General features: G+C 42.5%; 1 protein-coding gene across 5 annotated transcripts; it reads right to left on the bottom strand.

The window, feature by feature from the left end:
• Positions 1–35,529: 35,529 nt before the first annotated feature.
• Positions 35,530–109,782, bottom strand: ZNF217 (zinc finger protein 217). Of its 5 annotated transcripts, none has more exons than XM_033914895.1 (6): positions 109,324–109,778; positions 83,759–85,603; positions 67,079–67,204; positions 50,931–52,493; positions 42,640–42,768; positions 35,530–36,486 (listed from the first exon to the last, which is right to left on the bottom strand). In XM_033914895.1, exons 2-5 carry the CDS (start codon positions 85,314–85,316, stop codon positions 42,665–42,667), a joined length of 3,351 nt encoding a protein of 1,116 aa, XP_033770786.1. In that variant the 5' UTR covers positions 85,317–85,603; positions 109,324–109,778; the 3' UTR covers positions 35,530–36,486; positions 42,640–42,664. The 5 variants fall into 5 exon arrangements, with proteins under 5 accessions (XP_033770786.1, XP_033770787.1, XP_033770788.1 ...); XM_033914896.1 differs by lacking the exon at positions 109,324–109,778 and adding an exon at positions 108,217–108,362; XM_033914897.1 differs by lacking the exon at positions 109,324–109,778 and adding an exon at positions 108,033–108,152.
• Positions 109,783–144,179: the final 34,397 nt, after the last annotated feature.

Below are 144,179 nucleotides of genomic sequence, written 5' to 3'. Positions count from 1 at the left end.
TCTATTCCTATCCGTACAAGTTGAGGCAGGGGCTCAGAGTCCATCAGACTCTGATTTTGTAGCCTAGAATGACAGACATGTGCCGCAAAAGGAGGCCCATGCAGCCTTAACCCCTAAGGCTAGAGCCTCAAACTGCCTCCTGAGGACCATAACCACTCTACGGTCCTGTGGATCCTTTAAAACCATGCCTCCCTCCCTCACTACTATTATTTATAACTTACCGTATATAGCGCTAAAAGGCATATGCAGCACCAATGGGGGGGGGGGGCAACCCTAGGCACCATCTTGTTGAGGGCGCAGGCACCTGTCCTCCTCTCCAGCCTCCCACTCCTTCCCCTCCCCCTGCCATTCATGCACGCTGCTTCCCTTCCCTGTACCTCTGTAACGTTCCTGGCGTGAGTAGCAACCCTCAACCTGCTGTCGTTCCAGCGTCGGCTCTTCCTCTGATGTCACTTCCTGGACCCACTCCTAGGAAGTGACGTCAGAGGAAGAGCCAACGCTGGCATGACAGCAGCATGGGGGTTGCATTTGGTCACCAGGGCTACCAGGGAATCTGTCTTAGGCATAGCAAACATTTGCTGGAATTCCTGATCCATGGGATACAATTTAGCCATAGTTTTAACCACCCTGAGGGAGCCTTCAGGGGTTTCCCAGGGCTCCGTGACCAGGATCCTCATGTCTGGGTGCCACAAAAAGACATGGGTTGAGACTGGAGAGAATACTGAGAGGATGGGGTTCGCGGAGAGTCTATTTTCAGTTCTTGAAGGGATTCAGTAATAATCTCCAGCAAAGCAAAAGACTTGAAAAGATGGTGAACAGTCAGAATCTTCTCCGACGATACAATTGGATTGGCCAATGTCAACAGGCCGGGAGGCATCAAGAGCACTCTGATCCTGCAGGGAGGTAAAATCATTATTCTGTTGAGCAGAAACACACCTGCAGGCAACCTCTGCAGTGCACGTGGCTGTAATGGACAGTGTTCAAGCAGATTTACTCAGCAGACTAACATTGCACCCGGGACAGTGGTCATTGTCCCTTCCTCTTTATGAGATCAGCAACCTAATAAAAAACCCCACAAAACCCTGCACCTTACTGACTCAATAGCTCCTCTACCGATGCAATGAAACCCAGTTATTACTCGAAAAGAAACATAATCACTGTTGCATTCCAAAACTCAGATGTTGTTTTAAACTATGTTGTATATGTACTCTTGTAACCCGTTCTGGGCTCCTTTGGGAGGATGGGCTAAAAACTGAAATAAATAAATAAAAGAATTCCAGGCCATTATGAGAAAATGGGGTCATCTGACTTCGACCTCATGGTGACTGCAAAGAACAAAAAGGCCAATCGATTCTTCAGCTGAAGATACGAACCCGGAAGTACAGGGCTAGACATCCTGGTTCAACCATGGCCAGAGACTGGGTTGCTGTATGTGTTTCTACCCTGGCTTATGATAGGCCAGGTGATCTGCCGAATAGCACACATACAGGAACAGTAGCTCTTGTAGCATCAGATTGGCTAAAAGGAGCAAAGTCACAGACTCCAGGTGCATCCAGACTTGCTCTTGCAGGGACCAATTGCCTAGAAGTTCTGGGATGCTTTGGTCTTACAGCATGGCTCTTGAGCATGCAATACTAGTCCAAAAGGGATACTCAGAAGTAGTCATTGCTACTCTCCTTACAGCCAAAAAGCAAATGATGGTTTCAGCATATGCTAAGGCAGTGGTTCCCAACCCTGTCCTGGAGGAACACCAGGCCAATTGGGTTTTCAGGCTAGCCCTAATGAATATGCATGAAGCAAATTTGCATGCCTATCACTTCCATCATATGCAAATCTCTCTCATGCATATTCATTAGGGCTAGCCTGAAAACCCGATTGGCCTGGTGTTCCTCCAGGACAGGGTTGGGAATCACTGTGCTAAGGCATGGGAGATGTTCCAGCATTGGTGCCCTAGAGAACAGTTAGAATAGGGCAATGCCCCAATCTTGTTACTGGCGTTCCTCCAAGAGGTCCTTAACATGGGATCAGAGTTCAAGTAGCAGGGCTCTCATGCTTACTAAGCCAAGAGAAGAGAGCTTCACTAGTGGTCCATCTGGACATAGTCAGGTTCTTGAAGGGTGCCGTGAGGCTACTCCCTATTTGAGACCCATTTCCATCTTGGAATCTAAATATAGTTTTGAAGGGACTTAGCAGAGCTCTGTATGAGCCCTTACAGGAGGCCTCGCTCATGGATCTATCGGTCAAATAGTCTTCTTAATGGCAATTACTTCTGCCAGGAGAGCCTCAGAATTGTAGGCCCTATCGTGCAGAGAGCCATTCCTCATGATCACAAAAGCAGGAGTGACTTTGCATGTGGTTCCCTCCATCCTACCGAAGGTCATTTCAGTGTTTCATGTCAACCAAGAGGTTAGGTTACCAGCATTTTACCCCTTAGGGTCCAAGAAGAAAGACAAAGCCTTAAAGATTTTGGACATCAGGAAAGTCTTATTGCATTATCTGGAGGTGACCAATGAATTTTGTCTCTAAGATCATCTTTTCATGTTAACCAATCAGGTGAGATGAGGGTGACCCACTTTCAAGGCCACCATCTCTAGATGGATTCTTAGAGCTATATCTTCAGCATACAGCTGCCTGTCTTGTTAACGGCATATCCTCCTTTGGGCATATCCTCCATTTGGGAAAAAGCAAGGGCAGTTCCTCCAGAGGAGATTTGTAGATCAGCGACCTGGTCCATCCTACATACTTTAATCAAATTCTACAGGGTAGACATAGCAGAACAAGTGGAGGCCACTTTTTGTTCCTCAATACTACATGCAGGCTCATCTCTCCTACCTAGACTCTGGGGACTGCTTAAACATCCCTAGGGTTCAGCATACCATCTCTATTGCACTGGAAAAAGAGATTAGGTTCTTACCTTGATAATATCTTTTCCAGTAGATAGGGATGGTATTCTGAACCCCCACCCAGCAATTTATCTGATCCACCTGCTTTCTGACTCAAGCTTAATAGTCAACGTCATAGCTGAAGATTTTATTATCAGACTATTGGATTAGGAAGAGTCTGTATATAGGATTATAAGGGAGGAATGTTTGAGCTCCATAAATGTTTGGGCTGTTTATGTTTATTACTTAACTTGTATTTTCTTACAGTCATTGTTCTTCTCGGAGGCTTGTTAATGTTTTAACTTCGGTGATTGTTTTAAATTCAGCTGAGCAGATCAGCCACCTGGTTTGGGGGGACTACCCTTACCCCTTCTGTCTTCTTCTGTAGGTCTATCACCAGTTTTGGTATTTACTGAAGGAGCAGCAGAGACTGGAGAAGGAAGAGGAGTTGAAAATCTGCGATTGACATCTTCTGCAGAATACTTGTGAGCACAGATGGGACAATCCTGTGATTCAGCATACCATCCCTATCTACTGGAAAAGGTATTATCAAGGTAAAAACTTAATCTCTTTTTAAAGGCCATGCACTAACAGCAACATGAGCAAATAGCCATTTATTGAGAAAATTGGAAATTTTCTATTTCCTGGCCACAGTAAAATGGCCTTAGTGCATGAGAGAAACCCACATAAGGGTTTGCAGGGACTATTGTATATTGGTGGGCTTGTTAAGATGTTGGATGTTTGTCTATACATAGTACTTTTTCTTGAGTTATTTTTCTATTTCAGCTTTTTGCTCTGTTAAGGTTGTATAAGTATTTGAGTTTTGAATAAATTAAAATATGCCTAGAAGTGAAATGGTGGAACCTGCTTTAGAAGAAAAGTTAGTGTAGAATTCTGATTTCTTAGTAGCAGGGCTAGAATTTTAAGAGTGGCTTTGTAAAGGCTGATGAATGGAGTTTTGACTAATGATATTATGAATGTGGGAGACTGCTTCATGGAACAGCTTGTTAAAGAATCAACGCGAGGGAATGCCGCTCTTCTCTGGACCCTTTCAAGTATCGCCTAATCGCCTCTCGACCTAATCCTAAACAGACTAGGGGAACCTGCAAAGGAAGTGGCAGTTGTAGGACCACTAGGAAATAGTGATCACAACATGAACCGGTACAAATTAGAGGTAGGAGCATCCAAAGTGAAAAGAACTGCAGCGACGACGCTCAACTTCAGGAAAGGGAACTATGACGCTATGAGAGCAGTGGTGAAAAAGAAACTCAAAAATCGCTCAAAACGGATGGAAACCGTAGAGAAAGCATGGTCCATATTCAAGGACACGGTGCTGGAAGCACAAAACCTGTACATTCCCAGGTTTAGGAAAGGGTGCAAAAAAAATCGAACAAAAGACCCGGTATGGATAACGACAGAAGTAAAGAGGGCGATAGGAGATAAAAGAAAATTGTTCCGAAAATGGAAAAAGGACCAAACCGAGGAAAACCGGAAAGAACACAAAAATTACCAGAAAGAATGTCACCGTGTGGTTAGGAATGCAAAGAGAGAATACGAGGAGAAGCTGGCTGAGAAATCCAGAGACTTTAAATCGTTCTTCAGATACGTCAAGGGGAAGCAACCGGCGAGGGAGGAAGTAGGACCGTTGGATGATGGAGACAGAAAGGGGGTGGTAAAGGAGGGAAAAGAGGTAGCTGACAGGTTAAACAAGTTCTTCTCGTCGGTCTTTACGAGTGAGGACACATCGAATGTACCAGAACCCGAAGAGATCATAAGTGGAGATCAAGAAGAAAAACTGGTGCATATAGAGATAAGCCATGAGGAGGTCCTCGAACAAGACTAAAAAGCGACAAATCACCGGGCCCGGACGGAATCCACCCAAGGGTTCTAAAAGAGCTAAGGAACGAAATAGCGGAAACTCTCCGACAAATTTGCAACTTGTCCTTGAAAACTGGGGAGATCCCAGAGGACTGGAAAATAGCAAATATCACACCTATCTTTAAAAAGGGATCGAGGGGTGACCCGGGGAACTACAGGCCAGTAAGCCTGACTTCAGTCCCAGGCAAGATGATGGAGGCACTAATAAAGGACACCATCTGTGAACACATAGAAAAAAATGGACAACTAAAAGCGAGCCAGCATGGCTTCTGCAAGGGAAGATCGTGCCAAACAAACCTACTGCACTTCTTTGAAGGGATAAACAGCCAGATGGACAAAGGAGAACCCATAGACATCATCTATCTAGACTTCCAAAAGGCCTTTGACACGGTGCCCCATGAGCGGCTTCTTAGGAAGCTGTGGAGCCACGGGGTGGAAGGGGACGTACACCGATGGATTAAACACTGGTTGGCAGACAGAAAGCAACGGGTTGGAGTGAAGGGCCACTACTCGGACTGGCGGAAGGTCACGAGCGGTGTTCCCCAGGGGTCGGTGCTCGGACCGCTGCTGTTCAATGTATTCATAAATGACCTAGAAGCGGGGACGAAGTGTGAAGTTATAAAATTTGCGGATGACACCAAACTCTGCAGTAGGGTTAGAACCACGGAAGAATGTGAAGACCTACAAAGGGACCTAAACAAACTGGAAGAGTGGGCAAGCAAATGGCAAATGCGCTTTAATATAGAGAAATGCAAGGTCATGCATTTAGGGAAAAAAAACCCGATGTTCAGCTACAAAATGGGGAGGGTCAGTGCTAGGGGATAGTAATCTTGAAAAAGACTTGGGTGTGCTGGTAGATACTACAATGAAACCAACGGCACAATGTACAGCGGCCTCCAAGAAAGCAAACAGAATGTTGGGTATTATTAAGAAGGGCATTACAACCAGGAAGAAGGAAGTCATCATGCCGCTGTATCGTGCGATGGTTCGTCCGCATCTGGAGTACTGTGTCCAGTATTGGTCACCGTACCTCAAGAAGGACATGGCGATACTTGAAAGGGTCCAGAGAAGAGCGACAAAAATGATAACAGGTATGGAAAACCTTTCATACGCAGGCAGGTTAGGAAGGCTGGGGCTCTTCTCCCTTGAAAAGAGGAGACTCAGAGGAGACATGATATAGACTTTCAAGATCATGAAGGGCATAGAGAGGGTGGAAAGGGACAGATTCTTCAGATTATTGGGAACCACAAGCACAAGGGGGCACTCAGAGAAGCTGAAAGGGGACAATTTTAGAACCAATGCTAGGAAGTTCTTTTTTACACAGAGGCTGGTGGACACCTGGAATGCGCTTCCGGAGGTTGTGATAGGACAGAGTACACTACGGGGGTTCAAGGAAGGATTGGATAAATTCCTGAACGATAGGGGGATTGAAGGATACAGATAGAGGTAAAGATAGGTTTTAGACAGAGTATGGATAGAAGGATAAAAGGGATTAGAGAAGGATCACATTACAGGTCATGGGCTTGATGGACCGCCGCGGGTGCAGACTGCTGGGCACGATGGACCTCGGGTCTGACCCAGCGGAGGCAACTTCTTATGCTCTTATGATATTGTGAGCTGATTAGTTTATTAAGCGGATAAAAAATATTTTAAATAAATACATTTCATTGACAGGGTTGGTGGGTGGTTGTTTTTTTAAAAAAATTTCATACTGTGAATGTTAATAATAATTTAATATAATAATAATACAGTGGTACCTTGGATTACGAGCATGATCCGTTCCAGGAGCATGCTCATAATCCAAAATGCTCGTTTATCAAAGCGAGTTTCCCCATAGGAAATAATGGAAACTCGCTTTGATGCGTTCCCCCCCACGAGAACCGGCATTGCTCCCCCCCGAAGGCCCCCCAACGCGATCGGGCACCCCTCCGCCATGATCCAGCACCCCTCCCCGCCACGATCCGGCACCCCCCCAACGCGATTGGGACCAGATGAGGGTAAGAAGCGTTGGGGGGGTGCCGGATCGTGGCGGGGGGGGTGCCCAATCGCGTCAGGGGGTGCCGGATCATGGCAGGGGGGTGCCCAATCGCGTCGGGGGGTGCCGGATCGTGGCAGGGGGGGTGCCCAATCACGTCGGGGGTACTGGATTGCAGGGGGGAGGGTGCCGGATTGCTGGGGGGCGCTCATAAATCGAGCCATGCTCGGTTTCCGAGGCACCGATTTTGCAAATGTTTTGCTCGTCTTGCAAAACACTCACAAACCGGTGCACTCGTAAACCGAGGTACCACTGTAATTTAATTCATATATACCGCCAAAGTGGAAAAGGGAGACAGAGAGAAAAAAAAAAAAAAAACCAGCCCAGGGATCCTGAAACCAGCTGCCTTCCTTAACAAATTGTGTGTTTTGTTTTCTTATAGTTTGATAGACCCTCAAATTCTTCCTACTCTGATCAGTGCAATAACAGTTCTAGAGCAGGGATAGTTCAAGCATCAAGGATCCTTCAGAAATACAGCATTAGGAACTTTAAGGCTGGCATCTAGCATTATTCAGTGCATTAGTTCTAGCAAACAAATAATCAGTACTCAGATATCAGGCCATTCTTCAGGAGTGGGGCTAGGGTTACCCGATTTTACTTCTGTACAATCCAGACCCTTGGCCCCGCCTCTATACCCATCCGGCCCCGCCTCATCCCCAGCCCTGCCCCCCTCAACCTGTTCTCATGCTCTGAGCCGTGTTGGGGGAGGGACATCTGCGCATGTGCAAGTGTGATACGATGACATCACACACTTGCACTGGCACGATGACATCACCGCTGGAAGCTTTTCAAAATGCGGACAGAGTGCCAGGTTTTGAAAAACCGTCCAGATGCCCGGACATGCCCCCTAAAAAGAGGACATGTCCGGGTAAATCCGGACATCTGATAACCCTAAATGGGGTGATCACTCCCCAAAAACATGCCGTCTGCAACCAGCCACAGAATCCATGAAAAAGCAGCATCGAGGGCCAGATTCTATAAACAGTGCCTAATAACGGATGTCAATCACGCTTAAGCCAAAGCAGAAACAAGTAGGTCAATCGGGATGTTTCCAAATAAAGTCTTCATTAATGGAAAGAACATAAGAATTGCAGCTGCTGGGTCAGACCAGTGGTCCATCGTGCCCAGCAGTCCACTCACGCGGCGGTCCTTAGGTCAAAGACCAGTGCCCTAGCTGAGACTAGCCTTACCTGCGTACGTTCTGGTTCAGCAGGAACTTGTCTAACTTTGTCTTGAATCCCTGGAGGGTGTTTTCCCCTACAACAGACTCCGGAAGAGCGTTCCAGTTTTCCACCACTCTCTGGGTGAAGAAGAACTTCCTTACGTTCGTACAGAATCTATCACCTTTCAACTTTAGAGAGGGCCCTCTCGTTCTCCCTACCTTGGAGAGGGTGAACAACCTGTCCTTATCTACTAAGTCTATTCCCTTCATTATCTTAAGAACATGAGAATTGCCGCTGCTGGGTCAGACCAGTGGTCCATCGTGCCCAGCAGTCCGCTCATAAGGCAGCTCCCAGATCAAAGACCAGTGCTCTAAATGAGTCCAGCCTCACCTGCGTACGTTCTGGTTCAGCAGGAACTTATCTAACTTTGTCTTGAATCCCTGGAGGGTGTTTTCCCCTACAACAGACTCCGGAAGAGCGTTCCAGTTTTCCACCACTCTTTGGGTGAAGAAGAACTTCCTTACGTTCGTACGGAATCTATCCCCTTTCAACTTTAGAGAGTTCCCTCTCGTTCTCTCTACCTTGGAGAGGGTGAACAACCTGTCTTTATCTACTAAGTCTATTCCCTTCATTATCTTGAATGTTTCGATCATGTCCCCTCTCAATCTCCTCTTTTCAAGGAACAGTCTCAGAAAAGGTACAATTCTGCCTTGAATGACTCTACGCTGCAAGCATTTTGGTATAGAGGACTAAACCTTCTGTAGGAGTCTTAGCTACACAGATGCTTAGTTGCATAGATATGAATTACAGCACTACTGCTTTCATGTCTGGATCCAGTTATCAACGCTACCAGCTGTATGGCTAAGACTCCTGAAGAAGGTATAGTTCCCTATACTAAAACGCTTGCAACGTAGAGTCATTCACGGCAGAATTGTACCTCTTCTTTCCATCGAGATTTTATTTGGAAATGTCTCGATTGACCCACTTGTTTCTGCTTTGATCTACTTAATTTTTGGGACTACCGTGTTGCTCTACATCTCTACAATCGCGCTTAGGCACTATTTAAAGAATCGTGACGAATGGCGCCTACCAGAAATCTTCAGGATTTTACTGGCTTACACTGCAGACGCCTAAGTTCTTTAGTGAATTGCACCTAACGGCACTTAAGTCCCACTCTACCCACTAGCCACGCCCACTTGGGCATAAGGCGCCATTTGGTGTCCTGCTGTAGCTGCAATTTCGGTACCTAATTTTTTTTTAATGAGCTTTTAATCAGTTTTAAATGACACAGTCAATTACCATGCTGATTAAAGCCAATTAAAACAATTAAGTTAGGCAGCGCTAGGGCGCTTACCACCACCTAATTTAACAGCACCGTCAGCGACGCCCGTCAGGGGCTGTAAATTAAAAAAAAAATATCATGAGCTTATTCTTTCTAATCAGGCAACCACTTGGGACAAGGATTTCAATCAATTACTACTGACTCCCATCTCTTATTTACATTTTAAAAAACAATTAAAAACTAATTTGTTTTCCATATTTTTTAGTAATTAACATTCAAATTCATATCCCAGGTTTTTCCTTTATATTTAATTTGTACTTTATTACCTAATCTTTTGTTAACTGCATAGAACTTAACAGTTATGCGGTCTAGAAATTGAGTTTATGTTTAGAGAATATGGTCCTGAGTGTACAAAACCCGAGTCATTATATCAAGAGATGCCAGTATTCAGTGCCACTTATAAAAATGCTTTGCCCTTGTTAATAAACACAACTCCCTTACCTTCTAACATGTGGAAGGCCCACTTGGGAAAGGAAACAAACAAGAGACCAGCTGCATATTTATTTATTATTTTAAAAATGTCTATTCCACTTAACAACCAAAGCAGATTACAATTAATATACACAGTACCATAGACTCATTTACAAATTAACCCCTCCCCCCTTTTACAAAACTGTGGAAGCGATTTTTAGCACAGGCCAGCACACTGAATGCTCTGCTCCCGACGCTCATAGGAACTCTATGAGCGTCAGGAGCAGCGAAGAGCATTCAACACGCCAGCCGGCGAAAAAAAAAAGGGGGGGGGGGTTAAGCATACATCCAATTTCAACATCATTAAGGGAGTTACCAATTTAAAAGAAAGCCTTAACAAAGAAGTGAGTTTTCAAGGATTTTTTTAAGAAAACTCTTAAGATCTTGACACAACCTCAGTGACACATTTAAATCATCTCATAATCGAGGTCCTGCTATTGAAATTGCTGTTCTCCTGTGGGGGGGGGGGAGGGGGTTTATAATGCACTCTGTGCCCATGCTCCAGGCTCAACCTCATAGCAGATTCAGATCTCAGTAAACGAGAAGGTAAATATTTTCCTATAACTTGCGTCAGGTACCACGGTGCCTTTCCATATATTATATTACCTGGTATAAAATCGTCGAGAGTTTTAAATTCAATGCGAAACCGTATGCCTTTGCATAATTACAAAGGCAGCAGGGCGGCCTACCACGCCACAGCAGGAACTGGTTCGTCCATATAAGGCACTGCATTTACCCCTCCCCCCTTTTACAAAAGCGTGGAAGAGGTTTTTAGCGCCCGCCGGCGCACTGAATGCTTTGCGCTAATCTGAAGGTTATAGAGTTCCTATGTGTGTCAGAGCAGCGCAGAGCATTCACCGTACCGGCCGGCGCTAAAATCCTCTTCTGCATTTTTGTAAAAGGAGTGTTAAAGTCTGTTAAGTAAAATTGAGAAATTCGTACAATCACTGTGTGTTTCTACAAGTGCTTACCCAGCTCCTTTATGTTTGTTTATTTACTAACAGCAATGAAGCTGCTGATTAACTTAGGGTTATGGTCCATGCAGGTAGTACAATTGTCAGTCTATATGAAAATGTATATATTCTTTAATTTGGGTTGGGTTTTTTTCCCCATTCCTGTTGTGTGTGTAGAGTAATAGGTTTGGTTTTGTTCTTAAACAATGCAACACTGCCACCTAATGGTCATTTTGTATTAACACAGCACAACAAAACTAAGTTAGGAGGACTGCAGAGCAAGTCCTTTGGCTTCACAAATAGGTGCGGGCTAAAAAATTTTTTATTTGAAATTCATCACCCAAAACAAGTATTCATATCTGTTCTCTGCCATCCTCTCTGCAGCACTGAGTATTTCAGCACCTGACTGGTTAGTGCAGCCGGCTGAGAACCTAGGGAACTGGGTTCTTTTCCCAGTATAGCTCTTTTTAACTGAGCAACTCGCTTAACCCTCCATTGACCCAGGTACCAACCAAGAACCTGTATTTATGCAAGTGGCTTTGGTGTTAACCACAGAAAGGTGGTATATCAACTCCCATCCGCTTTGTCCTAACCAGTGGTTTGAAGCCACATGAAACAGAGCGAAAGAAAATCAAATAGGAAACTGGAAGAGAGAAACAAAACTTAAGAGACAGGTGGTGTCGGGAAGAGAGCAAACACATGGATAAAATAAGGAAACAACAGAAGAGCAAGTTGACAAGGACATGAAATATAAGAATGGAATTTTGTAAACTATCTTTTCTGAGAGGAGCTTTTCCAGTCTCTTCTCTAAATCTGTTTCATTGTAGTGGATCACACTTAAGTGTCTTTTTACTAAGCTGCAGTACATGCGGCCTTAGTGTGCTTTTAGGAGGGTCTTTTCCTCACATTGGCATTTCTACTGCAGTGGGAGCATAGTCAATTTTCCTAATTAATGGCCACATGCTGAATTTTGCACTGACCATGAGACCATTAAACAAAATTTAGTGCCTGAGCGCTTACTGCAACCTATTTTGTTAGAGGTAAGGGCTCACGCATTAATTCTGCGTTAATTAGCACACGGTAATGCATTTATTTATTTGGTTTTATTTCCTGTCCTCCCAGGAGAGCTCAGAATGGGTGACAAGTTTAGATACATAATAAAGCCTAGTAAAATATAACATGGCACAGTGTGACACAGCATGACAGATATAGGATGGCAGCTTAGCATGGCAGACATAGTCATATATACAAGTCTAGCATGATAAACATAGTATTACAAGCGTGGCAAACATAGCATGGCAGACATAGTATTATATATACAAGCATAACAAACAAATCTAGTATGGCAGACATTGTATTATACAAGGTAAACAAAGCATGGTAAACGTAGTATTATATATACACATGTAGCATGGTCAAAAGTATACAAAACGTGGCTATCCTAGTATGACATGAGAGTATGGCACTTAACATGGTGGACATGGCATAGCAAGTATTGTATAGTGGATATAGCACATGAATTTATAGCATGGTAGACATGGGCCCTCTTTTCCTAAGGTGCGCTAATGCGTGCGTGTTAGTCTATGGACACGTTAGCGATTAACGTACCTTAGTAAAAGAGGGCGATGATCTGGCATATATAGTAAGAAAGATACAGTGTAGAGAAGAGTAGGAGAAAAAGCTGACCGTATTTCAAAATGTGGCAAAGCATGGTATGACGACATGGTGGTTTGGTAGGGTAGTGCATTATATGATGGGCAATATAAAGTGCGACAGTTCCTGGTATGGTGGGCAAAGTGCATCAGCGTTTGAAATGTGTGACAGCAGAGGGCTGGTGCTCTTCTTTGTTAGGTTTGGGATTTGGGTCAAGGGGAAAGGTTTTTATTGCCTTCCTGAAGCTCAGTAGACCTTCTAACGATCTGATGTGGGTAGGTAATTTGTTCCAGAGGCGCAGTGTGACATCACTGATGAGGTTGGCTCCTAGGCACTGGTGGAATCAAAATCTCAGCTCTGAAATGTTGCTACTCTTTGGGTTTCTGGCAAGTACTCGTGACCTGGGTTGGCCACTGCTGGAAACAGTATACTGGGCTTGATGGACCTTCAGTCTATCCAAGTATGGCAACCCTTAGGTCTTTATGTTCTAACCAGAACGAAAGAAGTTATCCTGCCGTTGTATCGGGCGATGGTGCGCCCGCATCTGGAGTACTGCGTCCCATATTGGTCGCCGTACCTTAAGAAGGATATGGCGTTACTCGAGAGGGTTCAGAGGAGAGCGACACGTCTGATAAAAGAGATGGAAAACCTTTCATACGCTGAGAGATTGGAGAAACTGGGTCTCTTTTCCCTGGAGGAGACTTAAAGGGGATATGATAGAGACTTATAAGATCATGAATGGCATAGACAGAGTAGAGAAGGACAGATTCTTCAAACTTTCGAATAGTAAAAGAACAAGAGGGCACTCGGAAAAGTTGATAGGAGACAGATTCAAAACGAATGCTAGGAAGTTCTTCTTTACCCAACGTGTAAAGATGCATTTGAATCTTAAATCAGATAATCTGGGTTTTTTTTCTTATGATCTTCCTACTTACTCTTAGATTAAGTCTTCTTTTAAATATGTATTTTTAGCCCAAGTTTCAGTTAAATATTAGTGCTTTTTTTTAATTTTTTTTTTTAAATAATCTTCCTGATGTTGCTCTTCCCTAAGATGTTTTTCTTTTGGTTTTTTTACTTTAAACAAATGTAGTTTTATCCCTGTATTCCTTATGTATTATTAATTGTCTATGGATATGTTTTTATGTCTATTGTTCAAATGATTTTATTTCGCTCCCAATTTTATTTTTGTGATACGCATTGAAAATATTTGATATTCCGTGTAAATCAAAATTTTAATAAACTTGAAACTTGGTGGACACCTGGAATGCGCTTCCAGAGGACGTTATAAGGCAGAGTACGGTACTGGGATTTAAGAAAGGATTGGACAATTTCCTGCTGGAAAAGGGGATAGAGGATTACTGCACAGGTCCTGGACCTGTTGGGCTGCCGCGTGAGCGGACTTCTGGGCACGTTGGACCTCAGGTCTGACCCAGCGGAGGCATTGCTCATGTTCTTATCTGTCTATCTCAGCCTGAGTCCTACACCAGCATTCATCAATGCAAGGCTTGAGGGTCAGTGGTTGTGCCCAGTCATACTCTGATTCTTTCCTCTCAAGGCAGAGAGTGCGTCCTGAGGGCATGCACAATCATTTTTCTTCTTCTGAGCGTAGCAGACGACTTGGGGTGTAGGGTAGTAGTTTGTTAGCTATATAGGCCGGTACCATATCATGGAAGAGTTTGTAGGCCATTATTAAGCCTTTGAATATACATCGTTTGTCGGTCGGCAGCCAGTCGATCCCACGCTGCTCCTTGTGACCCTGGGCAAGTCACTTAATCCTCTATAGCCCCAGGTACATTAGATAGATTGTGAGCCCATTGGGACAGATAGGGAAAATGCTTGAGTACCTGATTGTAAAAACCGCTTAGATAACCTTGATAGGCGGTATATAAAATCCTAATAAAAAAAAAAAAAAGTGAGCAGTGCGCAGACACACTAGTTGATTAGCACAGGACAGCCTCCTCTCCACTCCCTCCCAGAAAAAGTACATAATCAACTTTACTGCATGGCTCGTGTGTGCAGATCCCGCAAACATACCGCAGGACACCTGAGCACAACCTACCAGAAGTCATTGTGACCTGAAGTAAGCCTGTGCTAGCACTTACCACAGCTTAGTAAAAGAACCCTTTAGCGATTGATTGCATACCTAAAAAATAAAGGGAATAAATGAATAAACATGACCCATCACAGATTAACCCCCCTCTTTTACGAAACTGCGATGGCAGTTTCTAGCGCAGGGAGCCGCGCCGGGAGCAGCGCCGGCCATTCACCGCAGCTCCCCGCGCTAGAAACTGCTATCGCAGTTTCGTAAAAGGAGACCTAAGTGGTTGCAACTTGATTTTTGATAATGCCTATTTAACTTTGCTTATTTTTGAGATAAGCATTTGGCTTAAAGAGTCTTGGTTAGAGCAAGGCAATGTACAGTATACACATATTAATGCATTTTGTTACGTCATTTTGGGGTCCTTTTATTAAAGCGCGCTAAATGCTAAGGCGCCCATAGAATATAATGGATGCCATAGCATTAAGCGTGTGATAAATTGGTTAGTGCGCCTTAATAAAAGGACCCCTTTCTGTTGTTCTATTCAGATTTGTTTTTTGCAATCCTTTTTGGAGACGTTGTACGACTTCGATTGTGGATTTGCAATTAAGAACATAAGAAGTTGCCTCCGCTGAGGCAGACCAGAGGTCCATCTCGCCCAGCGGTCCGCTCCCGCGGTGGCCCATCAGACCCATTGCCTGAGCAATGGTCCCTGACTATCCCTATGACCTACCTCTACTCCTATCTGTACCCCTCAATTCCTTTATCCTCTAGGAACCTATCCAAACCTTCTTTGAAGCCTTGTAACGTGCTCCGGCCTATCACAGCCTCCGGAAGCGCGTTCCATGTATCCACCACCCTCTGGGTGAAAAAGAACTTTCTGGCGTTTGTTCTAAACCTGTCCCCTTTTAATTTCTCCGAGTGCCCCCTTGTACTTGTGGTTCCCCATAATCTGAAAAATCTGTCCCTGTCTACCTTTTCTATACCCTTCAGGATCTTGAAGGTTTCTATCATGTCTCCTCTAAGTCTCCGCTTTTCCAGGGAGAACAGCCCCAGCTTTTTCAGTCTGTCGGTATATGAGAGGTTTTCCATACCCTTTATCAGTTTAGTTGCTCTTCTCTGGACTCCCTCAAGTACCGCCATATTTTTAGAGGACCACCTACAGAAGAGATGACAATTACGGCAGTCTTTGTGAGAATGCATGCTTAGCACTTTTAGGAGTATAAACTAATGCTCTGCCGTTTTGATAATCTTCATATGCCATTTTCTCGGAGATTACCCTGGATTGTCTGTTTGGCTGTTTGGTGGGGGATGGGCTGGGGAGGGCTTCAGTGGCTGGGAGGGTGTAGATGGGCTGGAGTAGGTTTTTAACAGAGATTACGGCAGTTGGAACCCAAGCACAGTACCGGGTAGAGCTTTGCATTTTTGCCCAGAAATAGCTAAGAAAAAAATTTAAATTGAATCAGGTTGGGCAGACTGGATGGACCATTCGGGTCTTTATCTGCCGTCATCTACTATGTTACTATGTTGGCCATTTGAATGGAAAACTATTACAATCGGTTTCAGCCCCGAAGTGTGCTTTATTAACAATACTTATTTAATTCTATTTAATTTACAAAGAATCACAGTTGATCTAAGCCAGTACGTATGCTTATTTCATTTTTAAATCTCTTTATTAAGATTTTAGTATAACGAGCAAAACAAAATTAGCTGTAATACAATATTTCAAGATCAAATATTCATAGAAAAAAGGAGAGGCATGAGCCAGAGAGAAAAATCATGCTTGCAGACATGCCCATATAAAAACAGAACATAATAATCATGAAGTAAGGTCTTACAATGTGATGAAAGTCACAACAGTCCCTAAAAAACAATTATTTAGGTAGTAAAAAAATCTGCACATAATAAATATGGCATTAATGCTACAAGAAAAATCATCAGTATGTATGTTTATATTAAGGGATCCTTTTACTACGGCGTGATAACTGATTTAGTGCGCGCTAAATGCCAAGACGCCCATAGAATATAATGGGCACCTTAGGGGTCCTTTTATCAAGGCGCGGTAAGGGTTTAACGCATGGAATACCGCGCGTTAAACCGCCTGCCGCGCTAGTCGCTAATGCCTCCATTGATGAAGCATTAGTTTTTTGGCTTGCCACGGGGGTTAGCGCGCGATGAAATGTCCGATGCGCTATAACCCCCGTAGCACGCCTTGATAAAAGGAGCCCTTAATAAAAGGACCCCTAAGTTTTGCCATGTTTTTTTTTTTGTTTTTTTTTTTTTAATATTGCCCATTTTGTTCCATGTGCTTTTACAGTGATATCAAACTTACAGATAAGCCATTTTATAAAGGCAGCTTGTAAAGTGGCATTTTCTCAACAAATCCTCCGTTGACATCTTTGTAGAGAAAAAGTCCATATTGGAGGCTTTTCATCATATTTTGACACAGGCAATTTACATGAACTATTATAGAGCTTCAAGTATTACCATTGCGATCTTATAAATTTACTTTTATGGTGACTGTTGGAGAATGGAGATGTAACATTAATATAATAGCTTGACCCCTTTAATTTTTTCTTACATGCGCAAATCTCTGGTTTTAACCTCTATAATGCACACAGAACAGGTCAAATATCAGAGACAATACTTACCCCCTTTTTATATGGGCCTAATGCATAATCTGTAAGATTCATAAGCATTTTTTAAATTTCTACTTTTCTTTCTTATGCTGTCCGCTTTGTTACAATCTAGTATTGCCATTAATTAGATCCTGCATGGTGACGGGATAATCGCTCGCCAGATGCCAGCGCGCCGACAATTCGGCCAAGACAGAAGCGCACGGGGGAAAAAATAATTTTTAAAGAGCTCCGAATGGGGGGTTTGGGGCGGCAACCCCCCACTTTATTGGTTAGTGTTCGCGCTGCCGTTGCAGGGAGGGGTGGGGGGGGTGAAACCCCCCACATTATAGAGAAAACTGAACTTTTCCCGAAAAAAATCAGAAAAGTTCCGTTTTCTCTATAATGGAGGTTTCCAACCGCAGCACGAACACTAACCAATAAAGTGGGAGGTTGCCACCTCAAATCCCCCGTCGGAGCTCTTTATAGATTACTTTTTCCCCCGCGCGCTTCTGTCTTGCGCCGAATTGACGGCACGCTGGCATCTTGCACGCCACTGACTATGAACCGTCCTGCATTCCTTTCTTGTGAGCCCTCTCTTTCTCAGCTGATAAGAAATAAGGACCGGATTCTGTAAATGGGGTCATTATTGGCGGCCACCTAATAAACAGCTTCTGATCGTGTATCAATCACACAATGGCGCCGTTTACAGAATTACTGCGTTCATCAAAAGTAGGTGCCGGAAATGTAGGCCAGGGTATGAAATGTATTCCCATTTCATACCCAGATTATGGCACATCATCCCCCCATCTGTCAGATCTTTAAACAGTGTATGGAACTTCAGGAAGGCCTTGAAAACCTTCCTCTTTACAAACCCAGCTCCTGAAAGTTTGAAGGAAGTAAAGACTGTCCAATCGGAAATGGTTAAGGAAAGATCATTTATTTCCCGCAAGTTGGAGAACTTTGAAAACTCACTCAGGAAAAATAACTTAAGATGCTTGAACTTTCCTAAATGCTCCGTCTTCTCTCCAGTGGAGATGGCAAGAAAATAATTCCGAGAAGTCCTAGCCATCCCATTGGAAAACTTACCTCCAATTGTTAGGGCTTATTACTTGGATATTAGGAGACCTAAAGGGGAGTCGACTCCTAAGGAAAAATCTAAAGACAATGTTGATTTGTCTTTATTTCTAGAAAGTTCTCTTGAGGTAGTTACAGATAGAACCACTCTTTTATTGACTCTAGCCTTGGAAAGTGATAGGGAATTTGTTTTACGTCTATATTTCCATCATATAAATGACAAATTTTGGGGCTCAAATGTTAGAATTTTTCCAAACTTAGCTCAGAAAATCCAGAGGGGCAGAAAAGAGTTATTGGCCTTGTGGCCTAGAATCCTGGCCCTTGGGGCTACTTTTCTGCTAAAATTTCCAGCAAAATGTTTTATTTCTTATCAAAATAAAAATTTCCTTTTATTAGAGCCTAAACCATTATTAGATTTTTTAGGACCAAAAGACATTTTTGGCTTTTTTTTATTTATTTATTCATTTTCAAAATACAATTCAAGATATACTTGTACAGAAAGCTTTTAAGTCAAGAAAATCTAAAAAAGAAAACACTTCAAAGTACAAAATTTAACTTAAGTCAGGTCAAGTCCACAAAAGATCCAAAATGTAATATATAAACAGAAATCAAGGAAAAACTAACATAGGAAAATGATGTGGGTTAACTGATATGGGCGTCTAATACATTCTATACTTCTCCTTTCTTTTCCTTCTCAAGCCAGGATAGGGAGAGGAAAGCGGTCAGCTGGAAGGGCTCAAAGAAAACATATTTTTGAGAATTATATTGTATAATACGGTTCATAGACAACAGCGTGAAAGACAAAGGCGCGTGCCGACAACTGAGCGCAAGACGGTGGTGTGTGCCGCTCAAAATTACAGTTTTTAGGGGCTCAGACGGGGGTTTTTGTTGGGGAACCCCCCCACACACTTTACTTAATAGACATCGCGCCGGCGTTATGGGGAAAAACAGGGAAAAAGTTAAGTTTTCAGTAAAATGTGGGGGTTACAACCCCCCACACCCTCCACAACGCCCCCACAACGCGGCGCGATGTCTATTAAGTAAAGTGGGGGGTTCCCCCCCATGCTCCCCCGTCAGAGCCCTAAAAATAGTAATTTGGAGCGGCGCGCGCCTCTGCGCTGCGCTCAATTGTTTGGGCACGCCTTTGTCCCGGCGCGCTTTTGGCCTGACACCGTATAATACACTTGCAAGGGTAACGAAGGTAAAAGGTTGCTCCAAGAGCTATAATTCCTGGTTTCAACATAAATTTTGTGTATCCCTAGCCAAGTTGGGAAACATTTGTATCTTAAAGCCCAAAAATGTCTTTGCTCTATTTTTTAAAGCAAAGTCTCAATATCCAATTTTTGTCCAGCGTTAGGGCTAAAGTCGCCACCATTGTTGCCGAAGTAGCCATTTCGCTATCCGATAACTCCAATAAAGCTGATACATTTATGGGTCCTTGACTGTTTCCCTGTTGCTGGTTCTGATTTTTGTTTGGTAAATAGTAAACCTGTGTAAATGGAGGTAACGAATCTTCAGGCACTTCCAGTATTTCCATCAGGTAGCGTTTTAACATTTCTCGAGGGGTAGTTGTTATAATTTGTGGCAAATTAATCAACCAAATATTATTATCTCTTGAGAAATTTTAAATTGTCTCAATCTTCCTTCTTAAATTCACATTATCTTTCTTTTTTTTTTTTTTTTAGTTCAATATTTTTTTATTAAGTTTTATGAAAAGATACAGTCCAAATATATTTTCAGATATATGTAAGACATTGGGATCTCGAAACTTATAACATTTAGTGTGACACAGCAGTAACTACAATCAATTATAATTAGGTTTGAAATCTTCTAATAGAACCAAAGTACTTGGACTGCTTATAAGAAAACAGTAAAGAAAGAAAGAAGGAGAGAAAAGAGAAAGTAAAGAGAAAAAGAGATAGAGAGAAAGACAGGAGTGTCTATGAAATAGAACTAACATAGGAGTCTAAGAATTTCCAAGGCGAGTTGCATAGTGTCATGTTCATGGATAGTCGAGCAATATTTTTCTTCTCATAAGCATATGATTCAAATTTATGATACATACACAAAGATTTCCACCAAAAAGTATAATCCAATGATGAAGAGGATTTCCAATTCTTTAATATATGCATAAGGGCAGTCACAAACATAGTGTCAATAAGTTTAGGAGGACAGTTCGAAAGAATAAAGCAGGGGTGCTGAGATCTGAGAATTATAATATCCAAGGTAAGTTCATCCGAACAGTTAGTAACATGTTTTATAGTGTCCCAAATGCGAGACCAGAAGGAGCGAACTGGAGTACAGTGGAAGAGCATATGATCAAGGGTTCCGGCCTCCTTCATACAATTCCAGCATATAGAGTCTTGTTTAAGTTTGGCTTTCCACATCCGAAAAGGAGTCCATATCGCATTCCACATAACGAAGAACATTGATTGTGAAACTCTGGAGGATAAGAGAGGTCGATTTGTCGAGGACCAAAAAAGATCCCAGTCAACATCAGTAAGAGGGGTTGTTAGTATGGATTCCCAGTGTTTCATGGAATGAGGAGAAAAAATAAAGGAGTTGTCCCTTAGTATGCTGTAAAATAAAGAGATTGCTTTGCCTTTCGATATAGCCAGTAAAGACCAATGGCGTATAGTGTGAATGGATGAATCAAAATCAAATCGTAGGGGCTGAGAAGATATTGCTTCAGTGAGGGAAAGCCATTGAGAAAACGTGGAAGGTGGTAATAGGTATGTAGAGCAGAGTGTGTTAAAGGGAACAATAGAAGTTTGAGTAGTTATTTGATGAGGAAACCACAGCCCAGCCCGCTGCCATCTTTTCCATGAAAGTGATTTTCCATTGTGTTGGAGTTTGGGGTTGTTCCAAATAGACATAAATGGGCTATCTTTGATTGAAATTTCTGCTGTCGCATCTAATAGATGAAGGGCATGCTGTGTCGCACTCAGCAGAGAGTATCTTCTCAGGTGTCTAGGGATTGGAATTGTTGCCATACAAGAGACATGTAGTGGTGTACATATAAATCGTTCTATCTCAAACCAAGCTGGAGGGTCCTGAGAACAGGGGTCCGTGATCCAATAAGCTCCATATTTGGCCATTGATGCAATATAGTAAAAGTAGAAATCTGGTAAATTTAAACCACCATTAATTTTGGAGGCTTTCAATTTGGCAAGAGCAATTCGAGGCTTTTTCTTATTCCAAACAAATTCAGAAATTTTTTTATCCAGCCAATGAAAAAATGTTTTCTTACATAAAGATGGGAGCATTGAGAGGATATAGTTTATTTGGGGGGCAAGAGTCATTTTGATGGAAGCAATCCTGCCCCACCAAGATAAATACAGTGGAGACCAACGAGATATTGTGTTCAGGACTATGTTTTTGATTTTAGATAGGTTAAGATCTTGAGCGTGAATTGGATCTTTATGTATCAAGACACCTAGGTATTTCACAGCTTCATACGACCATGGGAAAGAAAATTGAGTGAGGTCTGAGGAAGAGATATGATCATTAAGGGGAAAAATCTCTGATTTTTCCCAATTAACTGAGTATCCAGAAAGTAAGGAGTATTGAGAGACAATGTTAACGAAAGCTGGAAGGGAATTAGTAGGATCTTGGATAAAGAGAAGAACGTCATCAGCATATGCCGCTAATTTAATCTGTCTAGAGGAAGTGGAAATGCCTTTAATTGAGGGACATTGACGAATGGCCGAAAGAAGAGGTTCTAGAGCTAGGTTGAATAATAAGGGGGAGAGTGGACAGCCTTGGCGAGTGCCCCTGTGAAGTGAAAATTTGTTGGAAAGAGAATTATTAATCAAGATTCGAGCTGTGGGTTGTTTGTACAGGGTTTCAACCCATTTTATAAAGAATGAGCCAAAATTATACCATTTCAGGATTCGGAAAAGAAAGAGCCATTCGACGCGATCGAAAGCCTTTTCAGCATCAACAGCCAGGCCAATTACAGGATCTGAAAGAGTTTTAGCATGGGCATTAACATGATGAAAAAGGCGTAAGTTGTCACCTATGTATCTGTGTTTAATAAATCCTACTTGATCTTTGTGAATGAGAGAGGGGATCACTCTATTGAGTCTCAGAGAAAGAAGTTTTGCCATAATTTTATAATCTAAATTAAGGAGAGAAATGGGTCGGAAATTTTTAACCAAGGTGGGATTTCTGTCAGGTTTAGGAATAACTACAATAGTAGCCTCAGTAAAATTAAATTATCTTTCATTAAAGTTTCTTGGAGTTGTTTAGAAGATTTTAATTCATTTTTAATACTATCTAAAGATATCTTAGAGTCACCAATATCTTGTTTTATCTGGGTAATTTCTTTTTTCTGCTTTTATTTTCCCATCCACTTGCACATGCTGAGTATTCAGTTTTCACCAAATTGGCCACCAGATCCCACAAAGCGTCCAAAGTAACTTCTTGGGGCTTAACTATAATAGGACATTGTAAGTGTGTATGTAAAAAGCTTTGCTCACCAGCCGGTAGCTCTCCTCCACTTCCACTAGCCTGGGAAGGTCCAAGTTCTGTTGTTATGGCATCCTCCTCCATACTCAGGCTCTCCTGCGAAACCTGGGAGCCTGAGTCGGCTTTTGCCACACAACTCCCTGTAGCCTAAGGGGGAGAACACATCCCGATTTCCGGTAGGTTCTCAACCTCTGGGGAACTGGTAGCTCGAGGATGCGGGGGAGGAGCTCTAACGTCGGGACTCAGCGTGGTCTCCAAGCTTCGCAGAGACACCTCCATTCCGCTTGCCTGGAGTGTCTCAAGCGGCAGTGTCACCAACGGTACCATAACTCCCTGCATTCGCCTTAACAATTCTTCAATATTGCCGGTGGTTGCTGTTCTGGAGTGCCGCGAGGCTCCAGCAGCGCTCCTACCTCTCCTTTTCGGCATACCGAAGTAAACAGAAACAAGCAAATGCTCCGATATGAGCTGTCAGTAAAAATTTGCACAGGCATCTGCTCAGTAACACGCATCAGCAGCCATCTTGGATCCATCAAGAAGGGTTGGCTTCTTATTCCATTGATGAATGACCTGTCTATCGTTAGTAGGGTGGATAACCATTGATTGATTACTCTATTTTTGAATATTTTGTTTAGTTTATTGACATTATCTCGATCTTCTTTCAAGATTGTAATTCTTGATGATAAATGTAAAAGGATATAAATAAAATAATAATAGAAACAAACAAACCCAGCTCCTTAGCTTACATCTGCATCCCTGACTGACCTTTACGGTGGTCCACCGGACCAAAATCCCACCATACTTCAATGATGCACAAACCTACAAAGCTATTTTACCTTGTTAGGCTATGTTTTTACGGAAAATGGTGTCATTTAAACCACCATGGGCTGCCTGACACCCCCCCCAGGCCGCAATCTCTCCTGCTTGCCCTGCTCTGCTCCCCCCCCCTCGGAGAAAAAAGCAGGAGGGATACCAACTCCCTCTTGCCATCAAAAATGTTAAAACAGAACCCCCCCCAAGAAAAAAACAGCATGGCACTCCCCCCTACCCGTTGGGAGCAGGAGGGGTACTTGGTCCCTCCTGCTCCTAGGCCTCCCAACCAGCCTGGCCCACCCCAGTACCTGTTAAATCATTGGGAGCAGGAGGGGTGCCCGGTCCTTCCTGCTCCTTGGGCAAGGCTCCCCAAAATCTTCGGGAGGAGGGGTGGCCGGATCCTCCTCCTGCTTCTACGTACCAGCAAAATCTTCAGGAGAAGGAGAAGGAGGAAAGTCCTCCTCCTCTTGTTCTCCGGCCAGCCGCCTTCCCAATAGGGCCTTAGGCCCTGTCCCGGTGTATCATCTAATGAACGGGGAGAGACCTAAGGCACTGATTGGCTGAGGCGCCTCAGGCTCTTCCCTTTGGAGGGGCCATGGCACCTCAGTCAATCAGGGACTTCTTTAGGGAAGCTGATAAAGATAAGGCTGAATTGCTTAACAAATATTTCTGTTCTGTGTTTATAGCTGAAGTGCCAGGAGAGACTGCAGAAAATAAACGCAAGAGGAGACTGAGGGGACATGATTGAAACATTCAAGATAATGAAGGGAACAGACTTAGTAGATAAAGACAGATTCTTCACCCTCTCCAAGGTAGGGAGAACGAGAGGGCACTCTCTAACGTTAAAAGGGGATAGACTCCGTACAAATGTTTAAGGAAATTCTTCTTCACCCAGAGAATGGTAGAAATCTGGAACGCTCTTTTGGAGTCTGTCATAGGGGAAAACACCCTCCAGGGATTCAAGACAAAGTTAGACAAGTTCCTGCTGAACCAGAACGTATGCAGGTAAGGCTAGACTCAAATAGAGCACTGGTCTTTGACCTAAGTGCTGCTGCGTGAGCGGACTGCTGGGAATCATGGGCCACTGGTCTGACCCACCAGCGGCAATTCTTATGTTCACTAGTGTCAGGGATGGAGTCAGGGAGTATCGAGGACATTCGGAGGGGGGGGGGAGGTTGATCTTCACTAGGGCTTAATTTGGGGATTGGGCTTATTTTAGGAGCATCTTTAAAAATCATGCTAGGGTTTATTTTCAGGGAAACAGGGTAGCACAAAACCCACACGAAGCTCTGATCTAACCCCGTTTTACTAAGGTGCGCTAAGCGTATAAGTGCGCGCTAACGCATCCATAGACTAACATGCCCGTGTTAGCGTTTAGCGCGCACCTTAGTAAAAGGAGCCCTAAGTCTCCTACACGTGTATCCGCCCCTTTGAAAGCAAAGTGTACAGTATATGAATAGAACAATACACTGAGACACAGCAAGGTCAATAAATAGTACAATACATCATTTTCTCAGCATACATAAACAAGTTCACTCACATTGTCAGAATTACAAGAACCTTTATATTACAGGGTAGGCCAAAAGTAGGTAGACGGTATTTTTTATTTTATTTTACAGGTGAAGTTTTTGCATCAGTTACATCATTTTCCTTACTTATCGTTCAAGTGTGGTATTATACCTGTAAAATAAAAAGTAATAAATACTGTCTACTCACTTTTGGCCCACCCTGTACACACACACACACACACTCACACAACAGACTTAGGCAATAGAAAACAAAAAGTCAACACACCAAATTTGCAAAACACCAATTCTATATTTACACCCAGAATATAAAACAATTGATATCTAAAATAGTTCATAAATAAAAAAAAAAGTTCCAATTTCATAACATAGCCATTAAAACAAGTAATATTTAGATAAATATACACAAGACAAAAAAGTGAAATAATATGCAGTGGCATTGCTAAATGGAACAGTAGTATCCTTGACGAATGACAGGTGAAAACAACTGAAAACTAACAAAGGGCCTTCAGAATTAGAGACGATCAAGGAGTTCTTCATTAGCTTCACTTCTGAAGGCCCTGGGTGCTTTTTGGATCCTACTCGTATGAGGCTACTTTGACCCTCTCCTGCATTTTTCTGAAACAATTAAAAAGCACAAGATAACAAGACTAGAAAATGGGTAAAAATCATTTGTTCCATATCCTCAAAAGTATTTTTGAAAAACTTGAAGGGGGGGGGGGGGGAGGCCTTCACTTGCACCTGAGGTGCACAAAGGGATTCTTTTCCTACGCTGCAATAAAAAGTAGTCTCAATACGCCCTGACACAGACTTTTCCCATCTCCTGAGACCATTTTTACTGCAGCTTTTAAATGGCCAATTTTCCAGCCATGCACCAATATTGCCATTAGTGTATAGCCGTTAAAAAGAACACACACACTCAGCTTTCCAACTTGCTTCCTCCAAAACACAATTTGTACCGTGTGATTAGTATGTGTATTTTTGGCAGTTATCTAACCATGTCCCATGGTGGGTGACCTATCAAAAGCCTGCCGGACATTGACGCGCCGACAATCACGCCCCGACGTTTGCACACAGGACAAAAGTGCACCACCGCTCTGAGGCCTTCCCATTTGTACTCTGAGGGAAGGGGGTGGGGAACCCCTGCACTACACTTACAGCTCCTCGCACTCCCATTTAGGGGTGGGGGGAACCCCTCCCAGTACACTTAAGTCACACTCTCTTCCCGAAGCCCGGCTCTTCCACTCTCAGAGGAGGATGTGGGGAGGAATCCCCCCCCCCCACTACAATCACACTCTCGTTTGGGGAATGCCGACGCGGTTTCAATTCCAAGATTGCCGCAACCTCCCCCAGCCCTCCATTACACTTACAATTTCGCACTGAAAACCCCGCTTCCTTCATGCACACTTTTGACCGAGTGGAATTGTCAGGGCGCAATTGTCCTGCACGCTATTGATGGTGTACCCCCATGGTGTGCCATTTTAAGCTAAGATTGGGGGACTTTAACATGTAGTGCCCCAAAATGACAACTTGAAATGTAATTATAGCAGCTTCTTTCAAAGCATTTTTTTTGTAACACAAGCAGCCTTCTTTGCATTACAAAGGATATTTACAGTATATGTGACTTAAGACACAAAAATAATTTGCACAAAATAATCAGATTATTCATTTCACAAATTTATCTTCAAAATAGTTTACAAAAGTGCAAAACTCTGAAAACAAAATCTTAATTATGTACATATGGCTCAGCTTATGAACAGTACAACCCTATGATACACAACAAGTACAGTGGTACCTCGTTTTATGAGTGCACCGGTTTGCGAGTGTTTTGCAAGACGAGCAAAACATTTGCAAAATCAGCACCTCGAAACCGAGCGCACCTCAATTTGCGAGCGCCCCCCCCCCCCCCGCGAACCGGCACCCTCCCCCCCGCGATCCGGCACCCCCCCGCCACCATCAGGCACCCCCCCGCCGCGACCTGAGGTCCCCCCAACCCACCCGAACCCTCTTCTTACTTTAGTGTAGCCTCCGCACCGGCACCAGCATGTCCTGTGCATTGGTGCCGGTGTCCGAAGATCTGCTTCCTGTGCTGGCCCTTGAGCATGTGCGCATGCTCAAGGCCTGAGAGTTCACATCGAGAGACCGTGAACTCTCAGGCCTTGAGCATGCGTACATGCTCAAGGCCCAGCACAGGAGGCAGATCTTCAGGCACAGGACATGCTGGTGCCGGTGCGGAGGCTACACTAAAGTAAGAAGAGGGTTCGGGTGGGTTGGGGGCACCTCAGGTTGCGGCGGGGGGGGGGGGGGCCAGATCGCGGGGGAAGGGTGCCGGTTCACGGGGGGGGAGGGCCTTCAGGGGGAGCAATGCCAGTTCCTGTGGGGGGGGGGGGGGAGCAGCGCTGCTGGCCTCGGGGGGGGGGGGAACATATCAAAGCGAGTTTCCATTATTTCCTATGGGGAAACTCGCTTTGATAAACGAGCATTTTGGATTACGAGCATGCTCCTGGAACAGATTATGCTCGTAATCCAAGGTTCCACTGTACTTCATTATAAGGCCAGGATACCCAGACATCAGCCAAGCCCACTTGAAATACACAGCTTTTGACACTTGTCCTATGTTGCAGAGGGTTTTCACATATCAGACAGAAACAAGGCAAATCAACAGTGCACATATAAGATATATGTAGAAACGTTGACTTACGTTTTATAGACTTTTAGGGGTCGATTCTAAACACGGCCGCCGGCCACATGCCAATCACTGACGGGCACACCGGTGTCTAGCAAGGATCCTAACTGCCAAGGTTTCACAGCCCTACATTTCCTGCACCTAAGATCCTTTGTGAATTGTGGCTAGGGTCACCTAGTGACGCTGAAGGCCGGCACCACCCCAAACCAAGCCCACTGCCAACCTTCGCCATCACTAGGCGCCGGTAGTGCCATGGACCAAGGCTCTGGTCAGGTGGCTACTGCTGCCTAACTTAGTGCCATGTTTAGAATCCGGCCCTTAGAATGAAAATAAGGTTCTAACAGCTAGAATAACTAACAGGCACTATTAGTAACCACGTTCCATTGTATAAAAGTGGCTAATGGCATTAGGGCAGGAGTGTCCAACCTGCGGCCCCGTGAAGTATTTTGTTCAGCCCCGGTCGAGTGCGATGCAGTGTTTTCCTCTGCTGCCCCCGGGTGTTTACCATCTTGCCGGCTCCCTCCTCTGTCTTGCTGCAGCGTTTTGTGCGGCCCCAGAAAATTTTTTTTCAGCCAGTGTGGCCCAGGTAAACCAAAAAGGTTGGACACCCCTGCATTAGGGTATGCCAACACCACAGGACACATCACTAACCAGCTATGAATCAGAGTAAAGAGCGAGCCAGTTGGTACAAAAGCCAATAACTCAATAGTTCCAAAAAATTCAAATGCACAAGCATGTATGGTAGAATTATAAATGCTGGTATGATCCACTCTAGATAGAACCCGTTAACTTTCTCTCTCTTTCCTGGAATTTAGCTCCAGCCTTGAGGGACCCTTTTAGAAATTTCATGTGCTATTACCTAATCTCCATCTTCCAAAAGAGTTAGCATTTAATCAGGAGCACAGGAAATATAAAATCAATCCCTACAACAGATGTATAGCGTTCAGCAACAAAACCTCACACGATTAAGGGTGGGTGCTGAAACTGAAGAATGTTATAACTTATGGGCTTACTATCATCAGGGCCAGCTAAAGACATTAGGCAGGTGAAACACTGGCCCAGGTTGCCAAAATGCCTGCCTCACCATCCTCTTCATGGGCAGAGACATCGGCCCTCTTTTACAAAGGCGTGCTAAGCGTTTTAGCACACGCTAAATCAACACATGTACTAACCGCTAATGCGTCCATAGGATAACATGCACGCGTTAGCATGCACTAAAAAGCTTAGCGCACCTTTGTAAAAGAGGGGAATTTTGCTTTCACTGCTGTGTTCTCTTCTCTGCACAGCCACAAGGGTAAAAGTTTAAAAATGAGGAGAACAAAACACACGGACCTGTTTTTAAAAGGCTAAAGTGGGCAGGAGAAGAATATTGCAAAAAAAAAAAAAAGGTTTGTTTGCAAGGGATGCGTTATAAACCCGATTGGCTCAGAGGGTCTTGAGTGCAGGCTGATTTCGGAGACCCTTGGTTGTCCATTCCGTTGCCTCAATTTTAAGCTTTTCTTTTTTGGCTGCAGCTCTATACTCTCCACTGATGAGACCAAATGATTGCAGAATAATGTTTGTACTTTTCTGAAACTTGCTTTTCTTTTGCCTTTTTGTGACATCTATATTTCTTGCCATTTCTGTTCTTTAGCGTGTATGAACTTTTTAAAAATTGAATAGCATCATGGGCACTTTTTACTAAGCTGCGATAGCGTTTTTAGTGCGCGCAGAATTTTAACGCTAAACCCGCGCCATGTGGCTAGACCTAACGCCAGCTCAATGCTGGCGTTAGCGTCTAGCGCGTGTGGCAATTTATCGCACGCTAAAACCGCTAGCGCAGCTTAGTAAAAAGAGCCCCATATGTTGGTGACTGTTCCAACACAATTTTGGGGGCTTAAAAGTTCAAGCTCATCTTTATTTTATACACTGTTACAAAAGGACCTACAATACATGATATAACAAGGTAATAGTCAAAGTAGCCAAAAGAGAGAAGAACAAACTATAAATTTTCAACAGGAAGAAGCATAAAGGCACGGTAAATATAACCCCAGCGTTCCAACATGGGTAACAAAGTTAGCAGGGGAGTCAAAAAAAAAAAGACCCAGGGGACGAGGCCTAGTCAGAGAACTTAAGGCTTGCTGAAAAAAGATGGAACTTGAGAGCTGGCTGCAGCGGTATTAGCTCCGACGCTCATAGGAATTCTATGCGTATCGGAGCTTTTACCGCAGTGGCCGGTGATAAAAAAAAAAAAGCCCAATGTGGCTTCATTAAGGGGGATAAATTGTTAGTGGGATAACAGCATAGCAGGTAAAAGTGGAGATTGAGCCATAAAGTAGGAATTTTTTGGTTTACTATTTTGAGATGCCACATAAGTGTCAAATTACCAAAATGGATACATTTTTTTTAAAATGTTCAAAAACAGAATGCAAAAAGGATTTTTAATTCCTGAAGTTGATGGACAAAATATATCCAGTACATTCCAATTAAGCACAGCTGGATAATTTAATTTAAGGATTTGGCGGGATATATGATCACATATAACATTTAACGTGATCTTATTCGATTACAGTTTGTGTACTTTAATTATAAACCTATATAAAATATTTGTTTTCATGAATTGTAGGTATTATAGCACAAACACATGTAAAAAAAATAATGGCCATGGGGTCTATGTTTATCTCACATGAGGTAGCAGTGCCGTCACTATGATTACACTGCATCATGAATGAGGTATGGGGAAAAAAAAAGATATTCAAAAATTTTTTTGCTACTATTCAGTGCTTAATATCATGGAGATGGCTAAAAAAAGAAACCCTCTCTTTTATTAACGCGTCGCGCGAGTTTTAGCGCTGGCAGTGGCGGTAACTGCTCCGACGCTTATAGGAATTCTATGAGCGTCAGAGCAGTTACTGCCGCTGCTAAAACCCGCACTATGCGTTAATAAAAGAGGAGGGGTATAAGCTAGATACGATTAAAGAATCATCAAATGTTGACATAAATAGGACAAATTTTTGATTTTTTTTTTTTTAACATTTTTGAACAGCTTGTAAGTTTAATTTTTTTGCTCTTTACTGAGATTTTACATAGTTTTAGAATTTAGTAGTTCAATAGAATGAACCAACACATTAACTGCTACATCAGACAGACACACAAACAGCTGCTTGACCCTAGCGCTTGTAATGCAAAGCTGCAAAGAGGGCACTGGCACCATTTTGAGCCCAGAGCCAATAAGAGGCAGGGGCAACTAGGCATTTCTCCTACCCAACACTAATCAACATCAAGAATTACTAACAGCTAGGCCCAGGGAGGGGGCTGAAGGCATTGACAGCTTAGTCAGTCCTGATATGGAGTGGATTGGTACTCCCAGGTACGAGTAAACGCTACTTGTAAAGTTGTCATGAGCTGCACCAGGTTCATCTCTCCCAAGGGAAAATAAGGTGTGGAAAAAGTCCACTTACGCACCTTAAGAACTACTCGCTCTTAGACCTGTATGGCTGTTATTAAACTAATTGCACTTACACTACAGATGGTACTATTTATCACTGTGGATTTGCTATTAGGGTTCAAATTTGGATCTCCACTATATTCCCCAACGCTGAAAATGTTTTACACTGATATCAGTGTGATTGTAAATTCAAACACACACTCGTGATATACTTAATATACTGTATAAATGAATGTTGAAGGGATTCAGTTCTGAACCAGGGCAAGGACAGCACACTGATCTTAGGCCCTGTGTAAGGATCTGAGGCCCTGTGGAAATATGAATCCTTTCTCATTCCCTCTCCCCTACTGCCACGTACATTCTAAGCAAGGAAAATGTTAGCACCTTGTGACAGAATGCTGAGGCATTTCCCCCTCCCTTTTTGTCACAAGACCCCTGTCACATATTAACCCTTATCTTAATCAAGCAGTCCTTATTTGGAAAGGACATCAGCTGACAGGCATTGAGGACATGCACAGACTCAGGTTCTGTCCACGTGTTAATCATGCCCTTGCTTAAGTGCTGAGTTGGAGGGTGATCACAAGGTAAAGCACAGAGCAAAGGACAGGTGATCACGGTGTAAAAGCATGTACCTGTGTTTCCACCAATATAAAAGCATGTACCTTTGTATCCACCAATCATTAGATGTGTAACGAGGGACTTACTATGATGTCATGTGCATAAAAGCATAATAAAAGGGACTCTGAGCTAGCCATTGGCAGCGCTTCCATCCCGACTCTTAGACTGTTTATTGTGTTCTATTCCTACAGAATGTGGCCTCAGGCACACCTCCTCCACCCTTAATAATGAATTTATATCTGGTGGGAATATTGGTGTATCAATATCCTCATTGGCCTACATTCTTCTAGCCTATTCATTCTCCTTTTATTAATTTTTTTTGACATTGATATGTTTATTTAAAAGTTTTTATAAAAATATTGATTAAATCTTATGATGAATTTCATACTTAACTTAAATTCATCATATTCTCATGCTCCTGGGACTAGATGATCTGACATGTTTCGCAAAAAATTTTGCTTTATCAACAATCCCCTAGAGCCGCTATGTCCTCCACCTTACTCAAACTTGTTAGCAAGATGCAGCGTTGGGGAATATAGTGGAGATGTTATTAAACTAAGACATTGTTCTCCCATTAGATATAGAGCCTACAATCATATGTGTGTGTGGGGGGGGGGGAAGGAAGAAACATTGCCCCCCGATATTCAGTGCTATTTCACTGGCCAACAGCTCGTGGCAAGTTAAATAGCATTTGGCCAGCTAACCGCGAATATTCAGCAGGAGATTGCCAGTTATCTCCACTGTATATTTGTGGTTAGTGGCTAGCAGGTCACTTTGTGCTATATAGCCAGAGGAGAGCGTGGAGTAATGGTTAGAGAGCTACAGCCTCAGCACCCTGAGGTTGTAGGTTCAAGCCCTGCGCTGGTCCTTGTAACCCTGGACAAGTCACTTAATCCTCCGCTGCCCCAAGTACATTTGATAAGACTGTGAGCCTGCCAGAACAGATAGGGAAAATGCTTGAGTACCCGATTTGTAACCCGCTCTGAGCTCCTTTGGGAGGACGGGCTAAAAAAACCAAAAAGTAATAAATCACGATGTGTAAATAGCAGATCTGCTTTTGGCCAATATTAACTTAGCTAGTTAAGGTGGTCTTTTACTAAGGCACACTAGCCGATTTAGCGTGTACGCCTTAGTAAAAGACTCCCTAAGTTAGCAATACTGATCACTGGAAACGTCCTGAAATAGAGTAACTGGGCTCACCCCCCGACCGCAGCATTTAGCCAGGCTGCCTCCCTTGATGCTCAGATTTACATTGCCCTTTTGAAATGGCGAATACACCAGTGTAGATTTTGGCTCGATTCTAACCCTAACCCCACCCTCTTGCAATTTACATGTATTCTTAATTTTAGAAAGTCAGGATTTAGTCAGATTTTCTGATCTGAAGGGTTACTGTCTAAAGCTAATTAAAAAAAAAAATGCAGTCCAATTAAAAAAAAAAAAAAATATCACCTTATTTCCTTTTTGTTTATTATCTCTAAAAGTGGACTAACACGGCTACCATACTATTTCATTCAAATTTGATATGCATGTATAAATGTAAGTATTTACATATACAAATAAAGAAATAGGGCTTCTAAAATCATTACCAGTGTGTGAAAGCCTGGATTAAAAGGCAATAGAGCCGTACCAGTCTTGAAAACCTACCTCAAATTAAGACATGGCTGTGCATCCCTTAACTGAAAGGTCAGCAGCGCTGGGCAGCTGTTAAGACAAAAATGTATTTATAGTACATCTTTATCTAGTAAGGGACAATGGCTTTTCTAAGACATTAAGGCAGGATGGGAGGCCATTCAGACTTGCCTAAGTGTTTTTATAAAAGCAGAGGGATTCACTGCTGAATTTACGATGCAGAGAAAGGCCAAGTGCTCTTGCACCAAGTAAGGTCAACGTACAAGTCTTATCTGCAAGGAATGTGTTATCAGCAGAACCCATTTATCTAATGATACATTTAGAATTTTATAGAAATATATAAGCTCACTTAGGCAGCATTAGAATATTAAAGCAAGATTTGTGTCCTGTGTTAAACATGTACATTTGTTATGCTTTAGAGACCTGTAAAAGTCTCTCGTATGATTTGAATAGCAGCTAATTGCTGATAAGTTTTGGCTTAGATTGCCCAAGTTTTCAAAATGTAAGCTACTCATACTTTTTCTAAATATATTTGTGCACAGTTTTGCCTGTTCCATATCCACAAGAGTTGTTACTGTTATTCATAGAAGTTAAAGAAAAGCAGAGAACGCAACTGAGGATTTACAACTGTGATGGCTGTTTACTAACTGACTGATGCAATCTGTGGCTCAATCACAAAAAAATAAATAAAAATCAGGCCACAGTAGGTTATTCAGCAAGGAAAGCAATTCTTTTTTCTCCATATAAATACATGCACTTAAACTAATGGCAATATAAAACAGTGAAAACAAATTTGTATCATTTTGAAAAGCACAATCTGAGAAATGTACTTTTTATCACTTTGTTAGTTGTTGCTTGGGATGATGATTCATATTAATGGAAGTCTTCCAAACCAAATGAACAAAAAAAAAAAACAACAACAACAATTAAGCAAAAAAAACCCCTGGAAAGCCAATTTGAAAAATAAAAGCAAAAAAAAAAAAAGCAACTGCATCTACAAAGTACATGTAAACCACTTTGATTGTACCCACAGAAAGGAGATATATAAAGTCCATGATCCTTGACTAAAAGGCACTAATCTCTTAATGCTCGGTTAGCACATGACAGCAGCCTATAATGCACAAACACTTTACAGCATTGAGCTGTATTTTCCCTGCTATTCTTTGCTAACTAAACATTAAGAATTTGCTAAAAAAATATTTTTGGCAGGGGTGGGGAATGAGCCGGTCTGCACTGGCTGGCATGCACTAACACCACACTACCTTAGGGCTCCTTTAACTAAGCTGCGATAGCGATTTTAATGCGTGCTAGATGCTAATGCCAGCATTGAGCTGGCTGCGTGCGCTAAAAACGCTATCGCAGCTTAGTAAAAGGCGCCCTTAGTACCTCCTGTTTAGGAGTTGCTAAGTGCTCTTGTGATAACGTTTTTGCAAATTGCGCATGCTAATGGAAATATTAGAACATGACCTTCAAAAACCAAAAAAAAGAAAAAAAATTTCTCGAAGCACATAATTTTAGCGTGTTTTACTAAAAAGGCCCCTAGATTCAAAGTTCCTTTAGCTCTGTTTAACCATTAGACTAAACCTAAAGTACTGTATATACTCAAATATAAATTGACCTGAATATAAACCAAGGGGGGGTGGGGGTTAATATTCAAGTGCAGTGCCTTGCCCTGCCTGGCTCTGCACCCTGTTCTCCTTCCCTTGCTTCTCTGCCAAGCTCTGCACCTAGCCCCCCTCCCTCCCGATGCCTTGCAGGCCTCCACCAGGCCTACCTTGGGACCTGATGGTCCAGTGGTGGCTGGGACAGGAGGGTACCTCCCGCCTCCTGTTCTAGCTGATTCAAATTATTTTTATCTCCCTCCCGCCCGTGCAGAGCTACTAGGTAATTGGCTGATGCAAGTTCTCGTGGAAACCAATCAGCTAGTGGCCCTGCATGGGCAGGAGCGAAGGAAGGTCACTCCTGCCGCTATTCACCACTGTACCACCAGGTATACTAAAGGTACATGAGGAAGGATCCCTCCTGTCCCGGGCCACCGCTGAATCACCAGGTCTCATGGCAGGCCTGGTGGAGGCCTGTAAACAGGTTTGGGAGGCAGAGTGGGTCAGCGCTGACCCAAATATAAACCAAGACGCCCATTTTTTTGGCCCCCAAATCTTGGTTTCTATTCGAGTATATACAGTATTTTTTAAATATTGTGCATATGCTCATGTTATAATAAAGTGAAATAAAAGAGACAGTCCAAACGGCACACATATTTGAACTATAAAAAGGACAACTGCGAAGTCCACCTTTTATTGAATGAATTGTGCCTAACACTTAATCGGAGAATTAATTTCCAAAATAAAATACATACATACAAGTCAGCAGGAATGGAGCTGGTGAACATCTTAACAGTGTTGAGACAACTTTGAAAAAGGAAGAACAGATAACCTGATGGGACCAGTGTTTCACAAGGGCTTATCAAGGAGGGTCTTACAGAAAAGTGGTACACACAAGCAGGAGCCATAAAAACTTCTTGAATTTTTTGTTTGATATTTTTGTGAGGTTTGATATATATTTTTAACAGCTCTGTGCACTCTTGATGAACTATACAGCCCAAATGGACTGAGTCGTGTACCATAGCAACAGTGTTGCATATCATTGCTCACAAATTGATGACAAGGTGACGAACATATCACACCATTCATTTGTAAACTATAATAAGACAAGATGGACAAACTTTAATAAGAACAAAAAAGTAGAATATTAGAAATGACTCATACTGAGATGTTTACATACAATGGTAAACCAATGTGACTAACTAAAAGGTCTCCCAATCTTAAATATTTACACAGTACCTGAGGTGCAAGTAATATATATTCCTCCAAGCAAAAAAAAAAAAACAAAACCTTTTGTAGCAGCACTCAAGTATACAAAAAAAAAAACAACAAAAAAAAAACCACACAACAAACAAACCTCCACATTTCTTTGCCCCAAAATATTTGATCAACATTTAAAACAAAAATTATCCAACGTATACTTTTCGCTCTCTTTCTCTGATGCCAGCTGTTCAAACTACAATTTTATTGCTACTTGGTAGAAGTTTGTAACAGAACTGTAGTGTTCTTTATACACAAGGCATAATCAGCTTATTTCAGCAGCTTCCACCATTAATTTATGTGGGGTTATGTTCAATGTTCCACAAAGCATGTGCTTCTGCATTCAGACCTAAACAAAAGACAGACTAAAGTTAAACTAAGCATCGCAAATATAGTATAAATGGGAAATAAAATTTCACTTAGATTTCAAGGTATTACATATTAAGAAATAAAAAGTAACAAGTAATGCTGTTTATCTTATTTACAGATAATGGCTATACCACCTTTAAAGTCAAAAAGACATAGCAAAGCTGTTAATATAAAATAAATAAATAAATTTAAAAAAAAACCTCACAGAAAAAGACAGATAAATCTAAAGAAGGAAAGGAGGAGGGAAAGGAGTGGAATAAAGTAGGGGGAGAAAGAAAGGTTAAAACAAACAGGTTCTATATAATTACAGAATCAAAGGAAAATGCTTTTTAAACCAAGGAAAAGAGGCGTCAAAATTTTTACTGAAGCTTAGCATGCACTAACACAATTAGCAAGTACTATATGATAAGATAAGCTTATGTAGAACACGCTAATTCTGTTTGCCCATCCCAAGCTTTAGTAAAAGTGTGCTGGAGACTCAACGTCTAGCTTAGGGGCTTTTTATTAAGGTGCACCGAAATCTGGGCTCAGCTTGTTCCAAAGTGGGACTATCCCATGCACTAAGCCCAGATTCAGCACAATACAACTTAAGGCTTTTAAAACTAATTTTTTTAAATTGGGAAAAGTGTAAATTATTCATTAGAATAATTTAAAAATGGCCCCCACTCATCCAATTTTAATTCTTACATGTGGATGGGGGGGGGGGGGTTGGATTTCTATTAATAATATATATGAATGATAAGATATTATATTCATGTGGTATATTTTTTGTTGTATGATATGGTAGATTTTCAAGTGATATTGTATTCTAATTGTTTGATATTTACTGTACACTTGTTGCGAATTATAAAATGAATAAAGAATTAAAAAAAAAAAAAAACCCAACTAATTTTTTTTAGTCATGTGCCAACATTTGCATTAACACACATTATCTGTAAAATGTTAAGACGGGAACACTTACCACCTATTTAGGAGGTGCTATAAAGTCCTCTCATGTTAACTCTGCCAGTTAGGCCCTGATTCTATAAAACAGCGCATAACCTCTAGGTACTGTTGAACACAATTGCCGATCATCCGCTAGGCACCTTTTATTGAACTGCACCTAGCCGTGCCAGTAAGTGTTGCAACCTTAGGCGCACTCCCATTTAGGCCAGGTTTTACTTGGCCTAAATGAGTGTGCCTAAGTCAAACAACGCCCAAAATCTGCCCACAACCAAGTCTACTTTCTGGAAGGTGTCTCAAGAGTAGATGGCCTACCTCAAAGATACATTTTTTAAATTGTTTTTTTAATGGCACTTTCAAATTACAGCACTGACTAAACTAATTAAGAAAATTAAGTTAGGCGCGCCAATCTAGATGCCTCACTTCAGGTGCCATGTATAGAATCTGGGCTTTATTGTGCAGTAATCCAAAATGCCTAGTCTTCACCAATAAATTGCCAAATAGACTTGAGCATACAATTTCAATAGAAGGAATAACTCTGAATCGCAATTAAAGGGACAGTGTGGTTCAGCCTCCCTTGAATACTTTCTATATGGGTGATCTTTAGATCACATATCGGGTGGCCACGTCGTGAGAAACGAGTTAAACTGAGGGATAGTGCCCTGAGGAAACCCCCTAAGGGTGAAACATGTTGGCGACTCCATCCCTCTTCTCCCACCACCCACCACCCTCCGCTCATGTCGCACCCCCTCCGCGCCACGATCCGGCATCAAAAAGGCACCCACCCACCCGATCACATTTCTTACCCCCCATTTGGCACCGGCACCAACGCACAGGACATGCCGGTGCCCGAAGATCTGCCTCCTTCTGCACTGGGCCTTGAGCATCTGCGCCTGCTCAAGGCCTTCGTGATTCTCGGAGAGCATCATGCGCAGATGCTCAAGGCCCAGCGCAGAAGGAGGCAGATCTTCAGGCACCGGCACCGGCATGTCCTGTGCGTTGGTGCTGGTGCCAAATGGGGGGTAAGAAATGTGATTGGGTGGGTAGGTGGGTGCCTTTTTGATGCCAGATCGCGACGGGGAGGGGATGCGACGCGAGCAGAGGGTGCCGGATCGCGGGGGGCGCACTATGAACGGGATGGGGCAAAATGAGCGGGGGGGGGGATGGCGGATCACGCGGGGGGGGGGGGCTTCATGAGTGGGGGGAGCAATGCAGGTTCTTGGGGGGGGTAGAGAAACGCCGCTGGCCTCAGGGGATGGGGCTGGGTGGGAACGAATCAAGCGAGTTTCCCTTAGTTCCTATAGGGAAACTCGCTTTGATATACGAGTATTTTGGTTTACGAGCATGCTTCTGGAACGAATTATGCTCGTAAACCAAGGTACCACTGTAGTTTTATTCGGCTAAAACAGACATGCAAACCCTGCCTATAAGGCACGTGGCATGCCGGTGATATAGTATCACCATGCAGCCCACAAATAAAATGACAGAGCATTTTTCTTTCCAGTACAGTGTTCTGGTTTGCAATCATTTCGTGCCATACCAATGTTTTGCTGAGTTTTGTTCTTGATGTTGCTGATATGCTTGTGCAGTGACTGTTGTTCATCGATTTACGTTGTTTCAAATTGCCCTAAATTAAGTTTTAAAAAAATGCAACTCTGGATATAACGGACCGTTTTTCCGGGTCCCTTGAAGTCCGTTATAATGAGATTATACTGTACACCAAGTAAAGTATGATGTACTCCATGCAGTTTTCCCAGCTTGACTTTAACTCCAGGATGTTTATTCTGAGCGCAGGTGGAAGCAGTTATATTGATTCCCAAACATACTTTAATCCAGGGCAATTTTCAAACAATAGCTGCTTAAAAATTGGCCTCCTCATGGCTTTTTGTGGTGCTTTTTCTAGACTAATGGTCGTACTTAAAGCTACAAGCCTTCTTTTAACCCTTTATTTGGCATTGATGCTCAGAAGCAACATGCGTTTTCTATGGCTCTTATGGGAGATCTGCATCTCCAAACACCTGTTTACTTGGCACTGTTGCTCTCGTTCAACATCAAGTTACATCAAGCAGCTGTTTCACCATCTGCCAATTAAAGGGTTAATGAAAGATTTGTGCCTCCTGTGCCAGTTACACACAGAGGAAATAACTTTTAAATGAAGTGCATATTTGTAAAGTCTAAGTACTTTTTATCTGCAGACTTTAAATCAAATATTCAGTTTTGATGAAGACTATATACAGTACTCCCCCGATATTCGCAGGGGTTCCATTCCAGGAACCCCTGCGAATCATGAAAAATCATGAATATGGATTTTCATGGGGGAGACTGGAGAGGGCAGCGGGAAAGGCCAGAGCGCCTCTCCAGCTGTCCCTCTCCTGGTCGGCGGTTCGCGGTCTGAAAATACCGTGAATGACCGGGACCGCAAACCGCGCGAATGACCGGGGTAACACTGTACAATGCAGGATTACATGTGCCCCTGCTACTTGTGCAGACACTTCTTTCCAAGCAAATTAAGGGTGAACTTTTGTTTATAATGACGGGGGTTGCCATGCAGCTTATTTTAAAGAATTGGAAAAATTGGGATAGATCAAATTATTCATTCTGGTGGGAATCCCCATGTTATGTCTTTAAAATGGAAAAGTTTATGGCCATTCAGAAGGGATATTATAAACAAATTTATGGAAGTTTGGGAACATTAACTAAATATTATAAGAACTGATTTATTTATATAAATGAGGAAAACATACACATCTGGGAAGGGGGGTATGTTTTGGCACTGGTTAAGAGATATAGATAGGTTGTTTACTGGTATTTTTATGAGGCGTTGGTCAATTGGAAAATGGGTGGGGGAAAATAAGTCTTGTTTTTATTCTATTAAGTTTATTGTGCTGTAATGTTAATATTTTATGCAAATGAATCATCTCTTGTGCACAATTGATGTTTTAAAAATGAATAAGGAATTTAAAAAAAGTAGGGTGGAATTTGGGAAATTCAATAATGCAAATCCATCTACAACCCCAAGAATGCCTCCGACTTTCTCTGCAGCTAGGGTGGCAGTATTCAGAGACCACATTTCTGCACAAAGAACCCGGGCCCAGATTTCTATAAAGACGCCTAAAGTGCGGCGTCTAGATCGGCATGCCTAGCCAAACTAGGCGCTTAACTTATTTAAAAAGTTTAATTGGCAACAAGCAATTAGCACCTCATAAAGGGCTTAAAATGAACTGGATGGTACTTAAAATTAATTGGATGATAGGCATTAGAGAATGACACGGTGACAAAATTCATCACCGTCCCCGTCCCCGCAGATAACCGCGGGGAATAATCCCATGTCATTTTCTAGTGTCTATTTCAACCTCGGTCGTTCTACAACAGCATTCTTCAAAGCAAAGCTTGCAGGTCAATGGTTGTGGCCATTCATACTCTGATTCTTATGTGAGCCAAGGATAATGAAGCCATTGTGACATCACTGATGTGATTGGCTCTTAGGCACTGGTGGAATGAGGCATTATGACATCACAATATCTGCTCTGGATACCAGAGGCTGTCATTCTATAGTGTCTGTTTCAACCTCAGTCCTTCTACACCAGCATTCTTCAGAGCAAAGCTTGCGGGTCGGTGGTTGTGGCCATTCATACTCTGATTCTTCCCTCTCTCCTTAAAGAATGACATGAAGATGGTTTCCCGCGGTTATCCGCGGGGACGAGAACGGTGATGAATTTTGTCACCGTGTCATTCTCTAATAGGCATGTAGGGGCCTATATTGGACTTAAGTGCTGGTATTTAGGCCCAGAAAATCCTGGCATAAATACGGTACACCTAAGCATAGGGTGCCTACCGGTACCTAAGTTCACTTTAGGCATTGCTAGGCACGATTCTATAAATGGTGCCTAACTTAAGATTGACATGCGAAGTGTCTATGACTTAGGCACTGTTTAAAGAATCAAGCCCACTGTACGTTGAGTACACTTGCCTTGGATATGGCTAATAGGGTAAAGTTATTGGGGAAATGTATGTTTCTGTGTTTTATTAAGTTGTCATTAGGTTAGGTGGGTGGGGAGGGGGAGAAATTGGTTGGTTATGTACCGTATTTTCACGCATATAACGCACGCGTTATACACGATTTTACAAACCGTGCATAATCGTGCGCGTTATAGGTGTGAGCGCGTTGTACAATTTTTTTTTCATTCCGATCCAGCATCCCCCCTGCGAACCTGCATCCTCCCCCCCGCTCGCTTCACTCCCCTCCCCCGCGATCCTACATCCCCCCCAGCACCGCAAAACATCTCTTACCAGATTGGGCACCGGCACCAGCACCAATGCACAGGACGTGCCAGTGCCAGTGCCCAAAGATCCTCCCTCGTTGTTGCTGGGCTGGGCTGGGCTTTGAGCATTTGCACATGCTCAAAGCCTTCTGGTCTCGCTCTCTCCGAGATTCTCAATCTGAGAATCTCGGAGAGAGCGAGACCAGAAGGCTTTGAGCATGCGCAAATGCTCAAAGCCCAGTCCAGCCAGGCACAAGGAAGAAGGAGGATCTCCCTCGCACCGCCCAGCCCAGCCCAGCAACAACGAGGGAGGATCTTTGGGCACTGGCACGTCCTGTGCATTGGTGCTGGTGCCGGTGCCCAATCGGGTAAGAGATGTTTTGCGGTGCTGGGGGGGATGTAGGATCGCGGGGGGGGGGGGGGGCGACGCGAGCGGGGGGAGGATGCCGGTTCGCAGGCCAGAAGAGTAAGCGGGAGTGGGAGGAGGTTATAGCAGCATGCGCGGTATACGCGTGTGCGTGCTATATAAAAAATTTTTTAACAGAAATGTTTTGGACCCGCGCGCTATACGCGTATGCGCATTATATGAGTGAAAATACGGTATATTTGAATGTTAAAGGTGCTTATATTGACTTATTATATATGGTATATTTATGTATTGCACTATTGAAGATTGTAAAATCAATAAAGATTTAAAAAAAACCATAAAAACAACATATTCTTGTAATTTGTGGACTGTTGGTGCCGTTTATTAGACATCAATGTACCTTTATATAGTAACATAGTAAATGACGGTCCATCCATATGTTGTCTTTATAAGAGGCAAAACAAGCCCATACTTTGTTCTCTTATTAAAATCACCATTCTAACCCCGCCAGTCTACTTAAAATGGTCAGCAAAGCTGTAAGAACGGTAATTCAATAGCTTACCATTTCTTGTAGCAAGTGTGAATAATCAGGTTCTCTTCTCATTTGGTCCATAATGTGCACAACCAATGTTTCCATAATTTTTCTGTAGAAAACTATTTGTTAGAGGCTCGTAGGAAACAGGCCTTTTTCCTGATCAAGAAAATGAGAAGGATTATAGCATATAGCTTATTTCACATCATACACAAATTAGGGGGGGGGGGAGAGAGAGTTCAGCACTTTCAGGGGAAATTCAAAACATGGCACTGGGATGATGCATCTGGTGGCAGTGACTTATTTCACATAAAGTATCTCTCGCCATAGCTCACTGATCTCTTCATCGGTCTTGATATTCTTTTATGCATACATGATATTTTAAAATTGCTTTAACTTTTCAATGTACAAATTGCTACTTAAAAGTCCAGATAGTTATTTCATAGAATTGAAAACGATTTCACTTAGCTTCCAAATAATTCAAGCACCACAAGAGAACTTCATTCAGTCCTAATGCCAACAATGGCTACGTTTCACGTCATTTTGTCTCTGCATCATGGCTAGGACTTAAAATGATAAACATAACACATAATTATCAAAGATTATAAAATTCCACAACAATTCAAATCCCACCTAATAAACATACACTGATCTAGGTTCTTGATGCTATTGATTCATTTTCTCAAATCAAAGATTGTCTTGTAGGTTTGTCAGGGAGTTTGAATCTGGAAGTAGATTGGGCTTCCTTGGTGTAGCTGTTCTCTGATTGGTTGGATCCTGTAAAGTGAATTTAAAAGGTAGGCGTCTCTAAAGTTAGGCGCTATCTTTGATTTGAGAACATGAATTGACAACATCGAGAACTTAGATCAGTGTATATTTATTAGGTGGGATTTGAATTGTTGTGAAATTTTATAACCTTTGATAATTATGTTTTATGTTTAGGTCCTAGCCCTGATGCAGTGGCGGAATGACACGAAACATGGCCATCGTTGGCATTGGGACTGAATGAAGTTCTCTTGTGGTGCTTGAATTGTCTGGAAGCTAAGTGAAATTGTTTTCAATTCAACCAAATAACTATCTGGACTATTAAGTAGCAATTTCTACATTAAAAAGTTAAAGCAATTTTAAAATATCAACACCGATGGCGAGATCAGTGAGCCATGGAGTGAGATACTTCATGTGAAACGAGTCACTGCCGAGGTCTTGAGCTTAGATAGAATGAGAGTCGATAACTGATATAGCGTTGGGTATTTTCGAGCTACTAGAATTTTTGACCCCGCTACAGACCCTCTATTTTTAATTGCGCTCAACTGTAGGCAGCTAGGCACATAAATAATAGTATTCTATAATCCATGTGTCTGATTGCATGACATGCCCCTAACCTACGGCCACGCCCACCCTGAACTAGCATGCTCTGGGCTTCGAGAGTAGCAACTTAAGGGAAGCTGCCCAAATAATTACATTGAACAAACTGAGGCCAGCTCCAAATCTGATGAGCTTTAGAGGCACCACCAAGCTTCCTGGCACTGAAATCGCTGCTACCCCATCACGCAAGGTGCTGCAAGAGCTAGCAGTAATGACACACTGGGCTCCTGCACCTGTTGCTAGGCAGAATTAATCCCTCCAGTTTTGCTGAAACTATATGCTCACACCAAAATCCCTAATGACTCATTGGCAAGCAGCCAGTTTAGACCTGTTCCCCAGCTACAGTTGTCTGCCTTACAATTGCTTCTAATTAACCAAGTGTGAGTGAGAGTACAGTGGTGCCTCACACAACGAACTTAATTCGTTCCAGGAGCAAGTTTGTTATGCGAAAAGTTCGTTATGTGAAACGCTTTTTCCCATAACAATACATGTTAAAAAAAATAATTCGTTCTGCAGCATAAAATATGCTAAGATGACATAAAAAAAGATAAATTTGTCAAAATGGTGAAAATGGTGGTCTTGCTGAGGCCAAACTCTTTGATGAGGTCACACTGTTTTACCCCACATTCACTCCTTCTAATTATTTCCCGTTTCATTTCAACAGAAATCACCTTCCTGCTTTTTTTAGAAGCCATGATATATAAAAAATATTGAGTTTATCTTAAAAGGACGACTGTATACAGTGAGAGAGGGCAGTTAAGCGCAGTGACTAACGACTGCCTGCAGTGCCTGCGCGGAAGGATGCAATACATCGGCAGCTCGGGCGACTTCGTTGTGTGAAACGAAGTTCGTTGTGTGAAACGAAGTTCGTTGTGTGAAGTTCGTTGTGTGAAACGAAGTTCGTTGTGTGAATCAAGACATGAAGTTCGTTGTGTGCAGCGTTCGTTGTGCGAGGCGTTCGTTATGCGAGGCACCACTGTACATGAGTGCGAGTAAGCATGTTATATAAAATATGTATGTTATGTACACACACACAAAGACAAAAAAAGTACTGCAGACAGGTGTACAAGATGCAAGCAAATGTTTTATTACAAACAAATTGTTGTGTACAAATAAACCACTTAAACAGGATATGGGACCCAACACGGTCCGTGCTTCGATCAACACGTCTTCTTCAGGGGTCCCAAAAGCAAGCGGTAACCAAACATACGCAACAAAATGCTTAGCTCTCCTAGGAAAATGCTTGAGTACCTGATTGTAAAAACCGCTTAGATAACCTTGATAGGCGGTATATAAAATCCTAATAAAACTTAAACTTAAACTTAGGATCCACAACATGCAGCCAACACCGTCAGTGAGTGGTAAAACCACCACCGGCATCAGAGAGCCCCTGTTTCACCACTCACCGACAGTGTCTGCTGTCTGTTGTGGATCCTAGGAGAGCTAAGCATTTTTGTTGCATGCGTTTGGTTACCATCTACTTTTGGGCCCCCTGACGAAGACGTGTTGATCGAAACACGGACCATGTCGGGTCCCATATCCTGTTTAAGTGGTTTATTTGTACACAACAATTTTTTTGTTTGTAATAAACATTGCCTGCATCTAGTACACCCGTCTGCAGTACTTTTTTTTGTCTTTTGGTTCACCACATTTCTACTGCAGATTCGTTGGCTTTCCTTTTCTTGTCCTTATATATCAAGTTATTCAAGGAAAATAATGTATAACAGGCAGAAAAATATGTAAAGGCAGAATTCCTTGCTCTTTGTTAAAACTTTTTGTTGTTGTTGCTTGTACTCTGCAAGGGGAGATCCTGGAAGGAATGTTTGGACAGAAATAATTAATTGCTGCTGGCGGAGGCCTTGAGAGACCCCTGTCACCTAAGCTTCACTGCGTTAGATCCTATGGGCTAAAGCTCATGGCTGTGGAGGCTGCCCCCACCCCACACTCAACAAGGGGAATTTGTGGACCAATTCCTGGAAACAAACATCCATCCAAAGGTCCAATTTCATGGAGCACAGGCTATGTGCCCCCTGGGGAGCTGTCCCTGACTGTAAAGAATTCTGGGGCATCAATCCAATCTGCATATTCTTCCGTATCCAGAGAAATAGTAACAAGTTCCAGATTGCACCTCTCCTTATATTAGTAATGTCACCGGGATGTTTCAGCTTCTTTGTCTCCCCATCTGCTAAGCAGGGTGGCCAAGACTCAGTCTGGACTGGTCAAGCAAGATGAAAAGGCATTCCTATTCCTAGGTAACTCTTTCTAATAGCCTGAAGCAATGAGACTACCTGGCTAACAAGAGAAGTGAGATCATGTTTGTAGAAAAATCTAAGTCCAGATCAATCCTATCCTGGCTCATTGAGGTCACCGGGAGAAGGAGCAGAAGAACCTGCTCAAAGACAAACAGCTCTACATCCCCCACAGAAGATCTGCTGCATTCACTCTGCTAGGCTCTCATTTGCTCCCCCCCTCCCCCCAACTTTTAACAGGAATGGCTTTACAATTTCAGTTCTTTTAGAGAGAAAATAACAGAGTAATGAAGGAAGGGGGATAGGAAAGCTGATAGAAATAGGATCGAGCTCTCCTACTCCAGAATATCACTGTGGGTCCAAGCCCTGGAAGAATACTCATCATCTGTTTTTTTTGTTTTTTTTCTTTTAAGTATTTTTATTTATTGTATTGTCACCCAACAAATGTAATTTTAAACTGTACATCGCTTAGAAGTATGATTAAGCGATTAATCAAAAAAATTATTAAACTTGAAACTTCTGCCAGAGGCAGCTTCAATCCATCCTGTACCAGAGGTAGCTGAACCTGATGTCAAACCCCATAAGATTACTTAACTGAAAGCCAGAGCCCTCGGAACACACTTACCAGTCTCTGCTCTACCAAAGTCTGCCAAAAGCCAAACCCTGAAGCCTCAACAACAGGTGGCTGAAACTCCAGCCCTGAAACTGCATATACCAGTACCTGCTCTACAAGAGGCAGCCAAATGCTGAACTCCTAGGAACACACTGATCCAGCTCTGCTTTAGCAGAAGCAGCTGAAAGCCAAACCCCAGAGTCTGATCATAGCACATACATAAACTCACCAGCTCCTGTTCTACCCAGAGGCAGCTGAGGGCACAATTCTGGGAGCCCTGGAAGCAAACTTGCTAGTTCCTGCTTGCCCAGGGAAGTCGGCCCACAGCCTTCTGAGAATGCTCAATCAAAGGGCTTTGGCCTGTAGATTTGCCTAAAATCTAACTTTACCAAAGAAACCAGCGCACTGATTAGGATCCTGTTCCACCACAACAGGACTGCCTGAAAATGGAGCCTAGCAATCCTGCTGCAGCAGACTGCATATCCACACCATCTGCTGGAGACAAATACTGAAGAGCTGAATGCAGCACCTGCCCTCAGTAGTGAGTGTGAAGTCAGCTCTGAACCACTCTGTCTCCATCTGCTGGCAGGAAGACATAATCCAGCTGTCTGGACTGGTCTGGCATGTATGATAAGGCCTCCGCCATGGAGGAAGGCAAACCATAACAAAAAGCATTATAATAGCTCAAAAAGGGGAAAATTAAAGTCTGAAATACAACCTATAATCAAGAGTTAAGGCACTTTAGGTGACAGCAAGTGATGTTTAGAAAATGTTTGATGTCGCAGTTAACAAGAGATTACAGACTAAGGTCCTGATCCAAACAGCACTCCTCCATGCAAAGAGGCAACCATATAGTGAACTGAATCAGAAATCTTGGGTACAGTTGTCCCCACAATAAACAACCATCATCTGTGACACCCCTCTCGCTTCCCCTGCAGTGCTTGGGATATCCAGGCCTCTAGGGCCCCACCACTGGCCAGGGGGAGCAGGGAAAGGAGAATGGGATACTACTGAACAGGGGGAGCAGTGAAGGGGTGCTGCTGGACAGGGGGGAGGTAAAATGAAGGTAGAAGGGCTACAGCTGGAAAGGGGGAGTAGGGAAGGGGTGGTGGTGGTGGACAGTCAAGGAAAGAGAGAGACAGAGAGAAAGAAAGAAAGAGACAGCAGCCAAGGAGAGAGAGAAAGAAAGACAGACACACACACATCTATTCTAGCACCTGTTAATGTAACAGGCTTAAAGACTAGTGGAGAATAAAACTGAAGTATCAAAATGTCTCGGTATCACTCCATTGTACTGTGCACAATTCTGATCACTGTCTATGATGTCACCAGAGACCTAATAGTCAAATATGCCAATAGAATTGCATCTCAATTCCATTGAGCAATGGAGACCTTAGAAGCCCCCAGCCCCTGAGACGGCCCTCCAAAGAACACAAACAAATGATTGGGGATTGCTGAAACTCCTGTGTACATCCAACAGGTGAAGCTGACAAAAATCCTCTCGGAACGATGGGCGAAACAGAGGCTGATTCAGATGAAAAGTAGAAACCACCTTAGTTAAAAACAGTATGCAGTCACTCCAGCCTCTGAAAAACACAGAAATTGGTCTCCACAAGACAGAGCCTGAAGCTCTGAGACCCACCTTGCCGTAGAGATTGCTACCAAGAATACCGCTTTCAGAGTGGAATCTTTAATTGTAGCCTTGTGGAAAAATTCAAAAGGAGACTTTTGAAGCTCCTGAAGTACCAAATTGAGATTCCACTCTGGACTTGAGGCACACCAAAGACAAACTGCCCCCTTAAGGAATCTCATCACATTTGGTTTGAATTAGAAAATGGTACAGAAAAGGGTAGCCAAATGATAAAAAGATGATGGCATGATTCCTCTATGATGAAAGGCCAAAGATATTAGGGATCTTCAGTTTGGAGAAGAAACAGTTGAGTGAAGATAGGAAAGAGGTCTATGAAATCATGAGTGGAGTGGGAAGGGGTAAACACAAATTGGTTTACCTTTTCAAAAAGTGAAAAGACTAGGACATGCCATGAAGTTATTAAATTGTACCTTTTAACACCTTTTCTCTTAACACATGCACTCTCCGGTTCCAGATAAGTTATTTTGTTCTAAAAGCATTTACAATGGAACAGTACTGCCTCAATGACAGACATAGTCATGCACTGAAGGTGATGCTCCAGCACCTATCAAAATTTGGCACAGAGTCAGCTGTTTTTTTTAAATGTTGCCTATGACTGAATTCAGGCCAGTTTTAATCTCTGCTACTTCTGCTGATTTGGAAACGAAGTCCAGTGACAATGGTTCAAATAACTAACTTCAGATGAGTTTCTAAGCAGGGCAAAGAGCAAGAGCTGAGGAGTCAGACAAGGATTAGAGCATCGGGCTGACAATGAGAGAAGCCAATTCAAATTCTGCTGCTGCTCCTTGTGATCTTGGGCAAGTCACTTAACCCTCCATCACCTCAGGTACAAAACAGACTGTAGGCCCTCTAGAGCCAAGGAAATATCTAGTGTACCCGAAGGTAACAACTTGAGCTGCTACTGAAGAAAGAAAAAAAAAAAAAAAAAGAGGTGTGAGCAAAAAAATCCAAACAATCCCCCCTCCCTTTTACTAAGCTGCAATAGAGGTTCCTACCGCTTTCCAGAGTGCTAAAATGCTCCAACACTCATAGAATTCTATGAGCTATGAAGCATTTAGTGCTCCAGGCCACAGTAGAAATTTATACCGCGGCTTAGAAAAAGGGGAGGAATGTCTGGAATTTGTTGCAGAAGGATGTGGAAAAAGCAGTTAGCATAGCAGGGTTTAAAACAAGGGTTTGAAGAAGTCCATGAACTGTCATTCCGGTAGACTTAAAAAATGGTACTTCTTATCCCTGGATTTAAGTTGTATAAAATCTTTCTATTTTGAGCTTCTGCAGCTACCTGTAACCTGGATTGGCCAAAACGATAGATAAGATACTGGATCTGATGGATCTTTGGTCCAATCCATTATAGCCTCTCTGATGTTTCAAAAATCTCTCCACTGTTAATGTCATTTTGTGAAAATAAGACCCTTCTATTTAATTTATGCGACTTCCAGAGCACACCTACACCGCTCTCAGGCTGGAAACATTTCACTAACTTCTAATTAATGATGAGTGAAAATGGATTTTTCAGCTCAGCAACATATCTTAAGCTTCAAAGTAATTCTCAGTAAGCAAGAGCCCAAAAAGCAGCAAAGTGAATCCAACCAGAAAACTGAATCCATTTAACCTGTAAATTAGATAGCAAAAACATATGATGGTTCAGCAGAGTAAACATTAGCACTTATCTGCATCCAACCCTCCAAAACCTTTGCTTTTAAAGAGTGTGGGTGCACATAATTAAAATCAACTTTTGAACCATACAGACAGAAATTAAACTCCAGTGAAATCTAAAGGAAGGTAAATGTTGTTCAGCCAAATTATAGAAGTTAGCCCTTTCTACGTTTGAAAAGAATCTTTTTTTGAAATTGAAAGGCAGTTGGTGCATCATCTTGATCTTTCAAAATGGAACTTTTTCAAGAAACCAGTTGATCGGTACGGCCATCTTCTGGCTGTAAAACATTAAGTCTTACTGCTGCTACTGAATTGTCACTTATCTTTAGAATCAGGAACCTGATCTTTTGTAGACTCTGCTAGAAAGTGGTATTGTATATATGCTACCTGCAAATCTCTCCTCACCCCTTTATGTAGGAGAGAAAAAAAATAAAAAAGAGCAGCGTTTCCTATGTTTATCTCCTCTGCTAGCTGGTTGAGTCTTATGGCATGAACTATGCAGGGCGTTAAAACTAAAAGACTAAAACCAGCTGGCTTAGGGAAACCGCTGCAGATAAATCACTGTCTCTTTTCTGACCAACAGGGAAGGCCAAAACATTGAGCTTGAAGGTAGAAGGGAACAGGATGGAAAGCAGAAAAGATACTGAGGGAGGGAGATTGAAGCAATAGCATTATTCAAGTGCACCTTCTAAGAAATCTTTTCAGCTGAGATCTACTATTTAAAAAAAATCAGGTTCCTAAACCCCCCCCCCCCCATTCAACAAGATAACTTTACAGGAGTGTTTACCTTCTAGGGTGGGCTTGCATCCTCGATTACCAATGGGCTCACAAGCATTATAAGGAGGGGTAGGGTTCCGGGGCTCATATGAATTTATCAGGGAATTCCAGTGCGAATCTTCTTTTGTATTCAGAAGCCCATGTCGGATTGGCAAAAGAGATGACCCTGCATTTAAGGCTGTACATTCCTGTGGTAAATGATTTGCAGTCCTGTTTGAGACATGAGTTCTTCCCATCTCAACTCTTCTGTAATTAGGTATGTCTAAACAGAGCTGCTGAAGTCCCAACAAATGAGACTTTGGCTTCTTAGAAGAGGTCTCGCCAAGTTCCATCAAATGCCCTACAGTTCTGTTGTGAATATATTCTCTTCCATGGTTTCTACACCAGGCAGGCCCATTTTTAAAGGGATATTCTATGTATCTATTAGCACCGTTATTAATGATACCACTTTGGACATGCTGAAATTTTACTTTAGACTCAGGTGGTTCCATCCTATCCAGTACCCGAGTCGTGCTGGGCTTCAGATGCATTTCTTTGTGGCGGTGGTGGTGTTGAAAGCCACCAGTCTGTGCACCAATGTTTTGTGGACTGTGTGACGGCACCGACAGCGCTGAGCATCTAGATTCTACATCTGAGGGAAAAGGTACTTTGTTTTGAGATGCATAGGACTGCCTGGATTTTTTAGCATGCAGCGATTTTAATGGGGCAGAAAGAGAAAATTTATTTTTAATAGTCACCGAAAACAAGGGTGGCACGTCCCTTCCAAGAAGAGCTGGTGGGCACCCAGTACGTCTGTGTCTTGCACCACCAGCACCTTTATTTCGATACATGTTTTGAGCCTCGTCTGGATTGTACTTATGGATCAGCTTCTGATGCATGATTAGAACTTCAGGATAAAATGTTTTGTAAGTACAAAATGGGCAGGTACTTACTGAGAGTGCACTTCGAGAAACTGAGATTATAGAACATTCTCGAGTATTCCTGAGTGATAAATTCAGTGGTTTATCTTGGATGTCTACACATGCCTTTTGACTGCAGTTTGCTATACTAACCATTAAGTCGCTGGCATTATTCTCAGTCTTGACTGAAATAAAGCCCATATTTTCAGCCCTTCCATACTCTGAGAAATCATCCTGTTTAGTCTTGCAAACAGGTATATCCTGAACAATTTTGTGCACTTTGGCTTCTTCTGATAAAAGAATAGATCCATTTTCAAAAGTCTGATTTGATGCACTAATAGGCTTCTCTTGATCCACATCTGTAAGGACTGGACTTCCTAATATATCACGAAAAGAATAAAACATTTCTTTTTGCTGCTTGACAGGTGGACACTCCTTGCCGTCTTTAGTAGCATCCCTAAGCCTTTTGGAGTTCTTGGTTTCTTGAGTGTGATTAGCCACCGCTGGGGACGTGGCTGTGGCCTCTTCAGCCAACAATGAACTTTTACTGTCGGGTTTTACTTCGGTTGTGTTATCAATATGCTTTTCCTTGTGATGCCTTTCCAAATGATACCTCAGTGACGTTTTCTGAGCTGCTGCATATTCACAAAATTCACATTTATATGGCTTTTCACCTGAAATAAAAGAGTCATTCATTAATCCAAAGACATGATTGTCCTAATGACTTAGAAGTTGTTTTGTTTATCAACTTTCGTAGATTTCAGCCATTCTCAGTTTGCTTTAACAATACTGACATCTACAGGCAGGATTGGAAATCTTGCTAAAAGCAAATGATTCTCCTGTATTGGATGACTAGGGAGAAAAAAGGAAATATTTGTCTGCTCCTGCGTCACAGTATGGTTCTAAGTGAAGCCAAGTGCACAGAGCACACCAGACAGTAATGAGAAAATGAGACAGCAAACTACTTTATAACATTTCAATTCTTTTCACTTCCCTCCTCTCCCCCCCCCCAAAAAAAAAGGCAACTGTGCAATTCATCAACCAAAATATACCTGAATGCACCTTTTAGAAGTTGGCAAGATAAGACACTGCTGTTCTTAACATTCAGAATGCCAGCTCCCTATGACAGCCTGAAGGAGTTGTACACTAAGCCTTGAAGCTTGTCAGACTCTTACAGTGCTGATTTTCCTTTTTACCGTATTTTTCAGTCTATAAGACGCACCTGATCATAAGACACACCTGCGTGTAAAGGAAGAAAAACCAAGAAAAAAAAATTTGGTTCAGAATTTTTTTTCTTGGTTTTTCCTCCTCTACACGTAGGTGCGTCTGGTGCTGGAAGCCTGCAGCCCCCCCCCCCCCCCCCCCACCCGTTACCTTTTTTTTTTTAACTGGTGGTGGTCGTCCAGCACAGTCTCCTTTCTCATTACAGAGCGGCGCATAAGGCAGGAGAGCAACCTTTGCGCTTCCTGCCTGGTCCCGTACCGCTCCGTGATTGGCTGCCATCAGTTCTCTCGATTCGTGAGAACTGACGGCAGCCAATCACGGAGCAACGTGGGACCAGGCAGGAAGTGCAAAGGTTGCGCTCCTGCCTTATGCACCGCTCTGCAGCGAGAAAGGCTGCTGTCCAGCAGGAGACTGCGCTGGCCCACCGCAAGTTAAAAAAAGGGAGCGGGGGGGGGGGGGGAGGAACGAGGAGAGAGGTGTATTCGCTCCATAAGACACACCCACTTTTCTACTCCCTTTTTGGGGCTGGAAAAAGTGCGCCTTATGGAGCGAAAAATACAGTAATTCACTTCTGTCACTTAGATTCAGAATGAATACATTAAAAGTTACAGTTATCTTCATTAGATGGGTGTGTAAACATTGATTCCAATGTGCCTTGCTTTTTTTTTGGACACCTCCAGTAAAACTACTTACAACTGAATTACCAGAACATTCTAGCGACACATATTTCTTGCTCTTGGAATTATAATAATATGACAGAATATCAATAGACGAGTCTCAGGTTGGTGTTCGATAAGGTAAAATTAGGACTCACCTAATAATTTTCTTTCCCTAAGTCACAGCAGACCAATAGGTTATATCCATTTAGCAGCAGGAGCAGATAGAGAGCACTGAACTGCATGCTATATACCAGATGGCACATTCCCTGGTACTTCAATTACTTGTTACAAAGAGCAAACCTTCCCTTTGTCACATTGTCGATTCCCTTCTAATATTCATCACCTAAAACGACAACAGGCAGTGAAATCAACTGCATCAAATGCAACCTGCAAAACAATTCTCCTAAAGAACCACCGTACAACACCAACAAACAGTAGTGCATGAAGAAATCAGGGTGGGACTTGATTTGTCTGCTGTGACCAAGGAAAAGAAAATTATCAGGCAAGTCCTAATTTTACCTTCCCTGTCATCTACAGCAGACAAATCCAGACATATGGGATGTAGCAAAGCAATCCTTAATCAGGGACAGGACGAAGATGGAGCTGCAGAAAGCACCAATGCCCCAAAATCAGCCTCTTCCCGAGCTGCCACATCCACTATAATTTTTGAAAAGGAGTGCAAGGATGCCCAAATAGCTACCCAACAAATTTCTTCCAAAGAAAACAGTTGCGATTACGCCTATGCCACTAGAGGCCTAGTAGAGTGTGCTTGCAACTCCCAGGGATGGGACTTTCCCACCTCAAATACACCAATATAATTGCCTCTTGAATCCACTGAGCAATGGAGGCCTTAGAAGCCATCAGCCCGAGACAGTCCTCAAAGAGCACAAACAAATGATCAGATTGCCGAAACTCATTTGTAACATGCAGGTGGAAATCCTGTGCATATTCAACAGGTGAAGCTGATGAAAATCCTCAGGATAGTCTACCTCCCGGAGTGATGGAAGAAAAAGAGGCCGATTCAGATGAAAAGCAGAAACCACCTTAGGTAGAAACAAAGGAACAGTACGCAGTCACTCCAGCTTCTGAAAAATGCAGAAACTGTTCTCCACAAGACAGAGCCTGAAGCTCTGAGACCCGCCTTGCCAAAAAGATTGCTACAAAGAATACCACTTTCAGAGTGAGATCCTTAATTGTAGCCTTGCGGAAAGGTTCAAATGGAGACTTTTGAAGCTCTTAAGTACCAAATTGAAACTCCACTCTAGACATGAGGCATGCCCCGGAGGCCGCAGATGAGCTGCTCCCTTAAGGAATCTCACCACTTCTGGGTGCACTGCCAGGGAACTCTTCTACAGCTGCCATCTGAACCTTGAACAAACTCAGGGCCAGGCTCTTGCCACAACCCTCCTGAAGAAACACCAGAATGTGCAGGAGTGACGCTGACATCAGAGAGAGAGCCCACTGAGCACACCAGGCCTCAAAGGTTCTGCAAACCCACGCTTACACCACTGATATAGATTGCTTCCAAGTCTGCAAAAGGGTAGCAATCACATAATCTGAATAACCTTTCTTCCTGAGTTTCGCTTGCTCAAGAGCCAGGAGTAATCTAATCTTCTATTTCTGTATCGCTCATACCTAGGCAGGCTCAAGACCAAAGCAAGAGGGATTGTCCAACAGCACCGGACCCTGATGAAGCAAGTCCAGTGACTCTCGAAGATGCAATGTCGTGTCCTCCAGCAAGCGGATGAGATCCACAAACCACAGACTGTGTGGCTAATTGGGTACAACTAATGAAAACAAAAACTGTGTCACGTCGATGTTTCAAGCCTCTGTATATAGCATGATCACACTTGGCTCACTTGTTTTATCTTGCAGTCGAGTATAGACACTAATATGCATGCTCCAGATTGTCATCACAGTCACTTCTTATCTTTCTATCTTTTTATCTTTCTCCTTATCATTATTCATCATTACCTCTTCCTTTTAGGTCCTCTGAGGAAGGCTTGTTCGCCGAAACATGGATCGTGTGGGGTCCTGTTGGATTTTTATCAAGTATTTTTTATCATTGTACTTTTTTAATTTAATTTTCATGGTTTTATATGTCGGTGTTTAATAAATTATCTCCAGAACATATGTATCCACAGTTTTTGTTTTCATCGGTGGATTGTTTTCACTGTGGATCATTGGGTCTCCCCATTTTTCTTTGTTGGGCAGACTAGATGAGCCATTTGGCCTTTATCTACCATCATGTTACAATGTTTCTATAACCATAAAGCCCTATGACCTCACAATGCAGCCTTAGCCTATAGGAAGAGATGCAAATGTTAAGAGCCTTAGCCAATAAGGAGAGAGATAATGGTTACTGCAGATGGGCATTTTTTTTGCTACTTCAGCTTGTCTGTGGTGTTCTTTGCTCACATGTTTAAAGACAATAGACTGTTTTCAGTCCAATTCTTTATATGTGAGGTTGCAAACCATTGGACCCCTGAGGAAGGCGTGTTCACTGAAACATGGACCGTGTGGGGTCCGGTTGGATTTTTATCAAGTATTTTTTATCATTGTACTTTTTTTTATTGAATTTTCATGGTTTTATATGTCAGTGTTTAATAAATTATCTCCAGAACATCTGTATCCACAGTTTTTGTTTTCATCGGTGGATTGTTTTCACTGTGGATCATTGGGTCTCCCCATTTTTCTTTAATTGGGTACAACTAACACTATCTTCCCCTGATGACGCGCAATTCTTTGAAGAACTCATGCTATTGTCGGCCACAGTGGAAATACACAAAGAAGCCCTCTCGCTAGCCATAGTTGAAAGAGTGCCTCCAGGCCCTCCAATCTGTATAGTTTGGTTCGGCTGAAGAAGTGTAGCACTTTTGCATTGAACTGTGATGCCATAGTAACATAGTAGATGATGGCAGATAAAGACCCAAATGGTCCATCCAGTCTGCCCAACTTGATGCAATTTAAATTTTTTAAATTTTTCCTTCTTAGCTATTTCTAGGCAAGAATCCAAAGCTCTACCCGGTACTGTGCTTGGGTTCCAACTGCCGAAATATCCGTCAAAACCGACTCCAGCCCATCTACACCCTCCCAGCCATTGAAGCCCTCCCCAGCCCATCCTCTCCCAAATGATCCTCTCCCAAATGGCCATATACAGACAAACACAGACTGTGCAAGTCTGCCCAGTACTGGCCTTAGTTCAATATTTAATATTATTTTCCAATTCTAGATCCTCTGTATTCATCCCACGCTTTTTTGAACTCCATCACCGTTTTCCTCTCTACCACCTCTCTCAGGAGCACATTCCAGGCATCCACCACCCTCTCCATAGTAGTAGAATTTCCTAACATTGCTCTTGAATCTACCACCCCTCAACCTCAAATTATGTCGTCTGGTTTTACCATTTTCCTTTCTCTGGAAAAGATTTTATTCTACGTTAATACTCTTCAAGTATTTGAACATCTGAATCATATCTCCCCTGTCCCTCCTTTCCTCTAGGGCAGGGATCTCAAAGTCCATCCTTGAGGGCCGCAATCCAGTTGGGTTTTCAGGATTTCCCCAATGAATATGCATTTTTTTTTTTTGTAAATCTTTATTGACATTTCAAACTTTTATAATGTATACAATTGAAAGAATCAGAAAAACTATATGAAAATACAGTGAAAAGCAGTGCATGCACATAGATCTCATGCATATTCATTGGGGAAATTCTGAACTCCCGACTGGATTGCGACCCTCAAGGAGGGACTTTGAGACCCCTGCTCTAGGGTATACATATTCAGGGCTTCCAGTCTCTTCTCATATGTCTTCTGGCGCAAGCCTCCTATCATTTCGTCACCCTCCTCTGGATCGCTTCAAGTCTTCTTACGTCCTTCGCCAGATATGGTCTCCAAAACTGAACACAATACTCCAAGTGGGGCCTTACCAATGACCTTGGGCATCAACACCTTCCTTCTACTGGCTACGCCTCTCTTTATACAGCCCAGCATCCTTCTGGCAGCAGCCACTGCCTTGTCACACACTGTTTTTTCGCCTTTAGATCTTCGGACACTATCACCCCAAGATCCTTCTCCCTGTCCGTGCATATCAGCTTCTCACCCCCCAGCATATACGGCTCCTTCCAATTATTAATCCCCAAATGCATTACTCTGCATTTCTTTGCAGATCCTTTTTCATATTTTCCACTCCCTCTTCGGTGTCTACTCTGTTACAAATCTTGGTATCATCTGCAAAAAGACACACTTATCCTTCTAACCCTTCAGCAATGTCACTCACAAACATATTGAACAGGATCGGCCCCAGCACCGAACCCTGAGGGACTCCACTACTCACCTTTCCTTCCTCCGAGCGACTTCCATTAACCATCACCCTCTGGCGTCTGTCCGACAGCCAGTTTCTAACCCAGTTTCACCACTTTGGGTCCTAACTTCAGCCCTTCAAGTTTGTTCAACAGCCTCCTATGAGGAACTGTATCAAAGACTTTGCTGAAGTCCAAGTAAATTACATCTAGCATATGTCCTCGATCCAGCTCTCAATCAGGTTCGTCTGACACAATTTACCTTTTGTAAAACCATGTTGCCTTGGATCCTGTAACCCATTAGATTCAAGGAAGTACACTATCCTTTCTTTCAGCAACACTTCCATTATTTTTCCAACAACCGAAGTGAGGCTCACTGGCCTGTAGTTTCTTGCTTCATCCCTGTGACCACTTTTGTGAATAGGGACCACATCCGCTCTCCTCCAATCCCCAGGAGCCACTCCTGTCTCCAGAGATTTGTTGAACAAGTCTTTAATAGGGCCCGCCAGAACCTCTCTGAGCTCCCTCAGTATCCTGGGATGGATCCCGTCCATTCCCATTGCTTTGTCCACCTTCAGTTTTTCAAGTTGCTCATAAACACTCTCCTCCATGAATGGTGCAGAATCTACTCCATTTTCTCATGTTACTTTGCCAGACAATCCAAGACAATTGTGTTACTTTGCCAGATATGTCCAAGGTTGAAACTCCACACTTCCATATGATATTTTGGAATGCTTCCTTAGACAGTTCCCAGTCTATTAGGTCTAACTCCGTCTGACCGAGGAAATCCGTCCTGACATTCAATATTCCCACAATGTGAATTGCCGACAATAACTGAAGATGCAGCCTTGAACACTGAAACAGTGGTCAAACCTCCATCGTCATCCGAGTACTGTGCATGCCCCCTTGGCGATCTACTGTTGTTACATTGGCTGACAGCACTCTGACCGAAAGACCCTCAACTAGGTTCTGATTGGCCAATAGGGTAAGGTACACTGCACTGAGTTCTACCTGGTAATAGTCACCTTGTCGCCTCCTCCGTTCAAACTCCTTGGGCGTTATGATGCAGACAGTGGGCTCCCCAGCCTGAAAGCCTGGCATCCATCACCATGAGCACCCACTGAGGAGATGTCAAGCGGCATTCCCCGTCCTAAATTCTCAGCCTTTAACCACTGGACCATGCTGTTTCTGGCCAGTGAGGTCCAGCTGGCGGAGGCGCAAGGTATAATCCTGCGAGATGGGCAACCACAAACAGAGCACAGAATTCCTCAGAGAACACGTGCAAGTCCGAGCCCAAGAGACTACTTCCAGCATCACAGCCATTGACCCCCCAGCACCTGGGCATAGTCCCAGCCCTTTGTTCTTGGCTTCACCAACAGTGCCTGGATTGGAGAGTGAAGTTTTACCTTCCTGTTCTCCAGCAAGGACACCTTCCCATGAACTGTGTCGAACACTGCACCCAGATATAACAGAGTTTGCAACAGCACCAGAAGACTCTTGGGCAGGTTGACTACCCACCCCAAAAGACCTCAACACGGAGATTACCCAGCAGGTGACCCGAATGCTCTCCTGAGCTGAAGGCACCCTGATTATCTAATCGTCCAGACTGGAGCGTACAGTTCTCCCCTCCATTCGCAGGTAGGCTGCTACGACTACCATCACTTTGGAGAAAGTCCTTGGGGCCATGACCAGGCCAAACGGTAGAGCCTGAAATTGATAATTTCCCCCCAGTATTGCAAAGTGAAGAAATTGCTGATGAGACAGCCAGATGGGAATATGCAGATATGCTTCCTTCAGGTCCAGCAAAGTGAGAAAATCACCCAGTTGCACTACTGCAATTATGAAGCACAGAGTTCCCATACGAAAACGCCATAACTTCAGAACTGATTGACCTTTTTGGAGGTCCAACACCATACGGAAGGAGGGTTATTCCATGTCAAGTGATCAAGGGCTCCCTGCATGACCATCACGGATTTTGATAAAACTTTATGCACAAAGTCCCACATGTATCAAACGAACTTTGATAAAGTTTTAGTTTCGCCTGTGGAATATTTGTGGAGATATAGCCATTTGTTTGACCCCATACTGCAATGACATACAGTACGACAGTGACATTCTGACAACTTTGAGACACAATATCTCACGAGCTATGTTTCCAAAAAAACTGAAACTTAGCTACCCTGCACAACTTTTGGAGCTCTATTCAGTGCTACCAATAATAATTTTTGTCGAGCACTGAGTGAATGGCTGAATTACAGTAAACTTGGCCGAAAAAATTAGTGCTCCAAAAAAAGTCAAAGTTTGACATTACTTAGCTCCCACAATAATTGAGTAATAAATGTGAAATTTAGCGCATTATGTCTCAGTACAACGTTGTTTTCAAAAGTACAATTTCAACCTCCAAGCTCTTTCCATTAGTTTACAAATTAAGTGTAAAGTTGCTAATTTGTGTAAAAAGGCCAAAAATAGGGTATTTTCAGCCTGCTTTTACAGAAAAATACCTTTCAGAAACTCTTTCAAATCAGTCTCATTAGAAAGAGCATATTTCAAACCCCCTAGAAAAGTGGGCTTCATTTTTCAACGCAGGTTAACAATGCCCGAAAAAGGGGGACAAAGTTGGGAGATGTCACCATGGCAACTGCCTACGTTTCAACTTACAATTATGTCACTTTTCACACTGTTTTTCCCTGTTTATTTTTACTCAAGCTTTGGGTACAATTATAGTGTATTGATTATTCCTAACTAGAAATTGAGGTGATAATTTTGTTGCATGCAGATCACAAATTACAACTTGTTTTCTTTTTCAGATCCACATTATTATTAACTAGCTGATGCCCCGGAGTTGCACGGGTATTTAATTATAGCAATAACACTGTATATGGATTCAAATAAAGATACTTTATAGTGGTGAATGAAATTATTTTTTTACAGCTTAATAAAAAGTATAATATTCAAATTATAATGTGAAATATTTGACAAAATGAATACAATACAACTAACGCAAAATGTGATTATAAACAACAATTTTAGTTTCACCTCCTGGAGCAAGAACATATAAATTCTTGGGTGAACCCACCCTTGAGCAAGCAACATAGAGTTGTGGGCCGCGAGACCCCCAGAACATATCACCCCAGGTAGTGAGGGATCTGCATACCAAGTTTCGTTCAAATCGGTCAAGCCGTTTTTGAATTACTGTGAGAATGGCAGCTTTTTACATTTTTTCCATTGACATGAATGGGTGAAATCTGATTTTCTGTTTGTAGCTCCGCCCATGTGTGCAGGTGGGCCGCGAGACCCCCAGAACATATCATCCCAGGTAGTGAGGGATCTGCATACCAAGTTTCGTTCAAATCGGTCAAGCCGTTTTTGCGTGATCGCGGCACATACACACACACATACATACATACATACACACATACATACCTCCGATTTTATATATATATAGATAGATATATAGATAGATAGATTCAGTTTAAAATGGATACCAACGAATCGATGCCAACAAAGAAGACTTCACTTCGGCTTGGGAACCATATAAGATACCCAATTTAGGCTTGGGAACCTAGGATAAGACACCCTAATCATTGGCTTTGGAAGCAGAAAGATACCAACAAAAGGCTTTGGAACCTTGACAAAGAAACCAAATGCGAGGCTTGGGAACCTGGACGAAGTGGCCCACCCGTGGCTGGTATTGCACAGCTATCGGGCGTGACCCCTATGGCGATGGGGTTGCCAGTTCAAACTCTTGAACTGGTAGTGACAATGTCACCATGGACCAACGCAATAGAGTAGTAGTAATACTACGTCAATACAAAACTGTAACTTTAAAAATGACAGAACTATGTTGAAATAGAGGTTGTTCCCGTGGCAACGTCTCCCAACTTTGTCCCCCTTTTTCAGCCATTGTTAACCTGCGTTGAAAAATGAAGTCCACTTTTCTAGGGGGTTTGAAATATGCTCTTTCTAATGAGACTGATTTGAAAGAGTTTCTAAAAGGTATTTTTCTGTAAAAGCAGGCTGAAAATACCCTATTTTTGGCCTTTTTACACAAATTAGCAACTTTACACTTAATTTGTAAACTAATGGAAAGAGCTTGGAGGTTGAAATTGTACTTTTGAAAACAACGTTGTACTGAGACATGCGCCAAATTTCGCATTTATTACTCAATTATTGTGGGAGCTAAGTAATGTCAAACTTTGACTTTTTTTGGAGCACTAATTTTTTCAGCCAAGTTTACTGTAATTCAGCCATTCACTCAGTGCTCGACAAAAATTATTATTGGTAGCACTGAATAGAGCTCCAAAAGTTGTGCAGGGTAGCTAAGTTTCAGTTTTTTTGGAAACATAGCTCGTGAGATATTGTGTCTCAAAGTTGACAGAATGTCATCGTCGTACTGTATTTCATTGTGGTATGGGGTCAAACAAATGGCTATATCTCCACAAATATTCCACAGGCGAAACTAAAACTTTACCAAAGTTGGTTTGAGACATGGTGGACTCTGCATATGAAGTTTCATCAAAATCCGTGATGGTCATGCAGGGCACTTTCCAAGAATCTGATCACTTGACATGGAATGACCCAGGAGCCCCTTTTCTTTGGTTACACGAAATAAATTGAATATTTATCCGACCCAGCCTCCTCTGAGGGTACCAGAATCGCCATCCCATCGCCAGCAAGGCATACAATGTATCTAGCACAGCCTCTTTCCTGGTACATGGCACAGGGATTCCAAAAATGCCTCTGCAACAGGCAAAGCCAATTTGAGTCTGTAGTCTTCCCAAACAATGTCGAGCACCCACTGATCTGTGGTGATTTTGGCCCAATCTTCAGCAAACAGAGACATTCCCCCTATCCTGACTTCCGAGGAGCGGACTGGTTGACCATTATTATGTACTGCCATACTGCTGTGCTGCTTGATTGGGCTGAGCCGAAGAGCGCTTGGTGGGACGAAAGGACTGTTGTTGATTAAAACAGTCCCTCTGAGGCCCCTAGATCCGCCCTGGTCGGTAGTGCTTTGTGTCCCGAAAACGGATGCTGTTCTGCCCATACAACCGGTTTGAAAACCTGAATGGCCAGGTGGGTCCCTGAGGACTAGGTTGAATACCACTGCTCTAGAAGACATCATAATTTCCATTCTCTGAGATCCTTAACAATCTTCACCAGCTCTTCACCAAAGAACATCCTCTCAAACGGGCAGCTTTGTGAGCCTCTCCTTGGACGCAGCATCGCCGCCCAATTCCAAAACCAGAGCAATCACCTCACCATAACCACTAAGGCCATCAGCTTCGCCGAGGCCCTACGCAAGTCATACGAGTCTGCTAAGTATGCCAGACCCAACTCCATATTTAGGAGCTCCCCAATGTGGGTTGAGACAGCTGCTGCATCCACCGCCTGGTAAGCCCACGTTATTTATTTATTCATTTTTATAGCCCGTCCTCCCCAGGAGCCCAGAATGGGTTACAATAGGTAAGCCCTTGCTGCGTACAAACTGCCTGTAATGACAGAGCCGCAACCTAAAAGGCCACCTTTAGGGAGGCCTCTAGCTTGTGATCCTGTGCATCCTTAAGTGCAATGGCCCCTTCAACAGGCAGCATAGCCCTTTTGGTGACCACCGCCACTAAAGCATCTACTTTAAGCCATTTCAGGGTTTCCAGCTCTGTCCCCGGCAGAGGTTAAAGCTGAGCCATAGCCCGTACTATACATTACATTACATTAGTGACTTCTATTCTGCCCGTACCTTGCAGTTCTAGGCGGATTACAAAAGAAGCTAACTGGAACATATCCAGGAAAGTTACAATTATGGATTTAGGATTACAAAAGATAAATGAACATTTCCAGAAGAATTACAATTTAGGGAGCTGTTTACATGGTTGAGTCTTTGAAGAGAAAAATTGCAAGAGTAGAAGAGACTTTGATGGGGAATTTACAAGGGGGGGAATGACAAGGGGAAGCGTTAAGATATCTGGATACATTTTTTTGAATAGCAGGGTTTTGATTTCTTTTCGAAAAGATTTGAAGTCGCTCATTGACGTCAGCAAGTTGGAGATGGAGTGGTCTAGTTTCGCTGCTTGCGTCGCTAGTAGGTGGTCAAACATCTTGCGCTAAGTGCCTTTGAATGGGGGGTAGATAAATGGGGTCTGAGTTCTCCTTTGTCTAGTAGTAAGGTTCCGATATAGGCGGTTATTTAGGTAAGTGGGGGCAGTGCCATTTATTGCTTTGAATAAAAGACAGTATAATTTGAATTGAATTCGTGCTTATATAGGTAACCAGTGTGAGTCTAGGTAGGCAGTAGTGATATGGTCAAATTTTCTTAGCGAGTAGATCAATCTGAGAGCTGTGTTTTGTACAGTCTGTAATTTTTTTTATCATGTTTGCAGGGCATGGTAGGTAGAGGATGTTGCAATAGTCCACTAGACCCAAGACAAGGGATTGGACTATGAGCCTATATTGCTCTATGTCGAAGAATTTTCTTATTTTTCGTAAGTTGCACATGATTAAAAATGCTTTCTATACACATATTAGAATCCAGAGAGGACCACTGAGCCAAGATCAGCTCCTGAATGACCTCATGCATAAGGAACACTCTAGGCAGCCGCTTAGTGCCTGCCATTTTGGGATAAGAAGAGGATGGAACCGCTGCCTCTTGATCCTCGATATTAAAGAGCTTAAAGATATTAAAGACTATAAACAAGGGTAGCTCCTCCTTGCAAAAAAAAAAAAAACCCTCTACTGCCAGGAACTCCCCCTTGAAGTAAAAGGCTGCTAACTTTTCTTCATTGGGAGTGTCCGATGTGATAGAGAGAAAATACCCAAATATAAAAATAAAAACCAAAAATATTACATTGTATATTCCAAAACAGATAACTTTTTATTATTCTAGTAATTAGTATTATAGCAACATTTGTCAAATCAGAAATAAATCAGTTTGGACATATACAATGGAGAGAAAAGACCTCATACCAACAGTGCCGGCATCTTTCTGTAAGCATAGCGTAGTTTCTCTAAAGAGACTGCCAGAGCATGGGGGTTTTTATACAAAAAGTATCTCTTTCTAGTAAGACCTTCCCCTGGCTATTAATGTACCACCCTACTGGATAAACCAAATGCCTATCTAATGCCCTCTCCTAGTCCACGCCTCCATTCTTCCCTGGAGGGCCCTGGACAGGCATAGCATCTAGAACTTTCTTCTTCTTGAAGTTTCCATTCTTCACACGGGTACAGCATCACGTTATCAGTTCTTAGGTTCCCGGATGGAGTGTTTTTGCTGACTTGCATTTTCCTTTCAGCACTGTTCATTGTCTTTTCCAGCACTGGTTCGTTTCCTTGAGAAACTCTTCACAGCAAGAAATCTACACACTCACATGCCACACATCTCAGCATCTGAACTGAAACCAGTTTGCACAAGCCCGTGACTAACAACTTCAGCAAAATATAGGAATAGGTCTCACAACCTGTAAAAGTCTCCCATAGGCTCCTGTCATCCATCTCACCCTCTTTGAGAACATCCATGAGCAAGGCAAACGCGAATGCTATGGATTCCACTACCTCCAATGCCAAAGGAGAAGCCAAAACAGTGGTCTCCTGCAGGGGAGGCTCTTGGATCTAGCCTCTCTTGGTAACTAAGTCACCTGGGAGCTCTTGAGGCAGGGAAGCCCCTTGCCGGACTGCCTGAGCCCTTTTCAACAGAGAGGCTGGTGCATCAATTTCGCAAATTCTGGTGAAAGGGCATCCGGAGCTGCCTGTTCCTTCCGAGAAGGTATGTCTCTACCTGGCTGCTGAGACTGTTACGAGGCAAACCTGACCTCCTCAACAACTTCCAATAAAACTACCTAGCCCCTCTCCTGGAGGCAAATTCATGGAGGAAACTGCTATTGTTGCCCTTCGACATCCCCTGCGAGGACTGCACAGGAACTTGCTGAGCCAACCAACTCTTGTTCGGGGCAATCTTCTAAAACCGCACAGCTCAAGCATGCACCATATACTTCTCTCCACTTCCCAGAAGCAGCGTTTGACAAGTTTGGCCAAATCCTCCACAAAACCAGTTCAGCCATCAACGCCACGAGGCAGGCCTCAGTACCAAGGGACTGCCAATAATGGTGCTAGCAGAGAAGAGAATCACCACGCTACTATGGAAATCAAACCCACGAGAAAAGGCACCCCACTGTGCCAGCAATCCCCAGAGTCAACTTCTCTGCAGGTAGTATGTCACCTCCCCCCAAGGACCCCAACAGTCTGACCCAGAGAGTGAAAGGGAAGTCATTCATAGCTCTGCAATACTGCTTGCCAGCACCATCTGTCTGGTGTTGATTCTCTCCTTTGCTCTAGCCCTCTGTCTCCCACTGGGATTAGCCTTCATTTTAATATATTTTTTTATTTAAGAGAGGAGGGAGTCTAGGAGAACAGAGGAAATTGAGGATGGCTGGTGAGACGGTCAGGGAACTAGAACCGCCAGCTGAGCCCTTGACAGGTACCCAGCCATCTGATCCCACGCTCCACTGAAATAGAAGCACTAAATCAGGAGCAAGTCTGTATCTAAAGTACCCCGATACAGCCACAAAGCCAGGAGCTAGTAATGGCCTGGTAGCATACCATATAGCAAACAGTTCAGTGCTCTCTATCTCCGCCTGCTGGTAGATGGACATAACCCGTTATCTGTCTGGATTCGTCTGCAGTAGATGGCAGGAAATACATGTTTTTCAAACCACACAAACACTTTGCAGGTTTACTATATTTTCAAAAGGGAAGCTCCATTTGAAAAGTTTGTGGCAAATAGGTTTTGAAGGTACTTTTGTAACCCATTTACATCACATTAAAATGAAATACTTGTATGTATCATCTCACTTCCACCTTAACTCCACCTTTCTGTACTTTTGCCAGTACAGAAGACAAATATCATCAATGGCCCCACCTAGCTATACGAATCCTACTTGGTGTTGCCACATCAGTAAAACTAAAGTCAGGCGATGTGAAACACATTTCTGAATATTCAATATTCCTTTTAACTACTTTGTACCATTCACCCATTTAAAAAAATCTCATTTCTTCTACAGAACAGAATGTTTAAGAAAAACCTTACCCGTATGAGTCCTGAGATGAATATTGAGGTAATAATTAGAGCGGAAAGACTTTCCACAGTAACTGCACTGTCTAGAGGATCCAAGATTTTTAATTTTCCCTCTTTCTGCCCCATCTTCACTCTTATCTTTGAATGAAAAAAATGTTTTTTAATCAGTTTTGATAATTAAAGAAATTCTACATTCACAGCTTAGTGTGGACAATTTACTATTTATAAAGAATATATAAGTCATAAAACTCAAAAGTATACCATGAACTCTTCACTATAAGCAATTTAGGATATCTGCGCTTATAGCCAAGAGGAAAGTAGATCTAAACACTGGCTGGGGGGGACAGTGAGTTATCAAGCTCAGTTCAGACTTTAAATCAGGTTATTTGGTCCTTAACATGACTTAAAAAAGGCCCTAATGCAGCTTGACAATTTCCCATGGCAATATTTAAGTCCACATGGATTATAAATAATCAAAAGCAAAACATGGAAATACATAATTTTTTATCTCACTACAATGCTAACACCCTAATTTGATACATCCCAAATTGCTTAATGGACAAAATCACAGTAAAACACATACCAGCCTTTTGCTGGGATTATTAATTTTTCCCCTATTCTAATACTTTATTACAGATGGGCCCCTTCCTATTGTATTTACCCTACATGTTTTCCTATTCTATCTTAAAATGTACTTCTCTCCCTTCCTCCTTTTCATCTCAGTATGTCTGTGCGTCCTAGATTATGTATCCCCAATTTTTTATCGATGTAAACCGCTTAGAAATTTGATAAGTGGAATATCAAATTTTAAATAAACTTGGAAACTTGGATTATTTCTCCACTCTGGAAAAGGGGATGGGACTTGACATACCACCTTTTTTCTGTGTGGTTAAAATCAAAGCAGTTTACACATTTTAGACAGCTACTTATTTTGTACCTAAGGCCATGAAACGTTAAGTGACTTGCCCAGAGTCACAAGGCGCTGCAGTGGGAATTGAACCAACCACCTCAGGGTGCTGAGGCAGCTGCTCTAACCACTAGGTCATTGGAGTATTTTGTAAAAAAAAAAACCCCAAATAAACCCATAAAGGGCTGAATGAAATATGTTAACAGGATTTCTATAAAACTGATTAGAAACAACTTACTGACATGATGCTCCATTTCTGACCTAGATCTCCTACGTAAAAATGGGACTTGTGATAATCTCTCAAAATATTACATAAGAATAGCCATACTGGGTCAGACCAATGGTCCATCAAGCCCAGTAGCCCGTTCTCACGGTGGCCAATCCAGGTCACTAGTACCTGGCCAAAACCCAAGAAGTAGTAATATTCCATGCTACCAATCCAGGGCAAGCAGTGGCTTCCCCCATGTCTTTCTCAATAACAGACTATGGACTATTCCTCCAGGAACTTGTCCAAACCTTTCTTAAAACCAGCTACACTAGCCGCTCTTACCACATCCTCTGGCAATGTGTTCCAGAGATTAACTATTCTCAGAGTGAAAAAATGTTTCCTCTATTGGTTTTAAAATTCTTTCCCTGTAATTTCATTGAGTGGCCCCTAGTCTTTGTAATTTTTGACAGAGTAAAAAAAAATCGATCCACTTGTACCCGTTCTACTCCACTCAGGATTTTGTAGACTTCAATCATATCTCCCCTCAGCCGTCTCTTTTCCAAGCTGAAGAGCCCTAACCTTTTTAGTCTTTCCTCATATGAGATGAGTTTCATCCACTTTACCATCTTGGTCACTCTTCTTTGAACCTTTTCTAGCATCATTATATCTTTCTTGAGATAAGGAGACCAGAATTGAACGCAATACTCCGGATGAGGAGACCAGAATTGAACGCAATACTCCAGATGAGGTCGCACCATGGAGCGATACAGGGGCATTATAATATTCTTAGTCTTGTTAACCATCCCTTTTTTAAAAAATTCCTAGCATCCAGTTTGCTTTTTTGGCCGCCGCCACACATTGGGCAGAAGGTTTTATCGTATTGTCTGATGACACCCAGATCATTTTCTTGGATGCTAATCCCCAAGGTGGACTCCTAGCATCTGGTAACTGTGATGCAGGTTATTCTTTCCAATGTGCATCACTTTTTATTTGTCCTAATTAAATTTCATCTGCCATTTGGATGCCCAGTCTTCCAATTTCCTAAGGTTCGCCTACAATTTTTCACAAACCACATATGTTTTAACAACTTTGAACAGTTTAGTGTCATCTGCAAATTTAATCACCTTACTCGTCGTTCGAATTTCCAGATCATTTATAAATAAGTTAAATAGCACAGACCCCTGCGGCACTCCACTGTTTACTCTCCTCCATTGAGAAAAATGACCATTTAACTCTACCCTCTGTTTTCTATCCAATAACCAATTCCTAATCCACAACCGAACTGTGCCACCTATCCCAAGACACTTTAATTTTCTCAGAAGCCTCTCATGAGGAACTTTATCAAAAGCTTTCTGAAAATCTAAATGCACTATATCAACCGGCTCGCCTTTATCCACGTTTATTCACACCTTCAAAGAAGTCAAGCAAATTGGTGAGGCAAGATATCCCTCGGCTGAACCCATGCTGACTCTGTCTCATTAAATTATGTTTGTTTATGTGTTCCACAATTTTATTTTTTATAATTGTTTCTACCATTTTGCCTGGCACCTAAGTGAGGCTTACCGGTCTGTAATTCCCCAGATCTCATGCCACTGTCAAGATGTCCAAGGATGGATTTTACAGTTAAGCTACAGTGAACCACTGTCCCTTAACAGGCATTACACAGTGTATGTAACTTAAGCTGCACGGATCAGTTAGTATGTATGCTTATAAATTCTGCTGTGAAACCTAAGTACCAAAATATACATCTGAATTTCTAAGGGGCAGTGTGCATCAGAGGAGGGAGGTGGGAGGAATAGGAACTACACTTTACCCATTCAGACTCCTGCTCCCCACCCTACTATCCATCAAAATAGCTCAGATCTTTACACCAGAATCGACTTGTCATTCTATCCTTTTGTGAAATCATTCTTGAAACCTCAATTACATAAGAATTGCCGCTGCTGGGTCAGACCAGTGGTCCATTGTGCCCAGTAGTCCGCTCCCATGGCGGCCCCTAGGTCAAAGACCAGTGCCCTAACTGAGACCAGCCCTACCTGCGTACGTTCTGGTTCAGCAGGAACTTGTCTAACTTTGTCTTGAATCCTTGGAGTGTGTTTTCCCCTATAACAGCCTCTGGAAGAGGGTTCCAGCTTTCCACCATTCTCTGGGTGAAGAAGAACTTCCTTAAGTTTGTACGGAATCTATCCCCTTTTAACTTTAGAGAGTGCCCTCTCATTCTCTCCACCTTGGAGAGGGTGAACAACCTTGTTTTTATCTACTAACAGCCTCTTTTACAAAGCCGCACTAGTGGCTGTGCTAACTGCCCTGAAGCCCATAGAAATGTAAAGGGCTTCGGGTTGTTGCTGCGCGGCTTTGTAAGAGAGGCCGTAAGTCTATTCCCTTCATTATCTTGAATGTTTTGATCATGTCCCCTCTCAGTCTCCTCTTTTCAAGGGAGAAGAGGCCCAGTTTCTCTAATCTCTCGCTGTTCTGTATTTTTAATATAAGCCACCGAACTATGAAACATGTTGCCACCAGATCTTAATGTTCCAGACTTCTCTGATCAAATTCAAATCAGACCTTAAAAACATTTTTATTTTCCGATACCTAGACCTGACCTATTTTTGTGCTCCTCCATCCAGCGTCATCTGAAAGTCATGGAAGCAGGACTCACCCTTCCATGATGTTCTCCCCTTCTTTCCTTTAAAATTTTGAAGTTCTACCTTCTCTCCCACTGTCCTGTCTAGTCCTCGTACAACAGGGTAGAAGCACCTTGAAAGGAGCAATTCAGTAATTGATGATATTTTAATTGCATCAGAATTTCTATATTGAAAAAGCTGGAACTGCTTTTTCCACAGAAATGCACTGGATCATTTTTGGGATAGCTTCTCTCTCTGGACTTCCTTGTCATCTGACCGTCTTTAAACTGTTTTTTCACTCGCCAAATATGCTCCCATTTTGTCAAATATTGACTCCCTGTGATTCCCCCAACATCCATTGGGTTGTAAAGAACAAAAATCAGGTGAATATAAAAGGTCATAAAAATAAGATCTATGATGTAATCAGGTGCAATTTCTTCAAAACTTTCTTAAGAAAAAAAGCATTGCCATACTGGGACAGACCAAAGGTCCAAATCAAGCCTAGTATCCTGTTTCTAACAGTGGTCAATCCAGGTCACAAGTACCTGGCAAGATTCCAAAAAAGTAAAGCAGATTTTATGCTGCTTAACCTAGAAATAAACAATGGATTTTCTCAAGTCCATCTTAATAATGACTTATGGGCATTTATTTTAGGAAATTATCCAAACCTTTTTTTTTAATAAGGGACAGCCCCCTCTGAATGTGACTTTGAAAGATGGAGATCCAATAAAGTTCTATGCATGGGTATGAGAGTTGGGGAGTGGGAGAAATAAAACCGAATTCTGATTTTTTTTTTAAACAATGGCAAACTATAGCCAATGTGAGGTGCTATGATACAGTTGGTAGCATATGGAGAAGAATGGCAAGTAGGAAAAAGCAGGTGATGATGCCCCTGTATAAGATTCTGGTGGAACCTCATTTAGAATATTGTGTATCCTGGAGTCCACCCCTTCAGAGGGCAGCTACTAATATGGTTGGTGGTCTTCGTCATAAAATGTATGGGGACAGACAAAGATCTCAAAATGTATATTTTGGAGGAAAGGCGGGAGAGGGGAGATATGATAGAGACATTTAAAGACATCTGTGACAAATGCACAGGAGGCCAATCTCTTTCAATAGAAAAGGAAACTCTGGTAGATATTTAGAAAGGTGGGACAAGTTATATGTATCGTGGTTTGACAGGATAGAAGTGATGGTGTTACCAAGATTTTTATACTATTTCAGGTATTACCTATGGACGTTCCCGGAGATACATTTCTGCATTGGCATAGAAAGATTTTTCTTTTTATATGGGGAGGGAGATGACCTAGAGAGATTATGTTTAGGTTTAAGAGGGAAGGACAGATGGATGCTCCCAATCTGGAAAACTATTACTTGGCAGGTCAGGTTAGGGGGATAGTTGAATGAATGATATGGAGTCCTAAACAATGGGCAGAAGTAGAACAGGGTTTAGGAATGTTACCTAGGGAAATTTCTAACATAGGTAGATTTGACATCGAGAGAAATTCATGCACTGGGGAATCCTTTTGTGGGGGCTTGAAGCGATGGAAAGGAATTAAATCTAAATTACTTAAAGGGAGAAGAGAGCTGAATTATTCACCATTGGGTTGTACCCCAGACTTTCAACCCGGGAGAGAGGGAGGAATCTTTAAGAGATGAAAAGCTCTTAATTTAAGATATTTCAGACAAGTAATAGAGGGAGGTAATGTGTTTCTGACTCTTCAGACTAGTTATGGCATACAACAAGGGGATCTATTCTCCTATTTACAGGTTAAAGATTATCTACTTCCGAGCAGCTAGAGAAAACCACATTTGAACAAAACACAAAGAGTTTATGTTGCACTAGGTTCTTCATGAGACTATGGAATTTAAAAACTAGATATTTGAGGGCATGGGAGCAGGATCTGGGTTATATTCTTACTGAAGAGGAATGGGGTGACGTCTGTTCAAGATCCTTTCATATATCATATGTGCCTTAGATAGTAGAGAATGCACTTAAGGTCTTAGTAAGATGGTATAGGACACCCTTGATGATCGTACATCCCTCTTTCCTTCTATATGCCCTATGTTGGAGGGGATGTGGGGAGTTAGGCACTTTTAAACACGTGTGTTGGGAGTGCCCTGAAATGAAGGGCTTTTGGAAACATGTTTTGGAATATGTGCAACAACTGATGTGGAGGGAGGTTCCTATTACTATGGAAGTGGCATTACTGGGTTCTCAAATGAGAGACTATAGACTTGAGGGATAAGTTAATGAGATTGACTTTTACAGCTGTCCGCATGATGATTGCGCAACACTGGAGAGGATAGGTGATACCAGATGTCAGTCATGTGTGACGCCAGCTGAGATGGATGTGTGATCGATATCATCTAACAACTTTGCATACTAAGTCATGGTGTCAATATCAGCAAGTTTGGACTTGTTATCTTGAATTGGAAAAGCTGATTGATTCACAAGTAAACTAGAAGATAATTGTTTCTTTAAATAATAAAGACGTTGATATATGCTTTCTGTTTAAATCTTCCTAAGTGCCTTTTGGTCTTTAAGAGTTTTTATGAGAACCAAGATTGGGGTGTGTGAATGGGGTACGGATTTTGGGAGGGAATAGGGGAAGGTATTCTGTTATTGTTACTTTGTTATCTTATGGAGACGTAAGATGGGTGCGGACACTCGCAATTGGTAATTGTGTCCATTACTTATTTTAAAAAATGTAAATAGTTACAAATAAAAAAGAAAAAAAAAAGGAAGCACTGGAGTGAGGGGGCTGGATGAAGCTGAAAGGGAACAGACTCATGAGTAACCCGAGGAAATACTTCACAGAAAGGGCGGTGAATTCATGGAATGGTCTCCCAGCGATGGTGGTAAAAACAAAACACAGTATCTGAATTCAAGAAAGCTTGGGACAAGTACATAGGAACTCTAAAACAGTGTTTCTCAACTCGGGCCTGGAGTACCCCATTCCCAGTCAGGTTTTCAGGGTATCCACAATGAATATGCATGAAATAAATTAACATATAATGGAGGCAGTGTATGCAAATCAAGTTGATGCATATTCATTGTGGATATCTTGAAAACCTGACTGGCAAGGGGTTACTCCAGGCCCGAGTTGAGAAACACTGCTCTAAAGGAGAGGAAGGGAAAGTAGATGGCACGAATGGGCAAGACTGGATAGGCCATATAGTCTTTGTTTTTCAATGTTTCTATCTACTTTAGTAATCAACAAATGAAAAAATTACCCATCTAGACCAGTGTTTTTCAACCACTGTTCCGCGGCACACTAGTGTGCCGCGAGATGTTGCCTGGTGTGCCGCAGGGCCGCCATCAGGGCAGTACTACCAGTCCTGCATTCAGGGGCCCGGAGCTGACAGGGGGCCCGAGGCAGGGGCGCCAGTAGCTCGCCAAGGCAAAGTGAGTCGATCACCCAGGACTCACTTTGTCTTGGCGATCTAATCTATCGAGCCGATAAGTCTTCTTCTCCCAGACGTCAATTTTGCAGTCGGAGAGGAAGTTCGGGCCAGCCAATCGCTGCCTGGCTGGGCAGAACTTCCTCTCCGATTGCAGAATTGACGTCAGGGAGAGCATGCGTTGGCGTCGGCTTTGGGGCCTGTTATCCATTGGTGGGTCCTGTTCCCCGATGGCAGTGGCAGTGGCTTGGGGAACGGCAGGGAGAAAGAAAGAAAGGGGGCAGGCAGGGAAACAGAAGGAAAGAAGAGAAACAGAAAAAAAGAAAGAAAGGTCAGGGAGAGAGGAAGAAAAAGTTGGGGGAGGGAATGAGGTGTGGAGGAGAGAAAGCATACAGGCTGATAGAAGGGAAGAAAGATTGGATGCACAGTCAGAAGAAGAAAGTGCAACCAGAAATCACCAGACAAGGTAGGAAAAATGATTTTATTTTAAATTTAGCAAAGTGGAGGCAGTATTACCACAGTTTTCAAAGGAATTTGCCCAAATAACTTAATAGTTAACTGGGTAAATTCCCAGAGATGAAAACTTCCCTTCACTTACTATACACAGTTCTGAATTTATATCTGCTGTCTATATTTTACAATATGGTCACCTTTTACTAAACCGCAATAGTGGTTTTTAGCGCAGGGAGCCTATGAGCGTCAAGAGCAGCGCTGGGCATTCAGCGCAGCTCCCTGCGCTAAAAACTTTTATTGTGGTTTAATAAAAAGGATGGAGGGTATATTTGTCTATTTTTGTATGCTATAAAAACCAAATACAGAGAGAGACTGAGAGCTGTTGACGAAGAGCTACGTGTGTGTCTTTCTTCGATTCCAGCCAGAATATCAGCTTTGTGTTCAGCTTTGTGTTCGGCCCAGGTTTCGCACTGAATAAAGTATTTTATAATTTTTCACTATTCTGTTTACTTAATATTTCATAATAAAGTAATTATAAAATACTTTCTTTGTGTTTATTTGATTCCTATTCAAGAGAATTACTTTATATATAGTCAATATAGGCACAGAGTTAAATTTTTTAACATTTTCTAATGGTGGTGTGCCTCGTGATTTTTTTCATGAAACAAGTGTGCCTTTGCCCAAAAAAGGTTGAAAAACACTGATCTAGACAATGTATTTTGGCATATGCATTGTACAGAAAGGGCATGTTGCAAATGTATTTAATGAAAGATTTTATATGCTTATTAAAAAATAGTTATTGCTTGATAAAACAAAACAAAACCTGAGGTCTTGAAGAAATGATGCAACACTAACTACCCTGAAATCTGTTATGTGAACATTTTTTGTGGATGCCAGACTTTATATGTTCATAACACAAAAATACTGTATTTTTCGCTCTATAACATGCACTTTTTTTCCACCCAAAAGTAGGTGGCAATGTCGGTGCATCTTATGCAGCAAAGATGAACCAAGCCCCCCCCCCCCCGACTGATCAATCTTTTAAAACAGCCCCCGTCCTGTAGTACCTTTTTTAATGCCCCTTAAGCCTGGTGGTCCAGCGGTGTATCAGCCGGCAGGAGCGTGCTTTCTGCATTCATGCCTGGGCCCGCACCGCTTTCTGAATGGCTGCTGTCAGTTCTCGTGAGTCCAGTGGGGTGTGTTTTAAAAGGGCGGGCGGTGTTTTAAAAGGGCTTACCACTAGACCACCAGAGATGAGGGGGGTGACAGGTTACAGGGCAGGGAAGGGGGGACAGGGTGCAGAGCCCAGCAGGGAGTGAGGGGGGCTGGGTGCACAATTTGGTACAGAATGGTTTTTTTCTTGTTTCCCTCCTCTAAATCTAGGCTGCGTCTTAAGGTCAGGTGCGTCTTAAAGAGAGAAAAATACGGTATACAGAAGGATTTCAAGTAGTCTACAGTGCTATGCTAGCATGTCAAAACCCATAGGTGGAAGTGTCTTGTGTTTCATATATTCAACTTAAATGTAGTTAGGTAGAAAGGAGTGACCAAGAGGGTTCTGTAGTCTTTTTTTTTTAAATAATTACTTAATACACAACACACACATACCACTAGATGGCAGTAGTCACAATATAATGGCCATTGAAGGAGAAAACATTTTTATCCAGGAAAAAGGTAAAAAGTGGATGAGTGCAAGGAGTTCTTGAACATTTCTCCTATTCAGTCCCTTTTCTTTATTTGAATAATAATTCAATAGCCAAAAAGATCAGTGTCAATCATTCATCCAATCAAGAACAAAAAGCACATAAGCATAGCATACGCTGGGGACTTGGATTTGCACATATAAAGAAGTTAGGCCCAAATGTAAAACTAGATGGCGACAGACCATGCACAGCCCATGTAGTCTACAGAATCTAGCCCTTGGTATGGTTGAACAATTGGCGCCCATAGCACCGAAATGAAGCATGATAAGCTAATCTTCTAGAAAAAGTGTTCTGTGCTGAAAGCATTTACCTGTTAACAGGTGTTATCCGAGGACAGCAGGTAGATATTCTCACGTACGAGTGACATCATCCATGGAGCTCGGCACAGACAATGCCAGTACCTTCCCTCCTAATGTCGGCTCACGAGACCATCAGTTCAGTAAAAAAGCTAAGAAGCCCAATAGGGGAGGTAGGAGGGCTGTGAAAATCCTTCTGTTCTTGGATAATACCTGTTACAGGTAACTGACTGTATTTTATCCTAGGACAAGTAGGCAGCATATTCTCACATGTGACGGGATCATGAGTATGAGCCTAGCAAGATCAAAATGGTTGGACGGAAGCTAGCATTTAAATGGAAAATAAATTCTGTAGAATTACTTAGCTGAACTGACTATCCCTTCTAGAATGATTCTCCAAACAATAGTGGGATGTTAATGTATGAATTGAGGACCAGGTAGCCTTTCATGAATCTGGAGTCTAGAGGATGTACCGATAATAGCTTTTTATCCAGAAGTGTATGAAAAACTGTAATAGCTCTGAGGTGTACCTTTACTGAAGTAGTCTTGAGACCAGTGTTAGGAGGTGCAGGAAGTAGTCCAGAACCGATGAGAGAGGACAAGTTATTGGATCCAGTGAGTTGAGATTATACCACACTGTGAAGCAAGTCCACTTAAAGCAGTGGTCTCAAACTTGCGGCCCACCAGATACTATTTTGAGGCATTCGGTATGTTTATCATAATCACAAAAGTAAAATAAAACAATTTCTTGATCATATGTCTCTTTAGCTATAAATTATAATATTATTATTATTATTATTAAGACAGGCAAAAGGAAAGATTTATAAACTATAAAGGAGTTTTACCTCATGCAGAATTATCATTTCTTTAATAAGACATTAACTATTTTTTCCGAGGCCCTCCAAGTACCTACAAACCCAAAATGTGGCCCTGCAAAGGGTTTGAATTTGAGACCACTGACTTAGTGATAACATTGTTGTGTGGAAGGTTTTCAAGAAGCTTGAATGATGGCTGATACTGGTACAGAAAATAGTAAAGTATCCAGTTGTTGAGAGAAAGATACCACGCTGTGAGAGTCAACAAACGTAGATTGGGATGAAGAGAACCCTTGTTCTGTGCCAGCAACGTTAGAAAGATTTGAAGTGTGATGGGATCTTATACACTGAATTGTAGGAAAAGAATAAACCACGGTTGATGCAGTCATTTGGGCACTATGAGTATCATGGTTGCTTGTTCTTGGCGAAGTTTGAATAAGGTCTTCCTGATTAGAGGTATGGGGGGGAGGGGAGAAGCACATAGAAATTTATCTATCCAGTCCAGGAGGAAGGCATTAGACTTCAAGTGATTGGGAGTGTAGATTCTGGAACAGAAGACTGGAAGCTTGTGATTGTGAGGGGAAACAAAGAGATCCACTTCTAGAGTCCCTCAATCCACAAATATGAGGCATTAACAAGGTTAAGTTGAATGACCACTTGCGAGATTGAAGGAGTCTGCTCAACTTGTCTGCTAGGACATTCTATTTTCCTGCAAGATAAACTGCTTTGAGGAATATGTTGCGCAGAATCACCAAGGACTAAATTCTGAACGTTTCATGGCAAAGTGGGCAAGACCCTATGCCTCCTTGTTTGTTCATGTAGTACATGGCTACTTGACTGTCCATTCGAATAAGTACTAATTGATTGGAATGTTAACAGAGCATTTTGAATTTCCCAAAGCTCGACATTGATATGGAGAGATCTCTCTGTAGAATTTCAGCTGCCTTGAGTATGGAGACCATTGAGGTGGACTCCCCAACTGAGCATGGAAGCATCCGTTGTCAATATCTTTTGATGTGGCGGAATGTGGAAAAGGCAGCCTCTGGACAGATTTATTGGTGATAGCCACCATGGAAGTGATTGGCAAAGTGTTGACATCACTTGCAGTCATTGGGAAAGCTTATTGGTGGCTTGAAACCATTGGGTCGAGAGTGCTCACTGAGGTTCTCTGAGATGTAGACAGGCAAATGGAGTGACATGAACTACAGATGCCATGTGACCTAGAAGATGCATCATTTGACATGCAGTGATGTGTTGAAGAGGAGACCTTCTGGCATAATCAGAGCATCAAGCCTATGTTGTGGTAGAAAGGCATGAGCTTGTATAGAGTGTAGAATCACTCCAATGAACTCTAGAATTCGAGTGGGTTGGAGAAGGGACTTCTCATAATTGACTGCAAAATCAAGAAGTTCTAGACAACATATAGTTGAATCCATAGCTAGATGAGCTCTTTAAGGTGTCAGGGTCTTGATCACCCAGATAAGGAAACACATGAAAGTCACAAGAGTGGCATGTTGCAGGCACTACAAATAAACATTTTATGAATACTCTGGATGCCGAATCTAGACCAAATGGAAGCACCTTGTATTGGAAGTGGTGTGTGCGCCTTCTCAAAGGTGAAGATATTTCCTGTGGTCTGGGAGGATGGGGATGTGTTTGTAGGCTTCTTTGAGATCTAGAGAGCAGAATAAGTCATTTTTCTCCAATAGTGGTAACAGAGTTCCCAGAAAGACCATGCAAAACTTCCCCTTCACTAAGCATTTGTTGAGAGAGCGGAGGTCCAGAATTGAATGGAGACCTCCAGTCTTTTTCGTAATTAGGAAATACTTGCGAGTAGAACCCTCAGCCCCTCTCTTGCAAGGTACTTGTTCAATGGTGTTGAGCTGGAGGAGGGCTGTGAGCTCATGGCGAAAGAGGGTGGTCTGATGGGAACTGAAAGAAGATTGGAGGATGGTTTGGAAGTTTGGAGTGAGTATTATGCTGGCTAGGCTCTCCAGGGCAAAGTTAAAAAAAAAAAAAAAAAAAAGACTATTGAGATTTTTGCTGAGTCTGCAATTGGGACTTTTGAGCCAGTTATTGAGCATCTTTGAGGAGGAGTTCTGGAAGATCTAGAGAGTGAAATATATCTTCATTTAGGATAATAAGAGTATTTATGATTGTAAAAACACTTAGGAGGTTGAGGCTCAGATGACTTTGAAGATGACAGGGTAGTAGTCATCGAGTCCTCATGCCTTTTGAATTTTTGGGTGGCCTAGTCAGTTTTGTCTCCAAATAACTCATCTCCCAAACATGAAATGTTGGCCAAGTTCCTGGATGTTGGCATCCAGGTAAGACACTCGGAGCCATGCTTGTGTTCTCATGGCCATAGATAGTGCTGATGCTCGTGAGGTGACATCAATGGCATCAAAGATAGATCATGCCATATACTTTCTTGTTTCAAGAAGATCGTTTGAAACATGCTGGAATGCATTCAGTTGGTCTTCAGGGATGAACTGCTCATAATGGGATAATTTATGTAAAAGAATGTCATGTAAAAATTGTAATAGAGGATTCTGCTTGTTAACAATGTTTTGAAACAGTCTAAAACCAAACTTATCTAAGGTTCTGCCCTCTCTGACAGGAGAGGTGCCGACGTAGGTTCTTGAACTGCTTGCCTTCTTTGACTCAGACTCTACCAGGAGTGATTGATGCTGCAAGATTGTACTCTAAACAATTGTCCATTTTTCATGGAGCTACTGGGACTAGAAGGGGTGCTTCCGAGTTTTTTGAATATTGCATCTTTCATCAGATTATGGAAGGGAAGCTTTACACAATCTTTTGGCCACTCTTTATAGTCTAAAGCATTGAAGAGCTCTGCTCTAGGCTCAGACTCCGATTCTATTTTTTATTGGCAGAGATTGGCCCATCTGCCTAATGAACTTGATAAATGAGACTCTCTGGTGGTGGCAGACAGAGGAGATGGGTCTGATGTAATCCCATAAGACTCCTCACAAACAGTTCTGGATAATCAGAGGAGGAATGTTGTCTTGGAGATGGCGAGCACCATGATGGACGTAGAGGCATACATTGATGTGAACACATGGGAAAGCGTCAACTATATCGTTAAGGAGAATGCTGAGAAATACTTCTATATGTTCTGTGATGTTGATCTGCTGAATGCCTGGACCAAGAAGATGGACCTTCAACATCTCGATGATGTAGCTCTCCTGGACCTTGAACATCGATGGTATGGAGTCTGAGATCTGGCTCTTGGAAGCTTGGAGAGCTGCTCAGACTGGGATGGTACCAGATATGTTATGATAGGAGCTTGCACCTCATGGGACTGTTACATTCCAGCCAACTGAGATAAGCCCAAAGGCCCAAAAACAAGTCGGTAAAATTTTGAAAATAAAATTACTTAAATAAAGAAAAAAAGAAAAAACAAAAGGAAAAATATGAACAGGAAGACACTTTTACTATAAAAGTTTGATGCACTGGAAATAACACAGCTTCTCAGGTCTGCAGAAAACCAAGAACCGATGGTCCCGCAAGCTGACATTGGGCGGGAGGGCATTGGCACAAAAGCAGTATAGGTGCTCTCGAGACTTTTCAGTTTTTTAAAGTAACAGTACACTTTTGCACTGTTTGTATCGGGCTCTGTGGATGATGTCACTCATGTGAGAATATGCTGCCTGCTTGTCCTAGGATAATGATCTTTACAGAATACTAGCTTAGCATGCATTTATGCTTGCCAAAGACTGGTGTTAAAATGCTCACGCCCAACTAATGGCAGGTAGGCGAGCAAATGTAGGTATAACATTTGCAACTAATTTCTGGTTTTGTCCTTGACCTGATCATGCCCTCCTGTGGCCAGGCCCCCTTTGAAATTGCACACACTGAAATTTAAATGTGCATGTTATAGACTAGGGCAAAGTAGGCAAAGTCCTTGAGAGCCACAGCCAGGTCAGGTTTTCTGGATATCCACAATAAATATGCATGAGATAGATTTGCATCTCAAGGAGGCAGTGCATGCAAATCCATCTCATACATATTCATTGTGGATATCCAGAAAACCTGACCTGGCTGTGACTCTCGAGGACCCGAGGACCGAAATTGCCTACCCCTGGACTAGGGTACAGGACTGATCCATATGTAACTCCTAATTATTGCCAATTAAGTGCTAACACCAATTAAATTGTTAGTGCCTAATTGGTTAATTAGTTTACACCAGATCTGTGGATCTATATCAAAATTTGGGTGACCTATATAGAATTTACCCCTAAATGCTAAGCTCTAAAAAATTCCTTCTCTTCCCCCTCAGGAGACCGTCGATTTTTCCTATGTATTCCTGAATTCAAGACACTATCCTGGTCTCCACTGGAGAATATTCCACACATTCATTACCATTCGAGTAATGAAATAATAGTTTTACAGAAAAGTTGAAAATGCTACATGCAAAGCAATGCTTAATCTCAATTCATAAACCCTCCATAAGAAGCGCCATCTCCGGATCAGACCTTCATCCATCAAGTCCGGCGATCCGCACACGCGGAGGCCCAGCCAGGTGTACACCTGGCATTAGTCACCCATATTCCTCTATGCCTCTCGTAAGGAGATGTGCATCTAGTTTGCTTTTAAATCCTAAAACGGTGGATTCCGCAATAACCTCCTCTGGGAGAGCAATTCTATATATAGTGCTCAACATTGCATGCACAATTTGTGCGTGCAATTTAATTGCTTAGAGAAAATTAGTGCTGATAACTGAATACTATCAGCGCTAATTGGTACCAATTAGAATTCACATATGCATCTTGCTAGGTGTTATTCTATAAAGATGCTCACAAATTATTAAATACGGATCTTTAAAAGGGGTGCGACCATGGGAGGGGCTTGGGCAGGTCATGGGCACTCCGAGAATTTGCACACATTGTTTATGTCTGATCTGTGCCTAATTTAGGCACGGATTTATACAAGGCTCAGTTGGTATAAAAGTAAGGCACTGATCACAGGGCTAAGCGCTGCTCTATAAAACAATGCCCAACTCCAAGCACCATATATAAAATAGCACTTTTTTAGAATTTAATCCGCGTGTTACCAAAAAAAAACCCCTAAAAAATAAAAAAGAAGGTTTCAGGAGTTCCCTTTACTAAGTTGCATTAAAAAATGGACTAAGCAAACTCCCTCATGTGGCCTTTCCCCGTGTACTATGCCCATTTCAAGCATGGCTGTTTATTTGTTTCGTTTTTGGCCACACGCTAAATATTAGCATTAGCGTGTAGCCATTAAAAATACACAGGCGTACTTAGGCCCAAATTCTGTAACCGGCCCCTATTTTGGAGGCGCCCAACTAGATAAGTGCCTATCTAAATTAAATAAGCTCAATTAAGCTTATTAATCAGCAATAATTACAATTCTGTAACAAGACACCTCAAAATATTTAGGTGGCCTTCAAAAAAATAGGCGTGGCTACATGTTAGGCGCCTTGTTACAGAAATCACTGCTCTTAAGCGTGCTTAAGCGCTCCCATGGCCGCCTAAATTTTAGTTGTGCCTTGAGCTGGTCTATTTATTGGGCGCCTCCAAAATAGGTGCCGCTCAGCTTGATTCACTAAACAGCAGCCAATTTTACTCGAATCACGCTGAACAGTGTCTATTTCGGCGCCTAACTTTTGGGCGCTTCTTATAAAATTTACCCCATACTGCCTCCTATTTAGGAGGCACTAAGGGCCCCCACATTACGGAAGCCCCCTACAGTTAGTGCAGTATACAAGCTGACTGGCACATTAATTACCATGCACTTGCCACACACAAGACAGATGGCAAAGCTAGTGTGTCCTGAATTAGGCTATTTAAGCTGTGTTAAGCAAACATTAGCAATTAACATCTCTTAGTTAAAAAAAAAAGGCCCCTTAGATTTCTCTCAGAATCAACACTTCTGTTTTGTCTTATCACAACATTTCTTATTCTAATACTTTCATTGAAAAAAAATGAGACATGGATGGCTGTCAGGGGCCCAACCACTCTTCCACATGTTGACGGTCCCTTAGAAAATACCCCCAATAGAGGTTTTTTTTAAAAAAAGAGCTCTTTTCCAAAGGCATTTTTCAATCATTGCACATAGAAACCAAACAGCAGGACTTCTCAAAACTGTCCTAACCCCTCAAATAGTTGGTTTTCGGGAGATCTACAATGAAAATGCATAATGTGGGACCCTGAATTTCTCATGCATATTCCCTAAGGTTGCAGATTATCAGGTCTGGGTTGGGAAAGTCTGTCAAAGAGAACACTTGCTTAAAATGAGCTTCCTACCTGAATGAAGATTCTCTCCTTGGAGCCCATCTTCTGATCCATCTTCAGATAACTCTTCAACTTTGTCTGTTAGTCCACCATCTTCTAAAGGTATCATTAAATCAGACAAGCTTCTTCTATGCAATTTCCCCTCAATTGTACTGTTGGGAAACTCTGGATCACTCCTCCTGTCTCTCTTATGCACTCTTGAGTGAAGGACCAGCTGGTGGTATGTTCTAAAGGCTTTACCGCACTCTGAACAATGTGTTGGTTTCTCTTTATTTTTTGGTAATTTCTGATCTCCCTCCACAGAAATCAATTCACTACTAACACATTTAGGCTTTTCTTTCTCCTGTAAGATACTTGTGATTTCTATACAACTGTTACTTTTGTTTGTTTTAGTTTTCCCAGTAGTATCTGTGTCGCAAACTTGAACATGTTTTTCTGCATTCCAAATTTCATTTAATTCTTCTTTATCAGAACCAGAATCATCATTATCTGTACTTCCATCCTGTCCCGGTTCTTTAACCTGTTCACGACTAATGGCAACTTTGCCTTTAGTAGAAAGCTGCCATGCTTGGTACGTATTGAATGGATCCAGCTCTATAATCCATTTTCCACGTGGCTTTGATTTTTTTACATTCTCTGGCGTCACAGGTCTTAGGTTTAGAAACTGCAAAAATTCTTCTCTCTGAGACAACTTTCCTTCTTTGGCTGCATCAATGGCTTTTGGATTCTCTCCACTACAAACTGATTCTTTGGTGTGTATTTTACTGTGCTCCATTAAACTTTCTTTATTTGCAAATAGAAACCCACAAATCATGCACATTTTGTAAGGAGAAACCAAGTTTCCAGGTATATGTTCCTGTACTACCTCGTTTATGGTTACAGGACATTCAAAACCTGGTTGAAGTTTGTGTTTAGACCCTGTCTTACCTGTGTGTGTTCTCATGTGATTTTTGAGGAACCAAGGTTCTTTAAATCTTCGTCCACATATGTTACACCAGTAAGTAAAGGAGTGTTTGTGTTTCTTCATATGGGTCTCAAGATCTAGAGTCTCAATGAATGTCTCTCCACAAACTTCGCAACTGAAATCTTCTATATTGTCCTTTCTATTGACTTCCTGTGAAGGAATAGCTACCATTTGACTTTTATCAAGAGGACTAAGATACTCTGCTTCGACACGAAGAACAGCAGGTTCACAAAGTGTGGGTCTATGCTGGGTTAAGACATGTCTTCCAAGATCTTCATGGTGTTTGAAGACTTGATCACAAAACATACAATCCAAAGGCATACATCCCTCTGCTTGCATTAAAAATTTGTCTGGAATATTTGAATGGGAAATTGTATTTGTACCTTTAATCAGTATAGATGAATCTGTATTTATCATCTGAGCACCAACTGTATTTGCTATACCATCAAGTCCATCCATGTACGCTAAAAGGGGTTGAGTTGGCATTTTTCCTACAGTATACTTTTCTTGAGCTTTGTGAGTTTTGATGTGGAGTTTCAATTGTCTTTTTTGAAAGACTTTACATTCACAGTAAGGACAAGGGTACAGTTTTTCACTTTTTTGCATGCGATATGCTGCGCTTGGACTCCTGTAGGAAATTATAATTCAGAACAAAAGTATTTGCATTTTTTTTTCAAGTATCTGTTCTCATTACTCTTTACAAACAGTAATGTTACATGAGTATTTGTCCAATAGTAATCCAAGGCATATAATTTTTGTTGTTGATATTCAGATTTTCTTCAGACTTGATTTAAAAGCTCATCTGAGGACTTAAGTTGATGCACAGGTGGTTAAGACATTCCTGATGGACAACATGTAAATCCCAGCAAAGGACCTGCAGATAACTTTGACATCTAGAAAAAAAATAAAATGAAGTCAGTATAAAAGCAAAAGCGAGCTATTGCGAACTGCTTAAAGGCAATTGAAAATCAAATGTTATGCTTAAGTTTAAGATAATCCACACATGTAGAACATACAACAGCTCCTTCTGGAAAGGCCTAGAAGCCTGTCCCACACTTACAACTCCAACGTAAAGAATACAAGTATTTTAGAAATTATCTGTTCAAGCTACTAAAAATCAGTTAACCATTTAATAGCAATTTCAAATTAGAAATTTTCATTTACTCCAAAATTGCAAAGATAATATCCACCAATAACTGCAGGGTAAAAATTCAGACAATCCAATCTGCAAAATGAACAGAACCCCCCCCCCCCCAAACAAATTGTGCTTAAGACTTTGAAAGACCTTAGTGTATATCTTCACTTTGAACAGGGAGAAAGTTAAACCTTAAATTCTGACAGAAATGAGTGGAGGAAGGAAGTTATTTTCATTGCTTGAGACCACAGCTACTGGCAAAGTTTACAGCATACAACTGAAGGATGCCAGAAAAAAATCCCAAAAGTACTGGCACATAGGCTCTTGCCCAGGGCCATCATAGTAATGATCTAAGATTCTAAGTAGATGCTAAAGCAGTGGGCTCCTTTTACGAATAGAACACGCTAAAATGCCACACATGCTAGCCGCTACCGCCTCCTCTTGAGCAGGCGGTAGTTTTTCGACTAGCGCGCATGCGCGCGCTAATCTGGTGCGTGCATTAAAAACACTTTGTAAAAGGAGCCCAGTGTCTCTCAAACTTTTTGCCATGGCACAGTGGTATGCCCCGAAGAGATTCCAGGTGTGCCACGAGATATTCTAGAATTTTACTTTGATTTTAAAAATTCCCTTCGTAAGTATTCACTAGAATAGATGACATGTATGTTGCATACACAAGGGTCTGTCAATGTTATGAGCATCTGTGGGTATAAGGATACAACCACCCAGACAAGCATCATTCTTTGACATGATTGGTCTTTGAAAACTAACAGCAAGTAATTTTTTATTTTTTTTTAAATGCAATAGTTCTTCTAAGTTGAGCAACAAAGCAATCGAGGCTTTGTTACCATTTGGATCATCTTATCTTTGTGAACTTGGATTTTCAGCTCTAACAGAATTTTAATAGAAAAATAAAGAATGACTGTAGATGGCGGATGATGAAATGTGTGTTTGCTTGTCGACTATCAAGCTGCGTTTTGAGTTAATTTGCACTCAAAAACAAGCACATCCATCGCACTGATTCACAATTCTATTCTATCTACTTTAGTTTCACCATTGTTACAATTACCCATATATAGCTTAAAGAACTTTAAATAAATAACTCTCAAATTTAAAATTGCAAAACCAACAAAAAAAAAAAATCTTCATTTTAATTATAAATGTGCCATGAAAAACATTTGCTCCATTTAGTGTGCCGGAGCTAAACAAGTTTGGAACACTGCTCTAGACACTGTGGTCCCCTAATTCTATAACCTTAAGCCTAAATTTAAGCACCAATTGTGTACTAAGATTATAGAATACTAGCACTTGTGTACTTGCACGAATGTTAACATTCACATACACAAAAGTGTTAACCCAGCAGTATTCTATGTGTGCAAATCACAAAGGGCCAAATTCAACAAACAGTGCCCATATGTGGGCGCTGAAAAAAAAATACTGGACGCCAGTTCTTCAGTAGTCCCAAGCCTCTCCCTCTGTGTTTGGAATAATCATATCCTAGATATTTTATATTGTCCAATCTTATCTCCAACTTTGTTCCAAGGTTTAATTCAAGTTCCATTAATCCTGTTCCACAGGAAACACAAATCCACGTTGCCAAGATACCACAGGCTGGCTCCTACGGTAAACTACAACGCAGCAAAAAGCTAACTTGGGGTTCCTTTTACTAAGCCGCGTTAGGGCTCTAACGCGCGGAATAGCGTGCGCTAGACCTTAATGCCAGCATTAAGCTGGCGTTAGTTCTAGAAGCGTAGCACGCGGTAATTTCCTGCGTGTGCTAAAAACGCTAGCGCACTTTAGTAAAAGGAGCCCTTAGTAACTAGCACCTTAATAACTAGTCCCCTTAAATTAGGATTTCAAAAAGGTGTTATGCTGCATTTCACTGAAAAAAAGCAAAGACACCGTATTCTCAATATCACTTGTCATTAGGCAATTTCTTTGATTTTCTAGGTAACTTCAACTTTGCTTCTCTTTCAAGAGAGCTTTGGTTAATGTATTATTCAACAAAACACACTAAAGAAAAGCATCTGAGCCACCCTGTTGCATGCAAGTAGAAGCAGAAATTTTTAATTTAAAAGTTATTGCAAAACAAGGTTTTATGCAACCCAAAAAATACAGTTTGAGCGTCTGTTTTGTGAAAACAACATTTAGACACCCCTTTTACTAAACCGCGCTAGCGGTTTTTAGCGCCAGGAGCCGCACTGAATGCCCCGCGCTACTCCCGACGCTCATAGGAACTCTGAGTGTCAGGAGTAGCACGCAGCATTCAGCGTGGCTCCCAGCGCTAAAAAACACTGGCACGGTTTCGTAAAAGGGGACTTTAAAAAGGCAATTGCATGACCAAGAAATCCAAGCCTTAAGGGTCCAATTCAGTAGGATTTTCCCCAGCCCACCTTACACACAGAGAATGAGAGTAGAGGTCTGCACGGGAATGAGGATCGCGGGAGTCCCACGGAAACCCCCTAACCCACGGGGACCCCCCCTCTGGCCCACGGGATTCCCTCGGGGACCCCTGTCTAGCCAACAGGACTCCCACGGGGATGGAAGGCTTTGGAAGCAGGGTTCGTCCATATAATATAATGGACACTTCAGCCTTAGTAAAAGAGGGGGTTTATAAGTTAATTACCCGAACAGAAAACAAAAAGGGTTCCACCAAAGAGATTCCACAAGGAAAACAGCAGCGCAAACACAAAAGAAACTGTGGAATTGATGATCCTGTCAGAAGAAATTGCTGCCTTTTATGGGGACGGGCGGGAATGGAGGTAATTCCTTGCGGGGATGAGTGAGGACGGAGAGGATCCTGGCGGGGATGAGCGGGGATGGGTGGGATTTCTGTCCCCGCGCAACTCTCTAAATGAGAGAAGCCAGAAAATCAGTAGCATTAAACAAAAGGACTGCTCTTAAGATTAATGGAATTATTTAATATTAAATGTTATCAAAGCTCATTTCCTCTTTTGTATTAAATTCAGAAATAACAGTAATCAAGGTATCACACTACAGGAAAAATGTGCTTCACTAAAATTGCAAGTTTAAAACCCAACTTTTTTTGCTTACTGGCATTAAGATTTTCCTTTTAAATGCAAACACAGTTTTATATTTTCTTCAGTTTCCCAGGTTACTTTGACCTCACGAGGTCGTATTAGGCCTGCCTACCAGCAAACTATTCAAGTTTCCATTGTTATGCTTTACCTAAGTATGCTAAGTCATTATGTTTCATTTAGATGGGGAATGACTGAAATATGCATTTGTCAATCTTCAAAACAAAGAATACATTCATATTTTTGATGGCTCACCACAGTGTACAGTATTTGCTAACAATTCCTCATCACTGTTCCACAAAAAGAATACACTTAAAATATGTATGATGCATCCTATTTTTAATTCAACAATAAATACAAATATGACTTCAAGCTTGCAACAGAAGGTTAAGCTAAGAGCTAGTGGGGGAAAAATAGATTTAACAACTCACAGCTACCATGCGATTCAGATGTAAGCTTAAAGTTTTGTTTACAAAAAGTAAGTTTACATTACAACCAATAGTGTGAAATGTTACCATATATGCTCAAATATAAACTCATCTGAATATAATCCAAGGTAACTTTTTTTCTAAAAAAGGAGGAAAAAAGGTTAACTCGAATATAAACCAAGGGTTTATATTCAAGTGCCCTTCCAGACTCTACACCCACTTCCTCTCCCTCGCCTGACAAGCTCTGTAACATATCCCCCCTTCCCGATGCCTTGCAGGCCTGCCCCGGGCCTGCCATAAGCCCTTGTGGTTCAGCAGAGAGCTGGGACAGGAGGGATCTCTCCCGCCTTCTGAACCAGCCAATTAGGAAACATCCCACCTCCCCAGACCTCTAGAAAACCTACCTTGAAAGCCCTGGTGGTCCAGCGGTGAACCAGGGTAGAAGCAATCTTCCTACGCTCCAGCCCCATGCAGAACCGTTACCTAAAATGGCTGCTGTGAGTTCTCGCGGTAACTTCATGGAGTTCCCATGGTCTTGCAAAGATTGCAACGAGAACTCGTGACAGCCATTTTCGGTAACGTCATCATGAAATAGGGGGATCAGGACGGGACTTTTTACCCATTTCGCAGACCCACAGTGGTTCACCAGCCCCGGAGGACATGGATGGGGCTAAACTCAAAGCTCCCGCCCCTCCTTCGCATGCGTTGTGGCATACAGTACACAGATGCTCCTCCGCCAAAGAACCAGCACAATTTTTGCAAGAAGCAGTGTCGTCACACTCTAAGGAGTCCATCCCAGTTGATTAACATAAAAAATCAAAGAGTTTTGAGGCATCTAGAGGCTTGGGGGGGGGGGGGGGGGGCAGATTGATTGAAATCCAAGATGGCCACCACCACCAAAAACGGCCCGTAGAGACTTAACTGAAAATTCAAAAACAGTAAAAAGGGGGTTTTGGAGACGGGAGACCTAAACCCTAACCTCAGAAACTCTTAAATTTCAGATTTTCTGACCCACTCTGATATTCACATAGGAAAGAATGCAATTCTGTGGAGATGCTTGCCTATCAGCTATTTCAGTGCAGCTGGAAAGGAGGAAAGGACTTTCTGCCTCAGGTGTGTTTCCAAACCTAACTGCAAACCAAGAAATCTTCAGACTGCTATTCGGACCAACCCCAACTGAGACCTCCATCCCCACAGGACCACGCAGAACAATGAGTGTGGACAAACAAAGCAGCTGGCGCCCTGGTACCTTGAGGATTGTTACACAGGATGCCCACAGTCTGTGCTCAAGCCATTGAGATATTCAGAAGGTGAGTTAGCTCCCAGGGGAATAGACCCAGAGCCCTAAAGTCTCACAGCAGGCCGACTACCCAGGTCCACCTTCAGAGCTGAATTTGGCTCAACAGTCCTTTCTCAGGCAGAGGATCCCTAAGAATGGGGTTGCAGGGCACGAAAGCCTCAGAAAAACAAACTTAAGGCTGAAAAGAAAAGGAAAACTAAGCAGCATAAGGAACTTTTATCAAAAGCTTTCTGAAATCTAGATACACTACATTAACCTCTATAGCAACCTCTATAGCAAGATATTGCCACAATCTATGTCCTTAGGGAGACCAAAGCTAGATTTTGTCCAAAACAGTTTGCAAAAAAAGGAAATTATCTGGCACCAAAGCCCTCAATGGAAGTACAGTTGGCCCACCGTATCCACAGGGATTGGTTCCAGGACCCCCCTCCCCCCGAATACCAAAATCCGTAGATGCCAAGTCTTTGTTCCCTCCCTACCTCCAACACTGCACAGTCTGCCAGCTCTGTGTATCAGGTTTCCTGCCCCCAGAATACCTTGGCATCATGTCTGTGGCCCTGCTGGCTCCCTGCAGCAACAGCCAAACTCAAGAGCTGTAGCCTGCCCCAGGCCTCTCCCTCTGACCCGGCCCACCCAGGAAGTTGCGCCAGAAGGAACAGGCCAGGTCAGAGGGTGAGGCCCGTGATAGGGCGCAGCCCCTGAGTTTGGCAGCTGTTGTTGCTGGAGGGGCCCAATAGGACCGAAGAAATGATGCCAAGGTACACCAGGGCGGGGAACCTGATACAGAGAGCTTCAGTCTGGTCTGCAGTTAGTTGAATCCGTGGATATCAAATCTGTGGATATGGAGGGCCAACTGTACTCAATGCTCCTCATACCATTGTTCAAAAACTTGATAATCATACATAAGCCAACAGAGTTTTTTTCCTTTCTGGAACATAGGAGTGCCTATGACTTGAACATAACTTATCTTACTATTGGTTCTTGAGAAGACGAGACAATGAAAGACAGAATGACACACATTCAGTATCTGTATCGCTCCCTACACTAACAGCCCCAGGCCCTTGCATCTCCTGAAGGATTAATGACTCTTTTTGCCAGTAAACTCCTGAGATCTCCATACAAGGATCCTCTTAGCCAATCCTGTGCTACAGAATTGGGTGGCAATGAGTCTCGATCCTCTGGATTACTTGCTCCAGTAATGGCCATGGGAGACACACAGCAGTTTCCCTCAAGACTATGGCTGGACCAGTGCATTGGTTCCCTACACACAATTGCATCTTCAACTGAAAAACCTTGATAAGTCTGTGAGAAATCCATCTCCAGAATCCCCCAATTCCACTCTACATCCACAAGACTCCATTATCCTGGACTAGGGCATGTCTGTTCAAATAATCCATGCGAACATTCTGTACTCTAGCCACATGAGTTGCCAGCAAACTCAAAAGATGTCATTCTGCCCAATTTATCAGACACGACCTTTTGTAAAACTCCTTTGCTCTTGTTCCTCCTTGTCAATTTGTACAGACCACTGCTGTGGCATTGTCTGAGTGGAAGCACACTGCTTTGATCTAGATCAAAAGGATGAAGGCCAGTGGTACTAGACAAATGGTTCTCACATCCAAACAAATGACAGGCCACTAGCAACCACTGAACCCTAAACAGTTGTCCCCAATAGTGTCTTCCCCCACTCTGAGATTGTAGTTGGTGCTAGTCACAACAGATGATGGAGTCTCCAGTCTCATTCTTTTGTCCAGATTCAAAGACCAGAGCCACCACACCCTACTGCTTCTTGTTTCTCCCACAAGGGCAGAACTTGCTTCTAATTCTGACTGTTTGGAGATCACCTCAAGAGAAGAACTCTCTACACTTATGAACCCTGGCCTAGGGGGCTAGAGTCAAGGTGGCCGCCATGGAATCTAGAATGTGAAAACAATTTTATATCATCTATTCAATAAGTCCAAAATAATGTCTGATCTAGCAGCTCAAGACATCGTTCTCTGGTGAGAAACACAAGCCCCTTCTGTGTGTTGAAAACAAAGCCCCCAGATACTCTGGATTATACCACCATCAATTTGCTTTTGGCTAAATTGACTACCAAATCTAGTTCTTCCAGGTACTATTTCACTCAGATCAATCAATCTTCCAAATAGGGATGGACTAAGATGCTGTCTTGTTTTTAAACTACAATGGCTGCGTGATCTTTGAAAAGATTCTTGGAGCAGTAGGTAGACCACGTCAGAGTGCAAAATTGAAAATACCTACTTATTTTGATATTTATTTATTTATTTAGTCCTCCCAAAGGAACTCAGAATGGGTTACAAATCAGGCACTCAAGCATTTTGCTTATCTGTCGCAGCGGGCTCCCAGTCTTGCCTAATTTACCTGGGGCAGCGGAGGAATACAAGGGACCACTGAAAAGTTCTCAGCCCAATTAAGAAGAGAATGATATGGAGCCATGAAACTTGCAAGTTATTTCACTGATCTGAGGTAATTTGGGTCCACTTTAGTCATCCCCCTCACTATAAGGGCTGGAGCATGAACCCAGAAACCCTCATCAAGTGTTCTCTGCTCTAAGGGGGGTGGGGGAAGGGAAAGGAATCTCACAACCTTTTCTGGCTACCCCAAAAGAGCTGCCCTGAGATAAGTTATCTTCCGTGTTATAGGCCAGGAAGAGTCAATAGCTTACATCTCAGATTCCTGATCATGGCCCCTGGACAACTGACCATGCAGCAAACTTAAACTATCTCCTCATACAGCTATCTGTACTTAATGAAGCATGCACTTGTATTTATCACATTTCGCATGCAATTAGTTCTCATTATCTAAATATGGCAACATACAGAATCATACAATGTTGCATCAATTTAAAAAAAGGTTCTATATAACTCTAAATGCCTTATTTAAGAATCTACTTAAGATACCACAAAATGAGCTGCATAAAACGTATTTGCATCTGAGAAGGAAAAAAATGCCCCATCAGAACAGCAATATATTAACCATTTTTGCTAGGCTTAATACACAACTTACATATTATAAATTAAAAACTATATTTTAGGTGTTTTCCCACTTAGCTGTGAAACATCGTTCACTGGAATCTCTTAAAGCAGTGATCTCCAAATTGTGAGCCCCAAAGCCCTCCATTGCAGCCCACAAATAGATAGCTGAAATGCTCTTAAGATCCTGTAAATGTGTAACTTTCAATCTTGCCCAGTGTGGCGCAGTGGTTAAAGCTATAGCCTCGGCACCCTCAGGTTGTGGGTTCAAATCCACACTGCTCCTTGTGACCCTGGGCAAGTCACTTAATCTCTCCATTGCCCCAAGTGCATTAGTTTGAGAGCCCATCGGGACAGACAGGGAAAAATGCTTCAATACCTGAATAAATAATTCTGAGCTCCCCTAAGAGAACGGCATAGAAAATTGAATAAATAAATATAACTCACTTCAAACAATTTTAAGTGTCTAATGGAATTTTCTACTGTTGATAATTCAAACTAAAAGTTTTTTGATATATACCCTTGAAGTACTGCAGAATCAATTTTAGTATTAATTGATAATGTTGAATACCCAGTCTCAACAAGCAGGCCAAGGCATAAGAATTGCCACTGCTGAGTCAGACCAGAGGTCCATTGTACACTGCAGAACGCTCACGCAGCGGCCCTTGGTCAAAGACCAGCACCCTACTGAGACTAGCCCTACCTGCATACGTTCTGGTTCAGCAGGAACTTGTCTAACTTTGTCTTGAATCCCTGGAGGGTGTTTTCCCTACGACAGACTCCGGAAGAGCGTTCCAGTTCTCTACCACTCTCTGGGTGAAGAAGAACTTCCTTACGTTTGTACGGAATCTAACCCCTTTTAACTTTAGAGAGTGCCCTCTCGTTCTCCCTACCTTGGAGAGGGTGAACAACCTGTCCTTATCTACTAAGTCTATTCCCTTCAATACCTTGAATGTTTCGATCATGTCCTCTCTCAATCTCCTCTGCTCAAGGGAAAAGAGGCTCAGTTTCTCTAGTCTTTCACTGTACGGCAACTCCTCCAGCCCCTTAACCATCTTAGTCGCTCTTCTCTGGACCCTTTCGAGTAGCAGTTTACATAATTAGTAGTTTGTGCAAGCTTGAAATCTTCTGGTGGTCCCCCAAGAGCTCTCTCGTATTCACAATGCAGTCCTTTATATGAAAAGGTTGGCGACTACTGTCCTATAGATCTGAGCTCAGTTATGCATAAGCAATAAGGTGGTTTCCCACTAGGGTGCATGATAAAAATTCCTAATACATATGACATGTAGTGAGCAGATACGCCAGTTGTTATTTTAGTTGTCTCCTTTAACTTTTTAAAAGCAAGCCACTGCATGGTTGCTATGAGCCCTTTCCCACCAACTAAGGAAAAGAAATGCCATGTTTCAGATTATACGGAAGGATGAGTTCAGTGGGAAAACGAAACCTACCTTTTAAAAGGGAAACTGTTTTAGTTGGACTATTAGAGTAACACCTAAAATGTTTTAAAAAACTTTTTAGAATCTAACTCAAGCAGTATACAAGTCAATTTTATAATAAAAGAGAGGTATGCAATTTAAAGTAGCTTTGCCACACCTACTGACCAATTTTTTGTATTTCTACAAATCAAGTCTGGACAAGGCTGCATTTTCTGGACTCCCCCCATAAAAAGCCTTCTAGAAATATATTTCCCGTCACTCTCTTGTGAGCTTGTTAGTTCAGGAGACTCAGGTTTGAACTTCTGAAATGACCCTAATTTGCTGAATTACATTAGCATTCAATTGTGATAAAAGGAAGCCTACTTTATTTTCCAAAACCTTTACTGCACACATTTGGCCTCCTGTTGCCCTGCTCTTTGTGGCTTCAACCTTCCCCCTTTATAATCCAAGTTGGGTAAAATATATATATTAAAAAAAAAACCCAACCCCTCCCCACACTACGTTCACTAGATCTGAAAAAGTTTAACACATCAGTGATTTCTTAGATGTATTTTCAAAGTAGGCTGTGTGCCCCTATAAAAAGCTTAAATATGTCCATCTATCTGAACTTCTGAACTATGACTAAACCTTGAGATTAAAACAATGCTTTCTAACTTTTCAGCTATTATACCAAATAAAACTGAATTGTAGTCCTTTATTCCTTATTATTTAAAGAGTCTTAAATTTAGAAATCTGGGGGAAAACATTAACTGCGCTTCCATTTTTCAAAATCTTAGCAATAAAGTTTAAGGGTTCATTCCAGCTAAACATACAGTTAGGCCAATAGTGAACCAAAATATAATGCTGTTATGAGGAATTCATTAATTTCCTTTGTGTATCCTTTCTCCCCTCAACTCTAACTCAAGAGGTTTAAATTAAAGCCAGGCTCTGAAACTGCTAAGAGAACCCCTGCTGTTTGGCAGCTGTGATATAATGTGTCACTTAGGCTGTATTTGAAAGAATAGAAGGCTGACCCATTAACAGATTGTTAAAGGGGCAAGATAGAAAACTACATCTGAATGAAATGGGGAGAGGCCACAGATAAATATATAGCACTGCTACAATCCTTAATGTTTCTTAAAAAGGTGTTTCAAAATATAAGGTAAGAACATTAAAGAGTTGCCGTACTGGAACAGAGTAAAACATTAAGCAGTGGATTTCCCCAAGTCCATCTTACTAATGGCTTACGGACCTTTGTTTTAGGAAATTATCCAACCCTTTTTTAAACCCTGCTAAGCTGACCGCCTTTGCCACATTCTCCGGCATTGAATTACAGAGTTTAATTATACATTGAGTGAAGAAATATTTTCTCAGATTTGTTTTAAATCTATCACTTAGTAGCTTCATTGCATACCCCCTGCTGTGTAGTATAATTTTTATATTTTAAATGAGCAACATACATACATTCACATATCTGACCTTTATTTACCAGACTGTCCGATTCAAACCTATTACAGTTAAAGTTTTGGATCAGGTTTGTATACATGCCAAGTAATTCTTTAATGGAAACTCATTTCCTATCAGATACTGTGGTTTATTTCATACTATATTTAACCCCTCTTTTACAGAGCCTTGCTAGTGGCCGCAGTATGGTGAAAGCCCTGAAGCCTTTTAAATCTCTATGACTTTGGGACAGTTACCACAGTGGCAGCCACTAGCATGGCTTTGTAAAAGAGGGGGTTAGGGCATGAGCAAAATCTTTCAGGTGACTTATCGAAAGCAGTTACTCTCAAACCTGTCCCAAGGGACCTCCAGCCAATTACGTTTCAGGATATCCTTAATGAATATATATGAGAGATTAGCATGCCTGAAACCTCCATTATATGCAGATCTCTCATGTATATTCATTAAGGATATCCCCTGACTGGCTGGTGATCCCAAAGCCAGATTTGAGAACCATTGACCTAGGAGTACCTTTATTATCTTATCTCCGGAGAGCTCATAATCTTAAGAACTTTCCAGTGCCCCAAGTAAAGTAACTTGTCCAGGGTCACAAAGAACAGCAGATCTCAAGCCTGCTACTTTCACCATAGCAAGAGTCAGTCACTGTTAAATGTCTAAAGCAGGGATTCTCAATCTTGTCAGGAAATAGAGGATTAAACACAGAAGTACTCCCTCCTCCTCAAAACAGTACGACAGAACCTCACCCTACTTGTTAACATTCATATATCTATTATGGACTCATGCCTTGAGTTAATTAATAAAAGGGTGTGACCTAAAACCAAAATTAGTGATCAAGCCAGGATGTCACATTTTTGTAGTATCTAGCACAGAGGTGGACAGGCTTGGACCTTGAGGACCGGCCACAACCCAGTTGGATTTTCAGGATTTCCCCCGAAGAGTATGCATAAGATATATTTGCATACAGTGGAAGCAATGTATTGAAATAGATCTCATGCATATTTCCTAGGGAAATCCAGAAAACCTGACTGGGTTGTGGCCCTCGAGGCCCAAGGTTGCCCACCCCTTATCTAACAAACAACACAAACAATAAAAACAGAGCTGAAGAAACGCTCCGAGCACAAAAAAGTCCCGAAAAAGGGACTAAAACACTGAATAAAATAAGAAAAAAGGGAGAGAACAGAAACACTCCTTCGGGCATGCATGCAGAAAGAAAAAACTGCAGACGGTGCTAGAGCTCCCAGTGAAGTACAGGAGAGTCAAAGAAAAAATCCGGAGCGGATTCCTTCGGCATATGGCACGCGGCCATCAGGTTATAACCCACTTGTCTAGAATATCTCATCTATTGCACTGGAATAAGATTTAAAAACCACTTTAACCAGGTTCGATCCAGTAAACCAGGTTCAATGAATCCTGGAGATGAAAAGCAAAGGCAGAGAAAACAAAAATAATGAGAGATGACAAGAAGTGAAAGCAGAGAAAAAACAGAGCGGATGAGGAGCAGATCCAAGATTTTGAAGCTTCAGCAATTTTTCAAGTGCAACCAGTGTAAAACATTTCTGGGGGTTTGGAGGGAGGGGGGGAGAGTTTGGAAGCTTAGTGGACACACCTAACAGACTTCCTCAGTAGTCAAAACAGATAAAGAAGCAGCAAATATACATAGAGGAAATATGGGATTTTAAGTAAATAAAAAGGACTTCAAATTAGTAGCTATAGGAAGAAAAAGTTTTAAGATACGTGGGAGAGGAGCACTGAAACTGAAATGTCAGCTTTTTGCAGAATCAGGAAAAGGAATGGAGAAGAACTGGATCAAGGATGGAACAGGTGAAGATTAGTGTGAAAAGTCATTTTTGGATACATTTGGTAGTTAAATAATAATGCATCCAAGGAAAGGAATTCAAGGAGTTAAGAATTTTAGCAGCTCTCTGGCGTTTAAATTTCCCCAATTATAGAATGAACTTCCCCTAATTTTGAGGTGTCCCAGTTCCTTCCAACTCTTCCGAAAACTTTTAAAAACTTTTTCATTCGCTAAACATTTTGAAAACTAACTCTCTTGTATTTCAGTTTACTTTATTTTTTTTTAATTTATTGTTAACCGCGTCGAGCTTCCTCTGTTTGAAGATCCGGTATATAAAGTTAAATTTTAGTTTAGTTTAGAAAAAGAATATGTAATTTGGAAATCAGTAGAACAGTGGTCTTTGGTTCCTCAAGGATATTCCTGCAAAGAGGTAAGGGTCCATAAAAAAAAAAAAAAGAGCCCCGAGGGACCCCCAACTATTAAGGTTAAGCAGAATGATATACTAGCTATCTTCCTATCAAGATATTAAAAGCATTTGGAGGAAAAAAAAATAAAAAAACCACGAAATAATGGAAAAGGTAGGCAGGTAGAAACTTAGGTGTGGCCCATGAGGTGGGCTAGATCACTTTTCACTGAGTGGCACAGATAGACTGGTAGTTGTGAAGAGCCTCGACAGAATCACCAAAGTAGGACCAGACAAACACCTCCATGACGGAAATAAAAGTCTAAGCGCAAGAGTCATGAGGAAGAGAAGCCACCAACTAGGGAACACCTAGCTTAGCCTCCGCGTGTGCGGGTCGCCGGACTAGATGGACTTAAGGTCTGACCCGGTGAAGGCATTTCTTATCTATATAATAAAACCGTAGGCGGCGCAAGCGCAGTCTTATCGGCGTGCTTCCATGATCCGTAGGTCTGTGGCCGCCAAGAGTGCAGCATGCCCCGCGCTTACTACGGCCCCACGCGCAGCTGAGTTCGGCACGGCGGTTTCCCCAGATAGGGGAAGTCGAACAACTCACTCCCGACGCGCAGCTGAGTTCGGCACGGCGATTTCCCCGGTTTCCCCAGATAGGGGAAGCCGAACTGCTCACTCCCGCCTCATGGTCCTGCCGCCGCTCCTGTTCACAGCGGCCTGCACATCGACGACTCCCCCCCCCCCTGGGGCTGCCTAAAGAAAAAAAGTTTCACGGTGCTTGGCCCGCCAAAAAATTTCTGCCGTTGCCGAAATTTGCCCCACCGTTCCTTCCCTTCCTCCATCAGGTACAGTTCAGCTCCGCTAAAAGGAGCTGCTTTGAAATTGGAGCCCTGCCGCCACCGTAACACGTTTCCTCTGCCGCGGTCCCATATGTCAGAGAAGGGGCGGGACGAAGGCAGAGGGGAACGTGCTACGGCAGTGGCAGGCCTCCGATTTCGACGCGGCTCCTTTTAACATTGGTGGATTCACTGCACCTGATGGAGGGAGGGAAGGAAAGGTGGTTGTGCACTGTTGAGCCCCTCTTTGCACTCAGACCCTCTCCTAACTGCTCCCTCCTGTCTCAGACCACTGGGGGGAGGTGCCTGTCTTCAGCTGCAGGGATGGAGGGAGGGAAGAAGAAAGAAGGGGCCCTGGCAAGCGAGTTATCAAAAGCCAACCATAGCCTGGGAACCCTACATGGTATGAATAATGACCAGACAACAAAAGGTAAGAAAAATAATTTTATTTTCTGTTTTGTGATTACAATATGTCAGATTTGAAATGTGTCTTGAGGGAGGCTGCCGCCGCAGCTTTGGACAGAGGGGTACCATTTTCGTGGGAGCTGGCCTTCGGAGAGGCTTGGGACGCGGGGACGGATGCAGGAAGGGCTGCCGCTGCGAAGGGCTTTGGTGGGGGAGCCAGCCAGACCGCGAGTGTGGGCCGTTGTAAGCGCGGATTGGTCAAGGAGCCGCCGTTGCCGAGGCTTTGAAATTGCTCTCCCACTGTCACTCCCTCCCGTCCCGGCTCTGCCTCTGCCCCTGCCCAGGTTCAAAAGCAGGAGAGGCGGTCATCTAGCACCCGTTAATCTAACGGGCTTAAACACTAGTGTTCTAATATATCATCAAATGGAATCTTTATTGGGTCTGGACTCAACATGGCAAGTGTTTCGGCACCTAAGAGACTTTTTCAAGAGTCAACCACTTGCCTTTATTACACTCGATGGTTATGCAATGAATAATATGCAAATTTTGTAAAATGTTATGCAGCACAAATTTAAAAAAAAAAAAATATTTAGCCGTGAAAAACGTCAAAACGGCAGAGCAAAACACTAGACAGTGTGTGTGAAAGCCAACAGGAAGGATAGAAAAGTTTGAGGCTGGCTACTACCAAAAATCTTTAGCTTGCTGCTAATGTATCCAGATACACACTCATGTCATCCTCTCCTTAAATCACTTCATTGGCTCCCTATCTGCCTTCGCATACAATTGCCCTCAATATCTCTCCTCTCTCCTTATACACCTACCAGAGAACGCCGTTCCTTAGATAATCTGCTCTTAGCTGTACCCTTCTCCTCCACTGCCAGTTCCAGACTTCGTTCCTTTTATCTAGCTGCCCCCTATGCCTGGAATAAATTACCCAAGTTTGTTCGCCATGCTCCTTGCTTTCCTTGTTGAAAAGCAGACTGAAAACCCACCTTTTTGACATAGCCTTCAATCCATAACCCTACTGGCCACCAACCCAGCCAGATTAACCGTTCCCCTTAACTATATCCGTGACACCCTGTTTGTCTGTCCTGTCTGTTTAGATTGTAAGTTATTTCAAGTAGAGACTATCTCCTTTTTGTGACTCCGTACAGCACTTACGTCTGGTAGCACTATAGAAATAATAGTAGTAGCAATATATGTAAAACTAGTCATGAAGCATAAAGTAGTAGTAAGATTTAAGACAAAAAAAACCAAACATTCCCAACACGATAATGGTCATAAGTTGTGCACACTTCGTATTGTTAAATATGCCAACAAATACTATTAATTCTTACATATTAATGTTTATAAGACACTAAGGGGCCTTTTTACTAAGGAGTGACGATGTTCCTAAATGGACTTTATTTGAAAGGGTCAAAGTTCCAAAGGTACATTGAAATCATCCACATAAAATAATTCCATCTACATAAAAATAAATCATCCACATAAGAGCCTTAAAGGTCCTAGTCCACTAGGGACACAGGACCCAACACGGTCCGCGTTTGGACAAAAAGTCTTCTTCAGGGGTCCCTATAAAGGTGAGTATGTGGGAAACAACTGTGTGCAAGCAGTGTTCACCACACAATTGTTTCCCATGTACTCACCTTTATAGGACCCCCCAGGGATCCCTGAAGAAGACTTTTTGTCGAAACGCGGACCGTGTTGGGTCCTGTATCCCTAGCGGACTAGGTCCTTTAAGGCTCTTATGTGGATGATTTATTTTTATGTGGATGAAATTATTTTATGTGGATGATTTCAGTGTACCTTTGGAACTTTGACACTTTCAAATAAAGTCCATTTAGGAACATCGTCACTCCACAGAGTTTTTTTTGTTTTCTCTGGATTTTCCTCTTTGTGGATATTTTGGAGTCAATTCCTTTTGTTTTTTGCCTTTTTACTAAGCTCAGATAATATTGTACCGAAAAAGGGCCTTTTCTATGTGCTAAGCTCATTTCTAGTATAGCCATCAAAAAGGGTGGGTTTTTTTTCCTATTTGTTGCATTTCTTGCCTTGCACTGTTAGCGTTTGCATGGCCATTAAAATATATATAAACACGGAAACACTTACCATTTCCTATTTATGAAACTCTAAGGGCTCCCGTGATATGGACATACTAACCAGGCCGTGCGCTAGTTAATTACCTTATCCACTCTTATTCTTTGTTCCCCCCCACCAACATGCCCCTTCCAAAAAACAATTAAAAAATAATAATGTGCACTTAAAATGGTAAAACTTTGGGGTCCTTTTACTAAGGCGTGCGCGCTAAACGCTAATGCGTGCATTATATCCTATGGACGTATTGGTGTGCATTAGTGTTTAGTGCACGCTAATTTTAGCGTGCGCTAAATCAGCAACTGCACCTTAGTAAAAGGACTAGTATATTATTTTAACATGTCTTGCGTTGTGTGTGCATTTATGCCTGATACATCTTAGTCAAAGGGCCCTTAAAAGAACTGAACTGGAGAAAAATGTAAATTCAGCCCCTTTTGTGCATTTGTTACAATGCACCTAATATAAGCAGCCGTATAATTGTGATGAAAAAAAAGGGGAAGAGAAGAAACATAATGTTGCCAGAGGAAATGTAAAATACAATAATTGCTTTCTTAAAACAATAAAGTTTGTGCCACCTTGTACAGTTACTTCAAGACAAGGTGGAAAAAGGAGGTATTGATGCCCCTGGAGTCGGTCTAGAGCAGGGGTGTCTAACCTTTTGGCTTCCCTGGCCCGCATTGGCCCAAAAAAATGTTTCTGGGGCCACACAAACGCGCAAACCCTACAGCAAGACAGAGGAGGGAGCCGGCAAGACGGTAAACACCCGGGGGCAGCAGAGGAAAACACTGCATCACCCTCGACCGGGGCTGCATGCGGCCCTTGGGCCGCAGGTTAGACACCCCTGGTCTAGAGAAAGGCTACTAAAATGGTGTGTGGTCTTCGTCATAAGGTGTATAGGGGCAGACTTAAAGATCTCAATGTGTATACTTTGGAGGAAAGGCGGGAGGGGGAGATATGATAGAGATGTTTAAAGCCATGTGTGGACGAAGCAGGAGAGAAGGTGATTGCCCCGATACAGCCGTTGTTCGTCGAAACAAGAGCCTTGTTGGCGACATCCAGTTCCTTGTCTTTTGTCAGCGTGAGAAGTGCTATAGCAGGAAGATCTACTTGCTGCTGTTGTTGCCATCGGCAGAAGATAAGTGAACTGTTTTGTTATTTTTTCTGGCTCCCTGTGCAGTGGTGGCTTTGGTCCCGTTTGGAAAAGTTACATTTTGAAATGTGTGGAGTTCTCTTGCCTATGATACAGAGCAGGACTGGCTTAAGAACTCATTGGGTTGCCGTCCGTATATTGTTGATAAGTTGAGGCTTTTTCTCCACCTATTATAAATGCACTTTCATGGGGTATCTCCACCACTAGACTAATAACAATTTTTTGCTGATTGTATTTTTATTTTGTTATTGCGACTTGGATTCTTGAGAAATGTTTAAATACCTATGTGGCGTAAATGTGCATGAGTCGAGCCTCTTTCATTTGAAAGGAAGCTCTGGAATGAGAGGGCATAGGATGAAGTGATAAGAAGTGATAAACTCAGGAAAAATTCAAGGAAATATTTTTTACAAAAAGGGCAAGATGCATGGAACAGTCTCCTGGTAGAGGTGGTGGAGACAGAGACTGTGTCTGATTTCAAGAAAGCCTGGGATAGGCAAGTGGAATCTCTTAGAAAGAGGACGAGATAATGGTTACTGCGGATGGGCAGACCATTTGGCCTTTATCTGCCATCATGTTTCTAGGTGAACTAATATACTGTTTCATTTTTATAAACAACTATAACTATTTGCTAAAGAAATGCTAAAAGTGGCTTTATTGTGGGATACTTGACAACTAAAAATAAAAGAAAGAGGTCTTTAAAATTGGAGATTTTCTATTGTTAATGAGCCAGGCAATATTCAGACCATGGATGTGTGTGGAAGCCCACTAACCCCATCTAGCTTTCTCCCTCTGAAAGCTTGTTGTAGATGTGGAGGAAAAAAAACCCAACCTTGAGGCCTACCCAATAAGAATTTTACTGCAGGTACAAACTGGAGGAGAACACTTTTAAAGCTGAAGATATTGCAGCTTAATGCAGGACGTGTTGCTGCAAATTTAACGTGGCGGCTACTGAGGCCATTCCAGGCGCTGTGCTTGGATGTCGGACCAGAACTTAACTCTTAGCTCCGTTCAGTTGACAATCAATCACTAGGCGCTGTTTAGAGAATCACGCCAAGCAGCACCTAAGCATTCTTTTGTTCTTTCTTTACTGTTCTTCTTTTGCTTTCCTATTTTTTTTGCAGCGGTCTTTTCTTTTTCTGGTTTGTATATTTTGGATACCGTACGGTTGGCAAACCGAAGCGCGGTTAAAACTTTAATAAACATATAGTAGGTGTTCAAAATGCTTAGGAACACTCCGTTTAGGTCAAGGCTTTCTTGGCCTAAAGGAGTGCGCTTAAGGTCAATCCACACTCAAACTCTGCCCCTAACTTAGCCTACTTGCCACTAGACACTTTGGTGGAGACACCTACACCAAAGTTATTAGCACCTATCAAGTTAGGCACATACTGGCAAATTAATTTAGGGTTTGGTTTTTTGGGTTTTTTAAAATTACGATCTAGGCACCTAGCCGTAAACCTGAAGTCATAATGCCACTGTACAGAACCATGATGAGACCTCATCTGGAATACTGTGTGCAATTCTGGAGGCCACATTACCGTAAAGACGTGCTTAGAGTTGAGTCGGTTCAGCGGATGGCCACTAGGATGATCTCCAGGCTCAAGGGTCTCTCGTACGAAGAAAGACAAATTGCAGCTCTACACTCTAGAGGAACGCAGGGAAAGGGGGGACATGATTGAGACATTTAAATACATCACAGGACGTGTCGAGGTAGAAGACGACATCTTCTTTCTCAAAGGACCCTCAGTCACAAGGGGGCACCCGCTCAAACTCAGAGGAGGGAAATTTAATGGTGACACCAGGAGGTATTTCTTCACAGAAAGGGTAGTAGATCACTGGAACAAGCTTCCAGTGCAGGTGATAAAGGCCACCAGCGTGCTTGACTTTAAGAATAAATGGGACAACCATGTGGGATCCCTACAAGGGTCGTGTTAAGGAACTAGGTCACTAGCACTCAGACTTAATGGGGTGGGGTCATTAGAGTGGGCAGACTCGATGGGCTATAGCCCTTTTCTGCCGTCATCTTTCTATGTTTCTAACTGTAGACGCCTTTTATAGAATCGGGACCTTAGCACCTATCTAAGGGGCAATAAGTGGTCCCATGCTAACTAAAAGTGCCAGTTAACATCCAGCATTTTTATTGTGCTAACTAAAAAATGCCTTGCATGCCCATTTCCAACACAACGCAACCCCCAACGGAAAAAGCACTTAAACATGCCATTTACTGTGCAATAATTACGAACTACTGGTTTCTGGCCCAGAAATATCTAAGAAAAGGAACTATTTAAATAATTTATGGAGAATGTATAGTCGGGCAGACTGGATGGACCATTCGGGTCTTATCTGCCGTCATTTACTATGTTACTGTACAGCCTCTTGGGCCCTTAAGTGAGCAAGAAAATCTGAATTCAGTGGACTTGCAAATCAAAATTCTTGTTCCAGGAACCAATCCTCAATTATAAATTTTTATAACAAACTAAGAGGCCTTTTACTAAGCTGTCTTAGGCATTAATGTGTGCTTTAACACAGCTTAAAATGATGTATTGTGGGATGCGCTCAGGTATTCCGAGATAAGTGCCAAATGTGTCCACGCTAACTGTGCTTTAAAAAAATGTTTTCCTTTGAAGGGGTCATGTCTGGGGTAGAGAGTGGATGTTCCTGTATCAATCAGTTAGCACAGCCATATTACCGCACACTGACAGGTTAGCAGGAATAGCACGCAAGCTCTCACCCACCTACAAAACGGGTGATGGTAGGAGCACATACCATTTATTTTAAAAATGGTCACATGACCATTTTTATAGCTACAGCAAAAGTGACTTTAGTGTTGAGAGGAGGGGGAAGAACAGCAAGTCCTTGTACTATACAGGTGAAGCAAAATAAGCCCTTTAGGTAGAACTAAAGGTGAAGAAAAAAGAAAGAATTACCCTGCCTCCAACCCCCAAAAAGAAAATTTCAATGGTCTATTATAACAGGGGTTGGAGGCAGGGTAATTCTTCCATTTTTCTTCACCTTTAGTTCTACCTAAAGGGCTTATTTTGCTTCACCTGTATAGTACAAGGACTTGCTGTTCTTCCCCCTCCTCTCAGTGTATAGGAAAAACCTATGTAAGAACAAGTGTTAAGGCAACTTTTTTCTTCAGCTTAGGAAAAGGACCTCTAATTTGGATGCGATTTTCCTAATAAATTGAGAGGTCCTTTCACTAAACTGCCATTAAGTGCTGCACATTAAAAAGACTTATTGGGGGATATGCATTGGCATCCCATGGAAAAATGGCCATTTTGCGCATGCACACCGGTGCGCTAAAAATGTTTTTAATTTTCTGGGAAGGGGTGTGTTAGGGCATGATGGTGCTAATCATCACGTGGGGGCACTGCCGCGCACTAACCGATTAGCATGCAGTTAGCACAGGAGCCCTTACCGCCAACCAAATGGGTGGCGGTAAGGGCTCGCGTGGTAATTTATTTATTTTAATGACTGCGCACTAAATTGCGCAATTAGCACATGGTCATTAATTACAGAAATAGGAAAATTGGCCTCTTTCTGGCCACAGCTAAAGTGACTGAATAAGTGAATAAGATCAGTGGTAAGTGTGCGTTAGGGCACTTTTCCCACAGCTTTAGTAACAGGGCCCCTGAGTTAGGTACATAAGTTTACAAGGCCTCAGAAAATAAATAAGATTTATACTTGCGAGTCAATACCCCCCCAAAAAAACCAAACTAAAACAAAAAAACACCAAACACAAGTGAGAAGGAAAAATTCTACACAAGCATAGTGATCTAGGATATTAAAGAGAACACACCTTAAAGTTCTTAAAACACAGTAGCTAAACCAGTGCAAACCAGTGATAACCTATTTAACACTAAGAAAAAGAATTCTATTATTATTTTTTTTTATCTAGATAATTCATACTACGTAATTCTAAGAACATTCCCAAATCCTTAAGCAGATATGTTTACACAGCTTAAACCTAATGATTCAAAAAAACAGAGGTAAGGCCTTGTTGCAGCACTGGAGGGCAGCTTTTGTCACCCCTGCCTCTTTTGTTGTGTTTAATCTCATGTCCAGTCCTTCAGCCAACTCGAGGCATAATTGAATCAACCTAAACTAAATAAGATCTGCTGTTTAGTACTGCTGATTCAGCAAGATCTTTTAACTATCCACCTTTATCTAGGAAAATGAAATCAGACTCTCAGTGCAATATAGTCAATAGTTTCCCCTGTCCAAAAGCTAACCAAAGCAATAGCACACTGAACAGCCACGCTTGTAGCCACCGTATTAAAATGCAGAGTGGAAATTATTTCATCTTTGGAAAGTTAACTAATGATTCAGGACCAAAACCCAAGCTTTAAGATGAACTTTTAAAATAAGTTGATCAAACTTTTAAATTTATGGGTAAAAAGTTAACAGGGGAAAATAAAACCCACACGTTTTGTTAGTTATGCTTAATAAGTTTGTAGTTAGTTTTATTATAAAATATAGTGACATCATATATATAGTTCTTATCACACCATAATCTAGAAAAGATTAACTTTAAGTACACTTACCTATTCTTCCCCCTCCCCCCCCCCCTCCATATACATACCCGCCTCACTCCCACACAAAGGAAAGTACTTTTGAAAAGTCTAGGGTTATTTTCACGTTTGGATAATGGAACAAATATCATTGAAATATATACAACTAAAACCAAGCGAATACAGGAGAAGCTTAGGAGGGTAATAAAAACATGGCGTGAGAGCAGTTGCAAGCTATTGTCATGTCACTGTGCTTTGATACCTTTACAGATAGAAAACCAACCCCCATCAAGCAACAGCACAAAACCATTAGTCAGCAAGTCAATGCTTGCTATTATTCCACTTGTACCTTTGCTTTTAGTTTGGAGTTTCCTACTAGGTCGTCAAGCCCATGTTTATGAGACCACCCCCTTCTTTCCTGGAACAGCATTAAAAGTACGTTATTATAACCTTATCTCTTCCCCCCCCCCCCCGCACAACTCCCCACTGAAACTTCCTCTTTCCTTTACAGAATTTCAATCCACTGCACTTACTTTTAGTTCCTATTTTCAAGACCCAATATAACGTATTCTTGAGCTGGAGAAGAACCAATTCTGTTTAGTTCCCAAGGTCATTCCCCCCCCCCCAAAAAAAAAAATAAAAATAATAATAAAATAAATAAATAAAATACAAAAAAACCTGCCGATGTCTCAGGCTAGCCCCCCCCCCTCAAAAAAAAAAATACTTCCCCAAATCAATAACGTTGGCAGCTGTCGTTTCGGAGCAGCAACTTCCCGAAAGGCGAGGGGAGGGTTTATTCAAACGCAAACATGTTCCAAGGCTGAAGAATTCGGCTTCCAAAAGGAATTTCAGTTGCGGCTCCTTCGAGCCACGAAACGATCAGCGGTGGAGAGAGAGAGAGAGATCTCGCTCATCAGAGGCAGCGGCTTCCTGTTGCTATTCGCACTGCAATTTGGTGCAGCCCCAAAACCCAAAGAATCCAGCCTGCCCCTCCCACCCAGCTCCATGTCTCCTTCTTCCAAATCACCGGCCGCATCCGTAGGTGTGTGTTACGGACATCTCGTGTGTCTCTCTCTCGAAAGGGGGAAGGGGAATCGCAGTCTACCCCCCCCCTCCCAAAGCACGGGACGGTCAACTACTTTTTTTTAAGTTGCAAGAGAAGCTCTGCCAGGCACTTCCTGCCCTCTCCGAGCACACTTTTTTGCCCCCCTTGGATGCTTTGGAACATTTCAAGAAGGGGGAAGAAGATTAAAGGCAGTTTAACTGTCTGCCATATGACGCCACACATGGTATGAGATGGGGGGGGGGAGAGTTAATTCAAAACCAAACTTATAGTGAAAAGTAATTTCACATCATTTTATTCCGCCTCCCTTTTTTTTTTTTTTTTTTTTGCAAACATAAGAGGATCACAATGCAAAACTCACAATCAAAACCAAATAACACAATACTATATACACACAGAAGCATAGTCACACACACTACTCCCAAAGCATCATCGCTTGCTGTGAATAAAAAAAGAAATCGACGGGATGACGACTAATTATTATTAATTAAAAAAACAGTTTACAAGAGTGTCTACCAGTATAAAAATTAAATTAAAGAGAAAGCCATACTCAAAACTCCTGAAATAAACATTTTACCTGCTGCCCTCCTCTTCCTCCTCCCCCAGACCGGGACCAGGAAGATGCCACGATTCTCCAGTCGGTAATCTTATGCTGAGAAAGGAATAAAAAAAAACCCTCAACTTCTGCAGCTCCTCCTCGAATAAAGACAAATAAACGGGGAGGGGGGGGGGGTCGATCCTAGCCAAATCGAGATCTTCACCGGGGGGGGGGGGGGGAGGGTGGTGTAGCGAGCTCAACGCAAGGGACTAGAGGCACTGATCCATCTTCTCCACTTCCACTCCCACCTATCTCCTGCAATAAATTTAAATACAAGCAAGAAAACGAAATAACGAAGAGGCGCTTCTGCTGCACGAGAGGCTGAAAGTTTCGGGGTGGGGGGGGGAATAAATGAAAGCGGCCGCTGCCCTTCTCTAGGATCCGGCCGCCTCAACGTGGCTCTGGACAGGTGGGGGAGGCAGAGAGGTAACGAGTTTCCCGAGTTCCTATTATTCATTTATCTATGAATTTTTCTTAAATTCACGGATACATACAGGTAGGAGAATTTACAAAAAAAAAAAAAAAAAAGAGAGAGAGAGAGAGGGGGCGGAGACTGCGCCGCTGTTGCTCCTCCCCCACCCCTGAGCTGCTGCGTGCTTCTCGAGGGGCGGAGCTAGACGCATGCAAGCCGCCCCGGCTCCTCCGCGTCTCCAGGGCGGGAGACTTGAAACAGCTTGCGGCAGGCTGCGGGAGGGGGGTCACGTGATTGCCGCCCGTGAGCAAGCGAGCGAGACTCGCAGGTAGGGAGTGGGAGGGGCGAAGTTACTGTACACGTGCTGCTTGACCTGTTAGCCGCGTGTACAATAGAGTTCCAAACTACTGCATTGCTTCCAGAGGTGATCTTTTAACCAGTCTCAAAGTCCCTCCTTGAGGGCCGCAATCCAGTCGGGTTTTCTGGAATTCCCCACTGAATATGCATTGAAAGCAGTGCATGCACATAGAGCTCATGCATATTCATTGAGGAAATCCTGAAAACCCGACTGGATTGTGGCCCTCAAGGACTTTGAGACACCTGCTTTAGGTCTTAAATGATTTTTCGCTCTGTCTTGCTTTTCAGAAAGAGGATTGACACAATAGCATCAATGGTTATGCCTACTTTCAGTGGCTGAAAGTCAAATAAAGGATTCCAAGCAGGGCTAGCCCTAGGAACTTGGCACCCCGAGTCAGCTTTTGCATAGCACTCCCCTCCCTCCCAGCCATGATCCAGTAGCTCCCCCTATTATCTCAAGTATCCAGCACCCTTGCTGGTGATAAAGGATGCCAAAATCCAGATTCCCAATCTGGCGTCTCTCCCTCACTTCCTGCAGGGGAAAAGTGAAGAAGAGAGAGGGAGAAATGCTTACACCCTCCCCCCGTACCTCTTTAAATCTTCGCCAGCACAAGCAGCTTCTCCAGCCTGCTGCTTGCACCAGCATTGGCTTTCCATCTGACATCACTTCCTGGTCCTGCAACCAGGAACTGATTTCAGAGAGGAGTCAGGCTGGTGCCAGCAGTAGGCCGGAGACGTTGCTCACGCTAAAGATAAAGGGGTTATTTCATTCAAGTATCAGTATCTTTTGGTGAAAGATCCTAAAATCCCGTTTATTTATTTTACTCCAGAAATACATAAATCTTTAAGTCATCCTCCTGGCCGACCAATTGTGTCGAGCAAAGGATCATTGTTCAACCCTTGTTGCAATTTTTAGACTTTCATCTTCGGGAATTGGTTCAGCAGATTCCCTCATTCATACAGGATTCCACGCATTTAATTAAAATATTGCATGGGATAACAATCACTGGTCCGGTGAAACTAGTTACACTTGATGTAAAAGCATTATATACAAACATCCTAAAGGATCAAGCGGTTGAATTAATTAGATATTTAATGCCCCATTTGGATATATCTGAACAACTTAAAGGTTTTTTAGGAGACATTTGTAATATGATAATAAAAAGTAATTATTTTGTGTTTCAGGAGCATTTTTATTTACAAGTAAAGGGAGTCACCATGGGGGCGACTGTAGCACCCTCTATAGCAGTGGTTTCAAACTCGCGGCCCACCAGGTACTATTTTGTGGTCCGCGGTCTGTACTAGTGCTGCCCGCTCTGTGCAGCATCCTCCGGCTTCCCCGCTATTATCTTCCGATAATTACTACAGCCTGCAGAGAGGATTGCCGATGCTGTAGTGATCCTTGCAGGCTGCCGACGTCCTCAGCAGCATGTTCCCTCTGCTGCGATCCTGCCCCTGATATCAGAGGAGGGGCGGGACCGTGGCAGAGGGAACATGCTGCGGAGGCCGATGGAACGCTACAGCACTAGCAGGCTCTCTGCAGGCTGTGGTAATTAGCTGAAACTAAGCTGGAGTACGCAGCAAAGAAGGGGGGAATATTCAGGCCTTTGAGGGGGGGGGGGGGAGATTTGTAAACTCTAAAGAGTTTTACCTCATGCAAAATTGTAATTTCTTTAATAAGACTAACAATTTTTTCTGCGGCCCTCCAAATCCAAAATGTGGCCCTGCAAAGGGTTTGAATTTGAGACCACTGCTCTATAGCGTCTTTATATATGGCACGTTATGAACAACACTTTATTCAGGGATCTCAATACAGCAAGCATATAGTAATTTGGAAGCAATTTATTGATGATGTGCTGTTCATATGGTCTGGAGAGCAAGAAGAGTTAGACCAATTTTTGGCTTACTTGGAACGGTGTGATCAAAACATATCTTTCCGGTCTATAATGTCACAATCATCAATTAACTTTTTGAATATTCAAATTAGTAACATTAATAGCCTGTTTAATAAACATTATTTATAGGAAGAAAACAGATCGTAATACAGTACTACATTATGGAAGTTATCATCTGAAAAATATGAGGGATAATATACCGGTAGGTCAATTTTTAAGACTGCGACATTTATGTGAGCAACAGGATGAGTTTATATGGCATGCAGAGCAAATGAGGGGGCATTTTAAACAAAGGGGTTATTCTGAAAGAGTAGCACGCCGGGCACTTAAGTGCGCCAAGAATACTAATCGACAATGGCTTTTAGAACATCCTAAACGTCAGGGTGAGGCTGATAGGTTAACATGTATACTTCCTCATTCTTATCAAGCTCTGCAAATTATGCAAGCTATTCGCAGACATTGGTATATTTTGAATTTACACCGAAATTTGAGGGATGGCCCTCGTTTTGCTTTCACGCGCGGCAGAAACCTCCGGAAACTGCTGTCCCCGGATCGATCTGCCGCCCAGAATACTGAGTCAAATGGGTCATTTTAGCTGTACTTAATGTGTATACTGTAAATACTCTTGGGAAACAACTACTGTTATTAATTCTAATAACGGCAAACAGTTCAAATTAAGATCATATACTACCTGTGACACAGCTCAAGTGATTTATGGTATAACATGCCCTTGTGGCAAATGGTACATAGGGCAAACTAAAAGAAAAATAAAGCATCGGATGGCTCAGCATTTGACCAATTTAAGATTAAGGGCTCCTTTAACGAAGGCGCGTTAGCGGTTTAACACACGTAATAGCGCACGCTAAACCGCCAGCCGTGCTAGCCGCTACTACTTCCTTTTGAGCAGGCGGTAGTTTTCCGGCTAGCACGTGATGAAAAGTCACGCGCGTTAAACCCGCTAACGCGCCTTTGTAAAAGGAAACCCTAAGTAAATTAGAAGCTCCTCTGGTTGGTCACTGGGTGGAGCATAACAATGAGAGAGAAGAATTCAAATTTGTAGTTTTAATACATATTCAATTGAGAAGAGATGGGGATATATCAGAGGTAGTATTAAGAAAGGAGCAAAGGCTAATTTATCAGTGAAATACAATGGAGCTGGTAGGTTTAAATAAAGAAGTGGGATGGAATCTGCTTTTAACAGGAAGCTGATGATTGGGTCGACATGATTTCAGGTGTTATCAAATTGAAAGGGGTTATGGGTAGGAGAAGAAGATGGGAACACTCCTTTGTCTGCCTCCTGGTTTTGAGAAGTGAACGGGTGTATCATGAATGCTGATTAATCCTTTTGTGCTGCTGTCAATAGTTTGTGAATATCTATGATATGGTATAATAACAATTAGATTTAATGTTGTTACGTATTTATGGAAAGAATGAAGGTTAAAAATTTTATTTATGCGTGTTTAGACGGTTTGGGAAATCTCATTTGGCTTCAGCTCCTGAAGACGCCTGTGTAGCGAAACACAGCCTTCTGTCACATAGTCTTGAGTCGGGCTAAGCTGCATATAATTTTTGACGGCTAAAGGATTGGATTTTGAACTGAAGAATAATAATTTGGTGACCGAGAAGAGGTCATTCGTGAGTTGGAACTTGTGATTCAGTCAAGAAAAATTAAACCCGACCAGATATATGATTGGGTAAAACTGATGACAATTGCAACTGGACACTCGATATCTAGAATGACTGTTGGGTTATATTTGTGGGGGTGGCCTAGTAGTATGTGTTAGTAAGTTTTTAGTATACGATAAAGTATTTGCACATTATTTATTATAACAATAATAAATATTTCAATATTGGATTTGAACTAATTGAAGTGATAATAGCTTTTTTGTGTGTATTTGTATGAATTAAATCATTTGAAGCTATTAATTAGATATAGATAATCCCAGATACTAGTATATTTGGGTGAAGATTTAAAGAGGTATGGGGGGAAAGGAGGGTGTGAGCATGGTATGGGGTGCTGGCACATCCACCAAGACGGCGCCCGGGGCAGTCTGCCCCCCCCCTTAGTACGCCACTGGACAGTGATCAGGGTCATGGGCCCCTAGATATTAAAAGTGATTAAATTAGATGGCAACTAGGAGTAGGTCTCCTATTCCTATGGGCCTTCTCAGTGGCATAGCGAGGGTGAAAGGCACCTGGGACGGTGGCGTCCCCTCCTGCTTCTTCCCTGATCCCACCTGCCACGTGTGCCCCTCCCTGCCTGTTCCCCACTTGCCGTATGTGCCCCACCCCCTCGGTACCTCTAGTTTAAGTTGTTGCTTGCGACGGTCAACAAGGTGCTCCTCGCAACCCCGTCAGCTATCCCTCTGATGTCATATGCGCGGCACCTGGAAGTGACATTACCGGGAGAGCCGACGGGGTCGCGAAGAGCACGCTGTTGATCGCCACTAGCAACAACTTCAACTAGAGGTAAGGGGAAGGGGGTGCACACGTGGAGGGGAGGAATGGGAGGAGGAGGGGTGCCAGCGCCCCCACCAATATGGTGCCCAGGGCGGACTGCCCCCCTTTTACTACGTCACTGGGCCATCAGACATTGCCCTATTGTCCCATTGATCAGACTGCCCATGGCTCCAAGCAAACTGTCAAAAAGAACTTCCCCCCCAAAGCATGTAGGGTCCACCTTAGAGGAGAGAGGAATGGCTACAAGGGGCTCCCCTGCACGCAGGAGTTATGTAGTTAGAACAGTGTATCGCAAACTGTGTGCCTCCTGAGATTTCTGGTGTGCTGCGACACACTGGTGAGGAGGAGAGTCGTCCATATCGGCTGCCTGCGTATAGGACGTGCCTCTTGCAGCGAGAGGCACATCCTGTAGGAAGTCAGCCGGCGCAGATGACTCTCTTCCTGGCCAGCTTCTCTTTTCCTCTCCACACATCTCCTGGATCCCTCCACCGGAGGGTTATGGCCAGATGTGCCTCCGCTCATAGTGCATGCGCGTGACATCATCGTGTCATTGTCCCCGCACTTCCGGATGCCTTTCTGCCGGGGCACTGAATTTAGTGTGCTGCCGGCCAGAACGTTTGCGAGACACTGGGTTAGAACATGACCTTGATTCCTTCAGCACCTTTCAAGCCATTTGCACTTTTTAAAATAAGTTATTCAACTTGACCTGCCCTGACAGTTATATTTGGATTTCCTTTCCTCTCCACACCATCTTATTTCCTCATATTTCAAAAAAGATATTTGACTCATTTAATTCATAGATATATAATTCTGTTTCCAAGCCACCATTATTCAAGTTTATTTAAAATTTCTTATACTGCCTAATCAGACTTATAGGCAGTGCACAAAATCATAAAAACATACATTGTCTAAAATAGAGGCTTAAAATGATAAAACATTCAGAGACATTTAAACCATGACAAACGGGAACAGAAGGTAAAAAGTAGAGAGTTGCACGGGGACAGAAATCCCACCCATCCCCGCCCGTCCCTGCCAGGATCCTCTCTGTCCCCGCCAGGATCCTCTCTGTCCCCACCCGTCCCCGCCAGGATCCTCTCCGTCCCCACCCGTCCCTGTCAGGATCCTTTTCATCCCCACCCATCCCCGCAAGGAATTACCTCCATCCCCACCCATCCCCATAAAAAGCAGCAATTACTTCTGGCAGGATCATCAATTCCACAGTTTCTTTTGTGTTTGCGCTGCTGTTTTCCTTGTGGAATCTCTTTGGTGGAACCCTTTTTTTGTTTTCTGTTCAGGTAATTAACTTATAAACCCCCTCTTTTACTAAGGCTGACGTGTCCATTATATTATATGGACGAATCCTGCTTCCAAAGCCTTCCGTCCCCATGGGAGTCTCTTTGGCTAGAAGGGGGTCCCCGTGGGAGTCCTGTGGGCAAGAGGGGGGTCCCCATGGGAGTCCCGTGGGTTAGGGGGGATTCCCATGGGATTCCCGCAATCCCCGTTCCCGTGCAGACCTCTAGTAAAAAGGCAAGAACTACAATGTTCAAGGTAAAAGATAACATTTAGGGGGAAAACAATAGGAGGAGATACTGAGGTTATAATCATTCTAGGTCGCCCTTACAAGGGCAGTTAGGTCTCAAAAGCGTCAAGAAATAGAAAAGTCTTAAGTTTTATCTTAAATAGATTAAGGATAGATTCTTCTCATAAATAAGCCGGGATACTATTCCATAAAGAGGGAGCATTCATGGAGAAAAATGGATGACCTGAATGTGTTAATGTATTTTAATGACGGAATAGAAAGGAGATTCTGAGCAGATGATCGTAAAGTCTTAGAAGGGCTTTACGGGATTGATTACAGACGAGGACTGGGCAGACTGAACAGGCCATTTTGGTATTCATCTGCCATTGTTTACTATTTTATATAACGACAAAATGTAAAGAAGAGCAACCAAAATGAATGAATAATAGGTATTTTTTTCAAGAAAACACATTTTTTAAAAAAAACCTGCATCACTAAGGGCTTTGTATCTGTATCACCTATCTAGCAATCTCACAAAAGAATATGAGACGTCTCCAAATAATGCAAAATGCCGCGGTCAGACTTATCTTCGAGCTGAAGAAATTCGACCACGTGACACCCTACTATCGGCAGCTGCACTGGCTACCAACGGAAGCCCGAGTAAGGTTTAAATTTGCCTGCCTCTGCTTCAAAGTACTATACAGCCTGACCCCCAAGTACATAACGGACCTTTTCGCATTTTCTAATAACAAACTCAAGAGAAACACACACTCAAAATTCATCTCCCCTCCAGTTAGAGGCTGCAAAATGAAAAAAACACCACAAACACCTTCTCTCTCACCAAGCAGTCCTATGGGGCAAAGACCTAGACCAACTGCTTTCACCCACTACATACGGGGAATTCAGGAAACGCCTAAAAACATACCTGTTCCAGAAATACCTAAACAATTGACCCGCGCTCCCTCTCCCTCCCCCCTCCCTATTCCACCTGAACTTACAGCACTGTTATAAATATAATCTGTTATCTTCATCTTATCGTAACTTTACGTTGCTATTTATCCCCTACAGGTCCTGTCGGACATTACCTTCTAAAATGTACATATTACATTTTCGCTCAGCAAATTGTATTTCTATACTATTGCCTCCTGAGGTCTCTGATCTCTGTATTTCCTCTGAATATCTACTTATTGTATTTCGCTGAATGTCCATCACTCTTGATTGTAAACCGCCTAGAAGTCGCAAGATTGTGGCGGTATAGAAGAATAAAGTTGTTATTATTATTATTAAGCAGCGTGACGGTACTTAAGTTTATTTATGTTTGCTGTTTGTGTACACACAATTCCCCCTTCAATCACTCCTCAGAAGCTCAGTTACAAACAAGCAGTTTACAGTTATGCAGGCCTCAGAGGGGAGCCAAAGGCAACATTTTTTGAAATACGCATGCATTTACTTTGCATAAAAGGAAATACAGGTAGAGTGGTATTTTAAAAAGGACTTACAAACCGAAATTGAGACATCCAGACTAGTATACTCAAGTTTCGCTGGCATTTTAGACTTGAAGCCTGTTTTAAATTGTGTAGGAAAATAAATGTTTATGCTTTTGACAGGATCATCTATTTTAAAATCATATTACAGTTGACTCTCAGTTAACCAGCACCCATGGGGATGCCGGATAAATGTAGTTTCTGGTTGCTTGAGAGTTACTATAAAAATAGGCCTAACTAATACTATACCCTGTACTATGCCATACCATAAACTGTTCCAGACAAACTACCAGATATGTGGTAGACAAAGCGTGAGCGTACTTAGGTGTGGCGTTCTAAGTTTACCCTCAAATTTTGCCATAAATTGATTTTATTTTAATTTAAAGTACTAAAGTATTTCTTTGATTTTTTTTTTTTTTTTTGTGGTTGCTTGAGTTCCGGTTAACAGAGTCTACTGTACTATCCATTCTGTCGTGTCTGACGTTTGGATTCTCCGTTGACCAGTCCTCGCCATGCTTCTCTGTTTTCCACGCCTTCTTTCGATTGTTTAATGTTCATTCCTGCCGCCTAACTTTGGGCGTCCCATCGGAATCTGCTCCTTGGGGCCAGATTCTACAAACAGCGCCTAACTTGGTAGGCGTCTAGAAAAGTGGCACCTACTGCTTGTCAATCATGTACAATCGTATATGGTGGTGACTTAAGGCCGGTAGGCGGGTGCAGCTTAGGTGCCAGTATATTATGCCAGGGTTTTCTTGGCCTAAAATATCATGCCCAAACTCCACGCCTAATCATGCCCACCTCCAAGTGGTAGGTGCCTACCGAGTTAAGTGCCTACCGGCTAATTCCTTTTTAATTGTTTTTTAATAGCACTTTCAATTAGCACCAATTAAGCCAAATGAAAAAAAATAAGTTAGGTGACTAGATTGGCTAGTTGTGCCAATCTAAATGCCTAAGTATAGACATCTTTAATAGAATCAGGGTCTTAAGACCATATTCTTTATACAGTATAATCTCGTTATAATGGACTTCAAGGTACCTGGAAAAACAGTCCGTTATATCCAGTTGCATTTTTTAAAAACTTTATTCAGGTCAACTTGAAACAACGAACAATCAATGAACAACAGTCACTGCACAAGCATATCAGCAACATCAAGAACAAAACTCAGCAAAACATTGGTATGGCACGAAATAATTGCAAAACCAAAACACTAAAAGATGTTCTAAAGCATTATGTCGCACTGTACTGGAAAGAAAAATACTCTATCATTTTCTTCTGGGCTGTATTTTGATACTGTATCACTGGCACGCCACGCGCCTTGTAGGCGCAGCCTGCATGTCCATTATAGCTGAACAAAACTACAGCTGAAAGCGACTCTGGGGACCAAATTGGTTGTCCATTATTTCTGAAAGTCCGTTATATGCGAGTCCGCTATATGCGATGATTTTCTGTATGTTTATAATGGCGCATGGCCGGGACCAGCAGACCTCATCTGCTACAGGCAAGGTTCCGTTATAAGCAAGTCTGTTATAACGAGATTATACTGTATTTAATATTTATATACCACGTATTACCTAAGTGGTTTACATCATTCAGTTACTCAAACATTTTTCCCTATCTGTCCCAGTGGGCTCACACCTGGGGCAATGGGAGATTAAGGGGTCCTTTTACTAAGGTGCACTAACTGATCTAGCGCTTGCTAAATGCTTACGCGCCCATTATATTCTATAGATGCATTAGCATTTAGCGCGTGCTAAATCGGTTAGCATGCCTTAGTAAAAGGACCCCTTAGTGACTTGCCCAGGGTCACAAGGAGCAGCATCAGATTTGAACCCACAACCTCAGGGTTGCTGAAGCTCTAACTCTAACCACTGCACCTCACACTCCCTATGTATTGTCAAAAAATCAGTGCTTACTAGAACGGCCCTTAGCATGATTCCATAATAGATGTAGAAGCCCATTAAGCACCAGTGTGTCGCATAACGTTTAGGCCAATGAAATATCTGTACCTAACTTGTAGGTGGATCAGGCATTTTCTATAACTGTGTGCCTAACTTATAGAAATGCCCATAATCCACGCATGCTCCTCCCCGACCATGCCCCTTTTTCAGATTCGTACACTAGACCTGGCGCGCCGCACAGTACAGAATACCCCGACCAAGTGATGCATGTAGCTTTTAATTTATGTCAATTAGTGTCAATGTTAATTGTCAATTGTTGTTGCCAGTTAGGCTTAACAATTAATCTGTGCATGCAAATTGACTGCACAATCTAAGGCGCCATATACAGAATTGGGGTGGGGGGGGGCAGTGTCTCTTTTAAAATCACTGCTTATATGTGAGTGCCAAATTTTATTTTTTTTTTTACATATGCAAACCTTCTAAAATTGCTTCCTGTGTGCTTCCTCATGTTAAATAAAACATACTTAGACACCCAAGATTATACACACAGGGGCTCATAATCGAAAAAGAAAAATGTCCAAAAACCGGCCTGTCGGCACTTGGGCGATCATAAACGAAAGACATCCAAGTGCCGATAATCAAACCGGGTTTTTTTGCTTGTATTTCTAAACGACATAGGCCTTCATAGTGCCGCTGAACGACCAAAGTTAAACGGGGCGTTTCAGGAGCAATATCGAGGGCAGGAGTTGGGCCGGATGTGGGCCGGCTTAGACTTAGTCGTACAGCATGTGTAACCGAAAGTTATACAGCCCAGGATCGACGGAACTTGGACGTTGTGACTTAGACCAGTGGTCTCAAACTCAAACGCTTTGCAGGGCCACATTTTAGATTTGTAGGTACTTGGAGGGCCTCAGAAAAAACTAGTTAATGTCTTATTAAAGAAATGACAATTTTGTATGAGGTAAAACCCTTTATAGTTTATAAATATTTCCTTTTGGCTAAGTCTTAATAATATTGTAATTTATAGCTAAAGAGACATATGATCAAGAAACGGTTTTATTTTACTTTTGTGATTATGATAAACATACCGAGGGTCTCAAAATAGTTCTTGGTGAGCCGCATGTGGCCCCCAGGCCACGAGTTTGAGACCACTGACTTAGACCATTTAAAACATGGTCTAAGTCAGTGGTTCCCAACCCTGTCCTGGAGGACCACCAGGCTAGTCGGGTTTTCAGGATAGCCCTAATGAATATGCATGAGAGAAATCTGCATATAATGGAGGTGCCAGGCATGCAAATCTGCTCCATGCATATTCAATAGGGCTATCCTGAAAACTCGACTGGCCTGGTGGTCCTCCAGGACAGCGTTGGGAGCCACTGGTCTAAGTCACAAAAAAACACCTAAAGTCACCAGATAAGCACTGCAAACATAAAACAGACCCCCACACACTACCCCAGTGATCACCGATCCCCCTCCCAACTCCATAAAAATCATAATCACACCTTTAAAATTCAGCCTCCAGACCATCATCACCTGACAGCCTGGCATTGGAAAGCCTAATCGTCCAGCACAGAGGCGGCTTAAGCTGACTTGGGGATGGGTTAGGGACTCATGGAGAGATGGACCCATGCTCATAAGCCCCTGTAAACATGTGCACTCCCCTTTACATCCCCCAAACCCTTTTGTACTGGCATATAAGTGGCTCCTGCAGCCATAAGGGCTATTAGGTTGGTAGATAAGTGGGTCTAGAAAATTCTGGAGGTGGTTTGGGGGGGCTCACCATTACCTATAAGGGAGCTGTAGTGAGATGATGACATGGCACCCTTTGTGTGAAGTTCACAGCAGTGCCCTGTAAGGTACCCCACTATTTAGGTGTCATGTCTGGGTGTGCAGTCCATCACTTTGCAGACCCCTCCCACGTCCAACAGGGCTTGTTCTAGGCGTTTTTGACTTGGACGAAAATGTGGTATAAAGATGGACGATTTAGCGACTTGGACGATCAGATCGACAGGATGTATAGTTAGATGATTTTCGAAACAAAAAAAATTTTGGACGTATTTTTCAAAAATGTGTTCTAGGCTGTTTTTTTACTTTGCGACTTAGACGTTCCTTTCGATTATGCCCCTCACAGTTTGAAAAGTGAGGATGCAAACAATGCTAATTCTTCCATACACTAAGGGCCTCTTCTATCAAACTCCGCTAGCAGTTTGTAGCGCGGTGAGCCACGCTGAATGGCCCGTGCTGTTCCCGATGCTCATAGAGTTCCTATGAGCGTCGGGAGCTGCGCAGGCCATTCAGCATGGCTCTCTGCGCAAAAAACTGCTAGCGGAGTTTGATAGAAGAGGCCCTTAGTGTATGGAAGAATTAGCATTGTTTGCATCCTCACTGTCTTATTACTTTCCTACCAACTTAAGTGATAAAATAGTATTTGGGTTTGGCCTCAATTTCCCTGTAATCTTCTAACATTCCCTCCCTAAGGCATGCGTCACTGACTTTGCACTTCCTGTTGTTATTAACTCACAATGGCTCATCTTTAAATAGCTAGCATCTTCCTCCTGAAAAACGTGGCTTTTGTCTAATTACAGATGTACCCAGGTCCTGTGCTATAAATGAAAACCGCTGGTAGAGGTGATCCATCTCCTGTCTAAAATGTTTGTTAAATTTAGAAAAGGCAGGTTGGGAAAGATATCTATAAATAATGCCTAGTTTCAGCTAGTATAGTTATTGGTCAGAATTTAAGAGATTATTCATTTCTGGAAAGAGCAGAGATCAGTGCGTTTAGCAAACAATGAGAACGTAAAGAGATAATCATTGAACTCTTGCACCATTCCATACTGTAAACAGCAATGATTTCATTGTTACACGAGAGGACAGAAGAGAGAGCTGTGTGCCTTTTCCTCAAATCTAAACTCTAACGGAATTACCCACATAGGCAAAAGTTTTTAGTTGGAAAAGGATCTTTGTAATTTTTTTTCTTAAGTGTTCTTATAACACCTTAAGAAACCTTATATGCAAACTAGCTGGGTTTCTACTTGATGGAAGTATGTAGAAAGAAGACTGCCCATTGCGTTATGTAGGTCTGTGTTGATATTTGTCAATGTATGTGCTTGTATTTTTTAAGTGTGATACTTTTCTAGGTTCTTTTACTAAGGTGCGGTAGCTGATTTAGTGCGCCCTAATTGATTTAGCGCATCCATTGACACGTGCATCCAATGGGCACGTTAGCACACGCTAAATCAATTAGTGTGCCTTTGTAAAAGAGGGGTTTAGTATATGTGCTGTGCGTTTTTATTAGGGGCCGCTGAAAAGTTCTCAGCCCAACCAAGAAGAGAATGATGTGGAGTCATGAAACTTACAAGTTATTCCACACTTTTCTTGACACTTCTTGACAAATGCATCTAGTAAATGGGCACAAGTATAGGGAAACCAAGCCATTGTGACATCACCGATGAGGTTGGCTCTTAGGCACTGGTGGAATGAAGCATTATGACATCACAATATGAGGGGCCGCTGAAAAGTTCTCAGCCCAACCGAGAAGAGAATGATGTGGAGCCATGAAACTTTACAAGTTATTCTACACTTTTCTTTACGCTTTTTGTTTCATTTCATATCATTGAAACGAAAAGCTTCAAGAAAAATATGGACTAACTTGTAAGTTTCATGACTCCACATCATTCATTTTTTGGTCGGGCTGAGAATTTTTCAGCTGTCTCTCATACAATATGTTGTATGTTTGTATATACTACACAAAATTACTCATTTAATAAAAATCAGTCTGGAAAACAATCAAAATACCCACACCAATTAAAACTGAGATAGCATACCACTTTAACTGTTTAGTGGACCATCATAAAAAGGAGGTTGCTTAAAATGGACACTTTCCCAATTTAATTAGCAGAATTTTATATTAAAGGCAATTAGACGATAACTAGAACGGAGCTAGTGAAATGCAACATATGTAATCATACATTGCCTGTTGGATAGTTCGTCCACGCACAGTACAGTGCTTGGCCCTTAGTCATGTGGCAGCCACGAGGACAGAAACATGGACGCTCCATTGCAAGATTTTACCATCGAAGAACAACGTGCAGTAGTGCGCTTTCTGTAGGCAGAGAGAATGAAACCTGTTGAAATTCTCTGTCGGATATTGACTTAGTATGGACATAGCGCCATGAATCAATGAAAGGGTTATGAGTGGGTAAAAAGGTTTAAAGCAGGACGAACAGGTATAACCGATGAATGTTGCTCCAGTCGCCCATCAACGTCACGCACACAAGAGCGCATTGACAGGGTGAATGCCTTGATTAGAGAAGACCGACGGATAGTGATGTCTCAACTGGCTGCAAATTTGGATATAGGCTATGGATCTGCATTTGCCATAATGCATGATGGCTTGGGATACAGGAAAGTCTTCGCACGATGGGTTCCAAAACCGCTTAGTGATCTGCACAGGCAACAGCGTGTGGAGGTTGCCACCCAGTTCCTGACACATTATAAAAACATAAGAATAGCCTTACTGGGTCAGACCAATGGTCCATTAAGCCCAGTAGCCCGTTCTCACGGTGGCCAATTCAGGTGACTAGTACTTGGCCAAAACCCAAAGAGTAGTAACATTCCATTATCTCAGAGTAAGCAAGATTTCGGTACCCCAAAGAGTAGCAAAATTCCATGGAGAATCCCCAAAGAGCAGCAACATTCCATGCTACCCATCCAAGGCAAGCAGAGGCTTCCCCCATATCTTAATAACAGACTATGTCATTTTCCTCCAGGAACTTGTCCAAACCTTTCTTAAAACCACCAACGCTATCCACTCTTACCACAACCTCTGGCAATGCGTTCCAGAGCTTAACTATTCTCCGAGTGAAAAAATATTTCCTCCTATTGGTTTTAATCCGAGTATTCTGGAGAGAACTGTCACGAGACATGGGTGCATCACTGAGACCAAGAGAGCAAAAGACAGAGCATGATGAAGTAATGGAAGCGGTGCTCATCTGGCTTTAGGAGCAGCTGACAAACTTCTTCTCTGCAGGAATGCAGAAGCAAATTAAATAATACAAATGTGTCGCCTTGCATGGGGACTCTGTGGAAAAGTGATACGTTCAATTCAAGTTTCAAGTTTTATTTTAATTTGATGAATCGCTTAACTTAATTTTTACTAAGCGAGTTACAGCATAAAAAGATAGCATTTATTTGAATATAATGTTTTTGTTTAAAAATATATATATATATATATTTAAAACAATAGTTAGAACCGACAGACATACAGACCAACCGAAACACTAGGCAAAAAAAGGGCAGAACTACAATTCAGTATTTTCCAGGGCATAGAAAAGAACCATAAACGAGGGAAAAAACATTAGGAGAGGGAAGGTAAAGATGTAAAGGGTGAAGTAAAATCTTTTAAATATAATTTATAAATTAAAAGCATCTTTAAAAAGAAAGCTTTTTAAATTACTTTTAAAATGGCTCAGGTTGTTTTCCTCTCTCAATTGCAGAGGTAAGGCGTTCCAAAGTTGTGGTGCCATTACCGAAAACATATCTTGTCGACGAGTTCCGATGATTTTCAAAGAAGGAACCACTAAAAGTTTTAGGTTGGTGGAGTTACTTCTATTAAAGCCATTAAATGTATTTTTGCCTTTACTTTTTGATTTACGCTCGTAATATTCAGGCTTTAAAGCAAGTTATGATTTTCAAAACGACAGAAAAATAATAGCACTTATTTTAGTGGAACTTAAGCAACTCCCAGTGAAAATTTTAAATAAGAACAAATAATATACTCTGACTTCTTGACAGAGTGAACTATACCCCCCTTTTACTAAACGTCGATAGTGGTTATTAGCGCAGGGAGCCGCGCTGAATGCTCCGCGCTGCTCCCGACGCTCTTAGAGTTCCTATGAGTGTCAGGAGCATCGCGGATCATTCAGCATGGCTCCCTGCATTAATAACCGCTATCGCGGTGTAGTAAAAGGAGGGGGTATGTTATATACAAGTGTAGGTAGGACTGTGGACTGTTGGGCAAATGCTGTTGAAAGTTTTGAAGATTTCCTCTGTGATGCAGCATTTTTTTCAAACCATGGTGCTTTGTCATAGTGTGTCTGCATTTGTGTTTAAATATTTTGCTTTAAATTATTGCAATTTCTCGGTCGTTGGAGGGCGCGGGGGGTGGAACAGTTGCGGCATGTTCTGCGGGATGATGGGTCTCTCTTACCTTATGCTGAGTTGGCGGGGAGGGGGGTCCCTGAGATAGGCCTTCCATTTGCCTATTGTCAACTTAGTCACTATGTGGCTTCCCTTCAGGGGACTTCCTTGCAGGGGGATTTTGGGACCCAGCTCTGTACTTTTTTGGCTGCGGATCCTGACACTAGGGTCTCTATATCTGCTTTGCACGGCCGGATTCTGGCCCTTTGCCCGCCTAGGGTTTTCCCTGGTATTTTGGAGGCATGGCAGCGGGACTTGGGTAGGGAATTGGGGGACAATTTCTTGTTAAAAACCCTGAACCGAACTGCGGGTTTGGTACATAGTGCTGAGTTACGTGAATGTCACTTTCGAACTGTCCTGCGGGCCTATGCTTCCCAGAGTCAGGCTTACCATATGGGTTGCATTGATACCCAGTTATGCATCCGCTGTACGGGGGAGGTAAATTCTTATTTTCATGGTATTTGGAGTTGTGAGGGGATTCAGACCTTCTGGACGGAAGTGGCCTCCTTTTTACAGGGCTTGTTGCAGACCCCTGTGCCAGTATCCGTGCAGTCTATGCTGTTTGCCCATTTCTCATTCTTGTATATGTACAATTCTTATGAAAAATTATTTCTTAGTAAATGTTTTATTTTGGGGAAGAAATGTATCTTGTGTTGCTGGCTGTCATCTGAACCACCTTCATTCTGGTACTGGAGGAATCGCCTTCATGAACTTATGGGATGGGAGGCCCGTTTGGCTAGTCCTTCTCGACGCCGGAGCAGAGATTTTGTTCACACTTGGACTCCATATTTGAACATTTTGACTCCTGAGAGTCGTAGTCGGGTCTTGAATAGACTCCACCTCTGAACCTGTGATTTGCGGTGTCTATGCTGTTCCCTGCTTACGAGTTTATATGTATCTGTGGGGGGATGGGGAGGGGTGGGAGGGGGGTAGGGGCTTCTTGGTTGGGGGGTGGGGTATGGTGGGTCCGGGGAGGACATAAGAGTCCAGTCCTCCGCGGGTGTTTGATGAAAATGTATCCCATGGTTGTTATTGCCGTTGTATTTACTGTTGCTTAATAAAATAGATTTGAACTAAAAAATTATTGCAATTTCTAAATTTTCTTTTATATCCACGGTGTTCCTAGATTAATATTTGGCGTTTAATTTTATTATATGTTTGTTTTCTGTCCTGTCTGGAAGTGCGAACGATTGCAATTGGGGGGAAACCAGAGCAAATAACCAGCCTGAATTTATAAACAACTTACTTATTCCTTGCAATCAAACTAGGACTTTAAGATCTACAGCTCACAACCTTCTTACCATTCCCTCATTGAAATATATCAGTACAATGAGGACCACAATTTTCTCCATTAGTGCCCCCTCTCTTTGGAACAGTATCCCAAATCATTTACTTGAAATAACAACTCTTGCCAATTTTAAGGCGAAGCTAAAGACATTTTTATTCCTTGATGCTTTTGTAACTTAAACTGTCCTTCTAAGGACGACTTAGATTCAGGAAAGGCTTCTGCCTTCAGTTCCCTCTTCCTTTATTCTTTCCCTTGAATGTTCTCTTTCTCTCTATCAATTGTAGTTCCAACCCTTCTTCCCTTTTGTTCCGGTTCATCAATGTCTTTATAAATTGTCATTTCCCCTGGTTTGTCTTTGTTCATATTGTATTTTAATTGGCGCATTGTTTTGGCGTTTTTTTTTGTACACCACCTAGAAGGCTTGATTAGGCAGTATAATAAATTTTAAATAAAGTTGAAACTTGTCAGTTAGATAGACCATGTAGTTGAGATCTCTATTGAAAATGGCCTCCATGTGATAAGGGTTCTATCCTTTTTAGTAGGGTTAAATTTGTAAAGTGCTCCAGATCATGACTGTATATTGTTTATTATGGTATATTTGTTTTAATATAAGATTGTAAACCACATCAAAAGGCATCGCTAAAGAGAGGGTATATATAGGGTACATACAGTAAATTCGTTCCTGAAGCATGCTTGTAATCCAAAGCACTCATATATCAAAGCAAATTTCCCCATAGGAAATAATGGAAACTCAGACGATTTGTTCCATAACCCAAAAACGTTAATACAAAATATTATACTTACTTGTATTGTAAGATCTCACTCATTTAGAACAATCACTACACTCCTGCAGCGTCAGAGAGAGAAGAACCATCTGTTCAGTCGTGATGATGTGATGCGTGTATACTGTATGTACTCGTATTGCAAGACTTTGCTTATATAGAACAGTCACTACACTCTTGCAGTGTCAGAGAGAGAGAGAGAAGAACCATTGGCTCAGTTGTGATGTGTGTATACTGTATGTACCCTGTTTCCCTGAATATATGACACTGTCTTATATTTTTAAAAACTCCAAAATATGCACAAGGTCTTATTTTCAGGGGGATGTCTTATTTTTCCATGAAGAAGAATACAGTACACATTTATTGCTGAAAAAAAGACATTTATTACCTGTATATGGTACAGGTCATCACAAACCAGAAAAGCTGTATCACAAACCAGAAAAAACTGTATCACAAACCAGAAAAACATTTAAGGCCCTGATTCTCCAAAAGTGCGTCCCGATTTTAGGCAGCTGTAGACGTCCTACAGCTGTCTAATCATCCAATCGGGATGCACGTTTTTTAAAAAAAAATGCTCCCCAGGCAGGCCGCCCGGGAGAGGCGTCCTATACTAAACGCCGATTCTGTAACCGGCGTCTTTAGAGAATCGGGTTAAATTAGACGCGGCCGCTATACTTATGGCAGCAAGGGATCTCCCTGCTGCAATATGTATAGCGGTTGTTGCGGCCGCCTGTCCCATCACCGACAGGAGAATGCCTAACTCCTCCTGTCGGAACCCCGAGCCCCCTCCCCCCCAAACTCGTAATCGCCGACAGGAGGATGCCCAACTCCTCCTGTCGGACCCCCGGACTCCCCTCCCCCCCAAACTCGTAATCGCCGACAGGAGGATGCCCAACTCCTCCTGTCGGAACCCCGGAACCCCCTCCCCCCCCAACTCGTAATTGCCGACAGGAGGATGCCCAACTCCTCCTGTCGGAACCCCGGAACCCCCTCCCCCCCCAAACTCGTAATCGCCGACAGGAGGATGCCAACTCCTCCTGTCTGAACCCCGGAACCCCCTCCCCCCAAACTCGTAATCGCCGACAGGAGGATGCCCAACTCCTCCTGCCGGAAAGCCCAACGACCCCCCGCCCCAACTAATCTCCCTCCCCCAACTAACCTTTCAATGTTGGTCAGCTGGACGGGTCTTGCTGCCGTCCAGCCAACGGGTCTGCCTCGTGGAAATGAGACGGCACGCCCCTTCCCAGCCCATCCCCGCTAAATCTAAGGCCTGATTGGCCCAGGCTGTAGAAGCCTGGACCAATCAGGCCTTAGGCATAGCGGGTCCGCCCATCCCCACTAATCCTAAGGCCTGATTGGCCAAGGTGCCTAGCCTGGGCCAATCAGGCCTTAGATTTAGCGGGGATGGGCCGGGAAGGGGCGTGCCGTCTCATTTCCACGAGGCAAGACCCGTCCAGCTGACCAACATTGAAAGGTTAGTTGGGGGAGGGAGATTAGTTGGGGCGGGAGGTTGTTGGGCTTTCCGGCAGGAGGAGTTGGGCATCCTCCTGTCGGCGATTACGAGTTTGGGGGGGAGGGGGTTCCGGGGTTCCGACAGGAGGAGTTGGGCATCCTCCTGTTGGCAATTACAAGTTGGGGGGGGAGGGGGTTCCGGGGTTCCGACAGGAGGAGTTGGGCATCCTCCTGTCGGCGATTACGAGTTTGGGGGGGGCGGGGGTTCCGGGGTTCCGACAGGAGGAGTTGGGCATCCTCCTGTCGGCGATTACGAGTTTGGGGGGGAGGGGGCTCGGGGTTCCGACAGGAGGAGTTAGGCATTCTCCTGTCGGTGATGGGACAGGCGGCCGCAACAACCGCGGCCGCTATACATATTGCAGCAGGGAGATCCCTTGCTGCCATAAGTATAGCGGCCGCGTCTAATTTAACCCGATTCTCTAAAGACGCCGGTTACAGAATCGGCATTTAGTATAGGACGCCTCTCCCGGGCGGCCTGCCTGGGGAGCATTTTTTTAAAAAAAACGTGCATCTCGATTGGCTGATTAGACAGCTGTAGGATGTCTACAGCTGCCTAAAATCGGGATGCATTTTTGGAGAATCAGGGCCTCGGTGTACAGAGGCTGTTCCTGGGCTTGTTTTCCTGGACAGCGGAAGCAGGAAGTTGTGTGACCACGCATACGGTACTGTACCAGTACTCTGGATCGCCAAGACATGCTTGCCAAATAGTGCCTTATTTTCGGGGGGGGGGGCCTTATATTTCCCAGGTGGGGAAAAAAAGATGGGGTGTCTTACTAAAGGAGGAGGTCCTATAATGGGGGAAACACGGTACTTGTATTGCAAGACATTACTTGTATATCAAGTTAAAATTTAATCAAATGTTTTGCTTGTCTTGCAAAACACTTGCAAACCAAGTTACTTGCAATCCAAGGTTTTACTGTATTTTTTTTTTTTAATCAATCAATCAATCAAATAAACCCATGCTCTGGCATGGTTTGACCTCACTTGTAACTAGGTTACTAGAATTGAGGTTGAAAACAAATGGAGCTGTTAAACATGTCTCTTTGTCTCTCTGTGCTTGGATAATAATTCACACTGTCAGACCTGCTGTCCAGGTAGACTATTGCATAACTACAGGTGAGAGAGAGAGAGAAAGGAATGTTTCAGAAATACCTCTTTGAAAGAAAGCAAAAACATGAACACAAGTATGTAACTCATTTTGAGCTATTTAAATGGTGAGAGCCAAATAAAATATATTCTGGTCAATATTCAACGGGAAATATCCAGATAACTGCTGCAATTATTTTCCTCAGTCGTGGCTTCTGCTGAATAACTTTACAAACTATCCTGCTGCTATCTACTCTCGTAGATAGTGCTGGAGCAGTGCATGGTCAATGAGTAGTCCCAGCAATTATCCAGTTGAGTGGAGGAGTAACCTGTTGGTCAGTGCATTGGCCTGAGAACCTAGGGAGCTCGGTATGATTCCCACTGCAGCTTCTTGTGACCCTGGACAAATCACTTAACCCTCCACTGTCCCAGATACAAAACTTAGGGCCCCTTTTATTAAGCTGCGCTAAAGATTTTTAATGCGAGCCGGCATGGTAAATGCTTAGACATTCATAGAATTCCTAGCAGTGTCAAAGCACTTACCTCACTGGCTTGCACTGAAAAATCTCTAGCGCAGCTTGATAAAAGAGGCTCTTGTGTCTGAAAGGGCTGAGCGGTCACCTCCCGTCACTTCACCACCACTAGCACTTCTGGTCTTCTTTCTTTCCAGCACCAGGTTCATACTCTTCGCTCTTCAAAACATGAACAAGCTCCTCCAGACACTTCCCTGGTCACTCTCTGGCCGCCAAAGATCACCCAGCCTCCGCCACTCCCTCTGGTCACCACTGGGTCATCTCCAACCCTCATTGGACTTCTGGGTTTTCTGGCTGCTTCTGGTACCAGTCTCTCTGCTGGTCACCACCGGTCCCTCCAGTCTCTTTGCTGGTCACACACCAGTCACCTTTGGCCTAGGATCTCTGATTCTTCAGGCTGCTTCCTTCTGGGTCTTCTGGCCACTTTTGATATTGTTACCAGTCTCTTCACTGGCCATTCCAGTCCCTCTGCCAGTCACCATCAGCCTAGGTCCAGCGGTATGGACCCTCCTGTCACCAATCTCTCCCTGAGGACTCTCACAATCACTCAGACTCTCTCCCTGAGAATTCTCCTAGTTCCTCAGATTCTTTCCACCAGTCTCTCTGTCAGTCATCAAGCTTGAGCATTCTCTAGTCCAGACATGGGCAACTCTGGTCCTTGAGGGCTGGAATCCAATCGGGTTGTCAGGATTTCCCCAATGAATATGCATGAGATTTATTTGCATGCACTGCTTTCAATGCATATTCATTGGGGAAATCCTGACAACCCGATTGGATTACAGCCCTCGAGGACCAGAGTTGCCCATGTCTGCTCTAGTCATTCCAAACTCTACTAGACAGGCTGGTCAAGTTTAGGCTTACTGAGGATTAGGTTTTTGCCAGCATTCCTCCCCTTAAGGGTCACCTAAGCTGCAGAAGGAGCTCTAGCTTTTTTCAGCTCTCTGCTCTGGAACTCTTGTTTTCACCTCCCTTTTCCACTGAGGGTGAGTAGAGAGCTCTCAGGTATCTTTGCAGCATCTGTATGCAAATGAGCTCCTTCTTCTGATGTTGAGACTTCCCTCTGTTGACCACTGACATGATATACACCTCATCATATTGAGGTGGTGGCTTCAGTCAGGCAACTGGTGCAGGGGGTTGAGTCTCAAATTAACTATGCGGACAGTCCTAGTGATGGATGCCAGTCTGTCCGGCTGAGGAGCCCAATGCTTGGGTTGTTTGGCACAGAAACTGTGTCTTTCAAGTTTATTATATTTTGGTAAACCGGCTATTTAAATTCTAAGCGGTTTATATAAAAATTTTACAAAAATATAAAATTAAGGGAGACAATACACAGATTATTAAAACCATTAACATACACCATTGGACAAAAAAGGAAGATGGTAAAAGGATACAGTGTATATTATATTAAAATAAAAAGAATATGGGAAAGAAACAAACCAGGAGGGTGGGAAAGAGAGAGAAGAGGAAGAAAAAAAAGAAAGAAAGAAAGAGAAAGAAGCCTGAAGAAATTAATTCTAGAGGTAATGTCATGATTAGGTTTCAAAAGCATCTTTGAAAAGGAAGGTTTTAAGACCTGATTTAAACTTTGAGACTCAATGTTCTTGTCTGAGATTGCTGGGGAGGGAATTCCACAATGAAGGTGCAAGGAGGGTATTGTAAGAAAATATTTCTGAGTGGATAGAAGCACCCTTGAAGTAGTATACGGTGTCAAAAATCTGTCGAGGAATGCTAGAGAATGATCTGATTGTACCTTGAAAATAAGGAACAATATCTTAAATGAAATCTGGTGCACTACTGGCAGCCAGTGGGCTTCTTTTAAGAGAGGTGTAACATGATCATATTTTTTAGCTTTGTAAATAATTTTAACCTCTGTATTCTGTATGATTTGAAGCCTTTGGATCTCCTTCTGCGTGATGCCCTGGTAGAGTGTGTTGCAGTAATCTAAGTGAGAGATTACTAGCGAGTGAATAAGAATATTAAGGGCTTCTTCTATCAAACTGTGCTAGCAGTTTTTAGCGCAGAGAGCCACGCTGAATGGCCCGCGCTGCTCCCGACACTCATAGGAACTCTATGAGCATCGGGAGCAGCGCAGGCCATTCAGCGCGGCTCTCTGTGCTACAAACTGCTAGTGCTGTTTGATATAAGAGGCCCTAAGTGATTTGGTGTCTAAACGAATGTAAAGAACAGATCATTTTGAGTTTGACAAAGCATTTGCGAAGGACTGAACTGATTTGTTTATTAAAGGAAAGTTTATTGTCAAGGATGACACCTAAAAGCTTTAGGGTAGTGTCAAATTTCATTGGGATCAATCTGATACAGATTCGTTAGTTCTTGTTGGAAATAAGAGAGCTTTGTTTTGTTCAATATTTAGGAAGAGTATGTTTTCTGTAAGCCAATCGCAGATTAGGTCAAGTTTTTGGTTGATTTCATAGATCTCGCTAGTGTTCTCAGTTTGGATTGAGTGAAGAAGTTGTATATCATCTACGTGCATGAAGACAGTTAAACCAATTGTCTGAGCTATTATTGTCAATAGTGGAGCCAGGAAAAGATTGAACCCTGGGGAACCCCAAAATTCAGAGCATAAGGGTCTGATGCTGAGTCAGGAAGATTAATCTGATAAATGCGTTCTGAGAAATATGACTTTAACCACTCTAGAGCCGTGCCTGAGATTCCCAGTGATTGAAGTCTCTTTAATAGCAGAGCATGATCAATGGTGTCAAACGCTGCTGTTAAGTCTAAAGATATAAGAAGAACTGGCTTTCTTTGATTCAGAAAATATCTGATACAGGTGACAAGATCTAACAGAGAAAGTTTAGTGGAATGATGCGGCCTAAAGCCGGTTTGGTTAGGATGAAGAGCATTCGTTTGTTCTAAGAAAGGGGAAAATTGATTGAATATTATTTTTTCCGTTAGTGTGGCCAGGAATGGAATATTGGCAATTGGACGATAATTGGAACACTCATCAGTGCTAAAGAAAGGATGTTTAAGTATTGGTTTTATAGAAGCCTTCTTCCAGATTTTGGGCAAAGTACCGGTGGAAAGACTTTTAGTAATCATGATATGACTGAAAGGGCTGAATATAGAAAAATAACATTTTAGAATTGATGGCGGTAAGTGGTCGGAAGGATTACCTGTCATATTCATGGTTTGCAGAGTTTGCTGAAGCTCTAATAGGGTCGGTATAGAAAAGGTCGAGAATGAACTTAAAGGAATATGCATAGCCCTTTCTGGTGAACTGGAGGTAGTAGTTGTCAAAGTATGAACCAAAGAGATACGCACTTGGTTAATTTTGTTTTGGAAAAAATCTGCTGGATCTTGGGTAGGGAGGATAGAAGCATTAACTGTTTTTATTGCCATGTGCTGTGAGAGATTTCACTATTGCATAGAGTGCAGATGAGTTATTAGCTGTGGCAATCCGCTTTCCATAATATTTCCTTTTACCTTCTTAAAGTGCAAATTTATAGGTCGAAGCTTTGTCCTTATAAAGGTTAAATAGTGTTGTGGTGCAATGACGTCTCCAGTGCCTCTCCAAAGAGCACAATTGATGCTGGAGTAGTATAAGATCAGAGGCAATTCATGGGGGGATTTCTTTTTGGCAGTAGATGGGGATTGATGTTGCAGGGGTGCAACCTTTTCCATGAGCATACACATTGCATCCATCAATTGTTCTGCCTGATCATCTACTGAGAGAGAGGAAAAACCGTCTAGTTGGAGGTTGATACTTTCTTGAATTTTAGCTTGATTGATTTTACTTAAGTCCCTATAATAGTAGTCTCTAGTAGGAATTTTGATGGTGTCAGAAAGTAAATACATGTAAAATAAGATCAAAGAATGGTCTGTCCACGGAAAGGAGGTGATGTTCTGAAGTTTGACTAATTGCAAGAGTGATTTTGGAGTGAAAACTATGTCGAGCATATGGTCTGCCAAATGAGTGGGGCTAACGCAAGATCAGAAGTAAGGGTGAGCACAATTATTGTGTGAGTGTTGATGGGTTCTTCAAAATGGATATTGAAATCTAGAAGGATGGGGGTTCTTGACTGAGGTGCAAAACTCAAAGATGAGTGATTGCAAAAGTAGAAGGGAATCCCTGGTGATAGGCAGGGGAAAGTACACGAGGACCATTTTCCTGGCATTGAAAGCCTTCCATGAGCTGCAGCAGAACAAGGCGGTTTCGGTCCTGTCAGACAACATGATGGTCTTAGTGTATGTGAACTAACAGGGAGGAGCCATGAGTCAGCTGGTGGCTCAGGAGGTGGCAGCTATGTTGGCATGGACAGAGGTTCATCTTCGGGACTTCTTAGCTTCATACATAGCTGGGGTGGACAACTTACAGGCTAGTTTTCTCAGCCAGCCTGTTTTGGACCCCGGTGAGTGGATCCTGGGTCCAGAGGCCTTTGCCTTGATTGTTTGGATGTGGGATCTCTCAATCATGGATCTGATGACCATTTGTTGCAACACCAAGGCTTTGCCATTCTTCAGTTGACACAGGGATTGTCATGCGAAAGCTCTGGATGCACTGGTTCAGCCAAAGCTGCTATATGTGTTTCACCCTTGGCCTCTGATTGACAGAGTTCTACACATTGCTTGTCATCATAGCCAAGTGATTCTAGTAGCTCTGGATTGGCTTCGATGACCATGGTATGTGGATCTCTTTCGACTCCACTTGTGAGATCCACTCCAGCTCCCTTTGTCTCCTTCTCTTCTGATGCAGGGGCCAATTCAGATTTTCGATCTGATTCCGTTTTGTCTTACAACCTGGCTCTTGAACAGAGACATCTAACCAGTAAAGGATACTCCCCAATAGTGATTTCTACCTTGTTGGGTACTAGGCAGTGTCCATTTCTTGGGCTTATGTCCGAGTGTGACGTCTCTTTGAGACTTGGTGTGTTGGATGTTCGATGGATCTTCTGAAAGCGACGTTCTCACATCTTTTAGATTTTCTTCAAGAAGGTTTATTAAAGGGACTAACTTGGTGCTCATTGTAAGTTCAAGTGGCAGCCTTGTCAGTGTTCAGAGGGTCTGTTCAAGGCAAGCAGTTGACATCCCATCCTGATGTAATCCATTTTTTGTGGGCAGTTCGGCTTCTCCATCCCCCAGTACACTCTCCAGTTCCCACTTGGGACCTCAATCTGGTCCTGTCGGCCTTTTGAGCCTTTGGCATCCTGCACAATTAAAGATCTTACACTGAAGATGTGTTTTTAGTGGACATTACTTCTGCAAAATGCATGTTAGAGTTGCAGGCTTTTTCTTGTTGGTCTCCTTTTCTCAACTTCTCGAGGGAGCGGGTCGTTCTTCATCAGGTTTCATCTTTCCTGCCTAAAGTTGTATCATCTTTTCATGTCCCTTGGGGAACAGGAATGGTTTGGCTGAGCTGCAGCAGTTGCACAAGTTGGATGTTTGTAGGGTGTTGTGTATGTATATGACTCTTTTACTATTGGCCTTAACAAATATCTTCATCCAGCCAACATCGATAGTTGTGAGTGTATGTATATGAAGCACCTTTTTGTCCTGTTGGGCGGTCAGCGGAAAGGTGAAATGGCATCTAAAGCTATGATTGATCGCTGAATTAAAGATGCTATTTTGTTTGCGTATTTATGGAAGAAGAAGATGGTTCCAGAATTTCTCAAGGCTTATTCCACTAGGGGACAAGCAGCATCATGGGAAGAATGTTCCCTGCTGCCTCTTGACACTTCATTCTTTTGTTAGGCATTATCGGGTAGATGTTTAAGCATGCAGGAATGTTGAGTTTTGGGCATGGGTGATGCGGTCCAGGCTCCTGTAGTTTCATCTTTAATAGTCTCTGCTTTGATACTTCCCATTGGTCTGTGTCAATTACAGTATATCTTTTTCAACTCGGGCAAAGCAGCATGCAGAAATATGGACAATTCTTTATTAAACACATGTTATATTTTACAAATCTGCGCATGAGAGTGAGGACAGAAAGAGAAAGTGTTCTGCTAGTTAATACACAGAGGTTCTTGTCGAGAACAGATTGTTCTGAAACAGAGCCTGCTAATTCAACTAAACCAGGTGGCTCTATTTCTGCAAGAGTTTTGTTTTGCCACACACACTGAATCAGAGAAAACTGAACTTAGTAGTTTTTCCTGAAATTCAAGTAGATGTTAAGCCAGATTTGCTGGTTATACCTAAACTTTTGCTCTGGTGTTTTAGAGCACAGAAAGGTGGTATATCAAGAATCTGATAACCATAAACCTTAAACAATGATTTCAGATTGAATTTAATTACCTGATATAATTTATTTATTTTTGCTTTCCAGCAAATGAAATACAACTCTCTGGCCTAACCTCCATCTAGTCTGAAAATGGTTAGCCGAGGTAATTGGAGACATGGTGGCTGACATTTGCAGTAATTTTGGTAGGTTGCCATAGGGAATTTATCACAATTATTATGTAATAAAACAATCCAGTATCTCTGTGTTGGAGGAGAGTGTGGTGTAGTGGTTAGAGCTACAGCCTTAGCACCTTGAAGTTGTGGGTTCAAACCCTGTGCTGCTCCTTGTGACCCTGGGCAAGTTACTTAATCCTCCACTGCCCCGGGTACAGTTAGATAGATTGTGAGCCCACTGGAACAGATAGGAAAAATGCTTGAAGTATTTGTATGTAAACCTCTTTGAGTGTGATTGTAAAACTAGAAAAAGGTGGTATACAAGTTCCAATCCCCTCCCCCCACCTCCTTTCTCAATAGTATAGTTCTCAACCCAGACCTCAGGGCACAGCAACTTGCTGACTTTTCAGGATTCTCACTATGAATTTGCCTAAGACAAATTTGCATACACTGCTTCCAACATGTAGGCCTATAAAATTCATATTCAGGTGAGATCAACTAATTTAAGATTCTTAACTTTCCCCATCCGCTAAGATGTTGTTGAAAAAATATGAGGTGTGATCAAAAAATACAGTGAATGTTTAAATTTTAAAAATTACAGTAATAATAATAATCAGTTTATATACCGCAAGGCCGTAAAGTTCTATGCGGTTTACAATAGTAAAAAACCCCTCACAATAAAAGAAGTTGAATAGAACTAAAAAAGTTAAAAGCTAATAATTAAAGACACTAAAATGACCAAAATAGCGCATAATACAATTTTTACAAATTAGCTGCCTAAATATTTTGAAAACAGATATGTTTTTAGATGTCTCCTAAATTCCCCATAAGTGTCAGTAAGCAAAAGCAATTGTTCTAAATCCTTACTCCATAACGCTGTTTGATATGAAAAAAGATTTTGATGATGTTTTTTAAGTTTACATCCTCTAACAGGTGGAAAAACAAAATTCAGATGTGAGTTTTTCTTATGTCTGTTGGTTGCAAAAGAGAAAAGCTCAATTATATATTTGGGAGCTAAACCAAACAAAGCCTTAAGAACATAAGAACATAAGCAGTGCCTCTGCCGGGTCAGACCACAGGTCCATCCTGCCCAGCAGTCCGCTCCCGCGGTGGCCAAAAACAGGTCAAGGCCTGTCTGAATCATCAGAAGGGCTCCCCTGTCACCTTGGTTTCCCATTTAAGTTCTGCCCTCCTATCGAAGTCCTTAAAGTCCTTAAAGACACATGGCCATTAATTCCCCTCAAAATACTCCCCCTTGCTTTGAACACACTTATTCAGTGTTCTTGCCACTTTTTGAATATGTTCTAGGAGTCCTGATTTGTGAGTGTCTTTAGTTGTGCTGTTATGGCTGCCTCGATGTCCTGAATCGATTCAAAACGTTTATCTCTCGCTGTAATTTTGACTTTGGGGAAGAGCCAGAAGTTGCACAGTGCCAGATCCAGTGGATAAGGTAGACAAGGACACACTGTAATATTTTTGTTTGACAGAAATTGCCGTATCAGAAATGATGTGAGACATGGAGCGTTGTCATGATGGAGGACAAAACCAATTGTCTATTTCTCAGGTCATTTTCATGTTCAAATCTATTCTTAAAATGTTTTGAACGGAACCATAAGAGTTGTTCAGATCCTCAGAAATTTCAGTTATCTGTTTGATTGAATCATTTTGCTTACTCTTTCAACATTCTTTTGGGTTTTTGATGTTGAAGGATGTCCCGATCTCTCCTCGTCTTCAACCAGTTCACAACCATTACAAAATCATTTGAACCAACTTGTAAACTGACTTCATGGTCACTGCAGCAATAACCATAAACTAATTTTAACATTATGTGTGTTTCTTTAGCACTTTATTGCAGTTTGAAACAATATTTCATTGTACACTTCCCCCTCCGTATTTGCGAATTCCGTATCTACAGATTCGCTTATTCGCGGTTTTAAACAAAAAAATGCATTTCCATTTTTCAGGCTATTTTAAGCCCTGTAAACCCCCCCCCCCCCTCCTTAAGCCTTACCTGGTGGTCTAGTGGGTTTTCGGAGCAGGAACAATCTTCCCACGCTCCTGCCCCGTGCAGATCGCTCACAGGAAATGGCTCGAGAGACTACGGGAGCTCAAGGCAGCCATTTCCTGTGAGCGATCTGCATGGGGCAGGAGCGTGGGAAGATCACTCCTGCCCCAAAAACCCACTAGACCACCAGGTAAGGCTTAAGGGGGGGCTTTCAGGGCTTAAAATAGCCGGGGGAAGTGGGGGTTAGGGGCAGAACTGGCCCGAATATTATTTGCAGTTTTTTAATATTTGCGGGCCGGCTCTGCCCCTAATCACCGTGAATACGGAGGGGGAAGTGTAATGTGTTTTTGGTGATCCATGATTTACAGCATACTTTAAAACACACACCTTCTCTCAACCGTAGCTCACAACCAAATGACTGCACCGAATAAGTTGAAAATTGTCACAAATAGTTACTAAGCTTGGATGTGCCGCCTCCTGTATTGAAGATCCCTGTCTTTCATTAGATGATGCTCAGCAGCAACATTCACCGTATTTTTTTTTTTTTTTTTAATCACACCTCATATATGAAGTGTTATTATTTGCCTAGTAAGGTGTAAAATCAGGTCAAGAAGAGATGGCTCCTGAGGTGATATCTGTTAAAGGTAGAGAAATAGTAGATTTAACAACATTTTTGGAATCTATGCAGGACGATTTCTCAGAGCGACAGTATGGTTAATGTGTTAAGTTATAGCAAAGAATGACAGTATGAGGTCACTGGGAGGAAGAGAGATAGGGAATAAAAATTGTATTATAAAGCACATGGGTCCAAATTCTGTAACTAGCGCCTAATGTTAGGCACCTATTTTGGAGGCGTCCAACTAGATAGGCTTGAACAACAAGCCCAATTAAGCTATTTAATCAGCAATAATTGAAACTTAGGTGCCTAGCAAGAAAGAGCGATTCTGTAACTAGGCGCCTCTAAAAATTTAGGCGGCCTTCGAAAAAAAATAGGTGCTATGCATGTTAGGCGTGGGCGTGGCTACGTGTTTGGCGCCTTGTTACAGAATCGCTGCTCTTAAGCGTGCTTAAGCGCTCGCATGGCCGCCTAACTTTTAGTTATGCCTAGAGCTGGCCTATTTATTGGGCGCCTCCAAAATAGGTGCTCCTCAGCGTGATTCACTAAACAGCACCCAATTGTGCTTGAATCACGCTGAACGGTGCCTATATCAGTGCCAAACCTTTGGGCGCTTCTTATAGAATTTGCCCCATGGTCTTTGGTTATCCATACTCCCTGCTCAGAGAAGGGAGTATCCTTAGGGCATCGCCAGCAAAGACTGCTGTAATATGAAAGTGGAGTTCATCTCTGCTACAGCAGCAGAGGCAAGAGAGGAGTAAGCTCAAGAGTGAGCAAGTGAACATAACATAACATTATACTTATAGACCGCATTACCAAAAAGTTCTACGCGGTTTACAAAAGATTATAAACATTAAACAAAATCATTTATTTGAATGAGTCAGCTAGTCACGTATTTGGAGAAAAGATAGGTTTTTAGCTGTTTTCTAAAATGTCTGTAAGAAACAGCTGTGAGCACCAATGATCGAAATTCTTTTTCATGAGAAGCTGCCTGAGATGCTAAAGCGTGATTTAGGAATTTCTTGCTTTTACAACCTTTTACAGAAGGGAAATTGAACAGAGCATGAGTTTTTCTACTGCATTTGTGTGTAGCTATGGAAAAAAACTATTAGCCAGGTAAGTGAAGACCCTGAAAGCAGAGCAGGGGGAGACTGCCTGCTGTGTGTAGGAGGCGAGTGAGGGGAAACCACGCCTTCTGGGAATGAGGATGGACAGGGAAGACCGATCCTCAGTACAAGTCCAACGGCTCGGAAAGAGCTCAGTGGGACCCTAATTCTTCTTCCTTTTTTTGCATGGAGAGAGTCCAGGCAGATTACAGCTTTCAGTTGAGCTGCCAGATGGGATGGGCTGGAGGAGAGATGGGTTTGTAACATAACATAGTAAATTACCTGAATGATCCATCCAGTCTGCCCAAACAAACAATCTCTATCGTTTACCCCCTCTTTTACGAACGTATAGCGCGCGTTTTAGCGGCGGTAACTGCCAACGCTAAAACCCACGCTATGCATTCGTAAAAGAGGGGGTTAATGGTTTAAATTTAAATTGTTCTTTTCTTAGATACTTATAGTTATCTTTGATATACCATCTTTCCTCCGCAGATATCAAAGTGATTTACAATACATTGATTTGTAAACAGGTACTAATAGATGGACTAATTGAACTACTGTAAATAGTTTTATAGAGACTTTCTAGTTATCTGAAATTAATTCACAGTCAAGCAACCCTTTTTGTTATAAGCCATTATTATTATTATTTTTTTTTTTTTTTGCTACTGCTGCAATTGTCAGTAAAAAAAAAGTTCCATTTTAAAGCATTTCTGGAGTGAGAATGCCCAGCTCAACATCAGAACAATTGTTTTGTAATCACCCATCTCAAAGAGCTTAGCCAGTGACCAGGAATACTGTAGCTTATTCGTGAAGCAGGAACTTATATGTATCTGTAAAGCAGTGCCAACACCTGATAGTGGTATGCAAATGAGAATAACACTTTCTGTTCCCTGGAAACTCCTGCAGTCCCCCTGCCAGGAGCATGCTTTCAGGCCATCCACCTGAGATTGGCTTGTGTATGTGTTTCTGAGCTGGGAAACACGTTGTTTTGGTTTTTTTCTTTATTTATTGATTTGTTACAAATTATATAACAAACTTAAAAGAATCTCAATTACAGCCATCGGCATAAAAAAATTCTCAATAACACAATCTAAGGAAAACAAATAATTCAATGACCTAGCCCACATTATCTGGCTGCAAGTACCTAACCTTTAGTAAAATTAGTAGAAAAAAAAAAAAAACCTTTTTAACTTCTTGACAGGCAGAGAGTGGCATAAATTTGTACATAAATTCAAAAATATCACTCCGAAACAAAAGCACCACACAAGCCAAGAAAGCTAGCTTATTACTTAAGCGAAAGAAAAGCCTTGGACAAATGGAGAGGTGTACCACACTCTTCCACCCAAACATCATAGGCAAAAAACTTTTGCACAAGATGGTTAAGGGGCTGGAGGAGCTGCCATACAGCGAAAGATTAGAGAAACTGGGCCTCTTCTCTCTCGAACAGAGGAGATTGAGAGGGGACATGATCGAAACATTCAAGGTACTGAAGGGGATAGACTTAGTAGATAAAGACAGGTTGTTCACTCTTTCCAAGGTAGGGAGAACAAGAGGGCCCTCTCTAAAGTTGAAAGGGGATAGATTCCGTACAAACGTAAGGAAGTTCTTCTTCACCCAGAGAGTGGTAGAAAGCTGGAACGTTCTTCCAGAGGCTGTTATAGGGGAAAATACCCTCCAAGGATTCAAGACAAAGTTAGACAAGTTTCTGCTGAACAGGAACGTGCGCTGGTGGGGCTAGTCTCAGTTAGGGTGCTGGTCTTGGACCAGAGGGCTGCCGCGTGAGCGGACTGATGGGCACGATGGACCACTGGTCTGACTCAGCAGTGGCAATTCTTATGTTCTTATGTTCTTGAAAGCAGCAGTTAGGATCTGCATACTGATAGCCTGGATTTGGCACTAAGGCCTTGAAGCAGTGGTTACCGGCCACAAAACGATCATCGGCCTGGCTGGTTTGTGTTCAGTGGTTTTTACTATTAATCATTCTCGGCTATTTTTTTGCTCCCACCTACTAACTTTAAACTTGTGCTAAGGTTTTTTGCCTACGATGCTTTGGTGGAAGAGTGTGGGTACACCTCTCCGTTTGTTTGAGGCTTTTCTTTCACTTAAGTACTAAGCTAGCTTTCTTGGCTTGTGTGGTGCTTTTGTTTTGGAGTGATATTTTTGAATTTTTGTATTATACACTTCCCCCTCCATATTCGCGGTGGTTTACATTTGGTTCCCAACAGCCTGTCCCGCTGAAATTTTACCATAGACATCTGAAAGACGAATCCCCTATGCTTGATTGTCTGAAATTGCGGGATGCATGGGTGGGAGATTTGAATGTGGAATTTTCTGATGAAGTAATTTTGAATGCTATTAAAAAGCTGCCTTTGTATAGTAAATATACTATCTTTTGGAAACAACACTTCAAATTGACTCTCCGCCTATATATTTCTCCTCGGAGAGCTTTTCTGGCGGGGCTTTGCCCAACTGCGGACTGCCGGCGTTGTGGTGCTCCGGATGCTGGTCTTGGTCACATGTTTTGGTCTTGTTCATCCATACAGACTTTTTGGGACGCTGTCTTTCTTTTTGTGGATGACATCTGGAACATTACAGATCGGAGATCAGCCCTGGTGTTATTTGGAGCCTCTTTGCATTTTCATCCCCGTCGGCCTGGAGCCTCTGCATTCCTTCGTTGGATGGCTGTGATTGCTATCAAGTGCATCTTGCTTAAGTGGATGGAGGCGGAGGCTCCTGACTATTCCCTTTGGCGTAGTCACATGATCACATTGCTTTCTTGGGAACGGAGAGGTGTTCAGGACATTTCTTCCTTGCCTGGACAGGCCTTTCAACGAATTTGGGAGCCTTTTTGGTCTACACTATCTCCGGTGGCTCGTAGCCGCATTCTGAACTGCTAGGGTCTTATTTACCTCACTTTGTTTGGCATCAGTGAGAGGGGGAGGGTGGGGGGATAGGTTGGGTTGGTAGGGTGGGTTTGATGGTTTTAGTATACAAATTTGAGCTACCTTGTTGTTTTCTGTTTTTGATTCTGATTGTTGTGCTCAATAAAATATATTTAACAAAAAAACCGTGAATAATATTTGGGCTGGTTCAGCCCCTAACCTCCGCTTCTCCTGGCTATTTTAAGCCCTGAAAGCCCCCCCCTTAAGCCTTACCTGGTGGCATAGCGGGTTTTCAGGCAGGAGCGATCTTCCCACGCTCCTACCCCATGCAAATCGCTCACAGGAAGTGGCTGCCTTGAGCTCCCGTAGTCTCTCGAGCCATTTCCTGTGAACGATCTTCACGGAGCAGGAGCAGGGGAAGATCTCTCCTGCCCCAAAAACCCGCTAGACCACCAG

This window comes from Geotrypetes seraphini, chromosome 11 (assembly GCF_902459505.1).
Source record: "Geotrypetes seraphini chromosome 11, aGeoSer1.1, whole genome shotgun sequence".
Lineage (NCBI taxonomy): Eukaryota > Metazoa > Chordata > Amphibia > Gymnophiona > Dermophiidae > Geotrypetes > Geotrypetes seraphini.
The sequence above is the reverse complement of the archived record's forward strand: the minus strand, read 5'-3'. Positions and strand labels throughout refer to the sequence as shown.

Bases quoted from the DNA above. Each gene is read 5' to 3' on its own strand.
- ZNF217 (XM_033914895.1), bottom strand. From the start codon at position 85,316: ATGCAAAAAAGTGAAAAACTGTACCCTTGTCCTTACTGTGAATGTAAA. The intron at 67,205-83,758 runs GTAGGAAGCTCA...TTTCATTCAAAG, and splicing joins AGGAGAGAATCTTCATTCAG to ATAAGAGTGAAGATGGGGCA. The intron at 52,494-67,078 runs GTAAGGTTTTTC...CTTTTATTTCAG, and splicing joins TCATCTCAGGACTCATACGG to GTGAAAAGCCATATAAATGT.